General features: G+C 39.6%; 1 protein-coding gene and 1 non-coding gene across 11 annotated transcripts; one reads left to right on the forward strand and one right to left on the reverse strand.

Annotated features, from left to right (window-relative positions):
- Positions 1 to 7,293: 7,293 nt before the first annotated feature.
- Positions 7,294 to 113,023, reverse strand: CDC14B (cell division cycle 14B). 10 transcript variants are annotated; one of them, XM_043566749.1, is made up of 15 exons: positions 112,698 to 112,981; positions 60,059 to 60,149; positions 59,446 to 59,521; positions 56,818 to 56,910; positions 44,072 to 44,148; positions 38,834 to 38,900; positions 36,197 to 36,259; positions 33,062 to 33,149; positions 32,551 to 32,781; positions 27,422 to 27,560; positions 27,095 to 27,254; positions 26,262 to 26,359; positions 16,050 to 16,166; positions 11,383 to 11,448; positions 7,294 to 11,085 (listed from the first exon to the last, which is right to left on the reverse strand). In XM_043566749.1, the coding sequence occupies exons 1-15, from the start codon at positions 112,855 to 112,857 to the stop codon at positions 11,049 to 11,051; spliced, it is 1,563 nt and encodes a 520-aa protein (XP_043422684.1). In that variant the 5' UTR covers positions 112,858 to 112,981; the 3' UTR covers positions 7,294 to 11,048. The 10 variants fall into 10 exon arrangements, with proteins under 10 accessions (XP_043422684.1, XP_043422685.1, XP_043422688.1 ...); XM_043566750.1 differs by lacking the exon at positions 11,383 to 11,448 and having other exon boundaries at positions 112,698 to 113,023; XM_043566753.1 differs by lacking the exons at positions 11,383 to 11,448; positions 112,698 to 112,981 and adding an exon at positions 61,527 to 62,917.
- LOC122475539 lies at positions 39,438 to 39,583 on the forward strand. The gene has a single exon (XR_006295225.1). It is a non-coding gene; the product is annotated as a U4 spliceosomal RNA (small nuclear RNA).
- Positions 113,024 to 115,285: the final 2,262 nt, after the last annotated feature.

Below are 115,285 nucleotides of genomic sequence, written 5' to 3' on the forward strand. Positions count from 1 at the left end.
ATGGAACAGTCTTGGGTCCTGTGGTTGGAAACCATTCTGGGGGATGGGGTACAGTTTCTGAGCCTGTAGAAGGTTTTGTTTGCTCACCAGGACTATGTCTTGCCAATTGGTGGGGTAGATAGATAATTGGGTTTGGTCCTGTGGTTGTCCACAGTGCCCCAGAGAAGACCAAGCAGAAGCAAAGAGCAGGGGAAATCCCTAACATGCCATAGGGAAAATCAAAGCAGGCAGGAGGCTTATGTTCGGATTTATACACAAGGCAAGACCTTCCTGATCCAAGTTCCTCTTTTGAGGTGGGTGTAGTCCTGTTTCTAACAAGTAACAGTGAACAAATTGATCCCACAAAAGAAAACTAGTGTGTCAGTCCCCAAGACTCTTGGAAAGCAGACGTCAAACATGTTTGAATGCCAAGGTCAATGTGCCGGCCCCACTCTGGGGGGACAGCAGCTGAAGATGGCGGGCGGGGGAGGGAGTAGTCCCAGGGCCTGGAGGTTGGGGGAGCCTCACAGAGAGGTGTCGCCCCTGAAGGAAGCAGGGGTTGGCACTAGTCTTGACTGGATGAAAACCTAAGCTGCTTATCTGACAAGGTCTGGGAAGAGGCAGACTCCCTACAGAGGCTACCCCCAGGGAAGTGCCTCAGGAAAGTTAAAATCATGCATTGGATGTTTTTAACATCTGGCCAGGCTACTTGAGAAGCTGTACATCTTTAGCCTAATGTTGCTGATAAGCATTTGATGTCTTCATTCCCATGCAAGGCAAGGCCCTCAGAGCCCAAGAGGCCGCAAGGGGGACCCGCACTTCTAGTGCTGGTCACTAGTTCAGGGCTTTTCCTCTCGGTTGGCTAGGTCCTCCGGGCCACCCCAGTGCAGGCACTATTTTCTTTTGAGACAGTACCATGTGGTGCTGGTTAAGTCCTATGGAGCTACTGGACCTGGGTCTCAAGCTGGGAAAGGTCAGCTATTCTTCTGAGCTATTCAGGAGCCACGCTGGTGACAGCAGGTGGGGCTTTCCTCCCCTCCACATGGCATCATGCAGCCAGATGAGCATAGTTTCACTGTGAGAGAAGACCTGCCCATTTCCTTTCACTGCTGCTGTGTCTCAGCCTCCACAAGGGTCACGGTTCGTGCAAACAGCCACTCGGGATCTGCCCTCCTCTCCAGATCCTCCGACACTGGCCTGAGGTCAGTGCCCTCGACATGCCCCATGCGTCTGAGGCTTTGCCTAGCTTTGTCCCAAAGGGGTCTGTATTTATGTGGTGAAGAAAATGAGGAAGGGAAAAAGGTATTTTAAAAACATCTTTATTGTAGGGGCACCCAACTGGCTCAGTCGGTAAAGCATGCGAATCTTGATCTCGGGGTTGTGAATTCGATGACCATGTTCAGTGTAGGATTACTTAAAAATAAAGTCTTAGAAAAAATATATATCATAAAACAATATGGATACAAATGCAAATTTCCTTGTAACACCACCTAAGAAACTGATTTTCCCAGAAGCCTGTCCAGTGTCCATGCCAACCACAGCCTCCCCCTCCCCTGAAAGGAACCACTGTCCTTAGTCCCAAGGGTCATCCCTAACATTAAGGCTTTGCCCTTCATTTAGATGTCTTCTACATCTGCAGGCTCGCCCTCCCACCCTTGGTGCAGAAACTAGCGGCGTGAGGAGACGAGCAGTGGTGGAGTGGCTGCTGTGTGCGGTCTTGCAACTGTCTCATGCTTTCCAGTCAGGGAATGGGAAGGACAGTCTTCTTGCTCCTCTTAGTCCCTAGCTAGCGCCTGATGAGGAGATAAGGCAGAAACAAGATCCAGCCCTCTAGCCCAGTGTTCCTTCCACACTCCCAAAATTACCACTTCAATTACTAGTCCCCAGGGTAAAGCTGCTAGGAGAGGGGCAGAACCTGTCCCTCTGCAGGGGATGAACGAAGCCACAAGTACCTGCTGTGTGCTCAGGGGCAAGTAACATGGTGACCACACACAGCAGTGGCATGAGTCCCTCTTGAACAGTCTCCTGAAAACATGATGGGATTAGAAGTGTTCTTAGAGGGGCACCTAGGTGGCTCAGTCGGTTAAGCCTTGGACTTCGGCTTAAGTCATGATCTCACAGTTTGTGGGTTCGAGCCCCGCGTCGGACTCTGTGCTGACCGCTCCGAGCCTGAAGCCTGCTTCGGATTCTCTTTCTCTCTCTGCCCCTCCCCCGCTCACTCTCTCAAAATAAACATAAAAAATGTTCTTAGCTTTATTAGATCTCCTGCACAGGTGGAGATGGCATGACTTGAGAGGCCACGAGATTAGGTTCAAGGTCACCAGTGAGGACTGGCAGAAATGAACAGAAGTTTGGCTCTCCCGGGGGCTTCATGGAGCCTACAGGGTCCAGCGGCTGCTTATGCCTCTCCTAGGCCCAAGCTGCTCCCTGCCCATCTCCCAAATGCTCTGGAAAGCCTTTTCCTCAGCCACAACGCTGCTTGTGACTCAAGGTGATGGAATTTCCCCAACCAAACCACAATGCCTTCTAAGCATTGTTACTTTGCAGAAATGTGGCCTGATTTCAGAGCACAGAGTCATCTGTAAGTGGGAATGCCTGTCAGGTGAGAATGGAGTGGCGCACATCAGTCTCCAGGGCTCAATGAGGTTAGAGAGAACTTTCCTTGAGAACAGCCACCCCACCAGGGGCACTGAGAACACCTCCACCTCATGGGTGCACTGCTCAACCCAGGGGAGCTCACCCACATGGATACACCCGCACGGCCATGTTAGTGGCCCTGCCTTGCATTCCACCTGTCTAGATACTGGGAGCATCCGAGCAACAGGAAGGAAAACTACTCAAGTATCAAACAAGTCCTACATTCTCAGCCATGCAAAATGACCCCACCTGCGTGTTTGGCGGTGAGGGAAAGTGAGGGGAGAGCAAGCACGGTGGCTGGAAGAGTTTTCAGTAAGAGGGAAAAAGCAAGGTGGGTAGAAAGGAAGCAAGAGAAATGTGGAGGCTGCATAGCCTAACACGAGAAGTGGGGATCCCTACCCTGACTGCATCCCACAGGTTCCTACCTGTGACCAGAGCAGAAAGACAGCCCTCAGGGATTTTAACCAAGGATCTGTAGATGCCCAGAGCAGGGCCTTGGAATGACTGGTGAAAGGGCTCTGAAGCGGGACACCTGAGGGGGTGCCCTTCGCACTGCATCTGTATGAGCAGCGCCCCTGGAGTTGAATGCTGCACAGCCGGGAAGGCCACAGGGGGCCTGCCCATGAACTCTTCAAGGGTTTTGCATTAACTTTTCTGCATTAACAGACCAGCTTTCACCAAGTCAGTCACAGGGGCCCCTAACGTAAGAGAGCAAGGAACGCTACTTACTGGGAATCTGCCACCAGAGAGGAGCCATCCCAGTCACTCCTCCTGGCCACCTACTGGTAGGCCCAGCTCTAGCCTCAGGCTGAACCCTCAATACCCAGTGGATAGAAGACACACTTGCTGAGGCTGAGGCACACGCTTGAGGAAACAGGCTTAAATTTCACCTGGAGAGACTTTCTGTTGGTGAGCATTGTGCTGTCCAGGAGAGATCTTCTTGGGAGGCCTAGTCTTTGCGTATCCCAAGCCAGATTAAAAGCCGGTCTAGAAAGGTTACAGCTCGAGACGGCCAACTCTCACTACAAAAGGGAGAAGACAGAACGAGTTGTATTTATGACACCAGAACCTGTCTTAGGGAGTCACTGGGTGTGACAAGGACTAGTTTAATATGGCAGCTAGAGAAAAGACTCCACGGTGCACACTGTAAACTCCTTAGTTAACTGCAAGGCAAATCTGGGGTTGGCCACAGCAGAATCACCCTGAACATGAGTGGTCCAGGGTGCTGGAATCAGGCCCCTGCTCTGTCCACTCCTGTTTAAGAACCTGTCAGCCACTGGCCTGCCTACAGAGCTCCCATGTGTCATCTAGCTCTGTCACAACAGACCCCTCTCTCTCAAGGATGGAGACCTCTCCGTGGCTGCCACATGGCAGGAGATATGCTAGGCTCAGGCAGGAAGGCAGTTCGCTCACTGTCTCAGAGCCCCCGGCCCCAGTCTCACAAATACTCATGAACCCCATTCCTGAGGGCCAAGCCCCCTCTGCTGCCCCCTTCATGAATGAAACCTTTCCTCCAGCCCCTTCTTTTGCCCTCTGGGGTTTGCGCCAGAGCAAAACAGGGCAGGGGGACAATATTCACTTCAGCAAGGTCCTAAGAGCAACTGTTTCTGTTTCCATGACATTGCCCAATGAAGCTGTATTTGAAGCTGATCAGCAGTTCCCAACGGGGGGGCAGCACTGCCTCCTGAAGGGGGCTGACAATGTGCGGGGGTGTCTGGATTATCCAATGGCTGAGAATATGACTGGTATTTAGTGGGTGGGGATGCCAGACTGGCTACATTGTCTGGAGAGTCCCACGCAAGGAAGAACTGTCCCGCCTGAAAAGTCATCTTGTTTTACATGAAGAAACACACCCATGATGAGAAACACACCCATTGTCTTTCTCCAAGTAAAACAATGCACAAACCATACCACCTCCTCTACTCTTTCTTTTCCCACCCAAAGCCTCTCCCTGTTTAGAAACGTGACATTTGGTAGTATAAGAATTCGAGGGACCAAGGCCAGTCCCTGGGGGTGGCCAGCCCCTGTGGCCTCTGGTCATGCTGGGTGAGAAGCCTCCTTACCTGGAAATTTCAGTGTGGATGGAGCACCTGTCATCCAGAAACATGTCAAAGCCATGCAGACTTGCTAGCAAAGAGACGAGACACAGTTAGAGGCAAGGCCAGGCAGTGTGGGAGGATCTCTGTTCCTATACGGGCTGGGCCAGCACCCCCAGTGAAGAAGCCAGAATGTCTGGAGATGCACTTGGATGGGTTTTGCCCAGAGTCCATTTTGTTCTCCCAAAAAACTGAGAAAAACAGACTGTGATAGGTACATACTATGCCAACTACTTAGAAGACAAAAGGCCCCAAATCTAAATAATGGGGCAGCTAAGAGTTAGGACCAGATACGGCAGCGGGTAATGGTGACCCATGACCTAATAGCACTAAGGCCAGTGTCCTACTATTAATTAGCCATCTCAGCCATGCCCCGACAGCTGATGCTAAGGGGACTGTCCACTGTCACAGACCTTTTCAGAGCATTAAGGCAGTATTTTTTTTTATTATTAAACATAACATATGTATGACTCTTCGTATGTGTCAAGCACTTGTTCTAATGAACAAATATTAACCAAGTTAATAATTAATCCTCATCTGTCACCCTGGCTAACAAGCAGCAAAGGTTTGCACGCAGCCTAGGTCCAGAATCCATGCTCTGAACAATTATAATAAGCTGCTTTTTGACACAGCATATATCAACAAAAGCTTTAAATTTTTGCACATCCTTGACCCAGGAGACATGCCTTTTGTAAGAATTTCTCCTGAGATAACCAGCACCAACCAGGAAGAATCCACACAGGAGAACGTTTATGCAATCTGTACTAGTGAAAGGCAAGAAACTACCCATGGGGGCAAGCATGAGGAGAGACCATGCCGAAGTCTTGGCACCGTAGAGAAGGTGAGTATTATGTTCATGGAGAATTCTTGCCACCATCCTGCCTTCCCAAGCACAACAAGTGTGCTCAGACACATGGGAGGAAATGGGAGCAGTAGATGGATGGGACGCCTCCGCTGGCCTAGGGCCCAGGCTAAGGCACACTCACCTCCCTTGATCTTTTAATTCCAAGGCTATGCATTTATCAGTCCGATTTTACAGATGAACAAAGGGGCAGGAGGCAGGAAAAGGATGCCTGAGACCACAGCATGAGCGGCAGAGCTCATTTCAGAGCACACACTGGCTGCTCTTTCCACACTGACTTGCTAACTCCATATACTCCGGGGCCTCATGAAGGGGCCTTTCTACTTAACTCTACCCCCACCCTAGGTCATTTACCTAATTATGTACAGAAAATTACCTTAAATGTAGGAAAAAATTAATTTATTGAAAGCTATGTACCAGCATGTTTTAAATGCTTTGCATGGATTACCTCATTTAATTATCCCACTAACTGTTAAGATAGGAATCCCTTTCCTTCCCATTTTACTTAAGAAACAGAAGCAGAGGGGTTTAGCAAATTGTGTGTGTGGTAGGTGGCACCAAATGGCATTGTCGACAACAGAGAGGGAGCATCTACAGGGCCAGGGTCTCCATGGCTCATCACCCACACTGCGCAGCCCTGCAAGACAGAACTTGGCGTTTCATTCCGAGTCTTCCAAGTGTTAGGCCCTTGCCACGCCTGCCCCCTTCACAGCACGTACATACTTTGGGCAGCTTCGCAGATGCCAATCAACTGAACTTCACTGCTCGGCAGGAGGGTGCACGACCTGGAGGGGCAGGTAGCCGCTGCAGCTTTCAACAACAGGGGACGGAGCTTGCGAATCACACTCTGGGGGTAGCAGTGCCTGCTAGAAGTCTGGATGGGGCGTGGGTGTGGGGGTCTCTGTGGTTTGTACTTTGAAAACCTGTATCCGAGCACGAGTGAGCTGAGTTCCTTTGGGAATGGGCCAGCATTCCTAACAGCGCAAGCTCCTACATCCCAGACACATCCTCTGAGTGGTGATGTGGGCATTAGGTCTTCAGGATCCAGGCCAGCACGAGACAGTCAGAGGGGAGGCAGGCAGATGGCACCATGATGGCATCCAGAGTTGGACATCAGAATGTAGGTGCCTGAGCAATGGTCCTGCCCCTCGCTTAGCTCTTTACTCCTGACCTTGGCAGGTAATGTAAGGGCCTGATTTATGTGTCTTATCCTCAGTAATTTCCACAAAGTCAAACCTTGGCATAATTTGAGCTGGTGTTGGGTGTGTACAGAATGACTTCATAACAGGAGCCCTCACGCACCATCTTATCTTGGGGAAGGTGTTATGGACTGAACTGTATACCCCCACCCCCAAATTTTTAAGCTGAAGCCCTAATGCCTAATACCTCAGAATGTGACTATATTTGGAGACAGGGCCTTTTAAGAAGTAATTAAAATGAGACCATGAGGATGGACCCTACTCCAATCTGACTGGCGTCATAAGGAAAAGACACCAGGGATTATAGTGTACAGAGAAAAGCCCAAGGCCAGCAGCATCAGAAGAAATAAACTCTGCCAACACTTTGATCTTGGGTCTCCAGCCTCAGCACTGGGAGGAAATAAATTTCTGTTGTTTCAGCCCCCAGGGTAGTAAACTAATACAGTGGTTATATCCACTTTATATTCTGACCATTGCCTACTACGATTCAGAATGGTAAGTGAATACAGTAAACTGGAAGGCTGTTTGGTTAACACTTTTAATTATATGATTATAATTATACAATTTTCACTATTCAGTATTTCGTATAAAACCAGTTACAATACACAAGATTTTCAAACTCGACAATACGTATCAAACTACATAGATATGCAAAGTTTACACGCCATTATGAAGCTTTATCTTAAAAATACCTTCAGGAAAATAAACATTCATTCAACCAGTTCTCTTGGCTTTATAAAATATGATTAGAAATATACATTTTAATAAAAAATCAAGACAATGACCAAATACTGATTAATCAGTTACATTTTAAAACTTTTTAATAATCTGTACATGAGTGCAGGTTAGATAAAAGTCTGCAAATTATTAATATAAAACTGCAGTACTATAATCAGATGAACATACCTGCTGACAGTTATTCTACTGGGCAGTTAAGGAGGTAATTTCTTACACAGTATAGATGAATTGTCCAGTCTTTTAAATATATCTGTAGTATTTCCACTTAGGAACATGAGGAATACTCAGATTTAGGAGAAATGGAAGAGCAGCAGCTAGCCTTACCAGGACAGTTTTAGCGGGAGATAGCTATTAAAGAATCAAAATATGCTTTTAAAGTTGTTTTTCATGAGCACTGCTTTCCAAGATGCAATTACTTTAAAAATGTATGAAGAGGAACAGTTAAGCTACTTTTAGAACAAACATCAAAAGAGCGCATTGCTCATTTGTCATGAATGGTGGTGATTCAAGCAAAGGGAAGCTTCCAGAAGCTCTTGGCACAACACCACCCAGAAGGCCTGACGGTCCGCAGGGCACACAGAACTGGCCATTGGGCTCCAAGGGCAAACATATTCGCCTCACAAGCACTCTTGGGAACTCCTCTAAAAATTGTCTGGGCCCAAGAAAAGAGGTAGGAATGAATGACCCCTGTGAGAGGGCAGGAGGGCAGAGAAGAAAGCAGGTGGGTGACAGGCAAACAGGGCCAGGCTGAGAGCAGAAAGATGCTGGAGACTAGCAGAGCAGCATGCCGCCCAGACGCGGCTATGTGGACAAGGCAGGCTACGTGTTTCAGTGAGGCACTGCTCAGGATTAACCCCTCTTCACAGACAGCTCAGAGAGATTTCTAGTTTTTCTTTAGCATTACAAAAGAGAAGTCTGTCTATACTTCTAGGTACCCAGTTTTGCAGACACCCTTCCTTTGGACTGTCTTGGACTTTGGACATGAGTCCCCAAAAAGCTTCAAGGACACCTAAAAACATGCATTTCTAATGCTAATTTCAAAGAAACAGTCTTGGTGTACTTTCAAAGCTATTTAAGGCTCTTAAGTTTAAAGGAATCTCTCCATCTGAAGTGCCCTATTTCATATTCCATAGCAACAGGGTCTTTCTATGACAAGGACTTGAAGTTAGAATCTCAGGAGATTCTGGGTGTGTTGAAGTTTCCATTGGGGGAAAAAAAAGTCCACTCTTATTCATAGCAGAAAGAACTTTCCATCAGACCCAGAGACTTCCTGGATTCTAGAAATGCCCTCCAGTACATTTAATAATAGTGTGCTATGAAATCCACCGGAAGCACTACCCCAAGTCCTTGCTGTGTTCCAAGGACTGCTCCTTTATCAAATCACAGTTTCCTGGGACTCACTTTAGTGAGCCTGTTAAATAACAAGATTTTTTAGAAAGAGCCACAGTGATAGCAATTCTAGCTGGAAACTTGAGCAGCTGACACAAAAAGGCAATTTGTAAAATAAAAAGTACTGTGGTTAACACTGAAGCCCAGATTTTTACACCCTTGGCCAAGACATCAAATGGCTTATTCACTGGGAGGGAGACGGCACATTTAACTTGTTCTGATGTAATAAACAGCCAAACCAGGAAAAGTTCTGATGGAAGTTTGATTTTCATAACTACCTGGATTATTTATGCAGGAAATGGCCTTCAAAGATGTCAAGGGAAGAAGAATTGCCCTGAGAATTCAATGTTTTATGCAAGGGCATAGTCTGAATATTATTGTCTCCTAGCACGAGACAGCTAATGGAATGTTTCTCCTCCCACCCAGAGCTTAGTGAAGAGAGGTCTTCCCATCAGGTAAGTGGGTCTTTGTGTCTATTCACTTCCAGGGATAGAAAACCACTTTTTTTTCTGAGATCTAGTCACCAGCGTTTAAAAGTTGGCATGACACACCCCCATACCACCTGATAGGGAAGAGCCGCCTGTTTGACCAAGATGATGGCACCATCTCCCCTCGAAGCCAGTCAATCTTATAATTTACTCCAAGAGAGTAAATATCGAAATGGAGCCACGGCCTTCCAGTAACTTTTTGCATTAACAGAGTAAAATCTGTTTATTTCAATCGCTTCTTACTCCTCATAGTTTTGTTAAAAAGGTAGCTTTTTAACAAAAGGAATTGCTTACTCGCCTGATTCATTCATCTTGTAAGGTGAAGGCATTTGCCTTCTGTTGCCTTTCCATATTGCATCTCCTGCTCTCCATTCTAGGATAGGCAAAAATTGGTTAACAATAACTAAAACCATTCACTTCTTATTATGGAGGTAACCAAGGTGACTGCAAAATATTCTTTTATTTTGGGCCCCCGTTTTTTGTTTTAGCAGCAAATAAATAGTTTTTGTGATTGCTTTATATCACAGACTCTGCTGTGTTTCTGGAGGGTGGAGGGGCGAAGGCACACTGAAAAGAGTTAGTTGTATTCCCCAACCAAAGGCAACAGTGAGTCTCTTATTTACAAACAACTGAAATCCAGATGCTAGTAACTGTCACTGAAATCAAAGGGTGTGTGAATGGCCTTAGGCTGATCACATAAAAAAAGAAACCCACAATGTTACAGAGAAAAACCTGAATAAAGCAGTACTTTTTTTTTAGCCATCGTTATTTGGGATGGCTGTTTCCAAGGGAAAACACCAACAGTGTTTTTTTTTTTAATCATGCGTGGAAGGAAACAGGATTTTAATTTGTATGACTGGGCAACCAAATCGTGGGCAGCCTTGGCATGCTCCAGTCCCTCAATGACATAAAGAGGAATGACTTACAACAATCTTCCGACTCTGAAGGCAGCGTCCCCTCCTGAGTCTTCTAAAGCTACCACTCATGTTCTCTTGCAAATTCGGCTGCCAAAGTACCACTTTGTATCACAACATCCAACAGTCCTCAAACACGGTTTTCACAGATTCTTGTTAATAAAGCACTCTTTGGTGGAAGACAAGCAGCTTGGGTACTTAACAGAGTTACCATTACCACAATATTACAAGTATTAAAGTGAAGATGTTTAAACCAAATAGTATCAAATTACAGAAAGTACCATTTCAGTAATGCCTGTTTTCTCTTTATAAATTTTGACACAGGGTGAACAGAAAATAAATACATAAAAAACCTCCATCAGATCCTCGCTTCTTCTGAAGGCCAGCAGCTAAAATGATTGCCATCACAGGGACACACGTGCACCACACAGACTAGTCAGCTCTCCTGACAACAGAGGGCTTTGATATTTACACCTGAGACTAAATTTACAATAGCTTTTTTTTGTCGTTAAACTTGAGATGTTTCTACAAAAGGAGAGCTGGGCCTCCTTCAAGTCACTGCTTGTGCCCAAACTCATGTAGTTATTTTAAACTCCAGTGGACATTGTCTTCATTGAATAAACTTCTTAGGTGGAAAGCGGCTAAGGCTTTTGCAATTTTGTTTTGTTTCCAAATAAATTGTGCTAAGTTCTGCTGTAGGTTTCTGTTCCTAGAGTCTTCCTTCAGTTCTGGTCACAGGTTTTTACTTAACGCAAGACTGTTTTAGTCCTTGAAATGGAGGGACTACAGGGGGAGAAAAAAAAGGATTTTACCATGAAGGTTTCCAAGTGTCCCATATGTAGTTACCAAAGACAAGGAAGGCAACATAATAAAAGTAGTGACATGCTAAGAAGTATACACTTTGTATAATTCTTTAATGACAAGTATTTTGGAAAAGACAGTACAATATCAACCATAAAGTAAAGACAAATGGGAGAGAAAGGCAGAGCAGAAAAAGGTTCAGTTCTGCAAAAAATAAAAAAACAATAAAAACAAAGAAAAAAAGAAGGGCGGGCAGAAGCAGCAGAGCAATGAGAGTACCATAATGCCATTAAGGGCATTTGTTGCAAAGCATTCCTTTTCCTTCTTTCCCTCTGAGGAACCAGGCTGTGGGAAAAGCGGAAAGAACGAAAAGATAAAGAAGTGTTACTTGATTATTTCCAAAGCCAGAATTCGGTCACAGAAAAAGCTCTGGCACCTCAAGCAGTTTCCAGTTCAGCAGCACGGAGGGCACCTGCTCCCAGCCAGCCTCAGACCACGCTGCAGGTGGGGCACATCTTGATGGATTCTCCTCTTACTTCCCTTCTCTCCTACCCCGGTTTATTATGTAAACTTTCAACTAACTAGCAGCTTTTAGAGAAGAACTTGAGCAAAAGGAAAGAGTCAGAGAAGCCAATTCCAATCTGGAGGTGCCCCTCACTGGATGATGAGGCCACTTTATCAAAGTAGCTCATCTGAATCGATGACTTAGTTTTTGGAGACCCCAACAGAGTACTGAGTATAAAGGTCCAGGTTAACTGGTACAGCCAAGTGGGAAAATGTCTGGAATTTCAAAGGGAAATTAGTATTTTAGATGAGCAGAGGTAACGAGCATTCTTTTTTAAAAAGATATTTCAGGATATTTAGAGACAACATCCTGGGGCTTCTAGATGAATGGATTTTCAGAGATAATGGCAATAACTGAAAATTAAAGCCCAGAGGTGGTGGAATGGGTACTCAGCTCGAGACTGTAAACGGACAAGAAGCAGTGACAGGTGAGATAATGACAAAAGTCACAATTGAGAAAACTTGAAAAGCCAAGAAGTCCTAAATGTAGCTATTTCCAACTGAAGGGCTCGTGAAGACATGTTTTTCAGAGGCCTGAGCATTTATCTCCCCCCATGTGAATAATCAGGTGCAAAATACCCCAAAAGTCATAAATATTAGGTTGGTTTGACAGATGGAGCAGAAGGTGATGGTTCCAAATGATGCAATTTAGAATTAAACAAAATAAATAATTTGTCCATGATGAGTTTCTCAGAAAATGGATGAAGTTATAATTTTAAAAAAGAAAGAAAAGATTCCTCCAAAGAAATACCATAAGCTTACAGAAACATGTACTGTATGGTAAGTTGTGTGAAGACACAAACCGAATTGAATGTTATCAAATGAGATGGCTGGAGGTCCTCAATCAGATGCAGAGTGATGAAATTTTCAGGACTCTAAGAGAGCTCATCAGAGACTGGAAAACAGTCCAATTCTTTACTGGATTTAATAATTCTTAAAAGAGAAACATGAGAATGCATTTACAGATCTAACAGGAAGTGGGAGGGAGAAGATTTACTTCTTCAGACTTGAGAAAAGGGATGAGGAAGGTGCCACAGAGATGCCTCTCAGCCCCAAGGGTCAGTGTACTCCATCCACCACCAGATACTCCAGTGCTCTGGGCCTGAACCGCACAACTCTGTCAGAGCAGAGCTTGACACCCGCTGGGTAGGTTTATGTGTGGCTCACGTTCAAGGGATATAGGAGGGAATGATCATCTACCAAGAAAGAAACCTGGTGGCATTTCTTCCCAGCAACAAAGATTTATGACAACACATACTTTTTCAGCCTCCAAATAATTGCTCTTTCAATGTGTTTGTGGAAAAGGCCTCCCAAGTTGTAGAGCCTCTCAGTAAACTGTCAAAAATCAGAAAGCCAAATCAGTGGAAAGTGAGTTTAGGTGAGGTCTCATCCTGGAAGCCTCTAAGAAGAAAATAGAACATGGGAATGAAAGGTCAGGTTCCTACGGCAGAACAGATGATGTGAGAACACCAACCTGCAAAGAGAAGGCCTCACAGGTGGGGGTAACAGTAGACTGGCAATCCTTGTGCCTCCTAGGTATTTATTTTATACTGAGAAGTATACTGTATCATTTCCTTGTATTGTTGTCTAAAGCAAAGTTTTCTATTCAATACTTTATAATTATTCCACAATCTTGTATTATTTTGTCCTCCGATTATGCACAAATGTGTTAATTCCTTCATTACTCTCCAACCAAAAATGACTACTATTCAGTAGGATAAAAGCTTCAGGCTAACTGCTTGGCTCCCTCAGCTTCCACTACTTCCTAGAAGGAGGAAGTGGGACCTGTATGTAATGTATTTGCCTTTCTTTTGTGAGCTGTAGGTGGGTCACAGTTAAGGTAATGTGAACACAGGTCAAAGCTCCATAAGAGGCCAAGAAGACCCTGCATGAAGGGGGCGTGTGTAAACACACTCGAAACCCAGCTTTCTCTCATTAGTTTATTTCTTCTCCCCTCCCAATCTCTGAAAGTCCCATTTTGAGAATTTAAAAGAAGACTTTTGGTTTTCAGCACTATGCCACATGCCTGGAAACTGCTTTGGGCCATTTCAAAATTCAGTTAAGTGTATTCAGTCTGAACTCTACTTTCAACCCCTCAAAGCATCTGGCCCAGGGACCTCAGGCAGATGCTCACTGCAATCAGGAACCACCTCTGCTGAGAAGCACACGTTTAGATCACTAGACAAGACCTAGATGGAAAAAGTGCCGCGTGGCCACGCCCCTCAGAGGAACGTGGTGTGACTGGGCACGCGTAGTCCCGGCTCCTGGACTCTATTCCTCTGTAGCCTGAAGAGCACAATCCAGAAAAGCAGAAAGCAGAATTAAATGTGCAAGACACACTCAAAACTGTAATAGAAGCCTGAGTAAGTATACCTAAAAAGAATATGTTCATTCAAAACATGTCTAACTATCCCCCACAGCAGGATTTTAATCTGAATTTTTAATAGGGTAATTCACCTGAAAGTGTCGAAGTTAAAATGCTCCCATTTCTCCCTACTTACTGTAAAAAAGTTGGGAGGAAAATCAAATGATAAAATAATAAAAATCCCTGGGGAGCCTAAGTGGCTCAGTCGGTTAAGTGTCTGAATTTGGCTCAGGTCATGATCTCACAGTTCATGAGTTCGAGCCCCGCACGTTGGACTCTGTGCTGACAGCTCAGAACCTGAAGCCTGCCTCAGGTTCTGTGTCTCCCTCTGTCTGCCCCTCCCCTGCTTGCACTCTGTCTCTCGCATTTTTTCAAAACTAAACATTAAAAAAATTTTTTTTAAATAATAAAAATCCCTAACTACCCTACCAACCAGAAGAATTGCTAATATTTCAGCATTTATCTTATTTCCATACATGCATAGAAACATATGCATATATACTTAAATATATGTATAATTTATAAGCTTATATACTACATATAAATACATATGTATGAACATATACATATATTTGTAGAGGTATACATTTCTATAAAGTATATTGTACATTTATAAAATTAGAGTAATACTTCCTAATTTTTATATGTGTGGCTCTTTTCACTTACTGCTTCATGAGCATTTATCCAAGCCATTAAATTTTCTGTAAAAGCATGATTCTTGATTCATTTGGGATAATTCAACAATCTTTAGCCCATTTCCTCTTCCTCATGGTTATAAATAATGTTCTGATATTATAATGTACCTAAGACCTTTTGTCAGTATTTCTCTATTATTCTTCTCAAGTGGAATTAAGAGAGTAAAAAGAACTATGAATATTTGATACCTTTCTATGAAAAACTCAAAATCCCCAAGTCATGAGTTGGTGCTCTCAAATACTTGTACTAAGGCACTATCACATTCTGATGTAAGTAAAAGTCTGTAGTGAAACTGTAGAAAGAATTAGCAAAGAGAGGAAAATGGCAAAATTGAACAAATCCTTAAACACAAACACATACACACACCACAGAGTTCTCTGGTTTGTAGTGAATCCCTCAGGAAACAGGCTGCTGGTCCCTGCACCCCGGAGACTAATTCGGCTGTCCCACAGCCTCAAAGACAAGAAGGCAAGAAGTTAAAAAGAAACAAGGAAAATAGGGAAGGATGTTTTAAAGTCTGGTTTAGACTATCTTCAGGCCGGTTGTGGTCTATTATAAGACAGGCGCTGGGCCATGAGCACAGGACCACACATGTTAACACCAGGCAATGATACATAAACACAAAAAGGGTACCTGCCTTCTTCTATTCATAAGATGACAGTTAAGTAGGTTATCTGCTCTTCCCTCAAAAGGGAACTGCTTCTGGAATATGTTAGAAATGAAATGTCTGCCTTTAGTTCATGATAAACATCCAAACGCAACAGTGAGTAACGGATTTGGTCATGGAACATGTGTATTTTCTTGTCACAGCCTGTAATAATGAAGGAAGGGAAGGTGCTGGGCTCCTGGTGAAAGCATGAGCCCCCATGGGTGTGGTGTGGACTGTGGCTAAGAGACCAGGCCCTAGGTAAAAAAGGATCCCAAACTCACTGGAGTTCTCATATTCCACCATCACACTTATTTGCAGCTAATTCTCCAACAATTATGCTGTATCTGCTATACAGAAAAATTTCCTTTGAGTCCTGACAGAGAGAGCTTTGGAAATTCAAGAACTTTTAAGTACAACACTCTCAACTTCCCCATATTCTGACCCTGAGACACATCTCCAGTGTTCAGAACCACCTCTGAAAAACAAAACAAACCCTACATTAAAAATGGCCCAGATTTTCTTAGATGATGAACAAGTCAAACACATTTGATTAATTGTCCATCTTAGGGACTGTGCTTTCTCCTCTCTTCCTTTTTTCATTTCTATATCCAGAAGATTAAACTGGAAAACCAATGCTTGGAACTTTTCAGAAGAGTAGGATTCTTTTCTCACCTTTTAAAACTGCTTTTTCTTGAAGCAGATCTGGTGGTTCTTTTAGTAATGCCTGCACTGCCAGAAATGTTAGGTTCAGATGTTTTACAGCTCTGAACACTGGACTGAAGAATTACTCTGAAAACAGTTGGAAAAAAATAAGATTATATTCACTGAAACAATTTTCAAATACCTGACAGAGGAAGGCATTGTTGTACTTTAGTGCAAATTATTTTATTGAGAATTCATAGGATTTTCCGTAAACACACTTGCCAATAAAAATCTGAAACACATTTTCACATCAAAGACTTTTGAATGAAGCATCTCATTTCCCCATAAAGGTTATACAAAGATAACCAGAATATACTTTGCTTTTGGAAAACAAATGACCTGGCATTTTAAGCAATTCCCACACCAAAGAAATCAATCAATAAAACAAATCTTTGTGTCCCAAAGTAAAAGTAGGTTCTCAGAATTCTACTCTTGAAAACAAGATTTCATTTAAAAACCCCAAATTCTAAAGAATATGAATATAAAAATCTACAATAGTCACTCTTCAGAGGTGAAAGTAAGGGCAATAAATGCCAAATCAATACTAATTTTACATAATATTTCAAATTTTAAAAATATGTTCAAGCAAAATTTGAATGTCTGGATTAGAACCTACTTAATTAAATCATTAAGCACCATTAACATGAATACAAAACTGTTTAAATTCTTTGAAAAACCTGATTTAATTAAACTCTAAAATAATCTCAAGGAACTGATGCCTATGGGTGTAGGTTGCCCAGGAGGCAAATTCATGAGTCAGAAGAACACCCTCAGATAAAAGCCCACATAGAGGACCTTGCTCAAAAGTAGAGGGTGTTTCGTAATTCCTCACTGAATGGCCACAGGGAAAACAGAAAACATCAAAAGATTTTATATGCAATTCTTTCCTTCAAAAGATAATGGCGAAAACAATGAACTGCATGGGCACACATACATTTATATGTACTCAACTTTTATTTATCTGTAAGAGAAAACACTGCCTTAATAGTAAGCTTCCTCTTTTCATGTCCAACTCACAAGAGTAAAAAGAAACCATTACAGCTAACTAGTAGTCCTACCTCCTATGCCTGTGTTACCACCATATAAGTTACTAACCAAGGCCAGGTCCTTATAATGTAGCAAAGATTAGCAAATTTTTAATATTATGCAAACCACAGCATATTCAGCATCAGCATTAGTAAAATGCTAAACTTCTCATCACTAAAAACACAATGGTGGCACTGTCCCAGAGCAGAAGCCTGGGGGCCAGTGGTTTTCAAGCTGTTTAGGGAAGGGTGGGGGAGGGGTGGGGCTACTCTCAGCGGTTTTGCTGTATCCCCAGAGTATTTCCCAGAGCCTGTGAAAGGACCTTCCATCTCAGAGGGAAACTGATTCTGGGTAAATGAGCCAATGCTCAACTCAGAATTTCTCATAAAGTTTTATCACTCTAATAAAATAGAAAAGGTACATGCAGACATAGTTGTTTGATCAAAGAAGGCAACCAACCACAGAGGCATATGAATTCTACCTCTGAAACCAAGGATTTATTTAAAAATCTGATTATATCAAGTGGAGAGGGAAGGACAGGAGACTATTTAATAGTCTCTGTATCATTAACAGGATCTGAATATAGAATTTTTCATAAAATAAAGCACAATGACAAAACTTCTGCTATTTCTGAAGCCCAAGCCCAATGTGTGGTGCCACTGCCACGGTGGTCCTGAAGCCTTGCACCTGCTCAGCAAGGCTCCTGGTTTTTATCTCCATTTATACAGAGAAAATGAGACTCCCCTTAGCTTTTTGGAAATATCACATCTACTTTTCAAATAATTTGAGGCCACTTACGGCCAAAAGTATAGATAGTCACCACACTGTGAAATCATTAATATGAGAATAGAAACAAGAGCCAATATATTACTTGCTCAGGAAATTTAAGACAACTACTACGAAGGTTTACCATCTGAAAACAGAAATCACTGCTAAATCCAATTTCAGCCTGACAGGAAACATCTTTTAAAAAGTATCTGTTTCTCGGGGCACCTGGGTGGCTCAGTGGGTTAAAGCATCGACTCTTGATTTCAGCCCAGGTCATGATCTCATGGTTCATGGGTTTGAGCCCCGCATCAGGCTCTGCACTGACAGTGTGAAGCCTGCTTGGGATTCTCTCTCTCCCTCTCTCTCTGCCCCTTCCCCACTTGTGCTCGCTCACTCTCACTCACTGTCAAAATAAACTTTAAAAAAAATAAAATAAAAAGTATCTATTTCTCTGTAAAATTAGTGTAAATAATTTTTGTTGATTTTTAAAAAAATAAGAGCATAACAGAAATTTGGAAAGCATTAATCGCAGTAGAGAGTCACATCACCAGATATTTGTATTAACAGAGCAGTTACTCTAGCTGTAGGTTATGCATCAATCAACTGGAAAACCCCCCAGCAACTACACTTAGGTATTACCTGTGATAAACTACACACAACAACGTAAAGTGGAATAAGCTGACAAACACATGTGACGTTTTCACTCTGCTACAGGGTAAGTGGGAACCAGCTACCTCTCACCTTGCAAACCAGGCCAATCACATGGCTTTGCAGAGCAATGTTCTACAAATTCATACTTATTCTTGCCCATACAGCAGTTCACGTTTTTGCGACTCCCCTGAGTCCCAGTATTCCCAATGCAAATAATTGACAAGCCAGGCCTCTTATCTCCCAAACCACAAAATGCTTTGAACATAAATGTTCAACTCCAAGAAAAGAATCCATCAGTACAACTACGCACTATTGACACTTGGTTGTCTACCACTGACACACAACAACCTTTCCAAATGATAGGCCTGCGGCCCTGCAACCTTCACAGACTCCTTTCCCATTGTCCCAGAGTTTGGCGCAGCCATCTGAGGCACTGGTACAGTCTGGTCTTCCAGGCATGACAGGTGATGATCTATCAGGCCATGCTACGTCATCAGCCAACAGAGGTGAATGCCACCTGTACAAGTGGCCACCTCAAAAGAAAACTACAAGGATTATATCTGTTCACATCATTGTTACTGCCGAAAGCTTTTGTTTCTGTAAATTCCAAATTAATCAAGCAGGATAAACTGAATATTCAGCTTTGGGTCTACAAATGCATTGGCAGATACCAGTAGTAACAATAAAGACTGTATCTTACGTAGAATATTAAAAAGAAAGGTGCTTGCCTGATAGAAATCATTTACTCACCCTGGGAAAAGTAATACAGTCATGAAGTGCCTGAGTATTATTAGCAATGACTCCACCCATTTAGAACTCCACCTATTTGAAATACCTTTCCCACTCAGAATAGTTTGAGAGGAATAAATCTGTGCAGTACATGATGATCGAGTCAGAATATGCAAAAATCTAAGCTTACTAAGAGGAATAAAGGAAAAAAAAAAAACAAAAAGATCACCTATGTCAGAAATATAGCTTATCTATGTAATAATAAGCTTGTATTGATAAGATAGTCAAGAAAATGTCATACATAGGAACATGTTAAGCAGCCTTTCCTTACTTTTGAAAAGAATAGTCTGCTGGATTTTTAAGTCTTTCCTAAGCCATCTGAAGATACTCCATGAAGCCACAAATTATGAGAGTTGGTTGAAATGGAATTCCACTTTGGAGGAGATCCTAGAAGGAACTTTCATATTCTTTTACAACTCCCAAGTCCAAGTTGGAACAAGAGAATAAATTCTTGAAATATGAGCTAAAGGAAGAATTTCAGAGAAAAAAGAACACACCCTCCTTCCTATGTTTGGTGTCAACTGTAAGGTGTTCCCCAGGAAAGCTTCCTGCCACAGTCTCTTCGCTGTTATGGTATTCATGAAGGATAAAAGATATTAAGAGAATACAAATTCTGCAATATTAACCTAATAAGGGCATTTTGATTACTTTTGGGAAAGAAGGAAAGTGGGAGGAAGTAAGCATAGAGATTGTCATGCAGAAATACAAGGCTGAACAAGGGAATCCCGTCTTCTCTGCTGTCCCATTTCCATTTAACATCATTCCTGAAAACTGTACTAACTCTAGAGGGGAGGACATGAAACGAAGCAGAGGAGAAGATTCTGCTTCCTCAAGACAGAAGACTTCGCAGAGAAGCAGTTGCTGGCTGAGGGCAATGGCAGAGTCAGAGGTGAAACACAATGCAATGCTCACTAGACCTCACAGCTACAAAAGCAAATCTCTATCAACAGCAGAAAATCAGCAGGCAAATTCTTTTCGCTACATTGAAAAGGATATGCTAAAGACATTTACTCTAGAAAACAAGGGAAAACTGACTGAATGAAAACCACCCCAATTATCCCAAACTCACTAAGTATTTTTGATAGGGAAAAGAAACTATTCCAGTGACTTCAGAAATTGCCACTGCAAAAAATCTGTTAAGAGTAATAAGCACAACCTAAAAACAAAGTTTGTTATTTTTAACATCCCTACATGAAAGGATCAGGGAAGACCTCCTCCCGCCACCATCCCATTAATTGAGAAGTTTCAGAAAAAGAACCTTTGAAAAGAGGCAAACCAATAAAGCTAGGAGAGCTGACAGTGAGAAAAACATGCATCATGAGAAACACACTGGCCACCAGAGGGGACCACGTAGAGAAATGGAATGGGACACTTACACAGCAGCTATTTGTCAAAGGGTCCCGACGGCTACTGTGTTCTGAAACCATCGAGACAGAATAGCAGGATGGGAAGAATGTAGTCACAAACAATCCACCAGATGACAACACTACACAGTGCAGAGGTCAGCACAGCTAGGGAACATCTGGAAAGGGGTGAAGGGGAAAGAACAGATGTTCAAATTGGGAAACCAAAATAAATAAATAATAAATAAATAAAGCCACGTGTGAATTTGACACCCTATGATAGATACAAAGGGGTGGGAAACAAGGATAGAATGTTGCTATTTTGTGCTGGGGGAGAAAATGCTACCTTCAGTTTTCAGCTGATTGGGTATTTGGTAACAAAAGGTTAGACCCGATCTCTAACCTCTAATCTCATGGGGGATAACTGCCCCATGTTAACTTAACTGTGTGATACGGAAATCAGAGTTATAGTTACATGACTGAAATTCTTCAAAAAGCACATGATATGCACACACAGAAAACTAAACCAAACCAGAGAAAAAGGAGGGAAACCTAACCAACCAACAATAACAAGAAGCTATGGCCTGATAATTAACAATGATTCAGAGAAGGCACAATTATAAATGAACACGGCATAGCAGATGTGATCTAACTTCCATGGAGTCATACGCTGGATCATCTGGGAGCTAAGGCAAACTGCGTATTCTGCATATAAGGCATAAAGAAGCATGTCCAACCCTGGGCAACACAAAATGAGGGCAATTTCCCCCATGTATTAACACCATATCTATTTTCTTAGTTGTTTTTTTTTTAATTTTTTTAAATGTTATTTATTTTTGAGAGAGAAGGGGGGGGGAGAGAGAGAGAGAGAGAGAGAGAGAGCGAGAGAGAGAGAGTGCGTGAGAGCGCCAGGGAGGGGCAGAGAGGGAGACAGAACCCGAAGCAGGCTCCAGGGTCTGAGCTGTCAGCACGGAGCCCAATGTAGGGTTTGAACCGATAAACCGTGAGATCATGACCTAAGCTGAAGTGGGACACTCAACAACTGAGCCACCCAGGCACCCCTCCTTCATTGTTTTCTTCATTCGTTTTCCTCCTGTGGCCAAACTGAGCTTTCAGCTCAGGATTTCTTAACCCAGCGGTCTAGTTTTTGGCAGTGAAGAAGGAAACCTCACAGTTGGAAGAGTGGTATTCCAGCTACTATAGTTCCAACTGGTCACCTGGACACATCTGTGACCAAATATAAAAGGCTCTATTATTGAGCATTCACTTTGTGCAAAGTACTGCATGAATCAAGTCATAAATGATTGGTCTGGCTTACTAGGCCATTTTTACTGGTGTCCTTGTCATCTGAATCATTGAACACTATGTGTCAGGCACCCTGGTATGGTATCTAGCAACAAGGGATTACACTAAGGATGAACCTGAAATCAAATCTAATCTCACCCTGCAAGTTACACCTAGTACCAGCTCATGTACTCCTCCCACAAAAACACAAACCTACTAATAAATGTTAAGATTGAAGGGGCTTAGTATTTAGACAGAACAGAATAAATGGCCCAGGAATACTAGAGAACTCTCCATCCACCCCAACTTTCATTTTCAGTTACTGATTTAACAGTTATCTTAACGGCAGAATGGCCAAAATATCCAAGTGTCCACATTACAGATTTTTCACTGTTCCTCTAATAAAGCTCCTGGCATAAGAATTATTTCCCAATGATGAAACACACACTCATCCACACTGTGCTATTAAAGAGGATTTGAGGCAAATTAGATCCATATTTTCACCTTATTCCCAGGTAGAGTACACTTCATTCTTTATGTCCCATTTCATTTAACCCCAACAAACCTAGCAGAAATCATCACTATGCAGAAAAGACAGGCAGCATGGATAAAATTATAAAATCTACCAAATCTATTTTAGCACAGACAATAATATACGTGTCATCATGTCCTGCAGATCACTTCAAGGTCATGGCGCTACATGATTTACTGTTTTCGTGGCAGTTGGGATCAGACAGACTCCCTGAGAAAAGGACTATTTTACAATATCTAACAATTTTAACCCTCCCCCAAATACTGTTTGTAAAATAGAAAACGGTAATTGGAATGCTATTTTGTGTACTATAAACTTGCTCTTAAGAATCACCAGCACTGGAGGGGCACCTGGGTGGCTCAGTTGGTTGAACATCCGACTTCGGCTCAGGTCATGATCTCATGGCTCCATGAGTTCGAGCCCCGCTGTCAGTGCTGACAGCTCAGAGCCTGAAGCCTGCTTCAGATTCTGTGTCTCCTTCTCTCTCTGCCCTTCCCCTGCTCATGCTTTGTCTCACTCTGTTTCTCAAAAATAAATAAATGTAAAAAAAAAAAAAAAAAAAAAAAAAAAGAATCACCAGCACTGGGGCTTCTGGGTGTGGCATCTGACTTCAGCTCAGGTCGTGATCTCAAGGTTCCTGAGTTCCAGCCCCACGTGTTGGGCTCTGTGCAGACAGCTTAGAGCCTGGAACCTGCTTTGGATTCTGTGTCTCCCTCTCTCTCCCTCCCTCCCTCCCTCCCCCGCTCAGGCTCTTTCTCTCTCAAAAATAAATACACATTAAAAAAAAAACTTTAAAAATCTTATATTCATTCACCTAAGTATTTTCATTCATCTAAGTACCAACAGTGAAGCAAAATAGGTTACCCACAAGTGATAAAGGAGTCAAAATCAGGAGGCAAGGACTGAATTTAGATTTCTCAACCCAAGCTGCTGTTCAAAAACTCTATCTTAGGAAACTTTTATTTCTAAAGTAACAACAAACACTTGGGAGGGAAAGGAAATCCCTAAGTGACCTCTTCTTCTAGGACCAAAAGAACTACAAATACAATAAAAGAGGATTCTAACAGCAAGGAGGGTCTGAAAAAGCAGAGAAAGGGTAAGTAAAATGTTGTAAAGAAGGAAGGGAAATCTAAAACCCCCCAGGGTTTTTACACTTAAGAGCTTAAAAGGATTTTAACATTTTGTCTTTTCCTTTAAAAGTGTGGACTAGGAGCGCCTGGGTGGCTCAGTTAACTGGATAAGCATCCAACTTCAGCTCAAGTCCGGATCTCAAGGTTCCTGCGTTCAGGCCATGTGTAGGGCTCTATGCTGACTGCTCAGAACATGGAACCTGCCTCAGATTCTCTGTCTCCCTCTCTTTCTTTGTCCCTCCCCTGCTTGCACTCTCTCTCAAAATAAATAAAAAAACATTTAAAAAGTAAAATATGGGGCGCCTGGGTGGCTCAGTCGGTTAAGCATCTGACTTCAGCTCAGGTCATGATCTCGCGGTCTGTGGGTTTGAGCCCCGCGTCAGGCTCTGTGCTGACAGCTCAGAGCCTGGAGCCTGCTTCAGATTCTGTGTCTCCCTCTCTCTCTGGCCCTCCCCTGTTCATGCTCTGTCTCTCTCTGTCCCAAAAAGTAAATAAACGTTAAAAAAAAAAAATTTAAAAAAAAAAGTAAAATAAAATAAAATAAACTGTGGCCTAAAAGCCTGTTGATTATGTGTATGGGAAGGGGACAGTTTGGGGGCTATTCTACTGTTTTAAGGGTTACAATTACAGGAACTTGAACTAGCACTTTATTTATTTTAACTTTTACCATTTTCCTTGGTTTATAAATTAGGCTAAGTGCTTCAGGGAAAAGGGCCAGCCATGTCCTTTATTTCTTTTGTGGGTAAGGTGGGGGGTAACTCTGTAACTAGCATGTGATAGCAGAGGCTGGTCTTTCCTTCAACCATCACTGACTTTGCTCAGCTTTCTCCCTGGAGAACCTCACACACCGAAGTGAATGTAATCACACCTAGCATCACCTGCTGGTATCCAGTAGTATTTAGAATTTTAGTCTTCGTTCATGGTTTTCTTTTATATTACCACAAACCTATCAGCTATGAAAGAGCCTTATCGTCTCATCTGTAGAAAGGAAAACAAGTGACGTGAACCTTCTGGAACACATATTCACAAGGGAGCGGACTCAGAGTAACTAAAGGAAATTTCCTATAAGCCCTATTTAACCAGAACTTTAGACAAAGCAGAATTCCCATCCCGACTCCCAACTTGCCTTCTGATCAGAAGTTACTGAGAAATAAACTGAAACAAACTGCAGATTTGTAAAAACAAAACACCTAGGCATGACTAAAAACAACCCACAAATCACCCATTTTCTAGGGTTTGCGACTCAAAGTGTGGTCCCTGGACCAGCAGTGCCTCAAAACCTGGAAGCTTGCTAGAAATGCAGAATCACAGACGAGGCCCAATAACCATAATCTGCATTTTCACAAGCTCCCAGGAGACTCAAATTCACAAGCTCCCAGGAGACTCAAATGCACAGTGAAGTCTGAGCAATGCTCCAGGGCACTACCTATTTCCTCTACCATGTCTCTTACTGCTTCAGGATGATTATCTGGAGGGACTACAATATTTCTAAATAAAAAGAAACATTCAGGCCTTAGATGAAGACAACAAAATTAAAAACAAAATGGCATTTGAAGTTAAATAAATTATATAAAGTGCACTATTCTTAAAGCTTCTTCAGTTTTGTGATGCACCACTAAGCTACAAAGAATGCTTAGTAAATACCTACAATCAATACTTGACGCCTCTCATTCACATGGCCCTTTTTTGAAAAACCCCATTCTTTTCTTTGGGTCTTTTAAGAATCTCCCAAGGCCGTGAGTAGCCTATGAGGACACATGCGTTCTGTGTAATTCTAGTTTATATAACAAGGAGATGCCAGTGAAGACGCACTGTTAATTAAAAAGAAGGCCTGTTCTTCTCTACCATGAACATTTATGATGCCATCAGGTCCTTACCATATTGTAAGATGCTGACTAATAAACAAAATGACTTATCTCCATTCTCCATCACCAAAAAACATAAATGGAAATGTGATAGCCCACAATGAAAAGGAAGAAATCCAACAGCCTAGATTACAGCATCTACGAAAGAATATCCTGGAAAAAAAGTGTAATGACCAAGTTTTTTAACTCTACATATTTCTCTAACAATCTGGGATATTCCATAAGATTGAATCCCAACTAACAACTTACACAACCAAGTACATGTGAACATACACACACTAACTATAAAACTTCCTACCTCCATACTAAACCTTCTTCTATAACTTGAAAATAGTTCAACTAAAAATTAATACAAAAATAATCATTTAATCTAGTTCATTGTTACCCTTAAATATGACATTAAGCCACAATGTCATCACAGATTAAATTCTACCATATCCAAATAAACTGCCTATAATATGGTAGTGAATTTAAGGAAATTCACAATTTTAATAACTATGGACAAATCTGTCATTCTGTGGTTTTACATCTGCTGCCACTCTCCTGAGGATGTCACGTGGTGACTATCCATAGGGAAAACGCTTTCCTTTCTATACAGGCTAGTGAGGTTACAATAGAAGATGGAGATAAAGTATGGCCAAGAGCTTCTTGGGCAACATCCCTGGATTTTAAATAACGTAAATAAGCATTTCCAAGTGGCATAATGGGCATGCAACTATTGAGAAAAACATACAAGATAAAGTGCTCATGTACATATTAAATAACATCAACCACACAAAGGAAACCAGACTCACGTGAGGGGAATAGCGTTTGTTTTTGACTGTCTTCTGCTTTTCAGGGCACGAAGTCTATCACCTTGTGTCACTCCATGGATTTCGTCATCATCACTGTACTGTATAAGTAAAGAGACACTAAGCTAGTGACTTCAGTTGCACTTATTAAGGCAAAAAAGCATAGCTGCTATGTTTACCCAGACAGACACATACAAATGAACTGCTGAACTCTACAGTGTTTTGCTGCTTTCAAAATAAACACGGGTCACATTTCAAGACAACCAAAAGTTGACATTCACAGACACAGAACCCAACAGCACTCTTGTTATAAAACATACTGACAGTGAAGAGGCATGCATGATGGGTTTCCAATAATGAAAACATTCTTTGTAAAATTTCACAATCCACTCACCACCACTTAATATAGACCACTACCCCTAAACTCTTGCTTGGTTCTTTATAAACTTTTCCATTTGCGAACAACTAGTTCCCTAAATCAACAGTCATGAAATGGAAAAACGCCGGGTTGGGGGTGCAGGTGCATGGGGAAGTGTCATTAGGTCCATCTAAAGGGCTTCCTTCACATACCTCTTTTTACCACCAGTGCCTAGTGAGTAAATAAACAAAAAGACAAAAAATAAAAAAAAACCTTCCATTTTATGGCCATATGACCTTATTTTAATTATTTTGAGTAAAAGTTTCCTAGAGGGAGCTGTAAGTATTAAAAAAATGTGTGACGATAATCCCTCAAAAACGTGCTTTATTATTTTTATCTACAATTTCCCCCATGCCCTATATGGTCCTTAACAGCACTGAAAACAATGACAACAGCATGATAGGGATGGTTCGATTACCAGTTCAGGTTCTTGCTTGTCTTGATTCTCGACCCCATTGATTGAAATGTCATCAACAGCCAAGAGGAGTTTTGAGACAGCTGCTCTGTGTTTTCCATTCTCCTGACCCCTTAACTTTTGACGAAAATAGTCACCTTCCAACCAGAGGCTTGCCTGTTTCCTAGAGCATTTAAATAATATCAAAACACAGCTTTCCAGAAGGACATATGCAAACAACTTTCTCCTACTAGACTATCTGTTGTTAGTGACTAAGAAAAACTCTACTTCCTATCATTTGCCAGGCCCATGTGTTCCCTCAGGAATTACAAAAGCTCTCTGTCTACTTACATCACCAAAAACTGTTGCTGAGGCCCAATCACTGAGCCAGGTCTGCAGATTCTGACCCAAGCAATGGTCTCGGCTGCTGTCATCCTGTAATGCTTCATGATGTAGCAGGCTATTAGAGTGCCCGTTCGTCCAAGGCCAGCTAGAAACAGAAACAAACCAAACGGACCTGGTCTCATGTACTCCAGAATTTTGTAGGGGGGGTAGAATTTTTCTTAAAAGGTTTCTGCTTCCCCGCTCAACAGTGGTTCTCAAGTTTGGATGCACATGGCAATCACCTGAAGAGTGTTAAAAAATACTGGAGAATTCTGATTTAATTGGTATGTGAGACAGCCTGGGCATGGAGATTCCTAAAATCCCCCCAGATGATTCTACATAGTCAACACTGAAAATCACTTTCTAAGCGAGACTGTTAGTACTGCTTTCTACTCCGAGTTTTCTGTTCATGGTAGCATCATCTTTCCAAACACACGGGCTTAGAATCTTACACTTTCTCCCCTAACAGTTTTTTTCTACGCTATTTCTATTCCTATTTTCACATGGATTTTTAAAAAATTTTTTTAAAAATGTTTGTTTTTGAGAGAGAGAGAGACAGAGCGCACAAGTAGGAGAGGAGCAGAGAGAGAGACAGAGAGAGAGAGAGAGAGAGAGAGAGAGAGAGAGAGAGAGAGGCAAACACAGAATCCGAAGCAGGCTCCAGGCTCTGAGTGGTCAGCACAGAGCCCGATGCAGGGCTTGAACTCACAAACCGTGAGCTCATGACCCGAGCCGAAGTTGGATGCTTAACCAACTAAACCACCCAGGCACCCTCATATAGATTTCTTTTTTAACTCTATTCCTGCTATCCTTTCTTTACTACCATCCAGACTACTATCATTACCTGCTGTGATGGTTAATTTTGTAGGTCAGTCTGGCAGGTGTATTTGGATGACACTGCCATTTAGATTGCGGGACTATGAGTAAGTAGATTACCCTCCATAATGTGGGTGGGCCTCACCCAATCAGTTGATGGTCTGAAGAGAACAAAGGCCATCTTCCCCAAGCTAGAGGGAATTCCCTAGCAGTATGCTTTCAGACCTCAGCTGCACCATAAGCTCTCCCAAGTGTCCAGTCTGTCACCTCATATGGCAGATTTTGTACTTGCTAGCCTTCAATTCACCCATGCCAATTCTTTACAATTAATCTCTTTCTATATATACACATGCCATTGCTTCTGTTTCTCTAGAAAACCCTTGCTTATACAGATTCTGGTACTGTGAAGTGGTGTGTTACAGTGACAATATATAAAAATGTGTAAGTGGCTTTGGAGTTGTAATTGTAAAAGCTCTGGAAGTTTTAAAGCACAATGTTAGCAAAACCCTAGATTGCCTTGAAGGGACTGTTGGTAGGAATATGGGCATTAACAGTGACTCTGGCTCTGACTCAGATGGGAATGAGGAACATGTTATTGGAAACCAGAAGAAAGGCAATCCTTGTTAGAAAATGGCCAAAAAAAAAAAAAAAGGAAGAAAGAAAGAAAGAAGGAGAGAAAAGAGAAGAAAAAAAGAAAGAGAGAAAGAAAAAGAAAAAAAAAACCTGGCTAAACTGTTTTATTGCTTTATGGAAGGTAGAAGTTGTGAGTGACAACCCTGGATATTTAGCAAAAGAGATTTATAAGTCAAGTATTGAAAGTACAGCCTGGTTTCTCCTTACTGATTATAGTAAAATGTGAGAGAAGACAAATCAACTGAAGAAGGAATGGTTAAGCAAACCAGAAACTAAACATTTAGAAAATTCTAGGCCTATCCATATTGCAGAGTGAGAAGGTGTGTTCTAGAGAGAACACCAAGGGTATAGTCAAGGATCTATTCCATAAAGTGATTACCTATGGATTTAATCAGCCATTTCAGCAGAAGCCAAAAATAGTGATGGGATTGATTATACCAGCAGACACACTGCCAGGATGAAACAAAGGGGATACATACAGGATGAAATAAAGGCTTTCAAATTCCTGGGGTTCTAAACAGGACTAACAGAAACATCTCACTAAAAACATATCTCATGTTTCTCTTCAAGAAAAGAGAAACATACCCCCAAGGGGCCAACAGGGCTGTCACTGCCACCCTAAGCCCAGGGGCAAGGCTGTCTACTCCTGAGTTTCAGAGGGTGGGGGTCACCTCTGTGGTCAGTGGCCAGGCTGTTTCTGCCCGAGCTCAGGGACAGGGCTGCTACCCCAGTGGGCCTGCATGACAGAGAATGGAGCCAGAGCATTATTTCTGAGCCTTAACATCTAATAGCATTTGCCTTGCCAGGTTTTGGACTTGCTTGGGACCTGTCAAGCCCTTTCTTTTTTCTGATTTCTGTCATTTGGAATGGGAACATCTACCCTATGCACGTCCCACTAGTGCATTTTAGATGCACTTAACTTGCCAGTTTCCACAAGTTCACAGACCGGGAGGAATTCTGCCTCAGGATGAATTGTACCTGGAGTGTCACCCATTACATGACTTAGAGGACATTTAGATGAGACTTTAGATCTGGAACTGATGTTGGAATGAGTTAAGTCTTTGGAGGCTGCTGGGATTTTACATGCGAAAACATGAATGCTGGGGACCCAGCAAACACAATGTTATGGACTGAATTGGGTCCCCCACTCCCTGTGCCCCTCAAAATCCATATTAAAGTCATATTTCCCAATGTGACTATCTCTGGGGAAAGGACTTTTATGGAGTCAATTAAGGTTATACAAGGTCATGTGGGGAAGGCCCCTAATCCAGTAGGACTGGTGTCCTTAGAAGAGGAAGAGACACAGGGCACCTGGGTGGCTCAGTCAGTTAAGCATCCAACTTCGGCTCAGGTCATGATTTCATGGTTCGTGGGTTGAGCCCCATGTAAGGCTCTGTGCTGACAGCTCAGAGCCTGGAGCCTGCTTCAGATTCTGTGTCTCCCTCTCTCTCTGCCCCCCACCACCCCACCTCACCTTGCTCACACTTTGTCTCTCTCTCTTAAAATTAAATAAACATTAAAAAAAAAATTTTAAAGAAGAGGAAGAGACACCAGGAGTGAGTGTACACATAGGAAAAAGAAGGCAGCTATCTGAAACCCAGGAAGAGGCCTCATCAGAATCCAACCTTTGCCAACACCCTGATCTTGAATTTCTAGCTTCTCAAACTGTGAAAAAATAACTTCTGTTTAAACTACACAGTCTGTGGGATTCTGACGTGGTACCCCAAGCAAATTAATACACTCCCTAGATAATCTCACTTTGCATATGATAATCCACACTTTATAGTATCATCAGTTTTCTTCCCGAAACAAAGATCCAATCCTATCAAATCCTCTTCAGGTTTTTAACTGGTCCCCGGTCAACTTCCGGGTTTCTCAACCTCAGCACTACTGGATTTGGGGGCTGGTATGGGGGCTCTCCTGTGCACTGTAGGCTGTTTAACAGCATTACTGGCCTATACCCACCAGATGCCAGTAGCATCTTCCCACCAAGTTGTGAAAACAAAACAAAACAAACAAAATGTCTTCAGACATTGCCAAATGTTCTCTGGGGGGCAAAACCACCCTGAATGAGGAGCTCAGCTGAGCATAACCTCAATTGCTTATTGTAATTAAAAAAAAAAAATGAAATAACCAATGTTGGATTTTGTTTTAATTATTTATTCTTTTATTAAAAAAAATTTTTTTTAATGGTTTATTTTATTTTTGAGACAGAGACAGAGCATGCGTGGGGGAGGGTTAGAGAGAGAGGGAGACACAGAATCCGAAGCAGGCTCCAGGCTCTGAGCTGTCAGCACAGAGCCCGACGCGGGGCTCGAACTCACAGATGGTGAGATCGTGACCTGAGCCGAAGTCGGAAGCTCAACCAACTGAGCCACCCAGGCGCCCCATAATTATTTATTTTTTTTAATTGTGGTAAAATAGACCTGACATAAAATTTACCATTTTTGTTCATGCATCATTTTTCTGGTTTCACTTACTTCCTTATGTTTCCTTTTAGCTCACTGAGCATTTTTTTCACAGTTTACTTAAAGTAGGCTTCACACCCAAGGTGGGGCTTGAACTCACAACCCTGAGATCAAGAGTTGCACACTCTGGGTGAGCCAGCCAGAAGCCCCTAATTTTTAAAGTCAGCTGTTTTAAATTCCTTGTCAGATAATTCAGAGATCTGCGTTTCTTTAGGGCTGGTGTCTGGAGATCATGGTCACCATTGTTAAGTGTCCATTTCAGTGGCATTAACCAACTCATTGCTGTGCGACCATTACTACCATGTCGTGGGTATCCTTAAGACAAATGTGTGCTCCCTTTTTGGAGGTCAGTGTTCCAGGTGTGTCTGTTATTTCTAAGTTGGTTTTACTGTGTTGTTCAAATCCTCTATTTCCTTACTAATCTTCTCTCTGTTCTTTCCATTACTGAAATGGAAAGTACTGAAATCCTAGTACATCATACAGTATATTATTACACATTCATTCAATAAATACTTACTAAGTGCTAAAGCACTGCTTTAACTGCTAAAAACACAGAAACTTGTTAGAATATAAGCACCACAAAGACAAGCTCTTAGAGTCTGCTCTGCTCATTGACATATTCTAGAACATATCAAACAGAGAGCACTGAGTAAATATTCGAGGAATAAATGAATGCATTTCAATGTGATAGATAAGCCTTTGCAGGGTTACCAATGAATACAAGTTAATTTATGACACTTTTCATATGAAATTAGGATTTCTTTTCTGAGAGTATGAAAGAGAAGACAAAGAGAAAGCGAAAGCGAAAGAGCAGGGGAGGGGCAGAAGGAGAGGGAAAGGGAGAACCCTAAGAAGGCTCCGCACTCAGTGCAGAGCCTGACATGGGGCTCATTCCCATGACCAGGAGATCATGGGCTGAGCTGAAACCAAGAGTTGGATGCTTAACCAACTGAGCCACCCAGGCACCCCAAAATTAGGGTTTTAAAGGCATTCAATATATGCACAGCTTTTTAATGTCAATCATACCTCAATAAAGTGGTTTTAAGAAAACAGCAACTTACAAACAACAACAACAAAGGCAGCTTCATGTATCCTGGCATATAACCTAAAGGGGCATGGTGTGTTTCTAAACGTACATACATATGTGTCCAGCATCTGTAACCAATCCTAGGAACATACCTTTACAATGTACTGCAATGGCACCCTCCGCATTTTCACAAATATCCAAAAATTCTTTGACGATGGCATCAGTAGGGGTGCTGCCATCCGCAAAGAAAAGGTCATAGTGATCGAAACCAGCATTCGTAAAGCGTTTGGCATCATACATCCTTTTATTCAGACGAATTATAGTAGTAACGTTGTGATTCTTAAAATATGGAATATAAGCCTCAGGAGAATGTTGGTGGTAACCTACACAAAAAAATTCACCAGATATTGTCAAATGCTGAAAGAAAACAATGCCTAACAATTTCACCTGTAATTGGGTGGAAAGAGTATCTGACCTGGGGGTGGAATACCAATTTGATTATAACTATAAAAGCATTAATTCAAAAAGTTAAAAGCCTGGCAGAATAAAAATGACCAAGTATATTTAAATAATTAAGACAGACCTTTGGCCTCTTTCAAAAGAAAATACAGGATAGATACTTTTAATAACAAAACAATACTAGGTCCCATTATTTTTGCATACCACTTTCAAGTCTGGTTCTTGAATGAGGTCCACAGAAGGCAATAAATCGGTCTGGTATTATCCAATTTAAATCTCCATTTTCTGCTTTCTGCAAAGGGAAGACCAGTACAATTCATTTTTAGACTTAATCTCCCGTCCACACTCCTCCCCAATACTGAGTGTCTGAAGGACTTCAAATCCATTTATTTTAGCACAGAATCAGATTATAAATGACCATGAGATAGGAAACTAAAATTTAGCCTGCTATGAGTACTCCCTGGGAGTAGTTAACTTCTTCTGATCCTAATCATGTTTTTGTTTTTATTTTTATTTTTATTTATTTATTTATTTATTTATTTTTCTAATCATGTTTTTAAAAACAGTGTTCCTTTGCTTGGATAGTCAGCCTTTGGAAAACAGAGCTAACTGCTGCTATTCAAAATATACCTAAGTATTTTAATTATTTTATCCAGCTAAATTCTCATATAATTGCTGCTAATTAATAAGAAAGCAAACTTTTTATTATGAGGGATCTTAGAAACTTTCCTATTTCCCTGAATGACTAACTGGCTTCCAACATGAGTAATCTTGACTCCTTGAACAAAGGGTGGGGGGGTGGGGGGACTTCTGATTTCTTGATATTTATACTTTATTTCTAGAGACACATACTTCCATCATTTTGTTAGCTATTTAGTAAAAGGGTCAATGAAGAATTTGCACTAAACCCACCACAAAATTACAAGTACACTAATTTCACAGTACAGCTTTAGAAAAAAGCGTGAACATAAACTGATATTTAAAACACCTTACTTCCTGTTACTAAGTCCTTTCAACTGAGTTACCATAATAATTATTGTAGGATAAATACAGCTCAACTTTAACAATAATAGAAATGGATACACAAAAACTGAAGCAGGAAGTAGAAGACTTGATAGTGGAGGAGAGAACTAGCAATAATAACAAGCAATTGGGGTATACTTATGCGCACCTAAGAACAAGTAAGCAATAAACTGGGAGTTGCCTGAATATCTACAACTAGAGTTGCCAGTCAGGTAACCCAAATCCAACTTATTTGACTTAATTATCAGTGAGGGGAATTAACAAACCCTTGTTCCATACTAAAAGGCCTAAGCAAGAATGAAAACATGTCCAGGTATTCCAACTTTGAAATGGAATCAGAAATCTAGAGATTTTATTATGAGAAACATGTGATTAGATTTTACTGAATTGCAGACATCACATATTATAAGATGCATCTTGAATTCAGAAAAGTAATGTAATAGGAAAAAATGGGCATCGGGGAATCAATGAAAGACACTACTCCAAAATTTCTACATATCTGTAGAGAAACAAAACTATCCATGGCTTGTAGCTACTTAAACAGTTCCTTGAGTTTCAGTGCAGTTTCACTGAAAGGAAACAGCATATGGGGGCAACCTTGCTACTTACTACCCCCAACACTGCAATTTCTGCATTAGTGAGAGGGAAGCTAATTAGCACCTATATTACTCGTCAGTAACACATAAAGGCATCACTCTGCTCCACTGAAGGAACACCAACTGGTGTTCTTAGTAGTTTTATTTGCCTAGAAAGAGAAAGTATATTTTATTTTAAATGTTTAATTTTATGAGGACAAGCACAAAAATAATGGTATTAATAAATAAGTTATATTTATCAGTTTAGGATGTGCATTAAATATATATTGTACTTCAGAAACATACTGGTATTACAGAGAAGTAAAGATACGGTTGGCCCGAATGAATCAATCATGGTATGTTTTAGATCTCTGGTACATCACAGTAATGACTAACCGTAACTATTAGAACAGTTCAGTTATACCTAAAAGTTTAAAATAATAGGTGCTCTAGGGGCACCTCGCTGACTCAGTCAGTTGGGTGTCCAGCTCTTGAATTTTGGCTCAGGTCATGATCTCAAGGTTCTTGAGATTGAGCCCACGTCAGACTCTGCGCTGACAGTGTGGAACCTGCTTGGGATTCTCTCTCTCTCCTCTCTCTCTGCCCCTCGCCCACTCTCTCTCTAAATAATTTTTTTTAAAACATTAAAAAAAATAATACTCTAGAAATTGTGAAAGGACAGTTATCTCAGGATTCCAGACACTGTTGCATAAAAGTGCTGTCTGTTGGAATCACTCCATTATTGGTGAGAATGCCTGCTCCAGATAACTACAGTAGGATAAAAAGACAAGATTCCACAAGTACTCTTGGCTAAAAAGACCTTTAGCATGATAGCATCTTACTATTTAAAGGGTGGAATGGCAGAATCAAATTACTTACTCTTTAAAATATACTACATTTACAAATGTAGAGGACATCTATTGTTTTGCCTTCCTGGACTTTCTTCTTTCTCTTTCTCTCTCTCTCTTTTATTGTCTGTGTGGTTTGACAGGGCTGATCCCAGCATACCCCTCCAACTACTGAAATGATCCACCCAACAACTACCCTCACCAGGAACACAGTCTAGCTCAGAGCAAGGCACATGATCTAATAAGGCAGGCCAATGAGGAACTTGTGGGTTTCTTCTGATGACTTTGCCCAGTGAGTCAATCAAAGATGCTGGCCATCACTACTGGGGGGGGGTTGGCCTGGTAACAAAACTAGCTTTTTCTGGCGAGTATCTGAGTACATTCACCTGGTCATACATGAAGTTACACCTGCTCCTAGACTTTTTATTTATGTAAATCAATAAATGTCCCCTTTTTTATTTAAGCCATTTGTATTTACTTTCTGTAATTTGCACCCAGAAGTGTCTTGACTTCATACAAACGAAAGGTTATGATAAAAACATTTTCCAGAGGTAATTAGATGTATAAGGACTTTTATTCACCTCACCAGATCCTATGCTAAGGGTTTTTAAATCTCCTCATTTAATCACTCTATGAAAATTATCAGCACTACAAAAATTAAACATGAAAGAAAAATGCCCAGTAGCACATTCACGCACTCTGGGAAAGATGCATCAAATATACAAATCACCACTAAGAACTGGAACTTCAGAATGGGGGTAAGAGGATAAAGACTTGCCTTTTTTTTTTCACTATACATATCTAAATTGTTCACCTCTTCAAAAAACAAGAATATTACCTCTGTAAGTAAAACATGAATAAAGGAGTTAAAAGCAGTATCCTTGAAAACTTACTTCATAGTGTTCATATTCATCAAGGTTAAATGTGTTGAAATTAAGGAAGTCATACTGCATTGCCTAAAATCCAAAGGAAAGCTTTTAAGAATAAAGATGCAAATAAGAGAACAATTTCCGATCCAATTTCCTAATTAAAAATATCAGGAGGTAACCCAAAAGAGCATTATTATATTTAGATTTTGTTCCACTTAATAGTTTTCAAAGAAGGTGGGCTATGTGTTTTAAATGCTTCCATTATCTGGAAAATTAGCTATAATAATATTTATTTTAATGAGATTTGATTTGTTTTTATTTTCCTTCATCAATCATCCTATCCATGCACAGCTAAATAATGAAGACTTCAAAGTAATCATACTAAGTTTAATAAGTTAGTTAGCTGATCTAATGATCAACACCACCAAGCAATGGTCCTTAAATAAATAATAAAAAAGAAGTAAATCATAGGTTAGCTTATCCCAAACAAATCCCACCACTTCATAAATATCTTCACTTTCAAATTCTTCTGAATTTGGATTAAAAGATGAATGTTCCTGATACAACAAAATTCAAAATTTTGAGGAAAAATTTTTTTTCAATAAAAAGAAAACCCATAAAATTTCTGTTCTATTCTGTAGCCTCACCCTCAGTTGCAGCGGGCAGGTCATGCTAAGCAAAATAAACAGAGTATCTAATTTCTGAGACAAAGACAAGCTGGTGGCCTCTGAGATGTGTTATCCCTGCTCACTGAGCCAGACAGCATGCAACCAAGGATTTTTTGTTGTTGCTGTAGTTGACAGTGTTTTATTAGTTTCAGGTGTCCAACATAACGAAGTTGACAATGTTACACATTACTCAGTGCTCACCACGCTAAATGTAGTCCCAATCTGTCACCATACAATGTTATTGTTCTACTACTGATTATATTCTCTATGCTGTACTTTCCATCTCTGTATGTAAAAATTCTTGATCAGCAAGGTATTCTTGGTTCAAAAGGGATGACTCTATAAACTCAGCTTTCAAAATTTAAACCACTGAAATATGAATGGAAAATGAGAAGGCTACAGTATCAAACAAAAAACCCTCATTTAAAAAAATATAGCTATTTAAATTCTAATTCCAAGACTATGATTAGTTATATTTCTTTGAATTCAAAATACTCAATATATGTCATGCTATTTGAACTACATGCTCTTAACAGAGTGATACAATAAGATGTAGTTTAAAGGCAATTTCTACTCATAAGGAGAACCTATTAGAAGCTGCATTAAAATGAAGTCACAATTACTTTTATAAACCTTTTTTATATGCAATAATATTCAAAATCAGCTACTAATTAAAAATGTTTAACTTGAAAATCAGAAGCTGTTGACTCTCAAATAAAATTAAATATAGAGCAAGAAAAGGAGTCTTTGACTTCTAGTTCCTGCTAATTAATTAGGCTTTGGATATAATATCTGATAAAAAAGAAAAAAACTAAGCTGACAAATAACAATAGAATGTTAGAGTGGACCATTTCTAAGGCCCTCTAAGTTTTTCACCTCTCTTTTTAAAGGAAGTGGAAGTAGAGAGAAGGGAACCCTAGCATAAGGAGAGGTATACCTGCCTGCATTAGCAGTTCCCAGGGGTCATTTATACCCTCCATCTCTTGATCACCTCCTCTGCACATTACCCACCTAAAGTGAGGCCTGATTGAGCTGCCTCAGAGCCTGTGGCAACGAACTTGATCACCTTTATTAACAGTCACTGGACTCAAACCCAAAACAACATTAAGTTCTATACCTTGTTGCCTAATACAGGAAAAAAAAGATAAACTAATTAATATCCGAATTAGTATACTAACTAGTCCTCAAATTTCTCAGAAAGCCACCATGTTTCATTACACAAGAAAGCAAACCAGGGCTCCTTTTGACTGTGAGAATGTAAGTCACATAAAACTTGAGATGTTGTTGAAAGTTTATTTGATCCATGGGCTACTGATTTAAATTCTAGTCTCTTGTGCTGCCCTGACATTCAAGACACATACCTGAGGGAGGGAGTGTGCCTGCGTCACATAACTCCAGGGGACCCCATTCATTTAGAATGTGATATTAAAGGTGTCCCTGGGAGTCAAAGACGGCAGGCAGTACTGGTTATAAAACACAGCAGTTATTTTTAAATAACTTTGACAAAGCAGTGGTGACCTACTTAGTCTTACATAAAACCTAGTAACAAACTAATGGACTACACAAATTCTTCTGCTGAACTAGAAATTGAATGCTTGAAAACACAAAACGAAGTGTTTGTATCAATTAATGCATTACAGAAATGTCTGTGGTAAATAGGATTGGTGGCTATCAGACCCATAAAATACATAAATCAAAGACAACTCGGAAACCAGTAATCTATTTACTTCTTGTTTTTCTTTGAAATCACAACGCACCCAAAACATGTCTGGATTTAGAACCTAATTACATAACTAGCTCTGTTGTTCAAGTGGCTTTTTTCCCAACTCATTCAAGAAACACTCAGATTCAGAAAAATCATTTACTGGTTTGGCATTATTGCAAAGTTAGTGGGAAATGGGACCTCTCTGACATCATACACATCTTGGAAGATCCTTGCAGAAAAGGCCTAGTCTTCCAACTCAACACTGGGTACATCTTACAATTCACTTACCTTCTTTACTGCATGAAAACAGTCAAGAAGTGTAATGTAGAAATTGCAACTTCCATAGGCAGCATCTCTGAAATCCCAAAAGTATTGAAATACATAGCTCAATTAAATTTAGTTTTCTGTAGTACACTTACCTCAAGACAAAGCAGACTAGTATTTAAAAGCAAACCACATACTGAGGATCAGACTCAAAAAACAAAAATCTTGCCTTTCGATTTTTAAGTCAAGGATAAGTCATTGTTATAAATTTCACTGCAGTTTCTACCTATTCCAGTAGATATTATTTTATAGGCATGAATCAATAATGACCACTTTTTAAATTTCAAATGATCTCCCTAGATCATTTTTGGCCTTGATGGCTGGGCTTCAAAAGTTCCTTAAGTTCTAATCAGTAATATGTACCCTTCCCCACAAAAGAGCAAGGCATTGAATCTTTTCTTTTTTACTGGAAAATACCATATTAAACTGTTACCAGGTAAGACTTCTTTTTGATTCTGTATACACATATATGTGTGTGCATGTTGTAAGTATATGCTGCAGATATAGGTCTATCCATGAAGGAAAACAATATTGGGAAATCAAAGTAATATTTGAAATACTAGGTACAAGCTTTGCACAGTGGCAGTATTGTAGCCAATGAGGTTTATCCGAGGCGCAATTATTGCTAACTGAAATACTAGCTGCAAGCTAAAAAGAAGGCAGTCTGCTCTTCTCATTATGCTTTCACAATTTTTAACAAGTTAACTGAGTAACTTCTTTCTGATTCTTACAAGATTAGAATACCAAGAAAACCACAGGAACTAAGGGGCCAACCACCTTTAGTAGAGCTTTAGTGCTCTTGGGGAAGTGCTTAAATTAGTTTACAGACAACTCCACCCAACAGCCCAATACCTCATCAACATCTATCTGTAATCTTAGCACAAATCTCTTAATGTCAGTTAAGGTTTTGAACTCCAATCCCATCTACTTCTCCCTTCTAGCTACTGTGAGCCATTACGAAGTAAAAATGTTTGGAATTAGACAAGATAAAAATTAATTTAATTGTGATCATTCTAGACATGCCAAACAACTGTGACTCTCTGAATGGTCCTTATTTGGTCCCCTGGTGGAAACAGCTGCTAGCGAAGCCATCATTAATTGCCTGTCTTGGTTGAGTTTTCAATTGTAGTATTACTTAACCTGAAAAATTATTTAAGATTTCAACTTACATAAACCTTAAGAATACAGACTTTCATAGCAACATGAACAAGGAGGAAAAGGACTATTTTAGTTTTAGACATTACTGTCTGGATTGGTTAGAATTACTGAGTTAAGTTATAGGTTAGCCTTCATAGGATTGCACACAAAGTCTTACAATGTGCCATTTTTGTCCAGTAAGCTTCTGAATTTAAAAAGCTGCTCATCCAAAAGCTAGACCAGGTCTCTATGCAACCTAGAAAATGATTTTACCAGTAGTTTATTGGTAATATTCGGGAGGAGAAAAACAAAACGACCCATAGCAGTTATCAGTGTGGTCACTGATCAAACGATCAGCATCACCTGCTAATTCCCAGCTCCACCCCAGACCCACTGAGTCAGAGGTTCTATATGGGTGGGCCAGGTAATTTTTGTTCTAACAGGTCCTCCAGGTGACTGTGATGCATGTTCAAGTTTAAGAACCACTGACCTATATAATCAACACAAATATTTGTTGATTTGTAGAAATAATTTTTTCATTGAATAAAGAACATTTTTAGATAAAGAACCTATGGGTAAGGAAATTAAGTAATTTAGCCTAAACCAAAACAAAATTATCAGAGGAAATATGGTGAAGTCTCAAATCGCATCCCAGTGTTTTTACCACTTTTATTATCTTCTTAACGTACTGCTAATTCTTCCCCAGTGAAATTAAAGACATGTTGATTCAGTCTTTGTGATAACTTGATGCATTTACTCATTGAATATTTTCTGAGAACCTACTATGGGCCAAGCCCTGCTCTAGTCGATGATGATTCGACAAGCTTTGATCTGGGCTCAGCTAAAGTTCTGCCTCATGCATCATACTACCTGAATAGATGACAAGAATCTTTATTCATTCCTGTTTACTTCATTAACACCTCCAACTTTAAACACACCCACACTTCCTTCCTTCTACCCAAGCAATCAGGCTTCTTCAAAACAGCAGAATAGCAGCTATGAATCTAGATGTAAGGTTGGGGCGGGTAAGATCATTTAACAAACTTAGAAAAGCAGATGAGAATCAATGAAGGAGTATTGCTGAAAAACTGCAAAACAGTGTCAAATACTAGTTTAAAAAATAACAGATTTTGCGGCGGCTTGTATGCATAATAGCCCCAAACTGCAAACAACCCAGGAATCCATCAAAAGGACAAAAAGCAAATAAATTGTGATTTTTCATAGAATGGAATGCTACAAAAGCAGTAAAAAAAAAGATGAACTACTGATGCCTGCCACAACACAGATACATCTCACAGGCATGATGTATTTTAAAAGCTAGTCCCAGTTCTGCAAAATGCCTACTCTCTGACTCCATTTATAAGAAGTTCAAAGTCAAGAAAAACTAACTGATGTGGTAGAAGTCAGCAGTGGTTACTTAGGGGGTGGTTACTCACTAGACAAGGGCTGAAAGGAATCTTCAGGGGTGCTGGCAGTGTTCTATACACTGAACTGGATGGTAGCTACATATACACATGAGGTTAGTGGGCTGAAAATAGTAAGTAGAGACCCCCTCCACCATAAAAAAATCAACTAAGAAGCAAAAGAGTATTATAGGTAATAACCAAAAAAATAGAAATATATGCTCTTCATAACCATAATCCTAAGGTATCAAGAAAATATCGAACTACATTTTATACTATTTTTTTGTTTAGACATGCAGAGAGAAATACTCAATATATCCATTAAGAAATCAAGTCAACTCAGTGGTTGAAGAATTATATCTAGGTTGAATTAAATCTAATTAAATATTGCTGTGGAGAACCAAAAGTTTTTTTAACTGTAAATCAATGCTCTTCTTAACAGCTATATTTATACTATGCACTTCAAGTGGCAAGAATAAAAGACTATAATGCAATCTCTTCCAAAATATTATCAAACTTAAAAAATATTATCAAGCTTTATTAATTCTGACTGGCCTACTTTGTAACTAGTAAGTTCAACAGAATAGTAAAATGTGATAAAGCACCAGATTTTTATATTTGCCATATGCTGATACTCTTGTAGAATGCAGTTAAGTATAAAATACAACAGTATTGTACTATTACATACCCCAAATAACACAATTTTATTTCTGTGAATAAAAAAGTATTTTATTCATAAAAATGCATTTTTTATAAACAAAAAAGAATTACTAGAAAAACAGAAGGCAAAAAACATATTAAATACAAGCCCAAATTCTTCTAATATTCGATTCCACACACATAAAAATATCCTATTACATTATTACCAAAGTCTCTAAAATCTTGCTCTCAATTGCTATACTTAACTGGAACAAAAACTTCACAGATTGACACTAATTCATAGGACACACTTGGAGACACAATACTTTAGATATATCAAATATCTGGCATCTGTGACTGCAAAGATTCAAATTTTACCATCTTGAGCTGTTTCTAGCTAAGTCCTATTTTTTAAAGAATTACAAACATTTGCTCCTGGGACTAGAAGTAACTAACTTCATTTCTCAGTGCCAAACTTCAGTAATTTTAAACTCAGGTATGGCAAAAAAAAAAAAAAAAGCAACATTTATTCTATTTTTGGCCTTTGCATTTAAATCAATGCAAACTCTCTTTTACATCAACAGTGTTCCATGGATCCTTACTTGCATTATAGGAAATGTGTGCACTTATTCTATTTCAAGACCTTATGCTATAAACTTTAAGAATGGCACTATTATAGAGGAATATCAATATAAAGAGCTCTGTACAACTAAATTATCACTGTATATCAATGTTCCTGTGACTCACAGACCACAGATACAAGCCTTTCTTCTAAAGGAAGTATATGGTTGCTATTAGATTACAGGTTGAGAAGAAAAGTAGCACACTCTCCATGTTAGAAAATTATCTCCATCTCTCCCTACCCACCTCAAATAACAGAATACCTAACATAATCCTTGCACTAGAAAGAAAGGTGATAGTACTGGGTTCAAAGTAATTCTTCCAATTTGCTAAATCACTTAATATACAATCTTTAGTGCAGTATGTAATTGAAACAAATATCTATTTCATGGAGTAAGTCTATGGACAGTCCTACAGTTATTGAAGATTCTGCCCAATGGGAGACCCTCCTAAAGCTTGTCCACAATGAAGTCAAATTCACAAGCTTACATTTAAAAAGTGAAGCCATACCTTCAAAATCAGGCATTCAAGGTATATGCAACAATACTAAAATCACTACCTAACTTACAAGTGGAAGAATAATACCGCACTTGAAATTAACAACACAGCATGCAATCAGCAAAATTATTTCACATCTTTATTACATGTCAAGCGCCACACAATATTTAGATAATGTAACTAAGTCAAGGATTTTGAGAAACAGAGAAATTTTTAGAACTTAAAGAAAAAAAAAAGAACACAAGTTTTTTTCAAAAGATCTTCAACACAATCACCTGGTAAGTTTGAGATGAGGATGAGGACATCATCCATTCATGTACAGAGAGTATTTACAGAGTGCCTCTAGGACACAGCCACTTGGTTTCTCTAGTAGTGTTGCTGCATTAGCAACCTTGCCCACTATCTCTGCTGGCAAATCCCTAGGACAAAGAGGTTCCTTTTTGCTGTGGCAACCAACTCCTGATTATCAGGAAAACTTCTCTCTTAACTCCTCAGGACTCAAACTCCTCAGCGGTAGCTCTGAGTTCTAACTACAGGACTCTCATCTGATTATAAAGCCTATTTTCCATGAGTGGCAGAGGTTCTCACATAGAAGTGATTCACTGCCTAGAGACAATGTCTGAGACATTTTGGTTTCCACAATTAATTTCATGGAGGTGGAGGTATTACTGGCAACTAGTAGGCAGAAGCCAGGGATGCTGCTGAGTGTCCTACAATACACAGGACAGCCCCCACAACAAAATGTCGAAAGTGTCACTGTTGAGCAACCCAGATCTACCGGATTATTTGCACCCACTCTAAAATGACTATTTACCAGGTCTTCTTTTTTTCAGAAACAATTTTACCAAGATGTTTCTGGCAAGGGCATGACTGAATGAATTTATCATATCACTCTTATATTTACCTGAAAGGAATATAGGATGTATTTCCACACATTAATATTCTATATGCTTCTTCTGGAGTCCTCCCCAAATATATAACCTACATATGAAAAGAAAAGAAAAAGGCAATTTATTTCTAAATGAAGATATAGTGCTGTCACTGCAAAGTGACCTCTCCAATTACCTGAGCCTGGGTCTCTAGCTTTCCCAAGGATCCTGAGAGTCCCCCAGCACCCGTCAGTGAATCCCTTTTTTGTTTCAATCTGCCATAGCTAGTTTCTGTTGCTTGCAGGAAGAACACTCAGCAACAAATTCACAACAACCTTTTGTAGTAACAAGTATAGAATTTTTAAAACAGATTTTCTAAACCAAGATGTTAGACTGAGCACATGCTTGTACCTCATCTCTTTTATGAAAAGCCACTGAAATGATCATAAAGAAGTGTGTGGGGGTCAGGGTTGGGAGATGGATTGAGACTGGGGAAAAGGTGGAAAAGGACATAAAGGCAGAGCAAGTTTATTAACTCCATCCATTTAGATTTAACTACTTACAATACTGTACAAGTTTCCTATAAAACTGCATTTGCTTCCTATTCTCATTGGCTTCTTTTATCCTCAGAACTACATTATGCTTCCATTTTTATCTGGTAGAATTACTTCAAGTAGATGCTTTAGTATTTCAGGTCCATTACTGGTAGGTATTCCTCACATTTCTGATAATTTCTTGTTTTCTGCCCTGAATTTATGGACTATGTATATGATTTTTGGTGGGTAGTTCTTTTCTCTCAATAATTTATACATGTTGTTCCACTGTCTTCTCAGTTGTAGTGTTGCAGAAGTATTTTACTAGCCTCATACTCTCCTTCTGTTCCTTCAAAGTCACTGGTTCTAAAAAAACTACTGGCCTCCCTCTAAATAAGTCATCTTCAATCTCCAATTAAGTTTGCCTGGGATTATCTGACCCACATGCTATCTGAAGGCACAAGTCTTTTTCCAACTCAGAATCTTCCTGCAGGGCAGGGCATTTTCACCTCATATATAGGGGAGGGGAGGTGGCCACAAGCATTAGATTTGGCACATATATTATGATACAAATTAGAGTCAGTGCTAAAGCTTACTTTGGGATAATATACTTTAAATGTTGACTGGTAAAAATAAATCATTAAAAAAGTTAATTATAAACTTTTAATCTCTACTACATACACATATGAGCTGTTTCTTCAATGTAATGTGAGCTGTCTCAAGTGAGGACCCACATCGTGGGTTTCATTTGACTCCTGGTTCATAGATTATATATTATATATACTGTGGTTCAATGTTTAATTCACTGAACCTAAATCTACTTGTTAATGGTTAGAAAATGCTTAAATCTTAAATTTAAAAAGTCATTGGATTAAAACAAATTACAAAATCACAGATCCAGCAAGGATCTTTGAAACTTAGAAAAGGGTATATTCCAAAACTAGTCATAACAGTTAACTCAGCTTCCAGAGGGCATTTTACCAATTTTCTGTTTTAAGAATCACAAATGGAAAATTTTCCCAATGTCTAGGCTGTTTCTCAATATGGTTTCATCCCATTTACTCTAAAAAAAATGCTCAACTTTAATTAACTATACAGAATCTTCCAATATTTATCTCTTAACATTTCTTTATCTATAGGAGGATACAAATCCACAAAAAAAGTACCACAAAGAACAATCAATTCCAAGAATAAGGAAATACTTTGTTACCCAGTATCAAACAAATTTTCAAGTACAAGTATTTCTGACTCATATACAATTGCAGTTTATCATGAGTTAGCCACAAGATAATCATTTATAATCTCACTCATCATACTTGTCTATACATTATCTTTTAAGCATCAACCTGTCAACTGACTTTTTATTTTATTACTATTCATTTGGAAAGACAGCATAACAATTCTTTCAGGAAAAATTTAAAACTTTTTAAAAAACAAATCCCTCTTTCCAAATCTCCTCATTCTCTTCTAGTCTCCAACATGCTTCCTTTTTTATCTAAGGCTTACTATATAACATCACTAAAGTATTTTCTTTTCTCCATTCTATTTTAGGACTTACTAGCAGACAACTCCCCTCCAAACACCACCCCTGAAACTAAAAGAACAAAACCAAATAAAAAACACTTTGAGGCAAATGAGAGTGAAAACAGGTTTGATTCAATTGTGTTTGAGTATATATAAAGTAAATAAAATCCAGAGACCTCTTTCAGATTTTCCATAAATTTCTAATAAAACCTTCTCTCAAATTATAGTAATTTTTCCTTAAGCACCACATTAAAGAAAATTCCTCTTACTCAAGATTGCAGTTCTTTGGTTTCTTTAATTACTAAAATTGCAATAGTATTATTTCCTTACTTTCAAAACACAGTCGCTAATACATTAAATAATTCTGGGTTAGCCTTGGAACATAAGTTCAATTCAAAGAACACAAGAGCAATATAACATTTCCTCCTATGGGGGAATAAAACCTAAATCCCTAGCCATGAACTTAAAAAAAAAAAATGTTATTTTTGAAATCTAGTTGGGGGATGCTTGTACATAATGTACTTAAACAGGTAATACTGGGTATAATGAGATAAGCTGAAGGAAATTTATAGACTCAGAATAAGTCTATTTATATAATGCTATAGTCTGAATGTTTGTGTGCCCCACCTTGCAAATTCTTATGTTGAAATCCTAACCCCCAAAAGGTGATGTGATGCTATTAGTAGATGGGGCCTTTGGGAGATGGTTAGCCATAAAGGTGGAGCCATCATGAATGGGATTAGTGCCTTCTAAAAGAAGCTCCAGAGAGATCCTCAGCCCCTTCCACCACGTGAGAGGCCTCACCAGTCCATGCTGACATTCTGATCCCAGAAGTTCCAGCCTCCGGAACTGTGAGAAATACATTTCTGTTTATAAGCCTCCCAGTCTCTGATACTTTGTTATGGCTACTCAGAAGGACTAAGACACAGAACTATTAAGGAAATATCTGCTAGCAATCTATCATTTTTAACTGTACACTCACGTATCTTCCCGCATCAAAAGGCCTTGCCAAATGAAATTATTCTAAATTTGTTTTTTAAGAAAAACCCTATAAATGGCTCCTCTATTAACACAGATCCTCAAATTAGTAAACTCTAACTCAATGCAATTTTATGATCTATCACTGTGTTCCCGGCAATTTGGAAGCTAGGTCCTTCTCAAATTCCTTTGGTATATTTTCATGAGAAGCTTTGTACAAATATAGAATGCTCACTCTAAATCCACACTGCCATCCAAAAATAGGAAGCAACAAATGAGGAACAAGAGAGATATTAAACAGCTGTGGTAGCCAGCTTCCAAAACAGTCCCAGTGATGCTCACCTCCTGGTACTTCTACCCTTGCATGGCCCCCTCCCACATTGATTGGGCACCTATGTATAAACAATGCATAAAAGGCAGAGTGTGACTTCTGAGGCATAAATCATGCTGTGGCTCCAGCATTGGATTCCTCACTCCAGGTACCTCAAGGTGCCATTCAGTGACGGTACTTGGGCAGCTGTGTGGCAAGGAACTAAGGCCATGTGCCAATAACCAGCGCTAATTGGCAGGAGTGTGAAGAGACCCCGTTAGCAGTGCACCCTCCAGCAGCCCCAGGCTAGCCTTTAGATGACTGTAGTCCAGGGGGGTAATTTGTCAGGCAGCAATAATATGGTAACACAATCAACAGTAAGAAATGATCAGTTTGTTAAAAGTGTATAAATAAAAAAATAGGTGACAAGTGCAGAGATGTAAAGATAAGCAAGTCTTGTGGCTTAGAAAGCATTAGGAAGGAGAGCTTGTTGCCACCTCTCTCTTTCTCTCTCTCTGAAGAAGCAAACAGCAATCTCACAGGATGAATAAAATATTGGGGCAGAAATACTTGAGAAGTCAATAGTGCTTTTCAAAGTCATGATCTTTTTTGCTGAATAAAATCAAAGCCATTTCTAGGACTTCCACCACCCCCATTTTATAAATTACCATCTGCCTGCCTCAGTCTCTGTGAGAACTTCTAACCTTGGACTACTGATCGGTGTTGCAAAACCTGGGAGGGGCTGGGCTCAATCGGTGATGAATTAATTAGTGGACTGAAAGAAAAGAATCACAGACTGATCAGTTTCAATCCTGACCACTCAGGCCTCAAATAATAACACCCAATCACTTAGACACATGCTTCTTATTTCTATTCTTACAGAGCATTTTGAAGCCTAAGCTATGTACTTATTGGTCTTTGGTACAGTTCTAAAAACCAAAACATTACACAAATCATCCTAAGAATGAAGAATAACAAAAAGTACTTAAACTCCACAACAAATGTGGCAGCCCAATAAACCAGTAAACCATTTTCAAGTATTTTTCTTTTTTTTTTAATGTTTATCTATTATTGGGAGACAGAAACAGAGCGTGAGCAGGGGAGGCGCAGAGAGAGAGGGAGACACAGAATCTGAAGCAGGTTCCAGGCTCTGAGCGGTCAGCACAGAGCCCGACTCGGGGCTCGAACTCACAAACTGAGATCACGACCTGAGTCAGCCACTTAACCGACTGAGCCACCCAGGTGCCCCCATTTTCAAGTATTTTTCATGGAGAAATGTCACAATGTTTCCAGTATTAACTTACATGCGCATCAACCAGATGACACGGTCTTTCCTATGCCAAGACTTGAATGATCTTTTTTAAAGAAATCACTCTCTCCAGATGTTCGTGAAAGTTGGAAATAAGCTTAAACATGGAAATAAGCTTACGGAAATAGTTTATTGAGCAGGGAAAGACTATATACAATACAGTTTTACATGATAAGATAAATAAATCAATTTCACAGCTCCTGCACAAATACAGAAATATGAAAAAAAAACCTAAATCATTTTTAGAAAAAATCAGATGGCCTTATATTTCAACAGTTTTCACTTTTTAATTATTTTTATTTATATAACAGTAGGCTAGTATAATGACTCTCAGTTTAGATAAAGGGAAACTGGAAGTTTGGAGTAGCAATCATATCTACCAAAGCCATACAGCTAATAAACGTGAGGGAGGGGCGCCTGGGTGGCTCAGTCAGTTAAGGGTCTGACTCTAGATTTCAGCTCTAGTTACGATCTCAGGATTTGTGAGATCCAGCCCTGTGTAGGGCTCCATGCTGACAGGGCAGAGCCTGCTTGGGATTCATTCTCTTTCTCAAAATAAATAAATAAACTTTTTTTTTTTTTTTTTAATGTGAGGGAATTGGTTCTGGGTATTAAGTGTACATGGTTATACTATGTGAGTAGTAGGGATTTTTTTTTTTAAAACAAAGCAAAAATCTTGATTTTTTTTTACATGAAACCTAATTTTTAAACATGGCAAAAACAAACAAACTACTATTATTTAAAAAATAAATACTGTTAGTTACACAAAGCCAGCAGGCCACTACTCTCCCACTTCTCCAACTGGTCACCCAAAATCACACTGCTTGCTATGGATGGAAGAGGGCCTACTGCTCAGCCCTTACTTATAGATGAGAAACCATACTATCTAAAACAAGTATTAGGGGTGCCTGGGTGGCTCAGTCAGTTAAGCAGCCGATTTCAGCTCAGGTCACGATCTTGCAGTCTGTGAGTTTGAGCCCCACATGGGGCTCTGTGCTGACAGCTCAGAGCCTGGAGCCTGCTTCTGTTTCTGTGTCTCCCCCTCTCTCTGCCCCTCCCCCATTCACGCTCTGTCTCTCTGCCTTTCAAAAATAAATAAATGTTAAACAAAATTTTTTTAATAAAAAAATAAAATAAGTATTAAAACAAGGACAGGATCCAAAATTCCAGACAGCTTAAAAGATCTACAATCAAAGCTCGTAACAGTCAGAGTCATTTCTCTTTACCTTTTCCCCAAACTAATACCACCTAGCAAGTATCATGGGCAGCTGAAATACCAGCAGTCAGGCTCACCAGGGTGAAAAAGGAAGAAGTAGTAAGGCTGTGAACTGTGATGCCTACAGCCACCTCTACCACCTGGCCTGTTCCTCTGGCCCATCCTATCCCCTTTTGGGCACACCTCACACTAACCTGGTTCCTGGTTGCTATTTACAGCTGCCTGTTGCTGTTGGCCCTACTTTTCACTGACACCCAGGAAGGGTGTTTGCCCAGGGCTGAGTATTGCCCAGGGCCAAGACCCTGGCCATCCCACCTGATTTTATCCTCCAGTCTTTGCTGCCCCATTTAGATGGCTATTTGCCGAACTGGATTCTTACCTACAGCTCCCAGATCCTCTCCTCTGTGCTCCCTTTGTCTTAACTTCTCATCTGATCCCTTCACCCTGCAGCCACCTTAACCTGGTACTGACTACTCCGGGTCCAAAATAATTAAATCCTTCAGGAAAAGGAGACTACAAGTTCAAAAGATCATCATTAAATAACAAATTAAGTCCCTGAGCTCTTATTCTAATTGTTGAAGTAATCTCAAATTCAATACAATTTAGGATTCTACTCACAGATTGCTGAATTAATCAATTCCCAGAATTTAATTAGTATAATTTTCAATGTAAATGTTAACAATTTACAAGGTAAGTCATTATAAAGGTTATAAAAATTGCTTGGAAATAAAAAATAATAATACAGAGTGATAAATTTTGAACAGGAAATCTATATGTGAGCACAATTAGCTCTACCAAAGTAATCTATTAAACATTAAAGGAAAGCAAATTTGCAAACTATGTACCAAGAGTTTGCTTCTGTCATTTATCTTATACTCAGAACGCCTTAACCACAAAAACTATTAGAAACAATGGCTAATTTCCCACGCTAGCCCTCAAAAGTACATTTAACCTATGGAAGAGCTAAATACTATATACCTGCAGGAAAACAGAACTGCTGCTGGGGCAATAAGATAAAATGGTAACTTTCTTGTTTTTTAATATAAAAAGCAGATTTAAGATATGATAATGGTGGACAGGAGCAGGGGGAAAAAAAGAAAAAGAAGAAGACATTTTATTCAATGTTTAATTTGTGCCAGATATTCTACCTAAACTGAAATTAAAAGCCAGCTCAGTGGCCTCTTCAAAAAACTATTTTGCAACTAGAAATTAATGTTTATACCTACTAGTATTACACACTATCACTTCCACTACAAGTATACACATAAAAAATTAAATAGACAAAGATAAAGTGACAGTTATTTCTTAAATGATTATATACAGTAATTGTGCTTTAAAGAACTTCTTCACACAAAAAATAATAAAATAAAGAACTTCTTCACTAAAATATTAATAAATTTAACAGCTAATGCTTCATTTTTTAAGTGTTTTTAAATGCCTAGTTGTGAGTTGTGAGTTCGGCTACTTCTTTTCTTCTATTTATTTATTACTTTTTTTAGTTAAAAAATATTTACAGAAGTATATTTTACAATCAATAAAAACATAATTTTAAATGTACAAGTCAATGGATTTTAACAACTGTCTACACCTATATAACCATGACACAATCCAGACAGGAAATTCCCATCACCCTCAAAGGTTCTCTTGTGCATCTTCCCAGTTAATCCCAAATGTTTCCCCCTCCCCATAAGTCTGAGACAACCACTGATATGCTTTCTGTCTCTATAGAATAGAATAGCTAGCCTTCCAAGAACTTCATATACATAAAATCATGCACAGCTGTTTCAATTCTTGATTTTAATGGGTGCTTTAACTAAAACAGATACTTTACTGTGGTAAGTATATGTAAATGCAGAAACGATTACACTCATTCTTTCAACCCATCCAGCCAATGATGGACATTTGGTTAGTAAATTCCCAACTTACCAAATGCTAATCAGATATTATTAAAAACTAATGGAGGAGTGCTGCACATTTGAAAACATGCTTAGCAAATAAGCCCAAAATCCACTGAAACTTTACTTAGATGATTTTAAAGCAGGTTATAAAATTTTGTTTTGTGGCTATCACTAGAACACTTGACTTTGAAAACTGTGTACTTAAATGGAAAAACACCATTCATTCTGCCTTTTCAGTAGGAAACTGGTTTCAGGATAATCAACAATCTTAACTGGAAGAAAGGAAGTTCAATGTCCATGAAAGAAAGCCAACTAATAAATGAAGGATGAATGAAATAATTAGGAATTATGGTTACACTGAAATCATAATAAAATTGATTGAGGCAAGTACTATAATTGTTGTTTAAAACACTAGCTGCATGGTTGATGGGGAACTGAACATACAAATAGTTTCAAAATAACACCATCTGAATCCATTAAGTCATAAAGGAGAAAAATCATACATTGAAGGAATTTGATGATTAGCCCCTAATCCAAAGGACATTTTTAGCATCCTGAATGGTAATTTAGGTATTATATCATATGTTTTCTGATATGATGCAAAATATTCTACTAATGCACAAGCCTACAGATTTAACTTCCAGTTCAGAAGACATACAGAGAATGGAGAAAACCAGTTAAAACATACCACAAGGAAGAAACCAGAGAAATTCGAAAGGTAGAACATTCCATAAGAGGTCTGGTCTCTTCCATAAATCCGTGTTAGCAAAAAGGTACCATGAATGTGTCAGTGAGGTTAAAGGCACAACAATCATACACAATGTGTGGTCCTGGATTACATACTGCTTTGGACATTTTGGATCAATGGAGGAAATATGAATATAATCCAGGTATAGAGATGATGCAGTATGTACTAAAATGGAACAATGAGCCACTGACTGAAAAAAATAGGTGATAAAACTGTACTAGTGAACATAAAACATATAGTATATTACACACACATATGCACATGTCCTGTTTTTTTTTTTTTTTTTAACATTTATTTATTTTTGAGACAGAGACAGAGCATGAATGGGGGAGGGTCAGAGAGAGGGAGACACAGAATCCGAAACAGGCTCCAGGCTGAGCTGTCAGCACAGAGCCCGACGCGGTCGGCCGCTCAACCAACTGACCCACCCAGGCGCCCCTGCACATGTCCTGTTTTTATAAATATAAAAGGGTTTTTATTTTTTATTTTTTATTTTTAAGTAAGATTTTCTAAATTTCTCAAGGGTACACAGGTTTTGTACATGACATTTTTCACAAAATGACAAAAGTTTCAAACTTTTATTTTCAAAATACTCTCTTAATTATGAATGTATTTGTTTTGAAAGGCACTTTCACTTAAAACTTCACCTTTACTTGAAATGACAGGCTATATACACCACCCCTCTCCAAATCTGGCTAGGTAATAAGGAATCACAGACTTATCACAACAGGGTAAACTTACCACTTCATAAAATGATGTAATGCACTTATCTTTCACATTCCTCAAGTCTTCTACGGTGAGTGGTATACAAGATTTTTCTTTTTTTTTTTAATCTGCTTTAGTTAAAATTTTAAAGCTTATTCATTTTGAGAGAGAGACAGCACAAGTGGGGAAGGGGCAGAGAGAGAGAGAGAGAGAGAGAGGTAGAGAGAGAGGTAGAGAGAGAGAATCCCAAATAGGCTCTGCATCGATAGCACAGAGCCCCATGCAGGGCTCAAACCCACACACAAAACTGTGAGATCCTGACCTGAGCTGAAACCAAGAGTTGGATGCTTAACCAAGCACCCTAAGATTGTTACTTTCACCATAATTTGTTACCAAAGCTCCTACCATTTCAGATGACTGTGAATCCATTTACCAGGCCACACAAAGTGCATTACTTGGAAATATGCACATTGAAGACAAATGAATAGTTAAGCCAATAATCTCACTTCTGCCACATGTGACACTTGACCATCTGACAAAAGGGAGCATGAGCATATCAATCCTGTTTTAAGTATCTAAGTTATTTTGAGTACTTATAAAACTAACCTCCTCTGCTTTTAAGACAAAAAGATAATAGAAGTACTGCCACTTTATTCTCAAGCCTCCTCCACACTCTGTATTAGGTCCTTCTGAATGTGTAAAGATGAAGGGGACATCCCCTTCAGAATCCCAGAGTGTAAAAGGATGGATCAAGAGTCAGTCCATTTGGAACATTTCCTTCCCGAAACTTCTTCCTCTAGACTTTCTGTTTTAACATTACCACACCATCTTCCAGGTCAACCACTAAAAAGCCTTACAATCTCCAAAATTCCTCAATAACTCCAAAAAAAGGTTATCAAGGCTGCAGATCGATTTTTTAGGGAACTCTCATTCTTTCTACAAATCTTTCATCAGAGGATTTAACAGACTTCAACCAGATCAAATCTCTATTTACTTACCTTTGATGTTTCATCTTTTAAGGTGTCCATGTTATACCTCGATCCTCTTTTGCTACTATTAATAAATTTCCTTTTCTTAGAAGGTTTTCTCCTATTTCTCTACCTAGCATCATTTGAACTCCAAGCTCCCACTTTAGCCAGCCAGTCATGGCTGCAAGGACTTTTACTACAGCCAAGAGCTGTGATCCTCCTGCCAAGCTGGCTTCTAACTGAGCAAAGGAATGAACTCAAGTCCATGTCCAAATTGCTTACCTGGCACTTTCCTAACCAATCAAATCAGTGTTAATCTGAGAGCATAAAATCCTGGAAGGATTTCTAACTCCAAATATGTTAAAAATAGAAAAATACACTTCTACATGCCAAAATAAACCATAAACAAAGTCAAAAGGCCAACACCAAACTTAAAACAAATATGACAACAAATTTTTGGTAAATTTGCCAAGAGGTCATTTTTTTTTCACTAGCAGTAACACACAACACCAATAAGATTATTAAAAAGAGATTTCTTATTTATAAAATTATCAAGTGTTTTGTTTTTAACAAAATGCTTGGTTTCCACCATGATCACAGCCACCTTCTCTGGAGGGTCTTCACACTGAAGACATCATGTCTGGCTCCCCAAGACCCACCCCCCAACTTGGGGACATCTCACCTGACCAGAAACAAACAACTGCACCAAGAACAGTCCAGGCAGAACTCGGTATGTTCTAGGCAAGCGCACATTCTCTGAAATGGAATGGCTTCAGCCACCCAGATTTTCTCCTGGGCAGTGCAAAGACTTTTACTGTCACACCAAGGGCCATTTCTCCAGCATCTCCTCTAACACTATACAAACCCCAAGAATTCTGGCTACATCCCTCTTTCTGTAAAGCTGTCATGATTTATGCTGTAATCCATGGGGTTCCTATCCCCAGCGATTGGCTAAGTAATGGGACCAAATGCCCCTGTTAAAAGAGCCACCTCCCTATTCTTTTTTTCTTGAGAACCTGCATAGGCTTTTTTTTACCCCTAAGAATTTTTGCTGTGAAGCACAATAAACACCAGGAAAGATGGAAAAACAAACAACTAAACAAAAGCACCACATTTCGATAAGCTTAAGAAGTCAAATTTTAATAGACATCATCTACAACCTGTGTTTCATATATTCGGAGATGATAAAACTATCCCAGAAACATTTCTATTAACCATTTCTGTGAGCACAAGAGGAAAAACAAAAGCAAAAAAGGCCTTAATCACTGTTGTTAATGATTTACCTTTAACAGAAAAGGAAATCACTAAATTTTTAGGTGCAATGTTAGCTAGTACCACCAACTTGTGGTCTAATCACTGTACATTCTAAATTATTAAACTATATACCAGAAAATAACTTTCAAAGGGAGGAAAGCATGACAGAATCAAGTAGCAAGCTGAGGGAAGAAAGAACTTATCTAAAGAACTTCAAAGACAATCCCTTTATGGTGGATGGGAGTAGAAAACACATTCAACTTGCTCTTCTCCAGTGAACAGAACAGCTAGCTTCCATACCAACAAACAAAAAGATAAGGGACACACCACTCTGGAGGAGCTCTCGGCATACTCTGGAAAACTTGCTGCTAAGATACTCCTGCAGATAAATGCACCAGGCAGTGATAAAATGGGACTAAAAAAATAAAGCTCTTCCTTGATGCTTATAAATAAATGAAATTTATAACTCTTGTGTAAATACTGGCTATTCCAAACACACTTTGCAATGATTCAAACAGACCTCTCAATGTCCCGTGTAACCTATGCAGTATGCACCCATTTTCCTCATGCAAGATATTTTGATAATAGAGAGAATCCTAAGAATAGATCTAAGAATCATACCTCAGTTAGGAAAAAATTGCCTATATTCAAATTATAAAGCACTCTTACTTCATATGATGCACTTTGCTGTTTTTCTAGAAAAAAAAACAATTATTAATCCTGACTCCACTTTTACAACTTCACTAAACGGACCATGGGTTTATAAAAACACAGCTTTGGGGGCATTATTAAGTGCAAAACACAGAAAAGGGGTTTCACAGTAGTTGATCAATTTTTTTAAAAAACAGACTTTTTAAAGAGTAGTTTTAGGTTCAAAACAGCAAAACTGAGTAAAAGGTACAGAAACCTCCCATATACCGCATCCTCCCAAACATGCACAGCCTTTCCAGCTGGTCAAATCTTTAAAAACAAGGGGCGCCTGGGTGGCGCAGTCGGTTAAGCGTCCGACTTCAGCCAGGTCACGATCTCGCGGTCCGTGAGTTCGAGCCCCGCGTCGGGCTCTGGGCTGATGACTCGGAGCCTGGAGCCTGTTTCCTATTCTGTGTCTCCCTCTCTCTCTGCCCCTCCCCCGTTCATGCTCTGTTTCTCTCTATCACAAAAATAAAATAAACGTTGAAAAAAAAAATTAAAAAACAAAACAAAACAAAACATGTTCTTTCTGGAAAGAAATCAAGACGTTATCATAGAAAATGTAATTTCAAAATTCCAACTGCAATTTAAAGTACCACTGCCGTATGCATTTTCACTAATATGTTAGGAAATCAGTTTAATACTTACCATATAACATCCAATAAGGAAAGCAGCATTTGCTTGTTTTCTCTGATCAGAGCCAGTAAAATGAATAATTTTCTTCCTCATCATTGTGATGGACTGCATAAAGATAAACAGCTGTTAGTATTTCTCTTTAATTTCAAGTTTTCTAAAACTTTACTTTGTGATGAAGATATAAATTCCAAATCTTAACAACATATAAGCATTTGTATTAGCAAGAACTTTAAAATAGTTAACTCTAATACTCAAAAATACCATGTATCTTCCCATAATAGACATATTCTTGGATTAAAATGAATGTACAATTAAGGAGTGAGGAAGAGACATGAACAGGTATATGCTTAGAGTACATGCTCTGAAAGAATACATATGATGCTAGAAAAGGCAGGGGGGGGGAGGGGACTTTTCTTTCCTTTCCCCGTTTTTGTTTTTAACATCTATTCCCAAAACCTTTACATTAAAATAAAAGGGTGGGGCGCCTGGGTGGTTTAGTCAGTTGAGTCAGACTTCGGGCTCAGCTCAGGTCAAGATCTTGCAGTTCAGGAGTTCAAGCCGCGTGCGTTGGGCTCTGTGCTGACAGCTTGGAGCCTGGAGCCTGCTTCAGATTCTGTGTCTCCCCCTCTCTGCCCCTTCCCCACTCGTGCTCTGTCTCTCAAAAATGAATAAATGTTAAAAAAATTGTTTTTAATAAAAGGGTAAATAAAAACAGGCAAAAATAATTCTGTTACAAATCAGGATAGTGAATGAGGTAACAGGGCAGAGAAGGGGTGGAACAGAGATAACAGAGCATAAGTGGGCTCTTGTGTGGCGTTGCTAACATTCTGTTCTTGATTTGATGACTTAGATGATTACCTACATATATTCAGTTTGTGAAAATTCATTGATCTGAACCTCAAGATCTGTACCTATTTCTGTACATACATTATACTTCAATCCTGTAAATACATTATACTTTTTATTTAAAAGGATATGGAATTTAAAAACCAAAGAAAGCATATGATTAGTTAGGACCTCCTCACCTGTATTTCACTAACGTGAGCAGAAACAGATTCAGGTAAGCACAAGAAAAAGGATATATTGAGTTCAAAAAGCACATATTTCTTGGCTTCTGTGAGTCAATGATGAATGTGTACATATTTTGTTTACATAGAGTAAGAGATCCAAGTTGATTTTAAAAACAAAAACAAAACCCAACCAGCCATAGAGCAACATAAGCACAAGACACTGAAATTCAAACTCTATACATGTTTTTATCACTAATTGAGTAGGCAGTAATGTTTCTACCAGGTTGGATGGTCAATACCCTGAAAGTTGGTTCTAGTAAATGATAAAAAGTTTAAAAAAAAAAAAAAGGACTAATATACCAATATATTCTTGGTTGACTGAAGGATAAAAGGCTGTAGATAGAGGAATACACAGGGGGAAAAAGTCTTTCAAAATTAGAGCAAAGAAACTCAAGCAGGGGGAGAGGAAATTATTTTTAGCTTCCTAGCCCTGTATGAACAAAAGACCTGCCACTGGCAAGTGGAAAAAAGGAGGAGGGTGTGGACATAAATATACAAGGCCATAAATGCTTATATTCCTATTCAAGAGAAAAATAAAGCCCAGAAAAAAAGAGTTTCCATCTCTACATAAACCTGTAGGGCATACTATATAATACAAAAAGAAAAGGCACATTGCCATTTTGCAGATTAGTAACTCCTCTGGCAGGTATTTCCAACAGTTATGATGGGGAATTTTAGGTTTGAGGCTCAAGGGGAAAAAAAATCTGCCTTAATCACTCATAAATTTTTAATACAATTTAATTTTTACTTGAAAATAAATTTTATTTCTTCTGTGTAATAGTATGGTAAGTAATCACCTGGATAACATTGTTTTTAAAAAAGTAATGGCCCCTAAATGCAGCACTTTCTACGTGAGAATTTACAGTGACTAATTTGGAATTGCTAGCAGTACACAGACACTTTTTATTATATGTAACCATAAGTCAAAGTTTTTTAAATAAAGGAATGGGGTCTGAGTTCAAACTAACAGAAATATTCTTTGCAACTCTCATATACAGCCTTAAAGAGATGCTGTTTGCCCCTACCTTCCCTGGTCCTTAATAGTATGTACAAAGGGTGAGGGTGAAAAGTCACAAGTAGTAGTACAATATCACAGGACATTAAAGATAGAATGGAAGTAAGATGATGCAATTTTCTTCACTAGTTTGCTAGCATTCTCTGTCAAAGTGAAGGCAGAAAGGTCATTGTTTGACCAAAGCAAGGGAAGTTTAAGTTTCTCTTGCTGGGTTTCAGTTCCATTAGAACAGACAGTAAGAGGTTTCACTTTAATAACCAATTTCCGCTTTGGCTTTTCAAGTATTTAATCATTACCAATTCAAACCAGAACCAAACGACTCAATCAGTCTTAAACCATTCAGTCAAAACTCTGGAAAATAAACATATACACTACGACTATATAAAACAATAAGCCACATGTATGTCTTAAGCACCACTGCAGTGAGAAACAAGACTTTTTTTTTTTTTTTTTTTTTTAAATAAAAAACAGAGGTATGTTTTCCTTACTTTTCCCTCCCCACGATCAGGCTAACAATGATTACCTAAGTCAAATCTTAAGTAAAAAAGATTTTACCTTTAATTTCTTATTTATCTTGCAACAATATCTGTAAACCATTGCCAGATTGAGTGGTCCAAAATCTGCGTAGAAGCTTTAAAAATGAAAAACAAAAACATATATATACATTCTAGATGCTCTAATATAAATGCCTTTTTGGAACTACAAGATCCAATTAAGACAAGAAAGAGTATACCAAATTTTTACTGATCATACAACTTAATACTAGTGGTATTCTGGTAAATAATGCTTATTAAAAAAACACAACAAGTGTGACAATGGTTAAATCTAGCCTCGATAACATCTGAAAATACCTGTTGAATAAAAAAGCTGTTTTTCCACATGTTTCTACTGGCAAAAACACAGCATCTTACTTAGTAGCATATTAGCTTAATCTCAATATACCTTAAACTATTAGAATTTCAAATGTAAATTATTAAATTTAGGAAGGTTCTTTCATTTTGATTTTTTCCTAAAGATCTATTTTATTACCAAGAGTTTTAAAAAAAAGCATTCTCCAATAATCAACAGATTAGTAATTTTCCAAGGCTATTCTACTTATAAACATACCTTTAGATTCTTCAAAATAAAAAAAAATGTTACTAACAATCTTTTAAAAAGCAATACTTACTTCTCATATTCAAGTTCATTATCTATGCTGAAATAATGTACATTTGATGAACTCTTTGGTCTGCTGTAGAGAATGGCAAAACAAAGGCGATCTGAAATGGAAAAATTGCAATGTTCCTTCCTTCAGGTTATTAAAAAACGTTTCACATATCATGATGCAACTCTTTTCAGATGAAGTCAAATTTTTATTTTTCCCATGCATGGTAAGGGTAATGGGCAATTTCAAAATGTTTTGCTATTCTGGCAGGTGATAATAAATAAGCCACATTTTTAAAGGAGAAATTGCTTTTAACCATAAATTTCAATAGCAGTAAGTAATTTTTCACATAGCAACATGGCTAGATTTTTAGAGGAACCTCTCATTACAAAACTTTAGTACCCATGGGCTAAGAAATTTCAGCAACTGGAGGCATGCATTTGATAATTAAGCATCAACCTAGATTACTTGTGCTTTGTTTCACTAGGTTTTCAAGTCATCCTAAAAAGTTATTTCAATAGGAAACTGCATTTTTTAAAACAGAAACTAAAGAACGCCATCAAAAAATGCTGCTAAATTAATGTTTATGGCTATAGAACACAACAAAACAAACCATATGTTTATCCAACTGTTCTTAGGGATCGCTTCTTTTTTGATTCGGAATCACTACTGTCATAGTGATTTTTACAATTAGACAAATTACCATTACAACAGAAGCAATGAGAGGTTTCTCCAAGAGGAGTGTGAGATGAACTTGTGTTGCATAAATGCAGTTAGGCTGCTATGAAGTTTAGCAAGAATGGTAAGGAGTAGTAATGCTCAGAGGCTCCACCCTTTCTCCATGCCTCACCCCCCAAAAAAGTTGCCTAAAAATCATCAGTGAAGCAGTCACCTGCAACACCTCTTAGTAGTAATAAGTAGTGCTAGGAGAATACTCACACTCAGATTGTGGCAAAATCAAGCACAGCCTTCAAAATAGTAAAATATAAAGAACGCCAGCTGGCATCCTTTCCCCAAATGGGAATTTAAACAACTTCTGTCTACAATTCAACTCACACAATCGCTGTATTTACTTCCTTGCAAACTCAACTGAAATGTCTTGCAACCACAAACACTCAAACGGATGCCGGAGTTTATTCCTTTCCAACCACAAATGAACCTTGATCCCCGTGCACAGAATGACCTGAGATTTTGCTCCCTTGGGTGAGGAGACGCAACTACTCTACCAGCCAGGGGTGTAAGGACACCGGGTTCCCAACTGCATGTGTCCGTGTGGATTCGCCCCAAAGCAAGACCATGCCTGGGGACAAGGAGTCCGGGGAGGCCACCCACGCCCGTGAGACAGCAACGGCCCAGCCCGAAGTGGAAGGGCAGCCCTATGCCGGCAATTGACGCCTCCTCGCCTCCCCTAGACCCCCCTCCCCGCGGCACCGCCTGATGCTGAGTACCGGGTGTCCCGGCGGCGCCGGCGACAGACAAGCCCCGCACTCACCTTTGATCACCTCGGCCACCAGAGGGGTCCCTGCGCCCTCCCGGCTCATGACTCCAAAGCATCTGGAAGGCGGGGCGGAGGGAAGGACCGGGTGGCCAGAGAACAACCAGCCCGGGAGAGAGGAGGCGCAGCGACCACACCCCCGAAGTTTAAAAAAACAAAGTTTAAAGGGCCGCGCCCAAGCGCAGGGCACAGCAACGCCCCTCGGCCACCCACCACACCACAAACGCGGGCGAGCCAACCCCGGAAGTTCAAAACTTCTCAAAAGGCCCCAAACAGAGTGGCGAAAGAGTGGGTGCTGAGCCTCGGCCCGCCTGGCGGTCTTCCGCAGCGCCAGGCCTGGCCGGGCCACACTAATGCACTTGAAGTCGGGGAGTGCAGCAAAACACCGCAGAAGCGGACACAGGCCTCATAAAAGCAAGCGGCTCCAAAAGCCATTAAAAGGACTTGTCAGAAGAGAAGGACTCGTTGGCTGACCTGCCCAGCTATGCGGGGCATTCCCACAGCCGCCACAGCCGCGCACTCAGCCCTCCTCGCCGCTGCCGCTAGGGGGCACTGTTACCGGACAGGGCCAAGCCGGGAGGCGGGGTCCAAGGCCCGGCGGCGGCCAGGCGGGGGCGGGTGGAGGCGTTAGACTTCTTAGTCCACTCAGCTCCTTGGCCACTTCGGGTCGAGACCCGCTGGGTGCCAGGCTCGCAGGAATGCTGACGTCTCATCTATTTGGGCTCTCCAAAACTGCTCAGGATTTAAAGGTAAGCCTAAAACTGAGGCCATGTGTTCCTTTAAAGGTCCTAGATTTCTCCTCCAAAAAGCATTAGGATGGTTGAAAAACAAAAATTCAGACACAATACTTAAGCATCCATTTAAAGTATTTTCTAAATCTATGTTCCTGTGTTAGTCTCAAGTGATAAAAAATTTACGATACAGTATGAGTATGTGCATATGTATATGCACATACAAACTAGGACCATGGGTGATTTTGATGATTTTCATTTCCTCCTGTTATTTTCCCAAGTTTCCTACAGACAAGTATTATTTTATCTGTGAAAAAATTTGCAATGACTCCCGTAAAGAGAAAGGCAATACAGGAACTACTCTACTCTTTCCAAGTCACTTATAGTCCTAATACAATATACACATTATATCACAATATATACATCTTTGCATCAAAAGTAAGCCTGCATACCTCCTAACCTTATCCTAAAATTTCCGAAAGGATCAAAGACTTTAAATGTAAAAACAAAATAATGAATTATTTCTGTACTCTCCAATTGGGCCTTTTTAAATGAAACAAAAACTAAAAGCCATAAGAGAATGTATTAAATTGATACACATTTTTAAAATGGTGTTCATAGGACACCTGGGTGGCTCAGTCTGTTGAGTGACTTCGGCTCAGGTCATAATCTCGAGGTTTGTGAGTTTGGGCTAGCTGCTGTCAGCCTGTCAGTGCAGAGCCTGCTTCAGATCTGCTATCCCTCTCTCTCTCTGCCCCTCCCCTGCTTGCACTCTCCCCCCAAAAAATAAATATTAAAATGATAATAATAGTAAAATTAAAAAGGTCTTCATGGAAAATAAACACATAAAGTCAAGACATAAGCTGGAAAATATTTTTAAATTCATCTCAAGCTGATGTTGAACTTCAAAATACAAAAAATGCAAACTGAAACCACAAGGTACTATTTTTACTTGGCAAAAATCAGAGGAGTCTGATAAAGCATTGTTTGTGAGGCTGTGGAGAAACATCCACCCTCTCAGGTTGCCTGTGAGTAGGAATATAAACTGGGATAACCTCCTTGAAGGGCAAGAAAGGGCAATTTGGCAGAAATTTCCAAGACTGAAAGCTGGCAAGACTGCCAAGACAGGCTGCTAAATATTACCATTTGTACCATTTATTTGAATGTGTGTAAAGTATATGTACGCATTTGTATGACTGTATATGGCACATTGCATAGCTAATCTCTGAAAGGATATACAAAAAACTGGTAGTAGTGAATGCGTTTTACAAGAGGAAACTGAGTGTCCAGAAATACAGAAAGATAAGTGAGATTTGTGCCTTTTCTTAACTTTCAAATTTTGTACCAAACATTTACCTATCCAAAATGAAGAAGGTTTTGAAAAGTGAACTTGCAGGCTAACAGCGTTTCTCCAAAGCTGACTCTTCATCAAGATATGAAGCATACTGTAAGCATAGTATAAGGCAACCTGGAAAAGTCCTTCGTGCACATTTAAAAAAAAGAACTGGTAGGGGGCACCTGGGTGGCTCAAATGGTTAAGGTTAAGCCTCTGACTTTGGCTCAAGTGATGCGTTGGGCTGTGTGCTGAGAGCTTAGAGCTTGGAGCCTGAAGCCTGCAGCCTGGAGCCTGCTTCAGATTCTGTGTCTCCGTCTCTTCTGCCCCTACCTCGCTTGCACTCTGTCTCTCTCTCTCTCTCTCAAAAATAAATAAACATTAAAAAAATTAAAAAATAAAATAAAAGAGAGAACTGGTAACTTATTTGATTTCTACCTATATATCTTGCAATCCAATTTCTTTTAACAAACCCAAACAAAACTGGGAATACCTAGAAGGAAGTGGAAAGAGGTTTTTACACATTACAAGGGGCGGGGGGGAATCACTGGGGTATACAGCTGGCTCAGTTGGAAGAGCATGCAACTCTTGATCTCGGGGTTGTTAGAGCCCCACATTGAGTGTAGAAATTACTTAAATAAAAACAAATATTATTTTTAAAAAATCACTGATTTTTGATGTCCAATTACCTTTCCATAATGTATTCTCAATATTCTATTGTTAGACTAATATTGCAATAAACTGCTGTGGAGATGAGTGTGGGGATGAGAGCTATTTATCAGAAGCCTCAAGCTAGAAGCCGGAATCTTTTACAAAGTTCATGATTCAATTTATAATCCTGTAAACACATGTATCTTCCACTTAATGTTTCTGTTGTCAAAAACAGAACACTGAAGATTTAAAGTAATAAACGTTCTTGCCTATATATGCCTGTCACATAATGTTGCCTCTCTTGCTTCTTTGAAAAGGGCACAGTAAAAGGAAATCTCACCATTTAAAAATGTTAACAAAAACGTTCAACATCCTCATGCCCAAATTGTCTGTTTTGATTTGAGTTGTCTGTTTTGATTTGGCTTTTGGGTCTCCAGTTTGCTACTTCTTCCTTTAATAAATACGTTAAATAAGTAAAAAGTATTTTCCTACATAACAAATGTAGAAATTTGGGGATAATTAATCAAACAGAGGGGTACGTTCTAAACCAAGTGAGAAATACATGTAGGAGTCAGGTGGCAATGATAACACAGCATACACTTTTTAACAGAAAGAACTCTACTTGGACCTACAGACACAATCAACTTCCCACTATTTCTCTTTCCCCCTGGAACTGGACTGACTTCACAGAACCTGGCAGAGTAGCTAGAGAAGTGAACAGCTTCCCTATAGGATAAGAGAGCTCACCACAAGACAAGCAGAAAGGAAGATTCACATTCCTATGGAACAAAAGAGAACAGGTAAAAAACCAGGCTCTACCGGAATACTGACTGTCCCTTAGAGAGAGGGACAACAGACATCAGCCTCTCAGCTGTATTAGTCACTCAGTTTTGAAGGGAAGGAGCAGAGGAAGGGGGACCAAGGGGAGCAGAGGAAGAAATGTTCGCAAAAGTACTGATTTTAAAAAAGAAAACAATGACAGTGAGCAATTATCGACAGTTCAGTGCTAGGTACTGTATTAAAGCTCATAACCTATGAGGTGTAGATACTACTACTACTATCAGTAGTTTGCAGGAAAGGAAATCTAACCCTAAAGAGGCTAAGTGGCTGACCTAAAGGAAAGGTCACAAAGCCTGTTATAAAGTAGAATTAGGACAGGCTATTAGATTGAAGCCTGAGGCTTTTTTAAATCCTTGCCTCAGAGACTTCAGCTGATGTAAAGCAAGAATAATTAAAACAATATGATGTTACCATAGCAATATACAAATATGGACCTGGGCATATATGAAAACTTAGTATGTAATGAAAATGTATTTCAAACCAGTAACAAAGAAGGCCTTACTCAATAAGGAGCAGTTATCTCCATGTATGAAAAGAAACTGAGATTTCCATCTCACCTATCATATAGAACAAATACCAGATTAAATAATTTTTTAAAGCTGTCAGGTAACTATAAAAATTATAATGAATAGTTCTACAATTTAAATGGGGAATTTTTAAGCATGACACAAAACTCAAGTCATAGAAGTAAAAAACAAACTTAGAGGAAAATATATAATAAAGGGTTAATCATATAATAAAGGGGTAATCGTCATGACAGAAAAAAAGTACCTACAAAGCAATGTAACAACCCAATAGAAAATGAAACAGCCAATTCAAAAAGCTATACAAATGGTCAATAGTATATGAAAAAATTTTCCCAGTGGCTCATCATTAAAAAAAAAAAAAATCCATCATCATGAAACAGATTACAGAAAAAAGTCACATGATTATCTCATTAAATACAGAAAAAGGAATCATTAAAATCAAGTCAGTTCCAATTAAGTCTTTGTATAATGAGCCTAAAGGAGAACTTCTTTAACCTGATAAAGAGTATTTTCCAAATACCTCTAGCAAGTATCATACTTCATGCTTTATTTTGTGAGCATCTCCCTCAAATAAAAAACAAGACAAAGGGTGCCTGGGTGGCTCAGTCGGTTAAGCATCCAACTTTGGCTCAGGTCATGATCTCACCATTCGTTGGGTTCGAGCCCCATGTCGGACTCTGTGCTGACAGCTCAGAGCCTGGAGCCTGCTTCAGATTCTATGTCTCACTCTCTCTCTCTCTGCCCCTCCCCCAACCCCCCCCCCTCAAAAATATTTTTAAAAAAGACAAAAATTCCTATCATTACAATAACCGGAAGTTCTGGCTGATGCCAAGATAAGAAAAAGACATGAGAAGAGTTGGAAAGGAACCAGTTGTCCTTATTTACAGACAATAATTATCTACCTAAAAAATATAAGAGAAATCTGTAAACAACCTATTAAAACTTTTGCAAAGTTCCTGGATATAGATGATTAACACACAAAAACCAAGAGTTTTTCTATATACTTGTAATAACCAACTATGAAATATAATAGCATTTGCATATCCTTTATGAATATATGGCAAGATAAAGCAGGTTTATAACTGGGAAGACTCACTATCACAAAGATGGTGATTACCCTCAAACTAAAGGCAATTCTTACTAAAATCTCAATACAGCCTGACAAGCTGATTCTAAAATTAATCTAGAAGACAGCAGGAACCACTAAGAGCTGAACAGGAAGGGGGCCCTTGCCCTACTAAATAGTAAAATTTAAAATAATTTAGGCCCTGTAGTATTGGCACAGATATAATAGACAAAAGGGAAAGATGAGAGCCCAGAGAGAAACCACATTTAAAAAAAAATTTTTTTTTAACATTTATTTATTATTGAGAGACAGAGAGACACAGAGCTTGAGCAGGGGAGGGGCTGAGAGATGGAGAGGCACAGAATCTGAAGGAGGCTCCAGGCTCTGAGCTGCCATCACAGAGCCTGACGCGGGGCTTGAACTCACAAACTGCGAGAAGTTGTACATTTAACCGACTTGGCCACCCAGGCGCCCCGAGAGAAACCACATTTACATGGAAACCTCCCATATGGCAGAGGTGGTATTACAGATCAGTAGGAAAATTACTCAGTACAAAGTACAGGGATAATTGGTTGTCCACTTTGTCAGGGGTGGTAGGAGGAAGTTGGATCCTTATCTTACACCATCAGCCATCACTCCCCAAAGAAGAAAAAAATCCCAGGTGGATTGAAAGTCTAGATATGAAGGGCACCTGGGTGGCTCAGCCTAAGTGTCTGACTCCTGATTTTGGCTCAGGTCATGATCTCACAGTTTGTAAGCTGGAGCCCCACATCGGGCTCTGCACTGAAAGCTCAGAGCCTGGTTGGAATTCTCTCTCTCAAAATAAATAAACACTTAAAAAAAAAAAAGTCTAGGGTGCCTCGGTGGCTCAGTTGGTTGGGTGACTGACTTTGGCTCAGGTCATGATCTCACGGTTCATGAGTTCGAGCTCCAAGTCGGGCTCTGTGCTAACAGCTCAGAGCCTGGAGCCTGCTTCAGATTCTGTGTCTCCCCCTCTCTCTGCCCCTCCCATGTTCATGCTCTGTCACTCTCTGTCTCTCAGTAATAAATAAATATTTTAAAAAAAGTCTAGATATAAGAAGAAAGCTGTAAAAGTTTTAGAATATAGAAAAATAACTCATAACAGTGAAGGGATGGGTTTTTTTTTTTAAACAAAACATAAAAGGTACTAACTATGAAGCAAAAGATTGAGAAATTTGGTCACATGAAGATTTAATGCTTCTGTTCAATATGAGACTCCATAAGCAAAATTTTAGAAGATAATTCACACACTAGAAGATAGTTACAATGCATACAAGCAAAAGAGGATTAGTATCAGAACTTATAAACAACTATAAATCACAAAGAAAAAAGCTAACATCCCAATAAATAAACGGGCAGAAGATGGGAGTAAGAAATTCACAAAAGAAGAAACCTAATTGTTCTTGCTCCTCTTTTTAAAATTTTTTTTTCAACGTTTATTTATTTTGGGGACAGAGAGAGACAGAGCATGAACGGGGGAGGGTCAGAGAGAGAGGGAGACACAGAATCGGAAACAGGCTCCAGGCTCCGAGCCATCAGCCCAGAGCCCGACGCGGGGCTCGAACTGACGGACCGCGAGATCGTGACCTGGCTGAAGTCGGACGCTTAACCGACTGCGCCACCCAGGCGCCCCCTTGCTCCTCTTTTTAAAAAGGACCTATAAGATGAGTATGGTTTTAGTCTGTGCTATGCCTTGTGATGAACTGAGTTTACTCGTCAGAATAAACTATGGCAACAACTAACCCTGAAATTGTAGTGATTTAGTTCTCTACAACAGGTTTATTGCTTGTTGGTGCTACATGTATCACAGGTAGGGGGTGGAGGAGGCTCTATTCTATGCAGTCATCCAAGAATATGGAATAGAGGCTCCATCAGTTGCAGATGCACCATCTGGAATTTATCCTTGTGGCTGGTTGACCGATGTGCCAGTGACTGCTTCTATAAGTAATTCCAGTGGCCTGCAGATCTAAATGCACACAGATATAAACCAAGTCCCTTAATTTTATCAGTAATAACGCCTACATTTTAATCTTTACCTGTTTAACTCCTGTGTTCCTCTATCAGTTGCTCTAAAACTAAGGTGGGGAAAAAAAGAGTAATCTTATCTAAAGAGACCCAAAAATCTTCACCCAATGTTACATTAGTCTCCATACTCATCTATATTCCTGAAATATTTAATAATTAAAAAAAAAAAAAAAAGGAAGCCACTATAAGAACTGCAATGGTTTTCACACCTTTCAGATCATTAGAGCAAGAGAAACTAAGAAAATGTCATGGGGTGCCAGGGAGGCTCAGTCAGTTAAGTGTCCGACTCTTGATTTTGGCTCAGGGCATGATCTCACAGTTTGGTTCATGAGATCAAGCCCCACATCAGGTTCTGCACTGACAGCTTGGAGCCTGCCTGGGATCCTCTTTCTCTCTCTCTTTCTTTCTCTCTCTCTCTCTCTCTCTCTCTCTCTCCCTCTCTCTTTGCCCCTCCCCCACTCATCCATGCTCACACCCTCTCGCTCTCAAAAATAAGTAAACTTTAAAAAAGAGAAAGAAATGGGGCACCTAGGTGGCTCAGCTGGTGTCAGACTTCAGCTCAGGTCATGATCTCACAGTCCGTGAGTTCGAGCCCCGCATCAGGTTCTGTGCTGACAGCTCAGAGCCTGGAGCCTGCTTCAGATTCTGTGTCTCCTCTGTCTCTGCCCCTCCCCTGCTCATGCTCTCTCTCTCTCTCTCAAAAATAAATAAACGTTAAAAAAAAAAGAAAAAGAAAATGTGATCAAGGCACCAAACAGCTAGGAAAAACATGGCAAATATAAAACAGAATGAGATGGTAGGGATAAGTCCAAACATATTAACAATAATAAAATGCAAAATACTTAAATTCATCTACAAGAATTTCAAATTGACTTTAAAAGTACATACTGCTTAATAAAGGCTACTAAAACAAAGCCCTATAAGGAAAATTTAAATGAAAAGATAGGAAAACGGTGCCTCATCTTAGACATTTTGCTTTTATTGCACTTCACAGATAGGATTTTTACAAACTGAAGGTTTGTGGCGACACTGCACCAAGCAATCTATTGGCACCATTTTTTCCAACAGCATTTGCTCACTTTGTGTCTGTGTGTCACATTTTGGTAATTCTCACAATTATTTCAAAAATATTATTATTATTATTATATTTGTTATGGTGATCTGTGCTCTTTGTTAACTACTGTAATTGTTTGGGGTTGCCACAAACCACGTCCATATATAAGATGGTGAACTTAATCGATAAATGTGTGCATTCTGACTACTCCACTAACCAGCTATTCCCCTGTCTCCCCCTCTTCAGGCTTCCCCATTGACTGAGACACAATATTGAAATCATTCCAATTAATAATGCTACAATGGCCTCTAAGTGTTCAAGTAAAAGGATGAATTACACATCCATCACTTTAAATCAAAAGGTAGAAATTAATACTCTTAGTGAATAAGGCATGTCAAAAGCCTATTGATAGGCTGAAAGCTTGGCCTCTTGCACCAAAGAGCACATTTGTGAGTGCAAGGAAAAAGTTCTTAAAAATTGAAAGTACTACTCCAGTGAACACATCAATGATAATAAAGTGAGACAGCCTTATTGCAGATTTGGGGAAAGTTTTAGTGGTATGGACAGAAGATCACACCAGTCATAACATTCCCTTAGGCCAACACCCAAGCCACCATTTCTACAAAAGCTGAGAAAGGAGGAAGCCTCAGCAGAAAAGTCTGATGCTGGTAGAGGTTGTTTCATAAGGTTTAAGCCATCTCCATGACATACAAGTGCAAGGTGAAGCAGCAAGTTATCCAGAAGAACTAGTTAAGGTAATTAATAAAGATGGCTATACTCAACAACAGACTTTCAATGTAGATGGAACAGCCTTCCATTGGAAAATGTCATTTAGGACCTTTTACACCTAGTGAAAAAAAGTCCATGCCTGGCTTCAAAGCTTCAAAAGACAGGCTGACTCTCTTGTTAGGGCATAACATAGCGAATAACCTTCAGTTGAAGCCAGTGTTCCTTTACCATTCTGAAAATCCTAGGGCCCTTAAGAATTATGCTAAATCTACTCTAACTGTGCTCTACAAATGGAACAACAAAGCCTGGATGGCAGCACATCTGTTTATAGTATGGCTTACTGAATACTTTAAGCCTACTGTTGAGACCTACTGCTCAGACAAAAGAGTCTTCTCAAAATATTACTGCTCATTGGCAATGTTCCTGGTCACTCAAGAACTCTGATGGAGATACACAATGAGACAAACATGTTCATACCTGCTAAAAGAACACTCGTTCCGCAGCCAGCCCATGGTTCAAGGAGTCACTTTGACTTTAAATCTTACTATTTAAGAAATATGTTTTGTAAGGCTATACCTGCCATAATACAGTGGTTCCTCTGATGGATCTAGGCAAGGTAAATCAAAAATTTTCTGGAAAGGATTCACCATTCTAGATCCATTAAGAACATTCGTGACTCATGGGAAGAGGTCAAATATCAACATTAACAGGAGTCTGGAAGAAGGTGATTCCTACCCTTGTGAATGACTTCAAGGGGTTCAAGATTTTAGTGGAGGAAGTCACTGCAGATGTGGTGGGAACAGCAAGAGAACTAAAATTAAAAGTGAAGTCTGAAGGTGTGACTACATTGATGCAACCTCATGATAAAACTTGAATGGATGAGTTGTTCCTTATGATGATCAAAGAAAGTGGTTTCTTGGGATGGAATCTACTCCTAGTGAAGATAATGTGCAGACTGTTGAAATGACAGCAAAGGATTTCAAGTATTACATACTAATTGATAAAGCAGCAGCAGGATTTTAGAGGATTGACTCCAATTTTGAAAGAAGTTCTGTTGGTAAAATGCTATCAAACAGCACTGCATGCCTCAGAGAAATCGTTCTGTGAAAATCAATCAATGTGACAGACTTCACTGTTGTCCTATTTTAAGAAACTGCTACAGCCACCCAACCTTCACAACTACCTCCCTGGTCAGTCAGCAGGCACTCTCCACCAGCAAAAAGATTTTGGCTCACTTAAAGCTCAGGTGATGGCATTTTTTAGCAATAAAGTATTTTTTTTAATTTATTTTTAATTTTTTTAATGTGTATTTATTTTTGAGAGAGAGAGACAGAGTGTGAGCAGGGGAGGGGCAGAGAAAAAGGGAGACACAGATCTGAAGCAGGCTCCAGGCTCTGAGCTGTCAGCACAGAGCCTAATGCAGGGCTTCAACTCAGAAACAGCAAGACCATGACCTAGATCGATGTCGGGAGCTTAACCTACTGAACCACCCAGGCGCTCCATTATAAAGTATTTTTTAATTAAGGTGTATACACATTGTTTTTTTCGACATAGTGCTATTGCACACTTAAAAGATTATAATGTAAACATAACGTTTATGTGCAGTGGGAAACCAAAAAGTTCACTTGGTTTGCTTTACTATGATATTCTCTTTATTGCAGTGTTCTGGAACCAAACCCACAAATACCTCCAAGGTATGCCTGTAGAACTCATAGTAAAAAGCAATAAAAAGATGATGTTTCATGATTAAAGATATAATCTACCAGGAAGCCTGCGTGGCTTAGGGTGTTAAGCGTCCAACTCTTAATTTCGGCTCAGGTCATGATCTCCTGGTTCGTGAGACTGAGCCCCATGTCGGGCTCCACACTGACAGCATATCGCTTCCAGGCCAGCCCATTTAATTGATGGTACAAAACTCTGCCGAATTCTCTTTCCTTCTGACAGCAGCATTCAAGATTATAATCATAACACAAACCATGTTAGAAAACCGGCAGAGTCCATAAAAAAAAAATACATATTTACCAAGAAAGATACAAAGAAAGGTTCATAGAATCATTTGAAAATAATGACTGAAAACAAATGTTCAGAAACAGTAGACTGAAACACTGTGATACTTCTTACAATGTAATATTAAATAACACTAAGAATAAATTAACTATGACCATGCACAATATCATGGATGTCTCTCACAAACATACTATTTAGTGAAAGAAGCCACACAAAAGAGTACATACAGTATGGTTTCATTTATATTTCAAAATCAGACAAATCTTGGCAACAAAAATCAGGAGAGTGGGGTGCCTAAGTGGCTCAGTTGGTTGAGCATCTGACTCTTGATTTCGGCTCAGGTCATGATCTCGTGGCTCATGGGATCAAGCCCCACATTGGGCTCTGCATGGACAACGTGGATCCTGCTTGGGATTCTCTCTCTGCCCTCCCCCATGTGTGCACAAGCACTCTCTCTCTCTCTCTCTCAGTCTCTCTCAAAATAAACAAACTTAAAAAAAATTAGGATGGTGTTTATCCTTGTGAAGGTTAGTGATTAGTTAAGGGTTAAAGGGGTGGTCTCTGGGGTATGGTGATGTTCTGTTTATCAGTCCATGTGCTACTTATATACCCTGATGTACACAAGCCATCTACTAAGTTACTCCTTGTGTACATTTCTGTATACTACTATTACATATTATAAATATGTATATATTATTAAAATAGAGAGTTCAATTATGTTATACTCAATAAAATTATATATGTAGTAGCTGTGCTCCAACAGCCTGGGTCACCAGAGGGGAGATTTAGAATAGGTCTTACCTCACCAATGATGGGTATATGTCATGAACAAAAAATAAACCTTTGCTTGTTACATCCCACTAAGATTTTGGAGTTGTAATCACAATATAACCTAGCCTATCCTGAACTTACCTTTAGATGTTTAAGAAAAGTCTTAAACTAAAACACAAAATGCAAAAGCTATAAAGAGAAAGGATTTGATAAATTTACAAAAGACACCATAACAATACTTTTTAGAGATGGGGTGGGAGGAGAGAATAATACTGTAGCCAACCTGAATTCCCATAAAAATAAGTATATAATATTGGGTTATAATCCAAAGTATACAATAAATATGGACAAATGCTGATACAAATAAGTGCTTAAATAAGTAAATGGAAGAGAGACAAAACTTTCTTACAGAAGAATTCCAAATAAAATAGGTAGATACTTCCCTCCAAGAGGTGGAGCATAACCCCTCCCCTCTTTTGAGTGTGTGCTAAACTTAGTGACTTGCTTCTAAAGAATACAGTATGGGGGCGCCTGGGTGGCGCAGTCGGTTAAGCGTCCGACTTCAGCCAGGTCACGATCTCGCGGTCCGGGAGTTCGAGCCCCGCGTCAGGCTCTGGGCTGATGGCTCAGAGCCTGGAGCCTGTTTCCGATTCTGTGTCTCCCTCTCTCTCTGCCCCTCCCCCGTTCATGCTCTGTCTCTCTCTGTCCCAAAAATAAATAAACGTTGAAAAAAAAATTAAAAAATAAAATAAAATAAAGAATACAGTATGAAAAGGGAAAAATGGCAACTTTACAGAGGAGAAACCTGGCCAATGCTACTTTAATGCACATGGTCATGATTAACCAGTGATGTCATGTGGATTTCATGTACTCTCAATATGATGTGTAAGAAGGGCACTTCTCTGTGGTGTTCACTCCAAAAACCCAGTCTAGTCATTAGAAAATATCAAGTGCAACTAAGGAACATTCTACAAAATACCTGACCAGCACTCCTCAAAACTGTCAAGGAAACTGTCAAAGACCTTAGATGACTAAGAAGGTAGCACCAAAATCAATGTAGTATCCTAGACTGAATCCTGAAATAGAAAAGACATTAATGGAAAAACTGCAGATATCTGAATAAAGTCAAATATACTTAATAGCAACATACCAATGTATGTTAAGGTATCTTAAGGTACCAGAGTAATTCAAGATGATGTAGAGACTGAATTATGTCCCCTAAGATACGTTACCTTGAAGCCCTAAACCCCAACAGGACTATATTGGAGATACGGCCTTTAAAGATCTCATTAAATGAGGTCAAAATGGTGGGGCCCTAGTGCAACAGAACTGATGTCCTTATAAGTGGAGGAGACACCAGAGATCTTTCTCCCTCTCTGTGCACACACAGAGTAAAAGTCATGTGAGGTCATAGCATGCTGGGAAGAGAGGCTTCACCAAAACCAACCGTGGTGGCACCCTGATCTTGGGACTTCCCACATCCAGAACCGAAAGAAAATAAATTCTCATTGTTTAAATCACCCACCCTGCAGATTTTATTTTGGCAGCCTGAGGTGATTAATGCAGATACTAACATTGGAGGAAACTGAAGAGTATACAGGAACTCTCTGTACGATCTTTGCAATGTTTCTGTAAATCTAAAAAGTTATTTTTAAAAAAAGGAACTGATTGGAAAAAAAATATTTATAACTTATATAATTAAAAGATATATAGACATATATAATAAATATAAAAAATTCCTTTAAAATATCTTAAAATTGCAAACAGCCCAAAAGAAAATTGAGTAAAATATAAAAAACCAAGTCAGAAAAGTAAACACAAATGACAAAAAAGATGAGATGTTTAACCTAATTAGTAATTCAAAAAATAAAAATTATAAAACTATAATTCTGTTTCACACCATCAAATTGGAAAATATTTTAGATACTGATATTAATTAGGGAAAGGTTGTGGGGAAATTGCTACTTTTATACAAAGAAGGTGGGACTATAAATTGAATACACGCATCCTGGAGAGCAGTCTGGCAGTGTCTATTATGCCTGTAACCCTTGACCCAGCTGGTTCCCATTCTTAGTATCTACCTCAGAGAAATGCTAGCGTAGGAGCACTAAGAAGCATTTGTGAAGAGGTTTACTATATAGCACTGTCTGCAATAAAACTAAACAGAAATAACAATTGTTATCAATAGCAGAACAATTACATAAACTGTTGAAGTCCTGCTGTGACTTAAAATTAATGAGGAGGCACCTGAGTGGCTCAGTCAGTTAAGCATTCGACTTTGGATCAGGTCATGATCTCATGGTCCATGGGTTCGAGCCCAGCATCAGGTTCTGTGCTGACAGCTCAGAACCTGGAACCTGCTTTGGATTCTGTGTCTCCCTCTCTCTCTGCCCCTCCCCTGCTTAAGCACTGTCTCTCTCTCCCTCAAAAATAAATGAAAACATTAAAAAAATTATTAAAAACTTATTTAAAAATTTTTTTAAATTAATGAGGTAGAGCACTGTGAAATCTCTTCATACTACTACAAAGACTTTTTTTAAAAAAAAATAGATGAACAACATCTATTCAAAAAAAAAAAAAAAGAAACAGTGAAAAACAGCCATATCCCTACAGGTAAATATATGCATATGAAAATAAACAGCAAAGCAAATGGAAGAAAACTCAACACCAAACAGTTAATGTAAACAAAAGGAACTGGGATTGGGGGGTAGGGGGGACTGATATTTTATCAGTATTACTTGGGTTTTTAAGAACATCTTAAAAGTTGGTCTTTTTTACTTAGTTTATATGTAATTCAAAATCTGTTCCTCTGGGGAGCAAGGAAGGGATGGGGGAGGAAACCATCATCTTTCCCCTCTCAACCTGGGTGGCCTAATTCCCTGTTAATAAATGCAGTGAAACAGCTATTTTCGGTCAGGACAAGATCTACCATCCCAGGGACGACATCAGTTTAAATTAAAGCATTAGTAGCTAGCACTCTTAACTGGAAGAATAAGATAGCGACTCCTGCCAGCTGCCTTTCACCATCCTTCCTTATCTAGTCTATCCTTCATCCCTGAGCTGGAGATTCAAATTTGTTTGACTCTCAATGCACTTTACAGGGAACTACAAAAGGGTGGCAAAGATAAGACAGCTCTATCAAGCTCTCTGGTCCTTCTCTTTAAAACAGGGGCTCTAAAACTTAAATCACTGGGGGTCCCCAGGGTGGAGGGGGAATCTCCCCAGCCCTCTGTCTCACATGTTCTCTGGCTATGTGACAAAAAGCAAAATTAAGAGTTCTAGACTCGGGGCGCCTGGGTGGCTCAGCCGGCTGAACATCCGACTTCAGCTCAGGTCAGGATCTCACGGTTCGTGAGTTTGAATCCCTACATTTGAGCCTCGAATCAGACTCTGTGCTGACAGCTCAGAGCCTGGAGCCTATGTCTCCCTCTCTCTCTGCCCCTCCCCTGCTCACGCTCTGTCTCTCTGAAAAATAAATTAAAAAACATTAAAAAAAAAAAGTTCTAGCCTCTAATTTCCTTTGTCTTTGAGTGTTGTATAATTACTCGTATCTGAAACTTGTAATATATTTACTAAGTTTATCAGAAGGTGGGTGCATTATACAGACGAATTCTTGTTTTATATAATGGCATTGGGCTATTGGTAAATTTGCTTTCAAACTGCATATACAAGGGTGAAAGGTATACAATTTGGTTTAAGCTACACTGTGGGACAAATCAGTTGATCTGGGGGCAGCTGCTCTAATCAGAAGCTACAGAGATGGGCAGCTATTAAAGTAGGAAACTCACATTCCAGAGGTGATACAATAGCTTTTCTATTATCCATATATCTGGAGAATTTACAATTAAAACAGTGAATGCCAAGTGGTTTTTACTGGTAAACTGAGTAGCTTGCTAATCAGAATAATTGTTAGAAAGGGCTCTCATTGGTAACATTAATAGCTGTCCATATATGTAGATAGTCTAAAATACTTTACAGATTATAAAGTTTATATGAATCTAATGTGACTCTTATTTAGGGATAGTGTTAGAGCCTGAAGTCTAGATGTCTAAACTGGCCCCTGTCCAGCTGCTAGCTGTGAGGATTTCTGTTTGGTGCCAACTATAAGGTTAATAGAATCCTGTACCTGGAATACTGTCATGTCTGCCTCAAGAGAACCTGTCACAAAAGCAGGGGTCAGATTACCTAAAATTTCAGGAGCTAAGTCCACAGGAAAGGGTGTATCGTAGTTTATGCCTGCTTGCTAAGAATACTGAATGAATCACTGTTGTATAGAAGAACTGTTTTTATCTGAGACTAGCTTTCATTATAATCTGGTAGATCAAAGCCGTAGTAGAGTTAGCTAAACCCTATCTACCTCAAGTTTTCCTGCAGTTACTGTTATCTATCAAAAAGTCCTAAGAGCTATGCATGACCAAACTAGTTCAGGTCAGTTTCCATCAGTACAATACAAAAGTCAGATTAGATCTGGCATCACTAACATGCCCTAAAACATTTGGATCACAGTCATGGAAATAAGACAGGAGCCAGAGACAGGAAGTCACACTGAAATAAAGCAGCCACGTTCAGCAGACATTTTTTTTATAGGATCCTAAACCAAGAACTTTGATAGATAAATTCTAATTTATCTACCTAAATAAATGTTTCAAAAGGCAGGGCATGTGGGGGACAGTGGTGTAAGTAAATGGTCTGTCTCATCTCAAATTTCTTGGCAGTGAATTTAAAAAAGACTTACTTTAATGAGTATTTTTAATATAACTCCCTTATCAGAAGCAAATTCTTATATACAATACTATCTCTGATGGTATTTTAATGCCCTCCTAACAATATTTAGGACAAATCACAATTCTAGGCCACTAGTCCTATCAATAACCAATTTTTTTCTATAGAAAAATATATAAGGGAGAGTTTTCAAAATTATGCAATTTGGTTGTGGTTTTTAAGAAAATGAGGAAGAGGATTTTGACTATATATCAAAAAAATTTTAATGGGAAAGAAAATATTTGAAGGCACTTTATGAAAGAAGTCATAGGAATGGCCTATAAGCTCATGAAAAAGGTATTTAAATCACACATATGCAAATTAAAACCATAATGAAATATCTACACCCACTAGAATGGTTACAATTAGAATGACACGGAGGGGCGTCTGGCTGGCTCAGTTGGGGAGCATGTGACTTGATCTTGGGGGTTTTTGAGTTGAGCCCCACACTGTGTGTAGAGATTACTTAAAATCTAAAAAAAGAAGAAAAAAAAGAATGATAACACCAATTGTTGGGGAAAATGTAGAGCAATTACAACTCTCAAACACTGCTACAGGGAATTTAAAATGGTAGTGACATTAAAATAAAATAAATAAAATAAAATAAAATAAAATAAAATAAAATAAAATGTATTAAGACATTGGAAAAGTTTAATAGTTATACATACTTTCCCTATGACCCAACCATCCTACTCCTAAGTACATACTCAGAGCAGTAAAATGTGTCTACAGAAAGACTTGTATGGGAGTTATTTGTAGCAGCTTTAGAAAGACCCCCAAACTGGAAAGGAGAATGCCCACCAACAGGAGAATAGATAAAAAGATTGTTGTATATTTATGCAATGGAACACTACCCAGCAAAAACAAAAGAATGAAGTGTTAATACACAAAATAAAATGGATGCATCTCTGAAGCATTATGCTTAGCAAAAGAAGACAGACACAACAGTTCATGCTATATGATTCCAGACATAAATTTCAAGAACTGGTAAAACTAATCTATATGGACAGAAATCAGAACAGTGGTTGTTGGGGGTAAGAATGAGTTGACTGGAAAGGAGCCCAGAGGGAACAGTAGTTCACAGGGGTATATACTTGTTAAAATTAAAATTGTACACATAAATCTATGCAATTTACTGTATATAAGTTATACTGTACTTTTTAAAAGTGGGGGGCAAAAAGAATCTTAAGTGGTACACATTCATGAGAAAACTACAGAATTAATATTTTGTATAGATAATTAAGAATTATCTTGACCTAATTAACTGGATAGCATAGACCATGAATAATAAATTACACTGCAAAAAAAAGGAAAAAGGCAGAAAAGGTCATGTGGCTAGTAGAAAGACTGTTGACTATTTGGTGAAAAGTAAATATTTTTATTCTTCCTAAGGCTGTAAAAGATTGTTTATAAAAATAAAACAAAAAAAAATTTTTTTAAGCAGTCCCTCTGGTCCTAAAATTTTCACAAAGGAAAAATCACAGATCCAGGGCCTATCTTTATTCATAGATTCTCTGCCATTCCTTACATTCCATCAAACATATTATTTAATAAAGTACTCTGGGTTGCAAATAAGGAGAACAGGAACTCTGTTAAATACCATCTCATATGGCTCTAAGACTTCCTAAGTAACATAAATATAGCAGAATAATCTAGAGTTCTTATTTCTTCTCTTAAAACTACTGATCCAACTCTCTCGCACTGCCTACAACACTGCTCCAGTAGAACTTTCAGTAGTGATGGAAATGTGCGGCATCTGCAAACATGGTTAGTGGTTACTAAAATGAACAACATAGACTTAGGGGAAATAGGTTCATCAGCTTCTGATCTATACATTCTGGCAAGTGGATAATTAAGAAACAAAAGTCCTCCACTGTGGGCAAAACAAAATCAAGGGAGCTATGGCTTTCCTTCTGCTTTCAGGATCTTTGGTTCCAAGAGTCCTGATCTTAACACCAAGCCTCAGGACACAACTCTGCTTTTCTCTGGGGTTTGAAGAGAATGAGAAGCACCTGCGGTCAGAAACACAGCCTACCCAGCATAGTGCCTAAGACACAACAGGTACCCACAGTAAATGCCTGTTTAAGAAACCAGTTTAATAAACGGAAGGAGGGTAGACAAGGCCAGAGGAAAAGGAGTCCTTTACTGAGTACATTCTGGGCTAGGCACTTTACACAACTTATCTCATTTTATTTTTCACCACGGCCTAGAATAGAGATTATCGCCTCCATTTTACAAATGGAAGAAGCAGTGCAAGGAAGAATAAGTAACTTGCACAGCTTGTGACAGTGGGGTAAAATACGGCTTTGAACAAATATAACCAATGTAGCCAGAATTCACTCATATATAGTTGCATATATACCAGTAATTGCTATATAGCATTTTTTTAAAGTCCCCTATTTCTCACAATTATACTGCAGTTTGGCTTCAAGGAAAGCCTATGGAAAAATAAGTGGCTCAAGGTAGGTGACTTCCAAAACTGCTTATTTCATAAGCTATTAAAATTTGAAAGCCATATCATAACATGTTTTTCAAAAGAAAAGAGGGGCCAAAAACACTGAAATCTGCATCATATAAAGAGATGCTTTATTTGAGCTTTTCCAGGCTCAAAGCTTGCTTCCTTGGGGGGAGCTGGGACACCAGAACAAACACTCTGGGGGGTCCAGAAGGAACACTGGAAGCAGCACAACTTTGTGGAAACCTAAGAAAGAGAGTGGGCTGTTCACTGAAAGCCCTCTATTAACCCAGCCACACGGCATCATTCAGCAAAGGAGCATTCTATCTTGCTTACAGGTCATTTTTTGACACAACTAATTTTCACAGCAGTAACATTTACCTCTCTGCAGCAGCTCTACATGAAACAGTAAACCTAAGGATTTTAAGAGAAATTTGTGTATGCTTTGAATTTGAAGAGGAAATAGCTCTTGCTAAGTTTAACATAATTTTGATGGAGATTTCTTGTTCTTAAAAATTTTTTTTAAAGAAAAGTTTTCAGAGAAGTCATTAAATATACATGAATTTAATGCCAATTATATTTATTATCTACTTAAAAAATTGTTTTAATGTTTATTCATTTTTTGAGAGAGAGAGACACACACACACACACACACACACACACACACACACACACACACACACACACAGAGCATGAGCAGGGAGGGGCAGAGGGAGAGGGAGACAAAGAATCTGAAGCAGGCTCCAGGCTCTGAGCTGTCAGCACAGAGCCCAACCAATGCCGGGCTTGAACTCACAGACCATGAGATCATGACCTGAGCTGAAGTCAGTGCTTTAACGGACTGAGCTACCCAGGTGCCCAGATATTTATTATCTACTTTAAAACAACATGGTATTCAGATTGTAACTATGAAGCACAGCTTTATATTTTACAGTATTACTTAAATACTTGTAATTGAAAAACACTGCCTGAAAGCAGAAGTGAAATTCTCCTGTTTAAAAAAAAAAAACAAAAAAACAGAAAGTAGGGGCGCCTGGGTGGCTCAATCGGTTAAGCTTCCAACTTCAGCTCAGGTCATGATCTCACAGTTCACAGGTTCAAGCCCTGCATCGGGCTCAGTGCTGACAGCTCAGAGCCTGGAGCCTGCTTCTGATTCTGTGTTTCCCTCTCTCTCTGCTCCTCCCCAGCTTGTGCTCTGGCTCACTTGCACACTCTCTCAAAAAGAAATATTAAAAATTTTTTAAATTTTTTTTAATGTTTTTATTTATTTTTGAGACAGAGAGAGACAGAGCATGAGCAGGGGAGGGGCAGAGAGAGGGGGAGACACAGAATCTGAATTGGGCTCCAGGCTCTGAGCTGTCAGCACAGAGTCCGACGAGGGACTTGAACTCACAGAGTGTGAGATCATGACCTGAGCTGAAGTCAGACGCTCAACCAACTGAGCCACCCAGACGCCCCAACATTAAAAAAAATTTTTTTAAATAAAAAACCATAAAGTACTAAAGATGCTAATAAAATTTATAACTCATATTTTATTTTTGTTTAAATTGAATGGCTATGTATAAGCATTCTGTTAATGCTTAATCATACACTCTCAACTTTCCTGACCAATTCTAACTTCAAATATTCTGCTCCACTCTTAAAAGTAATCCTTATATTTATCAGATGCAGTTATTTGCTTAAAATATGAAAAACATTCTCTGAAATCTGGATTCGTGATCTCCAACAGCCTAATGTTTTCCAGAGGAATACCTACACAAATAACAGTATTAAGATCAGTCAACAAATAGAAATAATGTGAAACTTTTTAAAAGTGTATTTACTTATTTATATATAGAAAGAGAATGAGCGGGGGAGGGGCAGAGAGAGGGAGAGAGAATCCCAAGCAGACCCCATGCTGTCATTGCAGAGCCCAAAGCAGGGCTCAATCTCACCAACCATCAGATCAAAATCAAGAGTTGCCACTTAACCAACTGAGCTACCCAGGCACCTCGAAACTTCATTTTTAAAACTGCTCTTTTTGTGTGTGTGATCAAAAACAGTGTAACATAGGGGTGCCTAGCTGGCTCAGTGGGAAGAGTATGGGACTCTTGATCTCAAGGTTGAGTTCTGAGCCCCACATTGGGTACAGAGATTACAAACAATTTTTTTTTAATTTTTTTTCAACATTTATTTATTTTTGGGACAGAGAGAGACAGAGCATGAACGGGGGAGGGGCAGAGAGAGAGGGAGACACAGAATCAGAAACAGGCTCCAGGCTCTGAGCCATCAGCCCAGAGCCTGACACGGGGCTCGAACTCACAGACCGCGAGATCGTGACCTGGCTGAAGTCGGACGCTTAACCGACTGCGCCACCCAGGCGCCCCGACAATTTTTTTTTTTTAGAAAGTGGGTGCAAGAGAGCGAGGGGCAGAGAGAGGGAGAGCAAATCCCAGGAGGGGCAGAGTGGGGGGCGGGGTGGGAAGGGAGAGAAAGAAAGGAAGGAAGGGAGAGGGGAAGAGACAGACAGAGATAGAGAAGCAGGGCTCACCCGAAGCAGGGCTCCTGTTTACCTGAAGCAGACTTGAGCTCACCCAATGTGGGACTCAAAATCACCAACCATGAGACCATGACCTGAAGTGAAGTCAGATGCTTAATGACTGAGCCACCCAAGTGCCCCAATTTTTTTTTTAAAAAGACCTTGTTGGGGCGCCTGGGTGGCGCAGTCGGTTAAGCATCCGACTTCAGCCAGGTCACGATCTCACGGCCCGTGAGTTCGAGCCCCGCGTCAGGCTCTGGGCTGATGGCTCAGAGCCTGGAGCCTGTTTCCGATTCTGTGTCTCCCTCTCTCTCTGCCCCTCCCCCGTTCATGCTCTGTCTCTCTCTGTCCCAAAAATAAAATAAATGTTGAAAAAGACCTTGTTAAATTGTAATCCATCAGACATATATTAAAAAAACAAAAAACAAAACAGCATAGGGGCACCTGGGTGCCTCTGTGGGTTAAGTGCCCAGCTCTTGGTTTTGGCTCAGGTCATGATCTCACGGCTTCATGGGTTCAAGCCCCATTTGGGCTCTGCGCTGCCTGTTTGGGATTCTCTCTCTGCCCCTCCCCCACTTGCACTGTCACTGTCTCTCTCTCAAGTAAACTTAAAAAAAATAGCATTAACAAAATCTACCATCTTAACCATTTTTAAATGTATCGTAATTTTAACTTATGCACATGGTTGTGAAACAGATCTCCAGAACTTTTTCATCTTGAAAAACTGAAACTCTATACCCACCTAGAACAGGCAACTGCCCTTTTCCACCTCCTCCCAGAAGGACAACCACAATTTACTAAGAGTTTGACTGCTTGAGGTACCTCATATGTAGAATCATACAGTATGTGTCTTTTTGTGACTGGCTTATTTCAGTTAGCATTAAAGTCCTCAAAGTTCATCAATGCTTTTGTATATGACAAGATTGCCTTTTTTTAAGACTGAATAATATCTCACTTTATGTATATCCGTATTTTCTTTATCCATTCACCTGTTATGGGCATTTAGGTTGCTTTCACCTCTTGGCTATTGTGGAAAATGCAGTGAACATAGATATGTTAGCTCTTTGAGATCCTGTTTTCAGTTCTTTTACATAGACACCAAGAAGTGGAATTGCTGGATCACACAATAGTTCTAATTTTAACTTTTAAAGGCCTTTATACTGTTTTCCATAGCAGCTGCACCATTTTACGTTCCCACCAACAGTGCACAAACATTCTAATTTCTCCACATTCTTAAAACACTTGTTATTTTGGCTTTCTTTTTATAGTACCCATCCAAACAGGTATGAAGTAATAACTTACTGTGGTTTTGATCTGAGTTTCCCTAATAATTAGTGATGTTGAGCATTTTTTCATATGCTTGTGTGAGATAACAGAAAACATATACAGTAAAACCTTGGTTTGTGAGCATGCTTGTAATCCAAAGCACTTGTATATCAAAGTGAATTTCCCCTTAAGAAATAGTGGAAACTCAGATGATTCATTCCACAACCCAAAAATATTCATATAAAAATGATTACAATACTGTAATGTAATACAAAATAATAAAGGAAATACAAAATATAAAGAAAAATAAACAAATTAACCTGCACTTACTTTTGAAACCTTTGTGGCTGGTTTGAGGGAGATAACAGAGAGGAGGGTTATTGTGTAGGACGACTTTCACTATCACTAACAGAATCACTGCTCTCTATTGGCTCAATGGAATATTTTCCTGCACGGGGACCATTGTATACGCTCACATGGATGTTGACTACAGTATTAATAAACCCTTGTCATATACTGTATTTAATGTAACTGGCAATAAGGCAACAGAGGAAACGATCTATTTCTGCAGGCAGCCTGACCTAGAATGAAACAAAGCATTCCTAAGCTTACTTTGTATGGAAAAACAAAGGACTGTCCACAGGTGCTTTGAAGTGACAAAAAATAACCAGTTTTGGGCACCTTCCAACCTTCTGAAAAATCAGATTTCTGCCAAACACTGCAGCCTGAGACCAAGCATCCGAGCATGGGAAAGGATCACACACAACCCCACAGTGAGAGAGAGAGAGAGAGAGAGAGAAAGAGAGAGAGAGAGAGAGAAAGAGAGAGAAAGAGAGAGAGAGAGAGAAGAACCATTGGCTCGGTTGTGATGTGACATTTGGCATCACATACTAGTACTGCAAGACATCACTCGTTTATCAAGTTAAAATTTACTAGAAACGTTTGCTCGTCTTGAACACTCACAGAACAAGTTGCTCACAAGCCAAGGTTTTACTGTATATTGGTCTCAGCCCCCCAGTTCCTGGCACAGAGCTCCTAAAACCCTTGTAAGAAGAACACTAGGAGTATCTTTTGTTCTGATATTTGGTCTCTGATCCTGGCTCCTGACACAGGATCCTAAACCTCTAGAAACTCCCCAGGGTGATATGAGTGTCTTTTGTTCTAATGAGGGGACTCTGGTAGGGCCCTAGATGAGGGCTGGTCACCAGAAAGAGCAAGCCATATTACAAGCTTGCAATATTCAGTCCTGCCCTGAATTCTCTAGAGAGGGGCTAGAAATGGAATTGATAAATTGATCATGCCTAGATGAGGAAGCCTCCCTAAAAATGCCAATAGTATGGGGTTTGGGGAGTTTCTGGGTTGGTGAACACATACAGGTACTGGGAGAACAGTGGGCCCAGGGAGGGCATGGAAGCTCCATCCTACCCCACATACTCTTATGTATCTCTTCCATCTGGATGTTCATCTGTATCCTATATTACATCCTTTTATAATTAACTGGTAAACAGTAAGTACTGTTTTCCTAAATTCTGTAAGCCTCTCTAGCAATTAATCAAACCTGAAGAGGAGTCGTGGGAACCTCTGATTTATAGCCCATAGCCAAGTCAGAAGCACAGGTAACAACTTGTATTTGTGATTGGCATCTGAAATGGGGGAGAGGCAGTCTTGTGGGACTGGGCCCTTCATCTGTGAGATCTGATGCTATTTCTAGGTTGATAGTGTCAGAATTAAATTACATTATAGGATATCCAGCTAGTGTCACAGAATTGCTTGGTGTGGGAAAATCCACCCACATTTGGTAACCAGAAATATCAGAAATGACATATTCTGTGTAAGAGTAAAGGAGACACAGAGGAGGGAAACCTGAGAGGTCTTTTTCTAATATAGCTTATTGACCCTTTTTCTGTCTTCTTTGGGAAAATGTCTATGCAAGTCTTTTGCCTATTGTTTAGTTGGATTGATTGATTGGTTGATTGATTTTGGTGTTTTTTGTTGCTGTTGAGTTGTAGGAGTCCATTATAGGAGTTCTCTACATATTCTGGATAATTACCACCTTTACATTAACTCATTTATCAGATACATGGTTTGCATTTATTTTTCTCATTCCATAGGTTTCACTTTCTTTTGTCCTTTGATGCGCAAAACTTTTTACATCTGATGTAGTCCCATTTGTCTGCTTTTGCTTTTCTTGCTATGCTTTTGGTGCCATATCCATGAAAACATTGCCAAATCCAGTGTCTTGAAGCTTTCCCTGTGTTTTCCTCTGGGAGTTTTAGTTTCTGGCTTTACATTTATTCCTTAATGCATTTTGCATTAATGTTTGTATATGATGTAATATAAGAATCCAACTTTATTATTTTGCATGTGGATATACAGTTTTCCCAACACCATTAATGGAAGAGACTATCTTTTCCCCGTGGTATAGCCCTTGACCATACACATGAGGGTTTATTTCTAGGCTCTATTCTGTTCCATTGGTGTATGTCTTTCTTTATGCCACGGCCACACTGTTTTGTAGCTTTATAATATGTTTTGAAATGACAAGTGTGAAGTCTCCAGCCTTGGTTTTTGTTTTAATATTTTCAAGTCTTTTTATTTATTTTTGAGAGACAGGGGTGGGGGGTGGGGGGGAAGAGGGGCAGGGAAAGAAGGGGAGACTCAGAATCCGAAGCAGGTTCCAGGCTCTGAACTGTCAGCACAGAGCCCGACGCTGGGCTCAAACTCACAAACCATGAGATCATGACCTGAGCTGAAGTCTGACACTTACACATCTGAGCCACCCAGGCGCCCCTAGCCTTGTTTTTCTTTTTCAAGATTGTCTATTTGAGGTCCTCTAAGATTCCATATGAATCCTAGAATTTTTTTCTATTTCTGCAAAATATACCATTGGGATTTTGATAGAGATTGTATAAAATCTTTGGCTCACTCTGGGTAGTATGGACATTTTAACAATATTAAGTCTTCCAATCCACAAGCACGGAATGTCTTTCCATTTATCTGTGTCTTTACTTTCTTACAGCGACGTAAAACCGTAAGTTTTTAAAAGGCCATTTTGCTTCTCAAGCAAATTTCTATTCATCAAAAAAAGAAATCTATGATTACCATTAGCTATACCAGCTTCCTCAACAGAGTTCAAAAACAGGTAGTTAAGGGGCACCTGGGTGGCTCAGCGGGTTAAGTGTCTGACTCTTGGTTTTGGCTCAGGTCATGATCTCACAGTTCATGAGCTCGAGCCTTGCACTGGGCTCTGTAATGACAGTGCAATGCCTGCTTGGGATTCTCTCTCTCGCTCTCCCCCTCCCTTTATCCCTGCCCCTCGCGAGTGCTCTCTCTCTCTCTCTGAATAAACTTTAGAAAAACAAAAACAGGTTGTTAATAAGGATATTAATACAGTCTTATTTACAAGAGCTATATATAACATACCAACATGATCAGAATGATCAATCCCTAAATTTTAATAGTTAAAAACAAAGCCATGATAATCATCTATAATGTAAAATGTAGTATTAATGAAGTTATAGTAACCCCTCAATCTTTCTTCTAACATCTAAACATTCAGCACAGCCACTTCTGTCTTCCAAATTCTGTGGTAGGCACTATGGAATCAAAGTTAAATAAAATTAAAATGTTTTCCATAATGAGTTCAGTTAACTGTTCAAGGAATTGGCATCATGTGAAATAAAAAAGAAAAAAATCCCATTTATAATAGTTAACAAAGATTAAATACCTAAAAAAAAGTATAACAAGTGTAAGACATTGTGTGGTATGACATTTTAACACATTAATGAGCTACTCAAAAGACGACTTGAGCAAACAAGACATATTATGTTTGTGGACAGAAGAGTCATCATCCTAAAGATGTTTTCTCCCAGTTTTAAGTAACTAGCAAGATTTTTGTTTATGGAATAGGTAAACTGATCCTTAAATTCATATGGAAAAAGAAACAATCATAACTGGAGGGTTTGTTTCTTTTTTAAGTCAATGGATTTTTATTTAAGGATTTCACATGTGATTCCTTCCACTGCCAGTCAATCACCTTAGTTCCCTGCAAAGCCCGGGTCATAATCTTCAAGACAGCCCTTCAAACAGAATTTTTGCTCAATCCACAGTTGTCATTGTCAGTAAGTCTACAATTCTTTTAGTTGAGCTTCTCTGATCATCACTTGAATATCAACACTTCAAAAATTCCCCACTTGTGGGGTACCTGGCTGGCTCACTCAGTAGTGTGTGACTCTTGATCTCAGGGTTGTTCAAGTCCACATTGGGTGTAGAGATTTCTTAAAAATAAAATCATAAAAAAAAATTTTGTCACTTATATAATCTTTGGGATCCAGTTTCAAGCAATTTACTTTAAGGCCATATAAGTTAAATTGTAGGAAGCACACTGATTACTATTTTGGCAAATCACCTAAAATGTATTACTCCTTCAATTGCCTGGCTGGCTCAGTTGGTGGAGCGTGACTATTGATCTCATGGTCATGAGTTCAAGCCCCACACTGAGTGTAGAGCTGACTTTAAAACACACACACACACACACACACACACACACACAAAATAAAATAAAATAAAATAAAATAAAATAAAATAAAATAAAATAAAATAAATAAAATAAAACAAAACATAATATTCCTTAATCATTTCTAATATTGAAAAGTCTTGTTACATCCACTTTTTACCCATGAGCCTAGTGAAAAATGCTACAGGTCTCATGGTCACTACTGCAGTAAACTTAACTGTGATGGGAAGTATAACCAGTGTCTCAAGGTAGCCACAAAAAGATTGTTTTTTTTTAAAGAGCTCTAAAAAGGAGCTAGCACTGGGGCGCCTGGGTGGCTCAGTCGATTAAAGGTCCGACTTCAGCTCAGGTCATGATCTTGCAGTTCGTGGGCTCAAGCCCCGCGTCAGGCTCTGTGCTGACAGCTCAGAGCCTGGAGCCTGCTTCAGATAGATTCTGTTTCCCTCTCTCTCTGCCCCTCCCCCACTTGTGCTCTGTCTCTCTCTCAAAAATAAACAAACATTAAAAAATAAATAAAAAGGAGCTAGTACTACCAGATATTAAAATATATTAAAAGGCCTCCATTACTAACACAGACCATTCCTAGCACCTGATAGACATATACACATAGAACAGAAGTTCTAAAATAGGCTCAGACACATACAAGAATGTAATACATGATAAAAATGATAAATCGAACCAGTCAAGTAGCCATCTGAAAAAACAAATAAAAGTGGCTCCATGTCCTCACAGAATTTCAAATGGAAAAACTATTTAAATGTAAGAAATTGAAAAGATAATTTATATAAGAAAACAGAGGATTTCCACTACTAACCCAGACAGAGTTAATTTAACAGGAACCAGACTTATTCCTGCTGGGGGGAAAAAAAACAAGTTTTGTTTTTTTTAAGCCAGACAAATTACACTAAATAATGGTTTTCAAGATTCTGGCTATTAGGCAATGGAGGACAACAATGTCTGAAACACAGGAAACAAAAAAAGTGAGCCCTGTAACTGCCCCTGCAGAGAGGGTAAACTGAGGCAGAACCCAGGTGACTCAAGTTGAGGAGATGGAGCTGAGTGCAGGGAAACCAAGGCAGCAAGAGTTCATAGGACAGAATACCAAAGAGAAGGAAGCAGCACAAAGAGAGAACTCCAGAGATTTGCACAGTCCTAAGTATTTAACAGAATTAAGTACAGAATGTTCATGTTAGGAAACTGCTGGAGGCCAAGAAAAGAATCATCCCAAAAGATTAGAGCAAACAGTGTCTGGCACTCACAAAAAGCTGGGGAAGGCACTTGTTTTCACAGGCCATTATGTAAAAACTCCTAAGACACAGTAGATAAGAGTACTCAGAAAGGTCTTGCCTCAATAATGAATAATTAGCCCTTGATTTAGCACTGATCCAGGCCAGCTTAACAAATACAGAAATATCCAGCACACACTAAGATAAAATTCAGCATCCAACAATTGCCAGGCATGCAAGGAAGCAGAAAAGCACTACCCTTATGAAGAGAATAAGCAGTCAGTCAAAACAGTCCCAGAGCAGATGCATAAATTAGAACAAGCAGAGAAAGACATTAAAAGTTATTATAACTGTATTCATATGTTCCCTAAGTAGATGAAAATGCATGTCCACATAAAAACTTATGTATATATGTTCATAGCAGCATTACTCATAATAACCTAAAAGTACAAACAACCCACATGTCCATGATGAAAAGATAAACAAAACGTGGTATTATTCAGCCTTAAAAAGGAATGAAGCACAAATACATGCCACAACATAAATGAACCTATAATCATTATGCTAAGAAACCAGTCACAAAAGATCACTAATAGTATGATCCCATTTATATGAGATATCTAAAATAGGAAATCTATAGTGACAAAAAAAGTTGGTTGGTGATTGCCTAAGGGGAAGGGGAAGGGAATGGAGAGTAACTTCTATTTGGTACAAGGTTCCTTTTAGGGATAATCAAAATGTTGTAAAACTGGATTACGGTGATAGTTGCACAACTCTATGAGTACACTATTTACCTCCGAAATACTATTTTTTAAATATTTAATATTTAAATGCTATTTAAAATATTAAAAATAAACCATTGAAATGTACACTTTATTTTTTTAATTTTTTTTTTTAACGTTTATTTATTTTTGAGCAACAGAGACGGAGTGCGAGGCGGGGAAGGGCAGAGAGACAGGGAGACACAGAATCTGAAGCAGGCTCCAGGCTCTGAGCTGTCAACACAGAGCCCAATGTGGGGCTCGAACTTACGAACTGTGAGATCGTAACCTGAGCCGAAGTCGGATGCTTAACCGACTGAGCCACCCAGGCACCCCTGAAATGTACCCTTTAAATTGGTGGATTGTGTGGTAGTTGAATTACATCTCAATAGAGAGGGGAAAAAAAAAAAAGGAGAGACACATAAGATATTATAAGGGCCCAATTTGGAATGCCTTGGTGGCTCAGTTGGTCAAGTGCCTGACTCTTGATCTCAGCTCAGGTCTTGATCTCAGGGTTATGCATTCAAGCCCGTGTTGGGCTCCATGCCCAGTGTGGAACCTACTTTAAGAAGAAAAGGGGGAGGGGTGCCTGGGTGGCTCAGTCGGTTAAGCATGGACTTTGGCTCAGGTCATGATCTCACAGTTCGTGAGTTCGAGCCCCACATTGGGCTCTGTGCTGTCAGCTCAGAGCCTGGAGCCTGCTTCAGATTCTGTGTCTCCCTGTCTCTCTGCCCTTCCCCCGCTCACACTGTCTCTCTCTCTCTCTCTCTCTCTCTCAAAAATAAATAAAACATTAAAAAAAAAGAGAAATGGGAAAAGTACCCAATTCAAGCTTTCCTAAAGATGAAAATTGTAATCTATAAAATAAGGAACACACTGGATGGGATTAATGGAAGATAATAGGAGAAGAAAACATTAGTGAAATTGAAGGCACATTAGTGAACCTATCCAAAAGAAACAGAGTGAGAGGAAAAAAAAACCCACAAATGAAAAGAGTGTGAGCTGTGGGACAGTTTCAATGGTCTAAGACACAGTTAATTATATATTAAGGAAGATGAGCAGGCAGAAAAAAAATATTTTAAAAAATAATGGCTGAAAACTTTCTAAATTGATGAACTCTATAAACGCACAGATCCAAGAAGTTCAATGAATCCTAAGCACAAGAAACATAAAGAAAACTATGCTGTAAGCAAATGGCCCAAAACCAGTGATAAAGAGAAAATCTTGAAAGCAGCCAGAGGAAAAAGTACTTAATATATAGAGAAACAAAGACAAGGATATCAGATTTCCTGGTGGAACCAACGTGAGAATACAGGAGAGCAACATTTTTAAAGTACTTAAAAAGAAAATGCCAACCTTGAACTCTACACTAAGCAAATATCTTTCAAAAAGAAAGACATGGGGGCGCCTGGGTGGCTCAGTCGGTTGAGCGTCTGGACTTAGGCTCAGGTTATGATCTCACAGTTCATGGGTTCAAGCCCTGTATCAGGCTCTGTGCTGACAACTCAGAGCCTGCAGCTTGCTTCAGATTATGTGTCTCCCTCTCTCTCTGCTGCATCCCACTTGTGCTCTGTCTCTGTCAAAAATGAATAAACGTTAAAAAAAAAAAAAAGACATAACGGAAACATTTTTAGATATTCAAAGATGAAAGAGTTCATCACTAACAGACCTGCACTATAAAAAAATGTTAAAAAACATCCTTCAGGCAGAATGAAAATGACACCAGTTGTCCATATCTGCACAAAGAATGAAGGGTGCTACAAATAACTACATAGGTAAATATGTAATATTTTTCTTACTTAAATCTCTTTAAAAGATGATTTTTTAAATGTTTATTTTAACAGAGCATGCATAGAGAAGGCACAGAGAGAATCCCAAGCAGGTTCCCCACTGTCAGTGCAGAGCCCTACCTGGGGCTTGACCCCCACCCCACCCCACCCCCAACCATGAAATCATGACCTGAGCCAAAATCAAGAATCAGGCGCTTAACCAACTGAGTGAGCACCCAGGAGTCCTTAAAAGATGATTGTTTTAACAAAAGTAATAGTATACTATGGAGTTTCTATGATATAATGCATGCATAAGGGGCACTTGGGTGGCTCAGTGGACTCTTGATTTCAGCTCAGGTCATGTCATGATCTCATGGTTTGGGGAATCAAGTCCCATGTTGGGGCTTAAATGTATAATATACATATTAAGTAAAATGCATGAGATCAACAGCATAAAGGCCAAGACAGGAGAAATGGAAGGAAACATGTATGAATTTCTTAATAACTTTGTTGAGGCCAACTAGGACTTAAAATCCAGAAGTCCAGAAGCCTTAAGAGAAAATATTATCAGGTTCACCTACATCACCACCACAACTGTAAGAAAATTAAAAAGGAAATGACAAAAAGAAAACACATTTGTAAATCATAACATATAATAACTTCCCTAATGTTTAAAGAGCCTAATGCAATAAAATTGAAACAGCAATGCATATTTGAAAGAGCAAATAGCCCAATAAAAAAGCGGGTGAAGATAATTTCTAGCCAGTTTTTAGAAACTCAACCTGTGCTCATACAGGAAAACTACACTGAGACTATAATTTTCCACCTGTCAGACTGGCAAAAATCCAAAAGTCTGGTAACCTACTCTGTTGGTGAACTTTTAACAAGTCGTCTCATCCACTGCAGGTGGGAGTGTAAATGGGTATGACTTCTACCAAAATTACAAGTATATATACACCTCTAATTCAGCAATTCACTTTTGAAAAGTTATTCCTATATACTTCTGCACATAGGACGTATGTAACAGGTTATTCAAAACAGCATTATTTTTTATAGCTGAAGACTGAAAGCAATCCTAAGAAGTATGGGATAAGGGCTTACTTAAAGATTTTATGAGCATTATAAAGTTAAATTCTATGTAGCTATATAAATACGAATGAGGAAGTCTCTATGAAATCAAGTTGAAAGATCTCCAAGATATATCACATTCCATCAATTCTAAGATGTATGCTTTTTCACATTTGAATATCTCTGAAATTATGCAACAGCTTAAGATCTGTGACTTAGTTATAATCAGCAGCATCTCTCCTTTCTTTTTCTTTTTTTTTTAATTTATTGATCTGTTTGGAGAGAGAGTGCGCTTAACCGGGGTAGAGGCAGAGAGAGAGGGGAGAGAGAGAATCCTAAGCAGTCTCTGTGCTGCCAGCACAGAGCCTATGCAGGGCTCGAACCCATGAACTCTGAGACCATGACCTGAGCCAAAATCAAGAGCAATGAGCCACCCAAGTGCCCCATTTCTGAAGTACTTAATATATCCTGTTGTGTTTTATTTTGTTGTTGTTGTTGTTTGTTTATTTTGAGAAAGAGAGAGATCATGACCTCATGAGCTGGGGAGAGGCAGACAGAGAGGGAAAAAGAGAATCCCAAACAGGATGCATGCTCTCAGCCAGGAGCCCAACATGGGGCTTGATTCCACCACCATTGAAATAAGAGTCAGATGCTTAACCCACTGAGCGACCCAGGCACCCCTGTTGTGTTTTAGAATCAGTGAAATATGGTGTCAACTGAAAACAGCAAGGTGCAGAACCATGTGTAGAATATGCTATCTTTTAGTTCAAAAAGAATCTACTAAATACATTGAAGTACTCAGGATTATATCCTGAAACAGAAAAAAAAAGATATTTATGTGGGGAAATCCAAATCAAGTCTGGAGTTTAGTTAATAGTTCACATCAGTGGTGGCTTCTTAGTCTTGACAAATGTACTATAGTAAAGTAAGATAACACTGGGGAAATAGGAAAGGTATATACAGGAGCTCTCTGTACTATTTTTGCAACTTTTCTGTAAATCTGAAATTATTCCCCAATAAAAAAAAGTTTGTTGAAATAGTAATTTTTAAAAGTATCTACATTTTATGCATTTTTAAAAACTGAAGTCAAACGTTAACAAACTAAAACTTCTGGGGGATGGCAGAGTGGGTAGAAATAGACAAATATGGACAGAGAGGGCTGGTAGGAGACTGCTCAGCTTACATTTGTCTCAGAACCATATGAATATTTACCTATTCAGATATCAAGTTTAAAAATTACAATACAAGAGGGGCACCTGGTGCCTCAGTCAGTTGAGTGTCTGACTCTTGACTTTGGCTCAGGTCATAGTCCCAGGGTAGTGGAATCAAACCCTGCATCAGGCTCCATGCTGATCATGGAGCCTGCTTAAGATTTTCCCTTTCTCTGTCTCTCTCTCTCAGGGTACTTGGGTGGCTCAATCGGTTAGGCTCCTGACTCTTGATTTCAGCTCAGATCATGATCTTGCACTTTTTGAGTTCAAACCCCGCATCGGGTTCTGTGCTGACAGCATAGAGCCTGCTTGGGATTCTTGCTCCCCCTCTCTGCCCCTCCCCTGCCCATGCGTGAGCTCGTGCTCTCTCTCTCTCTCTCTGTCTCAAAGTAAATAAGCTTAAAAAAAAATTCTCTCTCTCTCCCCCTCTGTTCCCCTCCCCTGTTCATGCACACAGTCTCTCTCTAAAAAGTAAATAAATGAATAAAATAATAAAAATTATAACACAAGAAACAATAGGTGTTGGTGAGGATGTGGAAAAAAAGAACCCTCATACACTGTTGGTGGGAATGCAAACTAGTGTAGCCACTGGGGAAAACACGATGGAGGTTCCTCTAAAAGTTAAGAATGGAACAACCACATGATCCAGAATTGCACTACTGGGTATTTACCCAAAGAATACGAAAACACGAATTCAAAGGGATACATGCACATCTATGTTTACTGCAATAGCCAAATGATGGACGCAGCCCAAGTATCCACCGACTGATGAACAGATAAGATGTGGTATATATACATACAATGGAATATTATTCAGTCACAAAAAAAGAATGAAATTTTGCCAGTGGAACAACATGGATGGATCTAAAGTGTATAATGCTAACCAAAATAAGTCAGTCAGAAAGACAAATACCATATTTCACTCATATGTGGAATTTTGGAAACCAAACAAAGGAAAAAAAGAGACAAACCAAAACACAGACTCTAACTATAGAGAATAGATAGTTACCAGAGGGGAGGTGGGTGGGGGGTAATGGGCAAAATAGGTAAAGAGGATTAAGAGCACACTTAGCCTTTTCCTTTTTTCTTTTCAACATTTTTTTTAAGTAGGCTCCACACCCAACATGGGACTAGAACTCACAACCCCAGGATCAGAAGTTTCATGCTCTCCCCACTGAGCCAGTCAGACACTCCAAAAGTACAGCACTGAGTAATATATGGAACTATTAAATCACGGTACTGTATACCTGACACTAATATAACACTGTATGTTAACTATTCTAGAATTAAAAATTTTTAAATATGTATATATTTATCTGATATTAATAAAGTAACAGTGACAGGAAAAAATAAAAATTATAAAAAGATACTTTATGAGGGGGACAAGGGGGCTAAAGAGAGGTTATTCTAAATAGAGCTTATATTTACAATCTAGGGACCATGACAAGAATCCATGGCTTGGCTAGAGAAGACCTATAACCTAAAATTCTCTACCCAGTTTTTCAAATGAATTCATGGACATTTTCTTCAGTAGAGGAACTACAAGGAAATAAATACCTCATGTATCCTTACACTAAAATAATATGCATCCAATAAGAGATATATATTTGGACACATATTTATGACAATGGAAGATTCCGCTATAATATATAAAGTGGAAAAAGTAATGATCGTATTTATAGTGTTTATCTTGTTAATGCAAAAACATCTCTCTCTCTCTCTCTAGAGATGTCTATATATATAAATATGCACTGAATAATCTAAAAGGCTAAATGTGGTAATCATTAATGCTGTTCACCAAATATTTCTGGCTCCCGGCCTAACATACACATTCCTGCCCCTCTGTGGTTGGGTGGAGCCTTGTGATTAATTCTGACCACAAAGTTATGAGTGGAAACGAGCATTGAATTGTTGATTCAAGACCCTCCACAGGCCTCTTTTTCCTCTGGCACAGGAACCAACAAGATTAGAGAGGATTGTTGCTTATGCACCTAGGTCCCCAAGCAATTACAACAAGCAGAACCCCCTGCTGACCCACAGTGGCTGTGAAACAGAAAAAGCTTTAATTTTTGTTTTAAACTGCTGAGATTGGGGGTGGTGGAAGGGGGTTGTTATTACAGTATAACCAAGTCTAAACTGATAAAGAAAACATCCTTGTTAGTAGGATCTCTGACCATTTTCCTTCTGTGCCTTTTTTTAAAAATAAAGAGCACCCGGGGCGCCTGGGTGGCGCACTCGGTTAAGCGTCGGACTTCAGCCAGGTCAGGATCTCGCGGTCCGTGAGTTCGAGCCCCGCATCAGGCTCTGGGCTGATGGCTCAGAGCCTGGAGCCTGTTTCCAATTCTGTGTCTCCCTCTCTCTCTGCCCCTCCCCCATTCATGCTGTCTCTCTCTGTCCCAAAAATAAATAAACGTTGAAAAAAAAATTAAATAAATAAATAAAGAGCACCTATATCTTAGAAACTTTATTTGGAGGTGGAGGAGAGACACAGGTGTTAGCATGGGCCTTAGCACCCAGCAGACATTGACTACTCAGGGATTATTACCATCACATCTCATCCTCCATTAGGGTTATTCAGCTCCCTCTGTTTCATTCCATGCTCACTGAGCAACCCAACAGCAGTTAAAAAAGCAAAGAACAGAACTGTGAGAATAATGTGCTGTCTTTTGAATGAGAGGATACAAACATACATACATCTGTACACACATAATATAAATGTTTGCAAGTACATAGAAAATCTCTGGAAAAAGACATAGAAGAGGTTATGTCAATTGATTCGGAAATGGAAAAGAAAGTAGCTAGGTGACAAGGGAAAAGAGAAATCTTACTCTGCCATTTACTGTTTTGTATTCATTCAGTGATTTTGGAGTGACTGATCTCAAAGTTAGTAGGATTAAGCCCCACATCAGGTTCTGCACTGACAGTGTGGAACCTGTTTAGGATTCTCTCTCTCTCTCTCTCTCTCTCTCTCCCTCTCTCTCTGCGTCATCCCTGCTCGTGCTCACTCACTCTCTCTCTCAAAAAAATAAATAAATATAAAAATTTAAAGATTCTTTTTAAGTAATCTCTACACTCCACGTAAGGCTTGACCTCACAACCCTCAGATCAACAGTCGCATGCTCCACCAACCAAGCCAGCCAGGCACTCCTCTTGTGTATCTTTAAAATTCTGAACTATGTACATGCATTATCTATTAAAAAAAAACACAGATAAAATGAAAAACTTTTTAAAAAATACAAACAACTCCAAGTGAAGGGATATACTACATGTCATTTAGGGGGTCATATTTCAAAAACATAGAAAGCCTAATTAAAGGGCTTGCATGGACCAATTATGAATGTGTCATGAACCCAGAATAATGAATTCATCTCAATAACATGGAACATGATTAAAGGGCAGAAAAGATCACCAGTACTACTTTTTCAAATAAGTTCTATGAGCTATCCACTGACATTCAAGAAAATGAAGGGGTGCCTGGGTGGCTCAGTCGGTTAAGCAACTGACTTCGGCTCAGGTCATTATCTCACAATTCATGAGTTCAAGCCCCACATTGGGTTCTCTGCTGTCAGTGCAGAGCCTGCTTTGGATTGTCTGTCTCCCTCTCTATCTGCTCCTTGCCATGCTCGCTCTCTCAAAAATTAATAAACATTAAAAAAACTTTTTTAAATGTTTTAAAAAAGAAAAGAAAATGAATAAAAATTATTTCTAATGCTTCCAGGGTCAAGGCTTTTATTACTGAATCTTGACTCCATGTGACAGCTTCAGCATTGTTATATTCCACCTCTTACAAGATTAACAGTATGACTTATTTTTTCTCCTCCACTAAGAACAGACTGAATTATTATTTCCAAAAAAAAGAAAAGAAAAGAAAAGAAAAGAAAAGAAAAGAAAAGAAAGAAAGAAAGAAAGAAAAAGAAAAGGACTGTGTAAGGCTTTAATAATGTGGGGAAAGCATCCAGAAAGGTAGGAAAACAGCATTTATTTACACCATATATGGTAAACTGTGATTTCCCTATTTTGTATCTGTGTAACATTTTATACACACATATGACACACAAGTTATCAACTCTTGAGCAGTTAAATTAGCATATTTATCTGAAAATATTTGCAAGAGTACCTAACATTTGTTATCTGGCCTTATTAGAAAAAAATGACACAGGGGTGCCTGGCTGGCTCAGTTGGGAAAGTATGCAACTCTTGACCTCAGGGTCATAAGTTTGAGCCCCATGTTAGGTGTAGGTATTACTTAAATAAATGAATGAAAAGTTTTTTTTAAGAAATAATAAATAAATAAATGACATAAGGTGGTTGACTTCACATGCATGCACAAACTTCATTTAGCTGGGGATGAGGAGTTCCTGGAAACAGAACTGCACAGAAACCGCAAAGTCTCCATGGAGATCCAGTCCTGGCATTCTACATTGGCAATGGCTCAGCTCTTCTAGCTATTTCACATTCATTGAAGTCAAGATTGTCTCTGGCCATAATTCTTCTAAGTGCTAATCACAGAGTTGTTAGTCAAACGTCCAAGCTACAGGGATGTTTATGAAGCCTTTCATAAAAATCCAAGAACTTCCAACCATCCTTAACTGCACATTGATCTTTACCTAGTTTCCTTAAACAGTTCCTTGTCTTTAAGCTTACATTTTTAAAAAAAGTTTACTTATTTATTTTGAGATAGAGTGTGCAAGTGGTGGAGGGGCAGGGAGAGATGGGGGGAGAGAGAAAATCCCAAGCAGGCTCTGCACTGACTGGGCTCGAACTCACAAACCACGAGATCATGACCCGAGCTGAAGTCTGATGCTTAAACTGCTTAACTGACTGAGCTACCCATGTGCCCCGAAGCTTACATTTTAAACATCCAGCTCTCCCACTGCTTCTAACAAACCCACCCTGTGCTGTGCATACATTTTCTCAACATTTGCTATCGAAAATACCCCACACCCCACCAGGACACAGCAGTGACAGTAGTAACGCACACAACTCAGGATAACAGTTGAGCACTAACTAGCTAAGAACTTACAATAATAGCAGTAAGAGCACACAGGAAAAACTTAACAATACCCTGACTGACTCTGGAAGCACACTGGAACAGCTCAGCCTATATACCCTGCCCCCATCAGCGCTTTCTAACTATACCAACATCTCTTTACAGGGCTTTCTCTAGCCTCCAGAGCCCATTTTGACCCATCCTCACAGCACTTCAAAATTATCACTCACCCCCACTCTAAGTTACTGGTTAAAAAATAGCCCAGCCCCTTTGACCCTCCTTTGTTCTGTACTACTGTCAGATTTTCCCAATGGGATCAAACTCTAGTTCACACACAAGTAACCTGCCCAATAATGAGCATTTCCAACCCTCACCACCCCACCCCCCTTGGAGAGTTTTCTGGGATCATATCCCAAAGAAAGTACTGCATTGGAATCCTTGACTCAATCTGTTCTGGGAAAGCCAAAACAAGACAATGACTACAGTTTTATATATGCCTATTTATACTTAGTAAAATTATTTTGAAGACAATTACAACAAAATAGCACTGAACAAGGTTATGTTAAATGGGGTGTGTAATAGGTACACAAGAAACTGACATTGTTAAAAAAATTGCTTTTGTGGCATAAAACAACAAAACTCAGTAATCCTGCTCAGAAATCTCTATAATAAGAGTAACATTTGTTTTCTGATCTTTTTAAAATAAAGCCCTTAATCCAAAGCTTTGATTTGGCGGGGGGGGGGGGGGGGGGGGGGGGGGGCATTGCTTAGCTTTCAAAATATTCCACACTGTTATTTTGGAAATTCCCAAAAGTATCACATTACAAAAAAAGACTCCTCCCTCCTCCTGCACTGTTGATAGGAATGAAAATTGGTGTAGTCACTGTGGAAAATAGTATGCAGGTTCCTCAAAAAATTAAAAATAGAACTACCACATAACCCAGCAATTCCACTACTGGGTATTTACCCAAAGAAAATGAAAACACTAATTTGAAAAGATAGATATATCCTTCTGTTTACTGCGTATTATTTACAATAACCAAGATACAGAAGCAACCTAAGTATCCATCATCCACAGACAAATAGTTAAGGAAGAGGTGGGGTTATGTGTTTGCGTAAGGATATATACATATACATACAATGGAATATTATTCAGCCATAAAAAAAGAAATGAGACCCTGCCATTTGTGACATGAATGGACCATCTAGAGGACACTATGCTAAGTGAAATCAATCAGACAAAGAAAGATGATTTCACTCATACGTGGAATCTAAAAAACAAAACAAATGAATAAAGAAACAAAAAGCAAAATCAGACCTGTAAATACAGATAAACTGACAGTTGCCAGAGGCGAGGTGGTGGGGGAATGGGCAAAATGGGTGAAAGGGAGAGGGAGACACAGGCTTCTGGTAACAGAACATATAAGTCACAGGGATGAAAGGCACAGCATAGGGAATAAAGTCAATGGTATTGTAATAGCATTGTATGACAGATGGTAGCTACACTTGTAGTGAGCATAGCATAAGGTATAAAATTATTGAATCACTATGTTGTACACATGAAACAAATATAACATTGTGAGTCAACTATACTTCAATTTAAAAAAGAAAGAAGGGGTGCCTGGCTGGCTCAGTTGGTAGAGCATGCGACTCTCGATCTCAAGATTATGAGTTCAAGCCCCACAATGGACATGGAGCCTACAAAAAGAAAAGAAAAATTAAAAAAAAAAAATTCCTTTACCATTGTGCCTAGAAATGGTTGTCTTCTGAATCCACACATTTAACCTCTAAAAATTTATTTGATCAAAATAATCTGAATAGGTCCTAATAGATAAAGGATGCTTTAAGGTTATGTTCCTTTTCCTGCTCTCCTAAGACTGATTAAAGTATTAAAAGTATTTTTTTCCTTTTGGAGCACAGTTGTTATTTAACTTAGGTTAACTACCATGTCTTGATGTTTGTTACTGGAAAAATGTAAGAGCACTGACAGGTCTGGGGATAGAGAGGATAGTTCTTCCACACTGGGGTAGAGTCTCTCCCCAGTCCCAGCAATCACACCCTCCCCAAACCACCCCGACAACTGCCACCACAGTAGGGCCAATGGTGCTATCAGCAGGAAGGAGAAAGCAGACTTGTGTTACTGCAATCAAGAACTGTTCTTTTTAAAAAAAAAAAAAAAAAAAAGAACAGTTCCTGCTGGCTCTAGAGGGGAAAAGAAGAGAATCTTTTAAAACACAGCTCAAGGGGCACCTGGTGGCTCAGTTGGTTAAATATCCAACTTCCGCTCAGGTCATGACATCACAGTTTGTGAATTCGAGCCCAACATGGGGTTCCGCACTGACGGTGCAGAGCCTGATTGGGTTTCTCTCCCTCACTCTCTCTCTGCTCCTCCCCCACTCATGCTTTCTCTCTCAAAACAAATTAAAAAAAAAAAAGCTGTAAAACACAGCTCAAGCCTCTTCTCATTCATTCAGAGGCATCCATCTTTGAGTGTCCATGACATTCACTGATAAGCCCCTCTATTACTGAATAAAGATAGAGATAGAGACAGAGATATAGAGATAGAGATATATCACCCAGTTCTGTGGGCTCCTGTCACTTGGCAGAGATCTGGGTCAAGTGTGAAATCTCTGCTGCAGTTCTTGCAGCAGCCAGTGCAAGGATGAAACCATAAAATGCACTCAAACATACCCTATGTGAATCTGTGCTTCAAGCCCTTTCAGTCACAATAGTTTAAAATTAGAATATATTAACAGTGAAGTTAAAATCCCAACCTCAATTGTGTTTGCTAGCTAAATTCTAAGCTTTTTTGACAGTTTATTGTCAAAAAGGAAATAAATGAATGTTAAGAGGATTCAGTTTCATGTACAAGGTGCTTCCAACAAGCTATTTGATGACAGGACTACAATAAAAAATTCCAAGAGCAGACTGAGAACAGCTCCCCAAAATGTAAAACCATAATGTTAATTCTGTTATACATTCATGTCAAAGCAATTCTTCCTCAGCACCTATAAAAGACTGTGAAAATCAGAATGCTTTTCAGTACAAGTCACACACACCAAATCTAGTTCCTAAAATATTTGGCAATCTTCGTCTTTAGTGCCTTCAATTCAAGAAGCAATACTCCCCTTAAAAGATGTTCTGTAATGGGGCACCTGGGTGGGTCAGTTGGTTAAGCAGCTGACTTCAGCTCAGGTCATGATCTCAGTTTGTGGGTTCGTGCCCCACATCAGGCTCTGTGCTGACAGCTCAGAGCCTGGAGCCTGCCTCAGATTCTGTGTGTCCCTCTCTCTCTGCCCCTCCCCTGCTTGTGCTCTGTCTCTCCTGTCAAAAATAAATAAACATTAAAATAATTTAAAAAAAAAAAGATGTTCTGTAATTACTTCTTACCAATAAATAAGGTATTCTTAAAAATAAACAAGACATCTCATTCTAAACTATATCATCTGGGGTGCTCTTGAGATTCAAATTAGAGATACAGAATTAACTGGAATGTAGAACTTTTGCTTTGACTGTGTTTTAGTAGAAATAGGGTTGTCAGTATGTTATTAACTATATCCATTTATGTCAGTATTCATGTATATAGTGCATTCATATATGTATATGACTATGTACCAAAATTAAGCTTTTTCCACTTGTCACTGTTAAAGTTTGAAACACACACCTACACCCACACCCATGCCCCTACACCCCCAAGAGAAAGATACCGTAAGACAGATCGTTTTCACCACACTGGAAAATATAATTTACTTTGTGTAGGAATTATGGAGTGACATTTCCATCACAAAATTCTCTTAAAATGACACTGTGTAAATGAAGAGAACGAAACCACATAATGACGGATTCCCTCATTACCTGTCTTCACTGCGATGATGACGTAATAGTCTATGCCTTCTCAGTCTTTCAGGGATGTTGCTATAAATCTTCACATCTCCTCCTCCCTTCCCCAATAGTACTTGGCTCAATCCCTTGTTCAAGGTAGTTGCTCAATAAATACTTGTTAAATGGATACACTAATTAATTCCACAGCACGATTCATACAAATGAGTATAAATGAGCAAAATGCAGAGAATGATTCAGCTGAGATGGTCCTAAAATGGAGGGTTTTGCAGAATCCAGAGTCTGTAATGATATTATAGCATTATGGATTGGGTATAAAAAGATCAATGTCATAAACTGCAGTGCCAAGAAAGTAATTTTACTTTCAAATTAGAACTTGAAGGAACAATAAACACCATCAACAGTGGGAACAAGATGTTTTTCTTCTGTGAAAACAGTACACTGCTGACCAAATTTTAATAGTATAAAAGTGAACTACCTGAGAAATGAAGTCAGTATGTGATATTGCACACTTAGAATGAATTTGCCCAGCCTGGCTTCCTCAGCTTTTCAGACTCAAAAGACAATAGGACCAAATCTTTGAACTGACTGGTGAATAAAGCACTCTAAGAGAACTGCTCTCTAGAATGTAAATGATACTAAGAATTAAAGGAGCTGAATAAAAGACCAAGAAAATAAAGGCAGAAATTTTTTTAATTGGAAATACATGCATATGGGGCCATTTGGATTTGTTCTTTTGATAACTGGCCTTATGTGAGGAACTTGAAAATGAAATGGAATCAGAATACTTTAGCTTCCCTGTTCCCAAAGTTTAAGTTGGCATTTTCATGAGATTTCCCTCTTGCCAAAAACAGTAAATAAGATATAAGCCTGTCCATTAAGCAAAGAAAGGCCTAGAAAGAACTAAGTAACCTAGCAAAAGAAAAAAATCAAGAATAGCTGTTATAGAGCTCATTCTAAACATCCTTTCAGCAAGTCTACGAATGTGAGATTCAATTAAAACAGAAAAAGTTTAGTAGTACCAAAAATATCCACTATCTAAAACATAGCATTCATAATTAATCTAATACAATAGCAGAGAAACTAATGTCAGCATTACCTATACACAGAAACAACAAAACTTTTCATATAAAGACAAATTTCGACTTAAGTCATAAACATACGTAGGTTACTCTACAATTACAGAAAACTTGAATCTGCTACCTAAGACTAAGTTTAAGACAAGCAAACAAGGAAGGGACGGAACCAAGAATGACAACCAACAGGTTAAATCTACAGTTTTAAAATCATCAGAAAGCACTGCAAAGTAGAGTCAATGATCTGAATACCTTTGTTGGAGCAGTATCCATGAAAAGCTAAAGAAAAAAAGAGAAAGAGAGAGAAGGGCGTAAAACTTTCATATAAACTAGAGAATCCAGATGAGACGCACACATTCCAGTTAAATATCCTTGTATTTAGGAAATTAAAATCAATTTTGTTTTGGAAATGTTTTCTAAGGTAATCCCTGTCTATTATGGTAGATCAGCACTTCTAGAAATTAAATGACTAACCTCAGAAGTTAAAAAACAAATAATGTAAAGAAACAATATTTGAAGATTGGTTAGCTCCTGCCGAACCAGTTTGTGTCTCTATATTAATCTCTCCACTTTTTGCCCACAACCCCTGCACCTACTTACCTCACTCATAAAGGTGCCTGTCCTAAGTGAGGAACAGTTTTTGAAATGTTCAGATAAACCAGTCTATACATGCTTTTCATTCAACTTACAGATAATTATGTAAAAGTACTCTTAACGTGAAGTACTTGAGTAAAGGGCTTACTCAGATTACTCTGTAGCTAGGACAGAAAGGAAAATAAAATACTGGCTACTAAAATTATTTTGTTCCCAGTGTGGTTAAAAGACGTACAGATAGAATTTCTTATTTATTCTACCTCCCACCCCTTCCAAATAAATCGGGTCTCCATGTCACAAATTGAGCATGGAAAAGCCCACTGAAAACAATTTTGTTTCACTCAAAATAACAACAACAAAGTCCTGTCTGCCTGTAATATGCGCCACCAGGATCAAATCTTTTGGATCTGTGAAATCCTCTTTTAGAACGATGCTCTAGGCCACAGTCATGCTTTAAATTAACCACTGTGAAAAGTTTATATTCTATCAGTAAAGAATTTAATATATTTGATTTTCTATAACCTACCTGAGGCTCTCCCATGAGGCCTTTTCATCGTTACAAAGACATTCCCCAATGAGCTTAGCTGCAATTTAATATAATGCAATATACAAACTCTTCAGTGTAATAAAAATACATAACAATAGCCTCAAAAAGGAAGAAACAGCTTTAGTTTATTCTTCCTCTCACAAGGAATCTTTAAAGAGAAACCATAACGTTTTTCCCAAGACAGAAAAGCTTGTCATCACAGCGCCAAATCTCCACTGCTCTGACAAATTCTGAGCCAGCCTCATCTGGAGCGCTTCTGCCCTGAAGATCATTCTCAGAAGCAGAGAAAGGAACACACTGCATTTTCACTGTGCTGATTCACTGAACCTTTTGTACATGCACACGTATGGAGGAAATGTTTGCTTCTGAGTTTGAAACCCTTCCAACCGCGATGACTGTCTGCCCTTAGTATCCCTGGCCCACTGCTGGCACACTTGTAATACCAGAGACCATTTAGGGATCCCTGGCTGTCAAGGAGGCACCAAGTCAGGCACTTCACATGCATCTGCTTCAGTTCACCCTCCCAACAACACTGCACTTTTTATTTTCAAACAGAAGAGAATAGAGGCTCCGAAACGTTATTAATAATCCAGCTGTGTTCAGTCTCGGTGAGGGCAGACACTAACTAGCTTTCTCTGGTGTCCTCATGCCTAACCACTACAATTAGCTCTTCAAAAACTCTATGAACAAAGTTTTCCTTCCCCCCAAATTTCAACCACGATACGGTTCCTCTCTATACTAGTTATTCCTCAGACCCTCCAAGTTTTATTTTCTCAATTAGCACAGAAAACAAACTCCATGAGAGCAGGGATTATCTTCCGCAGTAACCTATTTTTAGCTCTTGAGAAGCAAAAGGAAACCAAAAAAACAAAGCCTGGCAGAGTAGGTATTCATTATACATTTGGTTGAATGAATGAAATACCTAGAAAATCTGAGCTGTGATGACAGCCGATTTGAAAAACAGGAGGACCTGAATTGTGTATGTAGTTTACTCCTATTTCCAAATTCACTAGGTAATTATCTAAATTCAACTTCACAGATATTCCTCATGGAACATCTACTATGATATCACCTACTAACCCATGCAGCACAGGACTAAATAGTACATGTTGAACAAATTTATGTACATAACTGCTGAAATAGCTTTATCTGCTAGAAAAAATAAAAGGCAGGTAGTATGGCTTTCCCAAAAAGAAACTGCATAAATTTGGCCAAAATTACTTATCTCCGGTCTTAGCTTCTTAGTTTCAGCAGAAACTGAAAACCTCCCAAAATTGGACAGTTGTGGTATTTCAAGATGATCTCTTGAAATTCTTTCAAATAACAAAACACCTGTCCTATCAATTCAGAGATCCCCAGAGACTATCTCAGAAACTTCAAGATATGTCATTGCTATGTACTCAGTGCCTTCCTTCCATTCTAAAAATCCACAGTGCAGTTTCATTCCAGCTCTCCGCAACAGGAATTGGGGAAATCCATTCCCATTTAAAGAAGTTACAGTTTGCACTGACTGGCAACTCCTGGCATCAGTACCGCCTCTGTCACCTAGTTATTCCCCTTTCCCTTCATCTCTATGCCCAACCATTATGTCCATTGAAGCAGTAACAATGAAACTGGGTTAAGTTTTTGTGTGTAGTGCCCCACTGCCTAAGGAATTAAATTTAAAGCAGATAACTAACATGACACCATCAGAAGTAAAGATGCTGAAGATATAAACAAGCACATAAATCAAGAAAAAAAAATTAGCTCATGCACAAATTTCAAAGTATAGAAATAAGGCATAAGAAGAAAAATGAACACTACATACTCTGATGAGCTTCAATTACTGAAACTCAATAATCTACTACATCAGTCTTGAAGAAAAATGAATTTATTTCCTCCTTGAATCAGTGCCCCAGGTAACAGCATTATTTTTTTAATCAAGAAATATATACTTCTATCATTGCAAACAATGAATATGCAAGACTATTTTACATAGTAAGCATTCAACACTTCTTGAATTAATGAATAAATTTTCCCTGCCCAATGTCTAGTGTGAATTTTTTAAATCCTAAAAAGAAAAGAAGCAGGGTAAAGGCAGTGCTGCATCTGTAATTTGATGAGTATCTGATACACGATAATCGGTGCTTTTAAATGACAATCCTGACCTCGACCAGAGCTTCTCCAATAAAATTATTTACTGTTATAGACTCTTAAAAAGGTAGACTATCACGGCAGACATTAAAAACAAAATTTATTTTAAGACAAACCTCCAAGAATCGTTTTTAGCTAAGTTATTGCCAATCATTTTTACCAGTCAGAAGTTTAAAAAATAAAAAAATAAAGTAAATCGAAATTCTATACTATTAAATCCTATAAATTATCAAACATAGAGATAATACAGTAGTTTCATAGTCTTTAATATTTTTTCCTATATTAACAAAGAGGAAAGGAGAATGTGCACTGTCATTTATGGTCCTATTTAAGAGATAGGAATATAGAGGGGCGCCTGGGTGGCGCAGTCGGTTAAGCGTCCGACTTCAGCCAGGTCACGATCTCGCGGCCCGTGAGTTCGAGCCCCGCGTCAGGCTCTGGGCTGATGGCTCGGAGCCTGGAGCCTGTTTCCGATTCTGTGTCTCCCTCTCTCTCTGCCCCTCGCCCGTTCATGCTCTGTCTCTCTCTGTCCCAAAAATAAATAAAAACGTTGAAAAAAAAAAAAAAAAGAGATAGGAATATAGAGATCAAAAAGATTCAGACTTCTGACTGTTAGGTTCATCGGAAAATCAAAAACCCATGTCCAACATTTTTCATTTGGTATTTTTCCCATCTTGAGAGATTCTAATTCCAAACCCAACCAAAAACTCTCCTCTCTTCCCTTCTTCCCCAGCTTCCTTAACTGATAACAATTCATTCTGATTAGATCTTTACTCAGTATCTCTTTTGTGTTAATGTATACAATTTACAGTTTTTATGATTTTTTTTTTAAATTTTTTTTTTTTAACGTTTATTTATTTTTGACACAGAGAGAGAGCATGAACAGGGGAGGGTCAGAGAGAGGGAGACACAGAATCTGAAACAGGCTCCAGGCTCTGAGCTGTCAGCACAGAGCCCGACGCGGGGCTCGAACTCACAGACTGTGAGATCATGACCTGAGCCGAAGTCAGACACTTAACCGACCGAGCCACCCAGGCGCCCCTGATCTTTTTTTTAATATGATGCATGGAACCGCACCAGGAATACAGCTCATGTAAAAATCCACATCACTGCAAATGGCAAGAACTGAGTGAATGGTGAGAGGTGGATGGGGTCCATGTGGGAATAAAACCATCAGTCTACTCCTAGGAAATGCCCAGTGTAGCCAAGTGGCTGGCTAGACATACATACATACATACATACATACATACATACATAAATAAGTAGTGACCATATAACAAAGGACTACAGAACAATAATAGGCATTAATCTATGGGAATTTGACTTAACAGATAATAAGTCACAATAAAACTAACAAGGCACTAAAGTAAAAAAAATAATGTATTGAAGGGCAGAGTGGGCAGAAGTGATAATGTGCATTAATTTTTACAAACCAATCCCACTGGGAAAGAACTTCATAATCCTATAACAAGTGTTGGCTAGGATGTGGAAGAACTGGTACAATGCTGGTGGGAAATGCTAGTGGTACAGTAGCACTGGGAAAAAGTCTGGCAGTTCCTCAAAAGGTTAAACATGGCGTTACCATGCAACCCAGCACCTCCACTCCTACCTGTATATAGGCAAAGGAACTGAAAACGTCCACGCAAAAACTTGTACATTAATGTTCATAGCAGCATTATTCATAATCACAAAAAAGTCCACCAATGAATAGATAAAACTATATATATTTTGGCTTGGTCTCTTCACTTCTCCTTTATTTTGCAGATACAGTCACACACATAGATAGACAAATACACTGATTTTACTGCTGCCATTTGCAGAAACTGAAAACCTTCCAAAAAAATGATTGTAAACATTATATAAATCACAATTCAGCCATACAATGCAATACCATACAGCCATTAAAAAAAGGACTGTTCTGGTTGATATGGCACAGTTTGTAGAAACTTAAATGTGCATAGAAAAAGAAAATATTACTGGGGAGACCAACTATATTTATATATCTCTTTTGGTAACATTCAACTTGAAAAATGTTAAGGAAACAATGAGGAAAAAACAACTTGGGGAGGATGGGACCAGGTTGCCACTTAGGCTCAAGCCTTCCCTCCAAACCCAGTGTAAAGTAATCTGCACCATGCATCCAAAGTTACTTTAATTTGTCTTGTCCATCACCCTGAAACAGACTGATTCAGTATCATTCTTCCAGGAAGCCAAGACTGTCACTAAGGGACACCTGGAAAAATTCCAGGCAAACTTGACTCCCTTGCTGCCCTTACACTTAAGCAGGATCCTTTCATTATCTGGGCTTGCAACCTAAATAACAGCATTTTGATATTATACAATGCACCAACTCTTTCCTCAATATTCAGCCTGGCAATATTTTCTGAAGTTCAATCACTGTGCTCAGGAAAGCCAGCCACGAAGGAGGAATAAGAGTTACTCCAACGACTTTACTGTCAAAAACTTCTTTTTGATGGAGACAACCTTAAATATTTATCAGTAAGGAGCTGTCTAAGGGTGCCTGGGTGGCTCAGTCAGCTGAGCGTCAGACTTCAGCTCAGGTCATGATCTCTCAGTTCCTGGGTTCAAGCCCTGTGTCCAGCTCTGTGCTGACAGTTCAGGGCCTGGAACCTGCTTCAGATTCTGTCTCTGTCTCTGTCTCTCTCTCTGCCCCTCCCCCGCTTACACTCTGTCTCTCTCTCTCCCTCAAGAATAAACATTTTAAAAAATACAATAAATAAAATGAGCTGTCTAAACAACTAAAACATATAAATATCTATGTGTGTGTGTACACACACACACACACACACACACACACACACACACACTCTTAGGGGCACCTGGCTGGCTCAGAGGATACAGCACAAGACTCTTGAACTGGGGGATGTGAGTTCCGGCTCCATTTTGGGTGTAGAGATTACTTTTAAAAAATAAAATCTTTGAAGAGATATATTTTTAAATCTACATATACTTTATGGCTTTATTTTTTAAAACTTGGTCTACTTTGGCAGTAATTAAAATCAAATGCAGGTTTGCATGTACAGAATAATTGTTCTGCTAAGAAATACTGTAAAGAAAAAACTGCAAAACAATATGTATGCTATCACGCTTGTGTCTGATTAAGAATATATAGGTGTATGCACGCATAGTCTATTTCTGGAAGGATTCACAGGAAACTAGGAACTGCCGTTGCCTCTGGGGAACAAGAGCCGGTGGCTGCAACCAGCTTTTCACTAGAAACTCCTGAGCACCTTCAGAATGAAGAGTGCGTTACTTGCCCTAAAATTAAATGCTATTAAGCAAAGTTCCTTTGAAGAGGTATAAATAAATAACAAAGGCACAAGGAATATGTGGTGTTTTCCCCCACCCCTAGCCCTCCTCGGCGGGGCTATCTCTCGGGGAGTGTACAGCCAGGTGGGACCTGGTTTCAGCCTCAGCAAACTGGCTTCACCTCCAACAGTGCTACATGCTACGGTGGACCCGGGCAGGTGTCAGCCGGGGACAGAGCTTAAGGCGACCCCTTGCTCCTCCCGCCATGGTTTCCAAAGGCCACCGATCAGGCGCCGAGAAACCTTCCCCTGTACTCGCAGCTTTGTTTAAAACGGACCTTCAGTTTACAACTGTCCATCAATCTAGAAATCAATGTCTACTAAATTTATGTTTGTCTGAACACTTTCTAAATTAATATTCTGCCCTGTCCGGCTCACCTGGTTTATCAAAGACTCAGGGCGGGAAACAGTTTTTTAAAAATTCCACATGCCAAGCCTTACACATTCCGCGCCACAGAAAACAGACTGCAAACTGCCTCAAAATTGTAGACCGCTATGCTGTTTACAAAGCGTTTTGCACATACATCATCACATGTGATGCCTTCACACGCTTTAGTGTCAATCCTGGCAAACCCAACAGCTACCAAATTGGATGTATTAGTCTTCAAGAATTGTAGCATCAGCACTAATAATAAAACAGCTACGAAAGGTCTGCTTTTCTACCTCCTCTGGCTGGCTGCGATTTCTCAAGTGACAACTCTGGGCATTCGGCTCCCAAGCCTTCAACGTGACACAATGCTAGTAGAGGCACGAGAGGGGAGCTAGCCCCAGGAGGGCCGTGAGTGCTCGCGTGCACGCCAGGGAGGGGGCGCGGGCCATGCGGACCCGAGCGCGGACGTGGGAACGCCGCACGAGGCGGGACTCCATTTCTTCCAGAGCAGCCGAGGTTGGGCGAACGCCAAGCAAACAAGGCAGCTGCTCCCGTGCCGGCGCGTTCCGCGCGCTCGGGGAATCCTCTGGGGTGATTCAGAGGTTCAGACTCCTGGGAGGGCCAACCGAGCTTGCAGCCCCGGGAGGTGCTATCAACCCGAACTTAGAAAAAGCCCGAGGCGCCGAGCTGACGCCAGCAATTTAGAAAGGTGACCCTCGGCCCATCTCGCTGGGGTAGGAGTGCAAAACGGATAAAGTTACAGCTCGCAACACACGCAGATGGAAAGTCGGGTAGGGGGGCGCTCCCAAGGAGCCCGGCTGCTGAAGGGGGTGTGGTCGACAGGGCTTTTATGGGAGTGGGGGTGGAGGCACGTCAGTCGGGCCCCGGGAGGCGCCTCCACAGACTGGGTGGGTGGGCTAAGACCCCCGCGCGGGGTGCCGCGTGTCTGGGGCGCCCCGCCACGCGCTCGCTCGCCGGCTCACCGGTGATGTCCAGGTACAGGTCGTCCTGCTGGTCCAAGCGGTGCAGTTCCTGCGACGTGGAGCTGCGGCTCTTCTTCACTCCATGCGAGGACGCCGAGCAACGCCGCGAGCAGGGGGGCGCGGCGGCCCAGCTCGGCCGCCGCTCGCTCTTCCGCTTCATGGAGGCGGCCGCGGCCCGTCAGGGGACCACGACCATGGCCCCGAGCGTCCGCTCGCCCGCCGAGGCCCCCGCCAGCCCCGCGCGCGGGCGCTCGGGGCGGCGGGCGCGGAGCGGCGCTGCAGGGACGGCGGGCGCCGGTCGAGCCCGGCGGGAGGCGGCCGCGCAGGAGGCGGAGAAGGGGCCGGGCCCACCGCGCCTGCCCCGCTCCCTCCTGCGGCCGCCGCGGGACCCGCGCCGCAGCCCTGGCTACAGCGCCTCCTGCCGCCGCCGGCGCCCCCCAGCCCGCCCCCAGGTGCCCGCAGCCCGCTGGCGCGGCTGAGGCGACGGTGCTGCCGCCGGCGGCTGGGGCTGCCCGGGGTAACCGCGCGCGCCCACCGCGGCCGCGGACGCTGCTGCTGAGGCGCGGGAGCACAGCGGGCCGCGGTTCCCGGGGACCCCAGGAGGGCTGTTCCGTGGAGCTTCATTCACAAAAAAGGGCCCACAACCCTCCTCGGGGCCCGCAGACTGGGGCTTTTCATTGGTCAGTGAGACGTGACGTCACGCGGACGGGGCCTTTCTACAGGCAGGTACCCGGTGACGCCATAAAGAAAAGTCTGAGTGGTTCCGCCAATCAAACATAAAAGTGTGCTCGCGACCCTCCGCCTACCCCCAACTTTTGTTTCTTCTGCGTTCTTTCAGTGCCAAGACCCGAGGTCGCCAACTTCCTTTAATGAGTCACCAAAGCTTTACACAGCCCCACCCTAGTAACTAAACTCCAGTTCTTTGGCATGTATATTTTTTTTTAAGTATTTCTGGGTTTTCCCTGTAATTGCGCCAAGTGAAAAGGACTCTTGCCCTGGCTGCTGGCTTGGAAAAAGAGTATGGACTGATAAAATTGTCCGCCGCTCTAAGGTAAAGTTGGTTTCACAACTTAAGAACTATTTAAATCACCCATACTCTTTATCGACATATGTTGTGCCCAGCATTCAAAAAGACTAAGCTAGACTTCTGAAGGAGTCGATAAACCTACCGTGGAAACACGATCTACGGTAGGGTTTGCCTCCTAGTTAGTCTTCTCGGAGTCCAGTACCCCCATTTAACTCAGTAATTTTACACACAGTTGCTGAGTTTTTCTTACCTAAGGTGTTGACAGATAAAATGATTGAAGTATTGAATGAAGCAAGTGGCGAATTTAATCCTTGAGCTTTCATCTTGCAAACTGTGGGGTTGTCTCTCTTTCTTCTGGGTTAAAATAATGCCTGGTATTTCTGAAACTTAACCAAAACTCGTTTTGGTGGGACTTTAAACAAATTTCCATGGTAACATCTAAGAAGGTGAATAGATTGGAGGGCAGTCTTAAATTTTCATAGCCCCGAGTTTTACATCTTGCAAGCGATTCTTAATTTTTCACCAACATTTTAACGTTTTATCCTGCAGTTCTGCAATTACTGCCAGCCTCTAGAAGAGGAAGATGAATTTTAGTCAATCCCCCTAGAAGCGTCTTAGAAATGCAAATTTTGATGGAGTACCTCCCAGAGGGGCTATTTGACTTCTATTGTTGAAGGCCTGCACCCTTTAGCACTGCTAATTAAGGAGGAAAGGGGGCTGGGGAAAAAGATGGTTCTGCATCACTGACTCAGCTGAACAGTCTGGAACTACAGATCAGCCACTTAGACCAGAAGCTTAGTAATCATGTTCTTTCCTCCCTGTTTCCCCTAAGGAGCTCAGTGAAGGCCTTAAATTAAAAATGGTCCACCTGTTTGTCTGCAGGGGCAGCAATAAAGCAAAAGACGTGGAAGCTTCTAGAATGCTATGCAAATGAGTCCACGTTAAGCAGAGACCAATCCTCCCAGGTCCTCTACTTTGAGTAGAAAAAGGAGGCCTTACTGGCCTTAGGAAAGTAGTGGAAAGGCCACCTTTTCCCAGATCATCTGAGATTTTGCTAGAGTCTTTTCTTTTGTTTATTGAGGTATAATTGACATATAACGTTACATTAGTTTCAGGTGTACAACATAAGGATTTGATATTTGTATATAGTGCAAAATAATCACCACAGCAAGTCTAGTTAACATCCAAGTAGGTCTTGTTTTGAACAGGTAGATACTACATGGGAGTTGTTTTCTTGGCTCCCTAGAATTAAAGAAATTCAAGTACCCTATGACATTCTATTTATTTGAGGGTGGCTTATCTAAATGTCAAACTAAGACTGAAGTGCCAGGAAGTTCACTTACATCAGTTCATTTTCTTTCAACTACAAATTTAGTGTTTAGACTGGAAATTCTAACAAAATGCATATGATTCCAATAAATGAGGGAAAATATAAGTACAGATAATTACACTGTTTAAGCATTTTCACATTTTACAAACAGAATTTTATGCTTTTGTTAGTATAACATTGTTAAGAAAGTATATAATTACAGTTTGTAAATTTGCAGAAATGTCTCACATT

Source organism: Prionailurus bengalensis, chromosome D4 (genome assembly GCF_016509475.1).
Source record: "Prionailurus bengalensis isolate Pbe53 chromosome D4, Fcat_Pben_1.1_paternal_pri, whole genome shotgun sequence".
Classification (NCBI taxonomy): Eukaryota; Metazoa; Chordata; class Mammalia; order Carnivora; family Felidae; genus Prionailurus; species Prionailurus bengalensis.

Bases quoted from the DNA above. Each gene is read 5' to 3' on its own strand.
- CDC14B (XM_043566747.1), bottom strand. From the start codon at position 112,857: ATGAAGCGGAAGAGCGAGCGGCGGCCGAGCTGGGCCGCCGCGCCCCCC. The intron at 44,149-56,817 runs GTAAGTATTAAA...TTTCATATGTAG, and splicing joins TCCTTATTGGATGTTATATG to GTTATATATTTGGGGAGGAC. The intron at 33,150-36,196 runs GTAAGTTTTCAA...TTCCCTTTGCAG, and splicing joins ATGAATATGAACACTATGAA to AAAGCAGAAAATGGAGATTT.